Genomic DNA, 144,179 nt, shown 5'->3' with positions numbered 1-144,179 from the left:
GGCTGCCATTCGGATTTCCTGTGAGAATAAAATAGGGTTTAATCATTCCAAACAATCTAAAAATGACTTTGTAATGTTATCTACCCACTAAATAAACCCCACAATTAATGTACACAATAATGCTGATCATAAAATACTCAAGACCTTCATGGGGGTCACATTGAGGTCCTTTTGACCACAGTCCAGCGGCGAGGGGAGAACCTTTTGGACTTGTGATAGAGTCACCAAATTTCACACACAGCTGGGGCATGTCTAAAGAAGATTTCGCCCATTACCCACTGGTGGCCAACCAGCTACATGGGGACATATTGGACATTTTGGGGGTCATTGACTCTCTCTCAATGCCACACCCTTGCCACTCATTATCAGGACTGCCCTGATAGGCCGCCCTGGTTGACTGACTGTCTTCCCAGACTGCCTATGATCTTTAAAATGTTCCTTAAGGTATCTAGTATTAGTGTACCAAGTTTGATACTTGTATCATAAAATGAAACAATTATTTCACCTACCTGCTGGACTATGTTATTTGTATGTGAACTGTATGTCCAATTACAAAAAAACCTGTTCAGTAATAATCTCACCTGTTAGCTGGTGGTGAATTAAGTGGCCATTGAGGACAGCAGTGGCGATCAAATGGAAAATGATCTTCTTATACCACTTGGTAGTTTTCCAAGCACATTCCACAAAGCTGTTTATAATGTCTGCCTTATCCACTGCCCCCATTTTGAGGTTATAGTCAAGTACAGTCTGACTTGATCTTTCTCTTTCCCGTCAGGTGATGCAGACTCCTTGTGGTTGACATGGTTGCGGTATGGCAAGGATCCTCAACAAGATTCAGCCATGGGCCAATTTTTTCTTGAGCGGATGGCCAGAACATGATAAAACTAATATTTGTAGATTGCAAATTGACTTCAAGAAGTCTAAACAGATATAATATTTGACTTAAATAATCAATTCAAATCTTCATTACATTTGGGGACATTGCCCTGCGTAGGGTGCCGTCTTACAGATGGGACGTTAAAACGGGTGTCCTGACTCTCTGTGGTCATTCAAAGTCCCATGGCACTTATTTTACGAGTAGGGTTGTTCACCCCGGTGTCATAGCTAAATTCCCAACCTGGCCACATTCAATCATGGCCACCTAATAATCCCCCTCATTCCTAATTGGCATATATCACTCCTCACATCTCCACCTGATAGCTGATGTGTGGTGAGCAATCTGGCACAAAAATGGTTGGGTGCTACACTGATGGTGGATGAGGCGAGTTACTCCCTACTATGTAGAGCTATTTGAGTACCTCAGTTGGTACAAAATCACTATATAAATCAAATTAATTATTATTTATTATTAGTATATGATCACATATTTCTATTATGCATGAGAATATTTGGGAACAGATTTCCATAATAAAATCACTTGGAGCTGATTTCCTGGTGTTTTTACCATCTTTTACGTCCAACAATGAAAATTCTAAAAATATCTAATAATTGTTGTCATTGTTGATAGACAAAAATATATTTTTTTCACCTCTTCCACACTCACACTTTACAGAATTCAAAATTACAATTTGTGTCTTTCATAATTTGGTCAGATATAGAGTACCAGAAAAAAGTTTGCACAGACTAAAAAATATGAGTTTTACGCAAAATAGTGTTTTTTAGAAACAACTGCAAACTTCAAGAAGTAGGTCATTCAATTTCTGAGTCTGGTAACTTTAATGAACTTATCCTCTGCAGCTGTCGCAAAAACCATCAAGCGCTATGATGAAACTGTCTCTCATGAGGACCGCCGCAGGAAAGGAAGACCCAGAGTTACCTCAGCTGCAGAGGATAAGTTCATTAAAGTTACCAGACTCAGAAATTGCAGCCCAAATAAATGCTTCACACCGTTCAAGTAACAGACACATCTCAACATCAAAGGCACGGCGTCCAGTTCCGCTTCAAGGCCAGAGCCTTCCTCTGCGCCGGTGCCCAGTTCAGGCACGGCGTCCAACTCAGCTCCATGGCCCGAGCCCTCTTCTGTGCCGGTGCCCAGTCCAGGCACAGCGTCCAACCCAGCTCCATGGCCGGAGCCCTCTGCACCGGTGCCCAGTCCAGGCACGGCATCCAGTACCGCTCCAAGGCCGGATCCGTGGTCTAGGCGGGGGCTACGACCCGCACCGGAGCCGCCACCGACACTAGTCACCCCCCCCACCCTCCCCATTTGGTTTCAGGTTTTGCAGCCGGAGTCCGCACCTTTGGAGGGGGTACTGTCACGCCCTGACCATCGAGAGCCCTTGGTTCTCTATGGTGTTTAGGTCAGAGCGTGACTAGGGGGGTGTTCTAGTCATAATATTTCTATGATGGTGTTTTGTATGGTTCCCAATTAGAGGCAGCTGATTATCGTTGTCTCTAATTGGGGATCATATTTAAGTGGTTCATTGTTCCCACCTGCTTTGTGGGATATTGTTTTTGTGTGTGTGCATGTTGCACCCCGGCTATCACGTTCTCTGTTTGTTTATTGTTTTTTGATGTTTCACTTTAAATAAAAGATGTGGAATTCAACTCACGCTGCGCCTTGGTCCGCTCTGTACAACGATCGTGACAGGCACACCTGTATTTGGGGAGTTTCCACATTTTTCTCTGCAGATACTCAAGTTCTGTCAGGTTGGATGGGGAGCGTTAATGCACAGCTATTTTCAGGTCTCTCTGGAGATGTTCTATCGGGTTCAAGTCCGGGCTCTGGCTGTGCCACTCAAGGAAATTCAGAGACTTGTCTCAAAGCCACTCCTGCATTGTCTTGGCTGTGTGCTTTGGGTCGTTGTCTTGTTGGAAGGTGAAACTTCACCCCAGTCTGAGGTCCTGAGCGCTCTGGAGCAGGTTGTCATCAAGCATCTCTCTGTACTTTGCTCCGTTCATCTTTGCCTCGATCCTGACTAGTCTACCTGTCCCTGCCGCTGAAAAACATGCCCACAGCATGATGCTGCCACCACCATACTTCACAGTAGAGATGGTGTCAGGTTTCCTCCAGAAGTGACGCTTGGCATTCAGGCCAAAGAGTTCAATATTGTTTTCATCAGACCAGAAAATCTGGTTTCTCATGGTCTGAGAGTCTTTAGGCTGTCATGTGCCTTTTACTGAGTAGTGGCTTCCGTCGTACCATAAAGGCCTGATTGGTGGAGTGCTGCAGAGATGGTTGTCCTTCTGGAAGGTTCTCCCATCTCCAGGAACTCTAGAGCTCTGTTAGAGTGACCATCGGGTTCTTGGTCACCTCCCTGACAAAGCCCCTTCTCCCCCGATTGCTCAGTTTGGCTGGGCGGCCAGTTCTAGGAAGATTCTTTGTGGTTTCAAACTTATTCCATTTAAGAATGATGCGGCCTGTTCTTGGGGACCTTCAGCGCTGCAGACATTTTTTGGTACCCTTCCCCAGATCAATTCCTTTGACCTCAAGGCTTGGTGTTTGCTCTGACATGCACTGTCAACTGTGGGTCCTTATAAAGACAGGTGTGTGGCTTCCTAAATAAATTGAAATTCATTGAATTTACCACAGGTGGAAACCTGTGCTCAATTTGTAGAAACCTGAGCTCAATTTCGAATCTCATAACAATGGGTCTTTCTGTTTGTTTTATTTATATATTTGTAAAAATGTCTAAAAACCTGTTTAGGCTTTGTCATTATGGGGTATTGTGTGTAGATTCCTGAGGATTTAATCCATTTTAGAATAAGCCTGTAACATGACAAAATATGGAAAAAGTCAAGGGGTCAAATTACTTTCCGAAGGCACTGTAGGTTGGCAGTAGCATTGTTGACGAAAAGCAGGCATCGCAGCATAACTAGGAAGAGGTCTTGGGAAAAGAGAGTGGATTTGTTCTTCAGTATTCCCTTAGGGAGTTCTTCTTCACTATTCCCAAAGAGAAGGACTGTCACCAGAAAGGTATTCATTTCACTAAATTGTGGTTGTCACTCATTTAGTGAGCTTCCCCCTCACTCCTGGCTTTCTCTTCTCCTGTAGCTCCAAGGCATAGCGATTGGTCTCCCCCACTATGTCTCTGACCAGCTTGTCTGTCAGAAACAGCTTGGAGCACTCCAGGCTTTGCATTCCAGACTGGGACTCAAAGTCAACAGCAGGGCCAACAGGGGTGAAATGGCTTGCGGCTTTCCAGCTACCACAGACCTCCCGTACTCCATCCATTGTTGGTCTGCCTCCATCACCACCAGCATCTTCAGAGGGACCTGGGACTTCGTTGGTGGACCAGGGTCTTCAGATTCAGGGTTCTTAATGGCCAAAAGGTTGGGGGTTAGCTCCTCACTGTCACAATTTGATTTCTCACTTTCATACTCGGACTCAGATTTGTTTTGAAATTGCCAGAAATTCCACATTTGTGAGTTATCGCCTTTTGATTGACATTGCTAGTGCTACTGCTTAGTCCACTAGCTACATACATAAACAACAACACTGAATGGCTCTGAGTGAGTGTCAAGAGGTTACGTGATTGACTGCCGGAACGTGCCACAATAAATCATTATCAGAAAATGGTTTGTGTTGTGGTGAAACCCTGCGCTGCCACCTTTAGAGCACATCAGCAGTAAGGAAGGAGGAAATAAAGATAGCTCTTCCGGCTCTCTGGAAGGTAGCTCTTGGTTGGCGTGGCAGTTGGATAGTGTGTGCAATGCAATGAAGTCTTGTTTATTTTCAGCGTGTTTATTTTGTAAAGTGTTTAACTTGATCATCGGTGTAACCGCTCTAGGTTGTGGTTGTTATCTTTTGGGACCACACCGGTTATTGTTCGCATGGATTAGTAGCAACATTGTTGCGAAGCTTTGGCATACAAACAAACAAACAAACCATCAGACGGACAGACAGTGCAACTGCAAGCCTGAAGTCAACAGCTAAGAATGTCTCTCTCTCTCTCTCTCTCTCCTCTATCGCTCCAGTGCTTTTCACTGCAGCAGACTTTCTTTTTATCAATGCGCTTCCCTTTGATGTTCACTGTCACTGGACTATTATTGCCCTGCTAGACGTATTTGGGTAGACATTTTAGTTAACCTGTTAGGGCTAGGGGGCAGTATTGACACGGCTGGATAAAAAACATACCCGATTTAATCTGGTTACCACTCCAACCCAGTAACTAGAATATGCATATACTTATTACATATGGATAGAAAACACCCTAAATTTTCTAAAACTGTTTGAATGGTGTCTGTGAGTATAACAGAACTCAAATGGCAGGTCAAAACCTGAGAGATTCCTTTACAGGAAGTGGCCTGTCTGACCATTTCTTGAACTTCTTTTCCATCTCTATCATTTACTAAGGATCTCTGCTCTAACGTGACACTTCCCACGTCGTCCATAGGCGCTCAGAGCCCGGGAAAAAACAGAATGTCGTCATTCCAGCCCCAGGCTGAAACACATTATCGCCTTTCTCAAGTGGCCGATCAAGGGACACTGGGCTTATGCGCGTGACCCCGAACGCCCCCGCCTTTGGGATTTTTTTCCTCTGTTTGCCGAAAAGGAGATTCCCTGTCGGAATATTATCGCTTTTCTACGAGAAAAATGTCGTAAAAATTGATTTTAAACAGCGGTTGACATGCTTCGAAGTACGGTAATGGAATATTTAGAATTTTATTGTCACGAATTGCGCCCGCGACACTTCTTTACTATTTCGGATAGTGTCTGGAACGCATCGAACAAAACGCCGCTATTCGGATATAACGATGGATTATTTTGGACCAAACCAACATTTGTTATTGAAGTAGCAGTCCTGGGTGTGCATTCTGACGAAGACAACAAAAGGTAATCAAACTTTTATAATAGTAAATATGATTATGGTGAGTGCTAAACTTGCCGGGTGTCTAAATAGCGAGCCCGTGATGCCTGGGCTATGTACTTAGAATATTGCAAAATGTGCTTTCACCAAAAAGCTATTTTAAAATCGGACATATCGAGTGCATAGAGGAGGTCTGTATCTATAATTCTTAAAATAATTGTTATGCTTTTTGTGAATGTTTATCGTGAGTAATTTAGTAAAATGTTAGCGAATTCCCCGGAAGTATGCTAGATCTGAACGTCACATGCTAATGTAAAAAGCTGGTTTTTGATATAAATATGAACTTGATTGAACAAAACATGCATGTATTGTATAACATAATGTCCTAGGGTTGTCATCTGATGAAGATCATCAAAGGTGAGTGCTGCATTTAGCTGTCTTCTGGGTTTTGGTGACATTATATGCTGGCTTGAAAAATGGGTGTCTGATTATTTCTGGCTTGGTACTCTGCTGACATAATCTAATGTTTTGCTTTCGTTGTAAAGCCTTTTTGAAATCGGACAGTGTGGTTAGATTAACGAGAGTCTTGTCTTTAAATGGCGGTAAAATAGTCATATGTTTGAGAAATTGAAGTAATAGGATTTTTAAGGTTTTAAAAATCGCGCCACAGGCTGGCAGTGGCTGTTACGTAGGCGTCCCACCTAGCCCATAGAGGTTAATGGGAGGTTGCTTGCAAGTTTTTGTGTATTGTTATTTGAACAATAGACAATAACCCCCCATTCATACCCTCTGCACTCCTCCACTGGTAGGTAATACAGATTATTGCAAATCCTCTGTTGATGACTGGGTTCTTTCTTGTAAATTGTTTCTATGAAGTTGCCGTTAAATTGCTCTGCCATTATTATTGTATGAGTTATTATTGGTTGGGTTACCCCTGTGCTGTGATGTGTGTTTTATATGGTGTGTCTTATATTTTCTCTCCACTGCCTATCTGGCAAACAGGCTACACTCTAGGCAGTCTCTTCTGCTGATGTGTATGTATCTGGTAGTGGTACTCTATATATCCTACTTTTTTCCTTTTGGCAGGGTTAATACCTATCTTTAACCCTCTCTATCAATACTGCTACAGTGTGGTAATTATTTCGTTATTTACTGTTTTATTCACATGTTTTCAAGTACTGGTGACAAATCATGCATTCTGATTCTTGCATAGATTGTAATGGACACATATGTGTGTAAAATACTGTTTTAAAGGTTGTACTGATTATGATGAGCTAATGCTAAGATGATTGCCAGCTATGTGTGGAGCCATGTTGGTTGACATCATACAATGCATTGTGGGTGTCACGAAAACATCTGTCAGACCAAAGATGTTATAACAAAACGAGGTGAAGGGATAGTTCACTCATCTTTTGAGTCAACTTCCGGAAGTGAATGATGGGAAGTGAATGATAGTAGATGACTAACCCCCTTCAATGTGCATACTGCAAACAGACCCAGCTCATCTTGTCACCTTTTCTTATCTTTGGTTGAGGCAGAAAAATAGACTTGGTGGCGGGCACACACTCTACCCACTGTCGGATTACTATAGACTTTTAGAGAGTTTTACGCACTTATTTTAATCACTGGTGAGCTCACCCATGATGTAATGAATTGTAAATAGTAATTGATATTAGTTCATTTATTGTATGGTTTCTGTCAGCTGAGAGTTAGCTAAATATGACCACTCATATTAGCTCACTCTTTCCTCAGTTAGTGCTAGGACTCATGTAGCCTACATTTATTAGATTTGGATGAGAATTGTGTTTTGCTGTTGCTATTTCTTTGAATGTCTGAACATTCCATCCAAAAATAAACTGCTCACACTGAGGACATAAAGTTGTGAAGACTGTTTGTGCAAAATGTTTCTGTGGAAAAACAGTGTGGCCAGCTCAAATGCTGACTGTTGCGTCTCAGACATGGTCGGATGACGCAGATGCTACGCTACAGGACTGTTTTGCTAGCACAGACTGGAATATGTTCTGGGATTCAGGCAATGGAATATACCACCTCAGTCGCCAGCTTCATCAATTAGTGCATCGATGACGTCATCCCCAAAGTGGCCGTACATACATTCCCCAAACAGAAACCATGGATTACAGGCAACATCCGCACTGAACTAAAGGCTAGAGCTGCGGATTTCAAGGAGCGGGACACTAATCTGGACGCTTATAAGAAATCCTGCTATTCCCTCAGACAAAGCATCAATTCAGGACTAAGATTGAATCCTACTACACCGGCTCTGACGCTCGTCAGATTTGGCAGGGCTTGAAAAATATTACGGACTACAAAGGGAAACCCAGCCGCGAGCTGCCCAGTTACGCGATCCTACCAGACGAGCTAAATGCCTTTTATGCTCGCTTCGATTCAAGCAACACTGAAGCATGCATGAGAGCACCAGCTGGTCCGGACGACTGTGTGATCACGCCCCCACGTAGCCGATGTGATCAAGACCTTTTAAACAGGTCAACATTCACAAAACCGTGGGGCCAGACAGATTACCAGGACATGTACTCAAAGCATGCACAGACCAATTGGCAAGTCTCTTCACTGATATTTTCAACCTCTCTCTGACCGAGTCTGTAATACCTACATGTTTCAAACAGACCAGCATAGTCCCTGTGCCCAAGAAAGCAAAGGTAACATGCCTAAATGATTACCGCCCTGTAGCACTCACGTCGGTAGCCATGAAGTGCTTTGAAAGGCTGGTCATGGCTCACAACACCATCATGCCGGAGACCCTAGATCCACTCCAATTTGCATACTGCCCCAACAGATCCACAGATGAAGCAATCTCAATCTCAATCGCACTCCACACTTCCCTTTCCCACCTGGACGAAAGGAACGCCTATGTGAGAATGCTGTTCATTGACTATTGCTCAGCATTCAACACCATTGTACCCACAAAGCTCATTACTAAGCTAAAGACCCTGGGACTAAAAACCTCCCTATGCAACTGGATCCTGGACTTCTTGATGGGCTGCCCAGGTGGTAATGGTAGGCAACAACACATCTGCCACGCTGATCCTCAACAGTGGGGCCCCTCAGGGGTGTGTGCTTAGTTCCCTCCTGTACTCCCTGTTCACCTACGACTGTGTGGCCAAACACGACTCCAACACCATCATTGAGTTTGTTGACGACACAACAGTGGTAGGTCTGATCACCGACAACGATGAGACAACCTATAGGGAGAAGGTCAGAGACCTGGCAGTGTGGGGCCAGGACAGCAACCTCTCCCTCAATGTGAGGAAGACAAAAGGAGCTGATCATGGATTATAGGAAAAGAAGGGCCCCGAACAGGCCCCCATTAACATTGACGGTGCTAAAGTGGAGCCGGTCAAGAGTTTCAAGTACCTTGGTGTCCACATCACCAAGAATCTATCATAGTCCAAACACAGCAAGACAGTTGTGAAGAGGGCACGACAACACCTTTTCCCCCTCAGGAGACTGAAAATATTTGGCATGGGTCCCCAGATCCTCAAAAAGTTCTACAGCTGCACCACCGAGAGCATCCTGACCGGTTTGATCAACACCTGGTATGGCAACTGCTCGGCATCTGACCATAAGTCGCTACAGAGGGTAATGTGTACGCCCCAGTACATCGCTGGTGCCAAGCTTCAAGCCATCCAGGACCTATACGCTAGGCGGTGTCTCTCTGCTACCGCACGGCAAGTGTTACCGAAGTGTCAAGTCCAGGACCAAAAGGCTCCTTAACAGCTTCTACCCCAAGGAATAAGACTGCTGAGCAATTAATCAAATGTTTTTATACTGCTGCTACTCGCTGTTTATTATCTATGCATAGTCACTTTAAAAATGACCTTGACTAACCTGTACCCCCGCACATTGACTCGATACCAATCCCCCTGTATATAGCCTCTTTATTGTTATGTAATTTTTTTGTGTTACTTAGATTTTTTTGTTTTTAAATTCACTTTAGTTTATTTAGTAAATATTTTCGTAACTTTATTTCTTGAACTGCATTGCTTGTAAGTAAGCATTTCACGGTATGGTCTATACATGTTGCATTTGGCGCATGTGACAAACAAAATTAGATTTGATAAACACAACATGTAAAGTGTTGGTTCCATGTTTCATGAGCTGAAATAAAAGATCCCAGACATTTTTCATAAGCACAAAAAGATTATGTTGCTCAAATGTTGGCAAGAAATAAGTTTACATCCCTGTTAGTGAGCATTACTCTTTGCCAAGATAATCCATCCACCTGACAGGTGTGGCATATCAAAAAGCTGATTAAACAGCACGTTCATTACACAGGTGCACCTTGTGCTGTGGACAGTAAGGCCACTAAAATATGTCGTTATGTCACACAACACAATGCCACAGATGCCTCAAGTTTTGAGGAAGCATGCAATTGGCATGCTGACTGCAGGAATGTCCACCAGAGCTGTTGCCAGAAAACTGAATGTTCAATTCTTTACCATAAGCCTCCGCCTAAAAACCGCAGACCATGTGCAACCACCAGCCCAGGACTTCCACATCCGGCTTCTTCGCCTGCAGGATCGTCTGAGACCAGCCACCCAGACAGCTGATGAAACTGAGGTGTATTTCTGTCTATAATAAAGCCCTTTCGTGGGGAAAAACAAATTCTGAATTGCTGGGCCTGGCTCCCCAGTGGGTGGGCCTGGCTCCCCAGTGGTTGGGTCTGGCTCCCCAGTGGGTGGGCCTATGCCCTCTCAGGCCCACCCATGCCTGTACTCATGCCATGTGAAATCCATAGATTATGGCCTAATTCATTTATTTCAATTGACTGATTTCCTTATATGAACTGTAACTTGGTAAAATCTTGAAATTGTTGCAAATTGCATTTTACATTTTTGTTCAGTAGCGTTTTACTCCAATGTTTGTAAACAAAGTGAATGTAAACACACACTGTAAAGCATCAAAACATGATTATAAACTATAATTTTGGTCAGGCCTTGAATCCATAGCTCTGTCTATGAATATGAGTGGTTACAATTCTCCAGCCCCATACCTCAGATGTTTATCGAAACAGTGGCGGGGAAACACTTTGTTAATGTTTCAATTGCAGATTGAAGAGCATCTGAACTAACCGATATTGTCTGGGCTTTTCTGCTGCTCATTAAGAAAAACAAGATTTGTATCTTCGATGTGGGTGTGTTATGTATATATATCGTACCCTGACATTTGTTGTTTGTCCATCTTGAGTCACCATAGCAACAACATTGCCACTACTACTTTTTCAGAATTAATCTTTGATGAATCAGGAATAAAATTAGACGTTTTTACAGAGGCTTTAATTGCACAATTTTACATCTAGCTAAGGTGTTTTGTGCAGTATTTCTGAAGAAAAACTATCTCCATGAAAAGTAGACAGTGCAGACAGCTGACGCAACATTGCTTAGAAACATGCTGTCAGTACGGACTGATTTCTGAGAACACATCTTCATCAGAAGCTGTCAAACTATTGTTAATAAAGAACAAGCTACATGTTGTTTATCAGCGCCTAAAATCAGTAACGAGTAAGAACATAGCTCTGTTTATCAATTTGAGAGTGGTTACATTTCTCCAGGCCCATCCTTCAGCTTTTATTGTGTCAACTGTGGATTGCCCCTTTAAAATATAATTTGTAGAGAGTACTAATGTTACTGTCCCCACTACAACAATAAATTCTTAAATACAGTGTACATGTACTTTTGTCCTTGAAACATTTAATTGAAATACTATAGAATTCCATTCAATCCTATGGAGGAATGCTCCTTCTGAGGAGTACCAATAAGTTGTACGGGGAATTCAAAATCTCTCATTGCCAAAACATAGCATCAGTAATCTAGCTTTTATATACATCATTGGTGAGCACGTGTGCTCCAACTTACCGGGAGATCGTATTCTATGAGACTCAGTATGACATCGGTGCAGATCAGTACTCCTGTTCGTCCTATTCCAGCACTACAGTGTACAATGACAGGTCCTTTATGGTGGACTGCTCGGAGGTAACGGATAAACCTGACCAGCTGCTCTGAACACTGCGGCACACCGTGGTCAGGCCAACGGGTAAACTTCAGGTGACGGACATTGTGGGTCTTACCAGACTGGAACAGGAGGGAACAGATATCAATCAACTGATCAATCAATAAAATGTAAAATTATAATATTTGTACAAATGCGTTTTAACATAACAGAAACCAGGGCCTAACCCCTCTAAGAGATGACAGTGGCTTATGGACGACTTAATTGAAATGAGAGAGATTGTGCATCCTTCAAAAACTGCTTTCATTGGATTTAGTAGATACAAAATTAGCACATTATACTCATGCTAATTCATGCTTTACATATTTCAGCTTTCTACTATCCTCTCCATCACATCTATGAGTAGATTGTATTTGAGCTGTGTTCTCTTTCTGTCATCCCTCTCTCCCCCTCACCTCTTTCTCCACCATGCGGATGATCTTGATATGGAAGTATTCCTGGATCTGCTGGTTCTCCAGGCTGAGATGGAAGCGTCCCGTGTCCAGGGGACAGCTAACCTTCTTTGGCCAGTAGCGGTGACACTTCACACTGCCTCTCTCCACATCCTGGGTCATCATGGCTATCACATCAGACCTGGGAAGTGGGGGAGGAGGGTTGTTAACAACTTTGTACTGTTCAATTATATGCTATAAGATTTTAGTTAGAGGTCAGCACTGACACACCAGTATTGTGTTCATTAGGCATCAAATAGAAGAAAACAGACTGAAACAGGGAGGGACTACATGGACTTGTCCAATAATAAATGCAGATTTTCTACTGGAAAATGTTTTCTGTCAAAACATTTGAGTGTGCATTGATGTCATGTACTGTATGTAAACACTTTTCACAACACAGTAATCACCACAGACCTGTTCTCCCAGACCATCTGCCAGAAGTCAGGCATGGTGGAAGGCAGAGGACCCTGGCAGGAGATATAGAAGAACTCCTCCCTGCCAACCTCCATACGGATATAACTGGCGTTAATATAGTCCTGTTTATCACCCACTAGAACGCGCGTCTTATCATCTAGAGAATGGGAAGAGAGAGCGAAAGAGGGGTTAGAGAGGGGCAGAGAGAGTTAGTTATATAGTCATGCTGTGTGTGTGTGTGAGGAGGACATAGTTTCCAAATGACTAATAAAATAATCTGAATCAGAGAAACGGTCAGATGTACACTACCGTTCAAAAGTTTGGGGTCACTTAGAAATTGTCACGACTTCCGCCGAAGTCGGCTCCTCTCCTTGGTCGGGCGGCGTTCGGCGGTCGACGTCACCAGTCTTCTAGCCATCGCAGCTCCACTGTTCATTATTCCATTAATTTTGTCTTGTTTACCCGCACACCTGGTTTACATTCCCTAATCACACTACATATATACTGCTCAAAAAAATAAAGGGAACACTTAAACAACACATCCTAGATCTGAATGAAATGAATAATCTTATTAAATACTTTTTTCTTTACATAGTTGAATGTGCTGACAACAAAATCACACAAAAATAATCAATGGAAATCCAATTTATCAACCCATGGAGGTCTGGATTTGGAGTCACACTCAAAATTAAAGTGGAAATCCACACTACAGGCTCATCCAACTTTGATGTAATGTCCTTAAAAAAAGTCAAAATGAGGCTCAGCAGTGTGTGTGGCCTCCACGTGCCTGTATGATCTCCCTACAACGCCTGGGCATGCTCCTGATGAGGTGGTGGATGGTCTCCTGAGGGATCTCCTCCCAGACCTGGACTAAAGCATCCGCCAACTCCTGGACAGTCTGTGGTGCAACGTGGCGCTGGTGGATGGAGCGAGACATGATGTCCCAGATGTGCTCAATTGGATTCAGGTCTGGGGAACGGGCGGGCCAGTCCATAGCATCAATGCCTTCCTCTTGCAGGAACTGCTGACACACTCCAGCCACATGAGGTCTAGCATTGTCTTGCATTAGGAGGAACCCAGGGCCAACCGCACCAGCATATGGTCTCACAAGGGGTCTGAGGATCTCATCTCGGTACCTAATGGCAGTCAGGCTACCTCTGGCGAGCACATGGAGGGCTGTGCGGCCCCCCAAAGAAATGCCACCCCACACCATGACTGACCCACCGCCAAACCGGTCATGCTGGAGGATGTTGCAGGCAGCAGAACGTTCTCCACGGCGTCTCCAGACTCTGTCACGTCTGTCACGTGCTCAGTGTGAACCTGCTTTCATCTGTGAAGAGCACAGGGCGCCAGTGGCGAATTTGCCAATCTTGGTGTTCTCTGGCAAATGCCAAACGTCCTGCACGGTGTTGGGCTGTAAGCACAACCCCCACATGTGGACGTCGGGCCCTCATACCACCCTCATGGAGTCTGTTTCTGACCGTTTGAGCAGACACATGCACATTTGTGGCCTGCTGGAGGTAATTTTGCAGGGCTCTGGCAGTGCTTCTCCTGCTCCTCCTTGCACAAAGGCGAAGGTAGCGGTCCTGCTGCTGGGTTGTTGCCCTCCTACGGCCTCCTCCACGTCTCCTGATGTACTGGCCTGTCTCCTGGTAGCGCCTCCATGCTCTGGACACTACGCTGACAGACACAGCAAACCTTCTTGCCACAGCTCGCATTGATGTGCCATCCTGGATGAGCTGCACTACCTGAGCCACTTGTGTGGGTTGTAGAGTCCGTCTCCTGCTACTACTAGAGTGAAAGCACCGCCAGCATTCAAAAGTGACCAAAACATCAGCCAGGAAGCATAGGAACTGTGAAGTGGTCTGTGGTCCCCACCTGCAGAACCACTCCTTTATTGGGGTTGTCTTGCTAATTGCCTATAATTTCCACCTGTTGTCTATTCCATTTGCACAACAGCATGTGAAATGTATTGTCAATCAGTGTTGCTTCCTAAGTGGACAGTTTGATTTCACAGAAGTGTGATTGACTTGGAGTTACATTGTGTTGTTTAAGTGTTCCCTTTATTTTTTTGAGCAGTGTATATTCCCTCTGTTCCCCCATGTCTTTGTGTGGAATTGTTTTTGTTACGTGTTTTGTGTGATGCGCCAGGCTGGTTTTTCTCCGGGTACCGTGTTCACACGTAGTATGTTTAATTGTTAAACATTTTGCATCCTTGTGACTTTGTCGCCCTTTTCACTTTTGCTTTTGGCTGGAGGTTTGTTTGACGCAGTTGCGTCCGTCTGTTGTTTGCTTCTGGCAAATAAAGTGTGCTCCTGATCACAACTCTCTGCTCTCCTGCACCTGACTTCTACACCAGTAGCACACAACCTGAAAGAAATGTCCTTGTTTTGAAATAAAAGCACATTTGTTTGTCCTTTAAAATAACGTAACATTTGTCAGAAATACAGTGTAGACATTATTAATATTGTAAAAGACTATTGTAGCTGGAAATGGCAGATTTTTAATGGAAAATCTACAGAGGCCCATCACTTCTGTGTTCCAATGGCACGTTGTGTTAGCTAATCCAAGTTTATCATTTTAAAATGCTAATTGATCATTAAAAACCCCTTTTTCAATTATGTTAGCATAGCTGAAAACTATTGAGTGATTAAAGAAGCAATACAACTGGCCTTCTTTAGACTAGTTGAGTATCTGGAGCATTTTGTGGGTTCGATTATAGGCTTAAAATGGCCAGAAATGACACCACACTCCAAGTGACCTCACCTCCTCCCTGTAGGCTGTCTCGTCGTTGTTGGTAATCAAGCCCACTACTGTTGTGTCGTCTGCAAACTTAATGATTGTTGGAGGCATGCATGGCCACGCAGTCATGGGTGAACAGGGACTACAGGAGGAGACTGAGCACGCACCCTTGTGTTGAGGATCAGCGAAGTGGAGATGTTGTTTCCTACCTTCACCACCTGGGGGCCATCAGAAAGTCCAGGACCCAAATGCACAGGGCGGGGTTGAGACCCAGGGCCTCAAGCTTAATGATGAGCTTGGAGGGTACTATGGTGTTGAATGCTGAGCTGTAGTCAATGAACAGCATTCTTACATACGTAGGTATTCCTCTTGTCCAGATGGGATAGAGCAGTGTGCAGTGTCATGGGCGATTGCGTCGTCTGTGGCCCTATTTTGGTGATATGCAAATTGAAGTGGGTCTAGCATGGCAGGTAAGGTGGAGGTGATATGATTCTTGACTCGTCTCTCAAAGCACTTCATGATGACAGACTGGGATAGGGAGAGATCGAATATGTCCGTAAACACCAGTCAGCTGATCTGCACACGATCTCAGGATGTGGCTAGGATGCCGTCTGGACTGGCAGCGTTGTGAGGGTTAACACGTTTAAATGTCTTACTCACGTCGGCCACAGAGAAGGAGAGGGGGGCCTGCAGTCCTTGGTAGCGGGCCACGTCGGTGGCACTTTATTATCCTCAAAGCGGGCAAAGAAGGTGTTTAGTTTGTCTGGAAGCAAGACGTTGGTTTCCGTGACGTGGCTGGTTTTCTTTTTGTAGTCCGTGATTGCCTGTAGACCCTATCACATATGTCTCATGTCTGAGCCATTGAATTGCGACTCAACTTTGTTCCTATACCAACATTTCATTTGTTTGATTGCCTTGCGGAGGGAATAACTACACTGTTTATATTCGGCCATATTCCCAGTCATCTTTCCATGGTGAAATGCGGTGGTTCACGGTTTCAGTTTTGCTCGAATGTCGCCATCTATCCATGGTTTCTGTTAGGGTAGGTGTTACGAATCCCTTTGGCCCTGCAGTCTAGGGGGGATGGCAACGAGACCGTAACATAAATCATGCAAATTATAATGGTGATAAGAAACAGTGAGAACCAATAACCACAGACAACTACAATCTACCGTCAAACTCTAATGGTTTATTTATAAACACACGGTAATGGGGGTGTGAGAAAAGGGGCTGAGCTGGACCCAAGCAAAGAAACAATAATCCAAAAACACCCCTAAGCTAGACTAGTCTACCTCAATAACATCTAGCTAACTAACCAAAAATACAGTGGGTGGTCCGCCCAGTTCTAACTAGGGTACTTAGACAAAGTATTCCTACGGGTAATGTATGCCCATGGGCGACTTGTCTTGGTACCCCCTTTTCCCACCAAACAAACAAACAAACAGTCAAACAACAAAACAATACTCACAGGATTACTGGACAAATGTGACATGCAGTTGCAAAAACAAAAGAGATCAATACAGAGATAGCGAGAGGGACACACAGAGAGAGATTGAGAAAATGAACACAAAGATTGATCTCAGAGGGAGAATGAGCTCAGAGTGAGAACTTTTTCACCCCGGACGCTTTATCTGGACATGATTCTACAGGACCTCCACCAGCCAAAGCTAAGTATTAACATGTTTTACAGTTGCTGTACTCATAATGTACAGGAGAACGATCGCCTTATGGTGAGGATATCCATGCCGCAAGCCCAGCTTCAGACGCAATCGTTAGGCAAGGTTAATTTAAGTGTAAGAAAGGATGAAACAGCGTCTGAGCCACCAATCAGTGCCGATAGTAGTATAAATCGCATCGCACAGTCCCCGCAGCCAGACAATTTTCTCATGGCCTCTGGAAGGAAATGCTGTAGGAATGCTCAACCGGTGTCGCTCATTCAGCCAACATAAACTTTCAACCGGTTCTCCCCATTAAGCAATGGGTCAGAGTCAGAGGCCGAGCCATCTCTAGTCTCTCCTCCACCTGTTATGGGGTCTGAGACGTGTGGTTGCTAATTTCTGTATTACCAAATGAGGAGAGACAAACTTCACACACACCAGTCAGAGTTTATACTTAAACTACAATTTTAATTGTAAGAGCTTTGCATTAGCAGTTGACTTTCAACGATTCACCATTTCTAATGACCCGTTGAGAGTGTTGAACACAATGACTACTGAGATCTTTATAGCAAGATCCACCCCCTTTTGACATGACAAACCACAGATAGTTAGGAACAATTCGCAAAGAAAGACTGTTTACTTTAGAGAGGAGTATCTACAGCTAGATAGCATTCGCTATAAATTATCGTTCAGTTTGATCCCTAATGACGAGGTTCTAATCTCGTCCCTGGTACTTCATAGAACAAAAACACAATTTTATCCAATGGCATATATCAATTGTCAACTCTAGATACTCCCATCTCCAGCAAACCCCCTCTTGACCCCACTCCTGGACAGGCTCACTGGGGGGAGTGAGCCTCTAGGCCATATACTATCACAGGATAAGTGCGAGATCTAAGAGAGGACATACAATGGTCCCAGACACTGCCATAAACCTCTTCACAATAAAGAAAAGGAGGGAGTGACTTGCTCACAGACATTGTGGAGAGAAGTCATTGGTTCCCCATTAATCACGCCATCCCTTCACATGGTTTAGGTAAAGAGACATTCACATATGAAGACAATATTTCATTCTGTCCTCCTCTCTTGCTGATATTCTGCATAGCAACAGAGACATGTAAAAGACAAGTCTGACCTCTCCCCTCTCTGAGCCCCAAGTGACTGAGCCGCAGCTAAGGGAAACGTGCAACTGAAAGACACCATAGTCCAAAGGACACTTTCTAATGACAAGTATCTCACACAAGCATATTGTACTAATAAAACATCTTAATTATCTATGTTACCCAACTAATTCTGATTCATCCACCACAGACGCCGAAGCCTCCCACCATTAGCTCTGACAAATTGAAAACCCTAGTCATTGCCGACTCCATTACACGCAGTATTAGACTTAAAAAGAATCATCCAGCGATCATACACTGTTTACCAGGGGGCAGGGCTACCGACGTTAAGGCTAATCTGAAGATGGTGCTGGCTAAGGCTAAAACTGGCGAGTGTAGAGAGTATAGGGATATTGTCATCCATGTCGGCACCAATGATGTTAGGATGAAACAGTCAGAGGTCACCAAGCGCAACATAGCTTCAGCGTGTAAATCAACTAGAAAGATGTGTTGGCATCTAGTAATTGTCTCTGGCCCCCTCACAGTTAGGGGGTGATGAGCTCTACAGCAGAGTCTCACAACTCAATTGCTGGTTGAAAACTGTTTTCTGCCCCTCCCAAAAGATAGAATTTTTACATAATTGGCCCTCATTCTGACCAAGCCTGGCCAGCTGAGGAGTGACGGACTCCATCCTAGCTGGAGGGGTGCTCTCATCTTATCTATGAACATAGACAGGGCTAGTCTGCCACTAGCACAGTCAGTGTAGTCAGCTTAGCTATCCCCATTGAGACCGTGTCTGTGCCTCGATCTAGGTTGGGCAAAACTAAACATGCCGGTGTTCGTTTGAGCAATCTCACTGGAATAAGACCTCCTCCATTCCTGTCATTATTGAAAGAGATTGTGATAGCTCACATCTCAAAATAGGGCTACTTAATGTTAGATCCTTCACTTCCAAGGCAGTTATAGTCAATGAACGAATCACTAATCATAATCTTGACGTGATTGGCATGACTGAAACATGGCTTAAGCCTGATGAATTTACTGTGTTAAATGAAGCCTCTTCTCCTGGTTACACTAGTGACCATATCCCCCACACATCCCACAAAGGGGTGTTGCTAACATTTATGATAGCAAATTTCAATTTACAAAACGAAAAGACTGCGTTTTCGTCTTTTGAACTTCTAGTCATGAAATCTATGCAGCCTACTCAATCACTTTTTATTGCTACTGTTTACAAGCCTCCTGGGCCGTATACAGCATTCTTCACTGAGTTGCCTGAATTCCTGTTGGACCTTGTAGTCATGTCAGATAATATTCACATTTTTGGTGACTTTAATATTCACATAGAAAAGTCCACAGACCCACTCCAAAAGACTTTCGGAGCCATCATCGACTCACTTTTGTCCAACACGTCTCCAGACCTACTCATTGCCACAGTCATACTCTGGACCTAGTTTTGTCCCGTGGAATAAATATTGCGGATCCTAATGTTTTTCCTCATAATCCTGGACTATCGGAACACCATTTTATTAAGTTTGCAATCGCAACAAATAATCTACTCAGACCCCAAACAAGGATCATCAAAAGCTGTGCTATAAATTCTCAGACAACCCAAAGATTCCTAGATGCCCTTCCAGACTCCCTCCACCTACCCAAGGATGTCAGAGTACAAAAATCAGTTAACCACCTAACTGAGGAACTAAATGTAACCTTGCATAATACCCTAGATGCAGTCGCACCCCTAAAATCTAAAAACATTTGTGATAAGAAACTAACTCCCTGGTATACAGAAAATACCCGAGCCCTGAAGCAAACTTCCAGAAAATTGGAACGGAAATGGAGCTACACCATTCTTCCGATTAGCTTGGAAAGACAGTACCGTGCAGTATCAAAGAGCCCTCACTGCTGCTCGAGCTTCCTATTTTTCCAACTTAATTGAGGAAAATAAGAACAATCCAAAATGTATTTTTGATACCGTCGCAAAGCTAACTAAAAAACAGCATTGGATGGCTTTCAGTTCAGCAGTGATACATTCACAAACTTATTTTACGAAAAGCTCATGATCATTAGAAAGCAAATTACAGACTCCTCTTTAAATCTGTGTATTTCTCCAAAGCTCATTTGTCCCGAGTCTGCACAACACTGCCAGGACCTAGGATCAAGGGAGACACTCAAGTTTTTCAATACTATATCTCTTGACACGTTGATGAAAATAGTAATGGACTCTAAACCTTCAAGCTGCATACTGGACCCTATTCCAACTAAACTACTGAAAGAGCTGCTTCCTGTGCTTAGCCCTCCTATGTTGAACATAATAAACGGCTCCCTATCCACCGGATGTGTACCAAACTCACTAAAAGTGGCAGTAATAAAGCCTCTCTTGAACCAGAAAATATAAAAAACTATCGGCCTATATCGAATCTCCCATTCCTCTCAACAAAAATTTTAAAAGCTGTTGCACAGCAACTCACTTCCTCCCTGAAAACAAACAATGTATACGAAACGCTTTAGTCTGGTTTTATACCCCATCATAGCCTGAGACTGTACTCGTGAAGGTGGTAAATTACCTTTTAATGGTGTCAGACAAAGGCTCTGCATCTGTCCTTGTGCACCTAGACCTTAGTGCTGCTTTTGATACCATCGATCTCCACATTCTTTTGGAGAGATTGGAAAACAAATTGGTCAACATGTACAAGTTCTGGCCTGGTTTAGATCTTATCTGTTGGAAAGATATCAGTTTGTCTCTGTGGATGGTTTGTCCTCTGACAAATCAACTGTAAATGTCAGTGTTCCTCGAGATACCGTTTTAGAACCACTATTGTTTTCACTATGGTGATGTAATTCGGAAACATAATGCTAACATTCATTGCTATGTGGACAATACACAGCTGTACATTTCAATGAAACATGGTGAAGCCCCAAAACTGCCCTCCCAGGAAGCCTGTGTTTCAGACATAAGGAAGTGGATGGCGGCAAATGTTTTACTTTTAAACTCGGACAAAACACAGATGCTAGTTCTAGTTCCATAAAAACAAAGAGATCTTCTGTTGGATCTAACAATTAATCTTGATGGTTGTACAGTCATCTCAACTAACACTGAGGTACCTTGGCGTTACCCTGGAACTTGATCTCTCTTTTGAAAAACATATCAAGACAGCTTTTTTAGATCAACGTAACATTGCAAAAATCAAACTTTCTGTCCAAAAATTATGCAGAAAATTACATCCATGCTTTTGTCACTTCTAGTTTAGACTACTGCAAATGCTCTACTTTCTGGCTACCCAGATAAAGCACTAAATAAAACTTATGTTAGTGCTAAACACAGCTGCTAGAATCTTGACTTGAACCAAAAAATGTGATCATATTACTCCAGTGCTAGCCTCTCTACACTGGCTTCCTGCTTCCTGTTTCAAGGTTTTACTGCTAACCTACAAAGCATTACATGGGCTTGCTCCAACCTATCTTTCCGATTTGGTCCTGCTGTACATATCTACACGTATGCGACGGTCACAAGACGCAGGTCTCCTTATTGTCCCTAGAATTTCTAAGCAAACAGCTGGAGGCAGGGCTTTCTCCTATAGAGCTCCATTTTTATGGAATGGTCTGCATGTGAGAGATGCAAACTCGGTCTCAACCTTTAAGTCTTTATTGAAGACTCATCTCTTCAGTAGGTCCTATGATTGAGTGTAGTCTGGCCCAGTGGTGTGAAGGTGAAAGGAAAGGCACTGGAGCGATGAACCACCCTTGCTGTCTCTGCCTGGCCGGTTCCCCTCTCTCCACTGGGATTCTCTGCCTCTAACCCTATTACGGGGACTGAGTCACTGATTTACTGGGCTCTTCCATGCCGTTCCTTGGAGGGGTGCGTCACTTGAGTGGGTTGAGTCATTGACGTGATATTCCTGTCTGGGTTGGCGCCCCCCTCGGGTTCGTGCCGTGGGGAGGATCTTTGTGGGCTATACTTGGCCTTGTCTCAGGGTAGTAAGTTGGTGGTTTGAAGATATCCCTCTAGTGATGTGGGGGCTGTGCTTTGGCAAAGTGGGTGGGGTTATAGCCTGCCTGGTTGGCCCTGTCCGGGGGTATCCTCGGACAGGGCCACAGTGTCTCCCGACCCCTCCTGTCTCAGCCTCCAGTATTTATGCTGCAATAGTTTATGTGTCGGGGGGCTAGGGTCAGTCTGTTACATCTGGAGTATTTCTCCTGTCTTATCCGGTGTCCTGTGTGAATTTAAGTATGCTCCCTCTAATTCTCTTTCTCTCTTCTCTCGGAGGACCTGAGCCCTAGGACCATGTCTCAGGACAGCCTGGCCTGATGACTCCTTGCTGTCCCCAGTCCACCTGGTTGTACTGCTGCTCTAGTTTCAACTCTTCTGTCTGCGGCTACGGAACCCTGACCTGTTCACCGGACGTGCTACCTTGTCCCGGACCTGCTGTTTTCGACTCTCTCTCTACCGCACATGCTGTCTCTAACTCTGACTGATCAGCTATGAAAAGCCAACTGACATTTACTACTGGGGTTGCTGACCCGTTTGCACCCTCTATTACCACTGTGATTATTATTATTTGACCCTGCTGGTCATCTATGAATGTTTGAACATCTTGGCCATGTACTGTTATAATCTCCACTCGGCACAGCCAGAAGAGGACTGGCCTCCCCTTAGAGCCTGGTTCCTCTCTAGGTTTCTTCCTAGGTTCCTGCCTTTCTAGGGAGTTTTTCCTAGCCACCGTGCTTCTAGATCTGCATTGCTTGCTGTTTTGGGTTTTCGGCTGGGTTTCTGTATAGCACTTTGGACTGCATAGCCTATTGGTTAGAGCGTAGCCTATTGGCAGCGTAGCCTATTGGTTAGAGCGTTGGACTAGTAACCGAAAGGTTACAAGTTGGAATCCCCAAGCTGACAAGGTACAAATCTGTCGTTCTGCCCCTGAACAGGCAGTTAACCCACTGTTCCTAGGCCATCATTGAAAATAAGAATTTGTTCTTAACTGACTTGCCTAGTAAAATAAAAAAATCAGCTGATGTAAAAAGGGCTTAATAAATACATTTCATTGATTGATTGGCCGAAGGGAGGGCGGGGGAGGGCCTTGTAGCAGTGATCTAGTGTATTGCCCACACCAGTGCTACAATCAATATGCTGGTAGAATTTAGGTAGCCTTGTTCTCAAATTTGCTTTGTTAAAATCCCCAGCTACACTAAATGCAGCCTCAGGATATATGGTTTCCAGTTTGCATAGAGTCCAGTGAAGTTCCTTGAGGGCCATCGTGGTACTGGCTTGAGGGGGGATATAAATGGCTGTGACAATCACCAACGAGAATTCTCTTGGGAGACAATATGGTTGGCATTTGATTGTAAGGAATTCTAGGTCAGGTGAACAAAAGGACTTGAGTTCCTGTATGTTGTTACGATTACACCATGAGTCAATAATCATGAAGCATACACCCTTGCCCTTCTTCTTACCAGAGAGATGTTTATTTCTGTCGGCGTGACGCATGAAGAATCCCGGTGGCTGTACCAACTCCGACAACATATCCCGAGAGAGCCATGTTTCCGTGAAACAAAGAATTTTACAATCTCTGATGTCTCTCTGGAAAGCAACCCTTGCCCTAATTTTGTCTACCTTGTTGTCTAGAGACTGGAAATTGGCGAGTTATATACTCAGAAGCGGTGGGTGGTGTGCACGCCTTCGAAGTCTGACCAGGAGGCCACTCCGTCTACCTCTTCTGCGGCGACGTTGTTTTGGGTCGGCCTCTGGGATTAGATCCAATGTCCTGGGTGGTGGTGCAAACAAAGGATCCGCTTCGGGAAAGTCGTATTCCTGGTCGTAATGTTGGTAAGTTGACGTTGCTATGATATCTAATAGTTCTTCCTGGCTGTATGTAATAACACTTTTCTGGGCTAACAATGTAAGAAATAATACATACCAAAAAAATACTGTGTAGTTTCCTAAGGACTAGAAACAAGGCGACCATCTCTGTCGGCGCCATCTTCCTCTCTAGGGACGGATGAGTTAGAGACAGTGTATATGAGGAGGACAGAGGATACATTCAGTCACAGGGGCTGTTTTAATGTTTACATGGTGAGAGAGGAGTCTGGTTCTCAGGATAATCAGGATGCCACAGGATAGATTCATGAAGAGAGATAAAGTCACTGTGTACTACTATAATAAAACACATTATATTTCTATGCCACATACACTCTGGTCAGTTTCACAATCTTCCCTAACCATGTTTCCTCATTACAGGAGTTGACTCTGAGGACAAACCCATAAACAATTTTAGGTTTATAAACACTACATTTATTTTCCATGGAACGTCCTGTGAAACACACATTCCTCAGTAGTTTTCCAAAATAGAACAATAAAATAGCATTTCCCAACACATTCAGGTCAGAGATATATTGCACACACACACAGACTTTACGAGGTGACCTGGGTGTTCCACTGGTCAACAGTCTAACAATGCTCTGTTGTTGTTTTACCAGGAACAGTCCAGTCCAGGGAATAGTAAATACTACATAGAGGAAAACAACAGAGGAAAAAACATAGATTAACGAATAAAGAGAGGGCACTTGGGCGTAAATGATGTGGAAGGAGAGGCATGATAGACATAGGGTGAGAAAAGAGGAGACGAGTGACGGAGGGAGGGAGGAGAAGAGAAGGAGACGAGTGTTGTGGTCTATCTCACAACGGGATCTGATGGAGATCAGGAGTCTCATCACTCAAAATCTCATCCCCCATCACTCCTCACTCTTCCTCACCACATCCCTCCTTCGCTCTTTCATCTCTCTGTCAAATCTCAACAGAGGCCAAGGTGTCACAGTTGTTCTCAGCAGATAGAAACATAACTCCTGGAGTGAGAAAAGTAAACACTCCACTGTGTCAGCGTGTGTGTACATTAGGGCTGGGCAGTATTTCATATTTAACTATATACCAGTATTGATGCACGGACGGGTTTGGGTTTTTACTTTACCTTCTAAAATGTTTCTTTGTTAAATGTGATACGCCACTCAGTTTTTATAGTTTACTTCTGCTACCTGAGTCACCTCTCTCCCTCGGTTGTCAATAGTTACCACAGACACAATGTCAAATTGGCTATATTGTAAAAGTTAATAAAAACAAAGCAGTTAGCAGTATGGTTAAGGTTAGGGAAGGTTAGGGTTAGGTTTCAAATCAGATTTGAAGAACATTGTAGAAATAAGCAGCGTTTAGCCATAATTCTGATGTTGTGACTGTGGTAACCTTCTCCCTCTCTCACCAAGCCTCGCCCCTCACTCAAGTAGCGCAGTTGTTATTGCTCGACCACGAGATCACAGAGTACTGTCTTTGATGAGATCACTTGCTGACCTTCACTCTTCAGTCTGCATCAATGCAGCAGATGCAACAATATGTTGACGGCAACGATGCTGCTTTCCACTTTGCTTCTTAATATAAATCCACAAGCGTTCCATAATTGCACTATTAGTTTGTGTATATTACTGTCTGCAAACAGGTAGTTGTCTTTTCTTATCAAGTTGTGGCTAAATAAATTATGTTTGCCGATAATGCTAATTGCTAGATAGCTGGCTAGTGTACTGAGTCAGTGCAAACGTAGCTAGCTAATACAGCCGGAGTAGTGCTGGTGTAGGCCTAATTTAGCATGTTTTTTGTGCAACAGTACCTTATAAATCACAGAAATAGGCAAAGCATGAATATATTACCTACATGAAGAAAGAAAAGATTATAAAGTCCCACTCCACTGTTAAACACTGACCAACACTTTGGTTCTTACCCTGTCACAAAAGAAATCCATAGAGATCTTAATAGTATTCCAATTCCTAATTCTATGAACATCTCCCTGGACTTTTCATTAGTTGTCATGTGAAACACTGTATTCAAATGGCCACTATTACAGTTGAAGTCGGAAGTTTACATACACTTAGGTTGGAGTCATTAAAACACGTTTTTCAACCACTCCACAAATTTCTTTCAAGGTATAGTTTTGGCAAGTCGGTTAGGACATCTACTTTGTGCAGGACACCAGTCATTTTTCCAACAATTGTTTACAGACAGATTATTTCACTGTATCACAAATCCAGTGGGTCAGAAGTTTACATACACAATGTTGACTGTGCCTTTAAACAGCTTGGAAAATTCCAGAAAATAATGTTATGTCTTTAGAAGCTTCTGATAGGCTAATTGACATAATTTGAATCAATTGGAGGTATACCTGTGGATGTATTTCAAGGCCTACCTTCAAACTCAGTGCCTCTTTGCTTGACATCATGGGAAAATCAAAAGAAATCAGCCAAGACATCAGAAAAAAAACTGTAGACCTCCACAAGTTTGGTTCATCCTTAGGAGCAATTTCCAAATGCATGAAGGTACCACGTTCATCTGTACAAACAATAGTACGCAGGTATAAACACCATGGGACCATGTAGCCGTCATACCGCTCAGGAAGGTGACGCGTTCTGTCTCCTAGAGATGAATGTACTTTATTGCAAAAAGTGCAAATCAATCCCAGAACAACAGCAAAGGACCTTGTGAATATGCTGGAGGAAACAGGAACAAAAGTATCTATATCCACAGTAAAACGAGTCCTATATTGACAAAACCTGAGAGGCCGCTCAGCAAGGAAGAAGCCACTGCGCCAAACTGCCATAAAGAAGCCAGACTACGGTTTGCAACTGTACATGGGGACAAAGATCGTACTTTTTGGAGAAATGTCCTCTGGTCTGATGAAACAAAAATAGAACTGTTTGGCCATAATGAACATCGTTATGTTTGGAGGAAAAAGGGGGAGGCTTGCAAGCCAAAGAACACCATCCCAACCGTGAAGCACGGGGGTGGCAGCATCATGTTGTGGAGGTGCTTTGCTGCAGGAGGGACTGGTGCACTTCACAAAATAGATGGCATCATGAGGGAGGAAAACTATGTGGATATATTGAAGCAACATCTTAAGACATCAGTCAGGAAGTTAAAGCTTGGTCGCAAATGGGTCTTCCAAATGGACAATGACCCCAAGCATACTTCCAAAGTTGTGGCAAAATGGCTTAAGGACAACAAAGTCAAGGTATTGGAGTGGCCATCACAAAGCCCTGACCTCAATCCTATATAACATTTGTGGGCAGAACTGAAAAAAGTGTGTGCGAGCAAGGAGGCCTACAAACCTGACTCAGTTACACCAGCTCTGTCAGGAGGAATGGGCCAAAATTCACCAAACTTATTGTGGCAAGCTTGTGGAAGACTACCCAAAACGTTTGACCCAAGTTAAACAATTTAAAGGCAATGCTACAAAATACTAATTGTGTATGTAAACTGATGTATGTAATGTGATGAAACAAATAAAAGCTGAAATATATCATTCTCTCTACTATTATTCTGACATTTCACATTCTTAAAATAAAGTGGTGATCCTAACTGACCTAAAACAGGGAATTTTTACTAGGATTAAATGTCAGGAATTGTGAAAAACTGAGTTTAAATGTAGTTGGCTAAGGTGTACGTAAACATCCGACTTCAACTGTACATTCTAACTGTAGAATTAGAATAATGATTCTATTTCCATAATTTCAACAGATCATCCAAGTGTTTTGATCTAAATCACCAGTCAAAAGGAAATAGCAATATTTAGTTACAAATAAGGCCTAGATTTTTTGCCCATATTGTGTAGACCTATGTGGCATTGTGGAAATTCTCAAATGAGATAAACTTTTGGTTGAAGTTTGAGTGATGAAACAATAAGAAAACCCCACTGAAATTACGAAAACCCCATTGAAATGGTGAAAATGGCAAAGAAAACATTGAAATACTTAAAATGTATGTGTTGCTAACCTAGGGTCATGCACAACTCATAAAGCAAATGTAGAACTTGTATTATTCAAAAACATAAAATACCGTAAAAAATAGAATTATATTATATTCTGTCCATATCGCCCAGCCCTAGCGTGTGTGTATGCATTTGGGGATCAGGTCTGATCTTTTCCCATGACAATGTTCTCAAACCCTCTAACGTGCTAAACTGTTTAAGTGTTTTTATGACTGTATGTTTGGAGAACTTTCGGTCTCCAGCTTGTAAGAGGGAGACAAGTCTCTGACAAGCAGACTTCCCTCACCTATCACTCAAACAGCTGTAAATTACCACAGCAATCGGGTTAGTTTAATTGAATTGCCATGTTGCATGTAGTTCAGTGTGTGTGTGTGTGTGTGTGTGTGTGTGTGTGTGTGTGTGTGTGTGTGTGTGTGTGTGTGTGTGTGTGTGTGTGTGTTGTATGGAGTCAAGTGCTCCACTGTTCACCTGTATAAATGTATACCTTCTTTTACACTCTTTCCATCCTGTCACTAGCTGCTGTATATGGGGGTGCTGTGGCAGTTTCCTCTCAGGTAATAGTGATCAGTCAACACTGTAAACATGCTGACTAGAAATGTTTCATTTGTGAGAGTGTGAGTGAAAATAAATATCCTGGGAAGTAATAAAATAAGGGATAAGATTTGAGTAAACACTGCCCAGCGAGCAAAACTAGTTGCAATGACGATATTATGGTCAGCTTATATACCGTTTGTATAAGGACGTTTTGTTGATGTCTTTAAAGCAGCAAACTGCGATTGCTACATCAAAATGAATGACATACTATATACCCATTGATTCTTGAAGAATATAACTTGTGAATGCCTCATGAGCTTAGTTCAACTGCGCTACCCCATCAGAACCCAAAATAAAAGCTTGTTTTACTCCAATGTTTGTAACCAATGTCATTGTAAACAAACACTGTATAGCCTCAAAACATGGCTAGAACTGTTCTCATGGATGGTAAGTCCTTGCATCCATTGCTCTGTCTATGAATTTGAAAGTGGTTACATTTTTCCAGCCCCATCCCTCAGCTGTTTACCATATCAGTGGCGGGGTAAACCATTTTGTTATTGTTTGAAATGCAGATTGCCTCTTTAAGCTACCACAAAAAACAATATTTATCTTGAACTATTATCTGAACAGATAACAACCAAAATATGACATCTTTCCCATGACGTCTTGTTATTCACATTAAAAATACCTCTTCATCTGGTTACAACAAGGACCACTGGGTTGTAATCTTACAACCAGAAAATGATGACATTAAGACGTCTTGTGTCAATTTGGCCCGCAGCTGTTCTCTCCAGCCCCAGCCCAGATTAGATAGTTCTAGTGCAGACTACACAGCAGGGTAAAAGGGACTGTAGTTTAACAGAACTTACAGGGCAGGATGTCCCGGTAACGGTTCTTCTCCCGGTTCTCAGGAGCTTTCCCCACCAGACAGTTATCAAATGGCTTTAAATGCTCCAAGGCCTAAAACAAACAACACAAACAACAGCAACTGAAAATATTTGCTTCTGCTATTGAAAAGGCAGACCAATGTGCATGATATGGTTAGCATACTTCATTAGTGTGTGTTTACATGCGTATGTGTATGAGGAACACAAAGTGTATACCCACCATGAACTCTCGGACCAGTTCTTGCTGGTCTAGTTGATGTTGTAGTATCTGTATCAGGGATTTCACTCTGGGCCCAGAGTATTGACTGGTCTTAGCTGGACTGATCATGGCTAGGCTGGCCAACTCTTCTTCTGAAACTATAGGTGGGCCTGGAGAGAGAGGGGAGGGAATCAGTTCTTACATTTTAGTCATTTAGCAGACCCTCTTTTCCAGAGCAACTTACAGGAGCAATTAGGTTTAAGTGTCTTGCTCAAGGGCACATCGGCAGTTTGCTAACTAGTCGGCTAGGGGATTCGAACCAGCGGGCTTTAGAGCAAAGGCTCTTAACCGCTAGGCTACCGCTAGGTGTATCCAATCCAAGATGGCGTAGCAGTCAGACGTCTTTGTCTTTGTCCTGTCGTGTCCCTTGTATATATCTTTTTACATCTTTTTCTTCGCATATCTTTTAAAAATATTTTCCTAAACCTCAACTTCTAAATACTCTCCTGCAACTTGCCTCACCCAACATGGCGTGGATCCGTGTTTTTTTCTATAGTATTTCTATTTACTTCGGATCTGGAATCCCTCAACTGAAGCTAGCCAGCTAACTACCTACCGGCTATCAGTCAGCAAACCATTGCTAGCGGTCATCAGCTAACCTTTAGCTCGGAAAGCTCTCGCCAGTTCGAACAACGTGACTCAAACCAGAGAATAACGGACCTATTATTATTTTTTATTTTTTCCCCCCATATCCCCGGATTCCTACCGCAAACTCTGAACATTTTCATCTGATCTTCACAACTAGCTAACCGCAATCCCAGGTGACTACTCCTGGCTAGCGTTTCCATCCCGGAGCAAGCACCAATTAGCCTGAAGCTAGCCCGGCCAGGGCTCCTGTGCTACCACCGAAGCCCACTCCTGGGCTACAATATCCGGACACCTTCTACTGCCGGTACGGGGCACGGAACCCCGCCGATACTCTACGACTGGAATACCGACATAATCTACCCGAGGATTCCAACAGGGCCCTCAGGTGCGACGTCCGCTGAAGGCCCATTCTGCTAACCGCGGCCTACTAGCTACCAAGAGCTACTTGGAACCCTACTAATGCCATGACTGGTCTATCGACGTCACCGCACAAAGAGGCAAAAACAGACTTACCCCCATCGCGACGTCCCCCAAAGGCTAACTTGCTAGCCCCGGTCTGTTAACTGCTAGCTTGCTTTCCCGGACTGCTAACTGCTAGCTTGCCTGCCCCGGTCTGCTAACTACTAGCCCCGGTCTGCCAACTGCTTGCTTGCTAACCCGGTCTGCTAACTGCTAGCTTGCCAGCCCCGGTCTGCTAACTGCTAGCTTGTTTAGCCCCGGCCTACTAACTGTTAGCATCGGCCTGCTAACTGTCTGAATCGCCGTGTCCCCAGTCAGCCTAACCACTCACTGGACCCATATGTTCACTTGGCTACGCATGCCTCTCTCTAATATCAATATGCCTCGTCCATTACTGTCCTGGTTAGTGATTACTGTGTTACTTCACTGTAGAGCCTCTAGACCTGCTCAATATGCCTTAACCAACCATGTTGTTCCATCTCCTACATATGCGATGACATCACCTGGTTTAAACGTCTCTAGAGAATATATCTCTCTCATCATTACTCAATGCCTAGGTTTACCTCCAATGTACTCACATCCTACCTTACCTTTGTCTGTACACTATGCCTTGAATCTAAGCTATCATGCCCAGAAACCTGATCCTTTTACTCTCTGTTCCGAACGTGCTAGACGGCCAGTTCATATAGCCTTTAGCCATACCCTTATCCCACTTCTCCTCTGTTCCTCTGGTGATATGGAGGTTAATCCAGGTCCTGCAGTGCCTAGCTCCACTCCCACTCCCCAGGTGCTCTCATTTGTTGACTTCTGTAACAGTAAAAGCCTTGGTTTCATGCATGTTAACCTCTCTAGAATAGGTGGCACCAAATCGTCCCACCTACGTAACAGCCAGTGTAATCCCGTGGCGCGTTATTCAAAAACCTAAAAAATGCTATAACTTCAATTTTTCAAACATATGACTATTTTACACCATTTTAAAGACAAGACTCTCGTTAATCTAACCACACTGTCCGATTTCAAAAAGGCTTTACAACGAAAGCAAAACGTTAGATTATGTCAGCAGAGTACCCAGCCAGAAATAATCAGACACCCATTTTTCAAGCTAGCATATAATGTCACATAAACCCAAACCACAGCTAAATGCAGCACTAACCTTTGATGATCTTCATCAGATGACAACCCTAGGACATTATGTTATACAATACATGCATGTTTTGTTCAATCAAGTTCATATTTATATCGAAAAACAGCTTTTTTTACATTAGCATGTGACATTCAGAACTAGCATACCCCCCGCAAACCTCCGGTGAATTTACTAAATTACTCACGATAAACGTTCACAAAAAGCATAACAATTATTTTAAGAATTATAGATACAGAACTCCTCTATGCACTCGATATGTCCGATTTTAAAATAGCTTTTCGGTGAAAGCACATTTTGCAATATTCTCAGTAGATAGCCCAGCCATCACGGCTAGCCATTTAGACACCGACCAAGTTTAGCCCTGACCAAACTCCGATTTACTATTACAAAAGTTTGATTACCTTTGTTGTCTTCGTCAGAATGCACTCCCAGGACTGCTACTTCAATAACAAATGTTGGTTTGGTCCAAAATAATCCATCGTTATATCCAAATAGCGGCGTTTTGTTCGTGCGTTCAAGACACTATCCCAAGTGTAAATAAGGATCACGAGCATGGCGCAATTCGTGACAAAAGATTTCTAAATATTCCATTACCGTACTTCGAAGCATGTCAACCGCTGTTTAAAATACATTTTTATGCCATTTTTCTCGTAAAAAAGCGATAATATTCCGACCGGGAATCTGCGTTTAGGTAAACAGAGGAAAGAAAACAAAGCATTCGGTCAACGCGGGCACGCGCCTGAGTCTCACAGTACTGTAACCAGCCACTACCCAAACGCGCTACTTTTTTTCAACCAGAGCCTGCAAAGCCACGATTCAGCTTTTTGCCGCCTTCTGAGAGCCTATGGGAGCCATAGGAAGTGTCACGTTATAGCAGAGATCCTCAGTCTTCAATAAACAGAGGCAAGAAGAACGACACCTTGTCAGACAGGCCACTTCCTGCATGAAATCTTCTCAGGTTTTGGCCTGCCAAATGAGTTCTGTTATACTCACAGACACCATTCAAACAGTTTTAGAAACTTTGGAGTGTTTTTTATCCAAAGCTAATAATTATATGCATATTCTAGTTTCTGGGCAGGAGTAATAATCAGATTAAATCGGGTACGTTTTTTATCCGGCTGTGAAAATACTGCCCCCTAGCCATAACAGGTTAAGGAGATGTTTATCTATAATTCTTTAAATAACAGTTTAACATTTTATCAACGTTTATGATGAGTATTTTTGTAAATTGATGTGCTCATTCACCGGAAGTTTTGGAGGAAAAAATATTTTCTGAACATCATGCGTAAAATGTAAAATGGGTTTTTTGGATATAAATATGAACTTTATCGAACAAAACATACATGTATTGTGTAACATTGAGTCCTAGGAGTGTCATCTGATGAAGATCGTCAAAGGTTAGTGCTTAATTTGAGCTGTATTTCTGGTTTTTATGACGCCTCTCCTGCTTGGAAAATGGCTGTGTGGTTTTTCTTGTTGACGCTCTGAAATCAGACAATGTGGTTGGATTAGTATCTTTAAAATTATGTAAAATAGTTGTATGTTTGAGAAATTTGAATTATGAGATTTTGTTGTTTTGAATTTGCCGCCCTGATATTTCACTGGCTGTGTCCCGCAGGTGGGACGCTAGCATTTCTCCACGGCTAGCATTTCTCCACGGCTGGCCATGCTTTCCACCTGGCTACCCCAACCCCGGTCATCTGCCCAGCACCCTCCACAGCAACCCGCCAAAGCTCCCACCATTTCTCCTTCACCCAAATCCAGATAGCTGATGTTCTGAGAGAGCTGCAAAATCTGGACCCATACAAATCAGCCGGGCTAGACAATCTGGACCCTCTCTTTCTAAAATTATCTGCCGAAATTGTTGCAACCCCTATTTTTAGCCTGTTTCGTATCGTCATAGATTCCCAAAGATTGGAAAGCTGGCGCGGTCATCCCCCTCTTCAAAGGGGGTGACACTCTAGACCCAATCTGCTACAGACCTACATATATCCTACCCTGTCTTTCAAAGGTCTTCGAAAGCCAAGTTAACAAACAGATTACCGACCATTTCGAATCCCACCGTACCTTCTCCGCTATGCAATCTGGTTTCAGAGCTGGTCATGGGTGCACCTCAACCACGCTCAAGGTCCTAAACGACATAACCGCCATCGATAAGAGACATTACTGTGCAGCCGTATTCATCGACCTGGCCAAGGCTTTCGACTCTGTCAATCACCTCATTCTTATTGGCAGACTCGACAGCCTTGGTTTCTCAAATGATTGCCTCGCCTGGTTTACCAACTACTTCTCTGATAGAGTTCAGTGTGTCAAATCGGAGAGCCTGTTGTCCGGACCTCTGGCAGTCTCTATGGGTGTGCCACAGGGTTCAATTCTCTGGCCGACTCTCTTCTCTGTATACATCAATGATGTTGCTCTTGCTGCTGGTGATTATCTGATCCACCTCTACGCAGACGACACCATTCTGTATACTTCTGGCCCTTCTTTGGACACTTTGTTAACTAACCTCTAGACGAGCTTCAATGCCATACAACTCTCCTTCCGTGGCCTCCAACTGCTCTTAAACGCAAGTAAAACTAAATGCATGCTATTCAATCGATCACTGCCCGCACCTGCTCGCCCGTCCAGCATCACTACTTTGGACGGCTCTGACTTAGAATACGTGGACAACTACAAATACCTGGGTGTCTGGTTAGACTGTCAACTCTCCTTCCAGACTCACATTAAGCATCTCCAATCCAAAATTAAATCTAGAATCGGCTTCCTATATCGCAACAAAGCATCCTTCACTCATGCTGCCAAACATACCCTCGTAAAACTGACCATCCTACCGATCCTCGACTTCGGTGATGTCATCTATAAAATAGCCTCCAACACTCTACTCAACAAACTGGATGCAGTCTATCACAATGCCATCCGTTTTGTCACCAAAGCCCCATACACTACCCACCATTGCGACCTGTACGCTCTCGTTGGTTGGCCCTCGCTTCATACTCGTCGCCAAACCCACTGGCTACAGATTATCTACAAGTCTCTGCTAGGTAAAGCCCCGCCTTATTTCAGCTCACTGGTCACCATAGCAGCACCCACTCGTAGCACGCGCTCCAGCAGGTATATCTCACTGGTCACCCCCAAAGCCAATTCCTCCTTTGGTCGTCTTTCCTTCCAGTTCTCTGCTGCCAATGACTGGAACAAACTGCAAAAACCTCTGAAGCTGGAGACTCATATCTCCCTCACTAGCTTTAAGCACCAGCTGTCAGAGCATCTCACAGATCACTGCACCTGTACATAGCCCATCTGTAAACAGTCCATCTATCTACCTACCTCATCCCCACACTGTATTTATTTATCTTGCTGCTTTGCACCCCAATATCTGTACTTGCACATTCATCTTCTGCACATCTACCATTCGTGTTTAACTGCTATATTGTAATTACTTCGCCACCATGGCCTATTTATTGTCTTTTTGTTTTCTTTTGTTCTACTGTATTATTGACTGTATGTTTTGTTTATTCCATGTGTAACTCTGTGTTGTTGTTTGTCGAATTGCTATGCTTTATCTTGGCCAGGTCGCAGTTGCAAATGAGAACTTGTTCTCAACTAGCCTACCTGGTTAAATAAAGGTGAAATAAAAAAATACCTGTAGTAAGGTTTTGTAGACCAACCATTTAACAGTGCTAGAAAAATAAAAAGCCCTGGTGCAGAGCTCCTGGAGCAGTTTAGTGGTTAAGTGCCCTTGCTCAAAGCCACAACGGCAAAGAAATTTGGATTTGAACCGGCGGCCCTACCCTGACCCTGTACCTGAGGAAGGTGACATCATCTCCTGACCATTAGCTTCAAACGTCCCATCATCCTCATCCTCGCTGCTCCAGCCGTCTGATTGGCTGTTCTTCCTGCCTGTGATGGGTTCGCCCAATGTCGTCACAGAGATTTGGTTCCTGGGGGGGGGGGGGTCAGGGATGAGACCATAGGGGTCAGGCCAGACCATTTATAGTGTTCCGTAATAGGGTTGAAATCGTGCAAGGCTGACCACCCTTTTCCAGCTTCTTTTTTACCTGACCTACAGGGTCGCGCTTTACATGACTTTCAGCTTATAAAGGCTTCACAAAACCTTACTAATGCATTCATAAGCACTACATAAATGTGTTAAAGCATCTATAACCGTATGTCATGCTTTATAAAGGGTTCATAAATGTGGCATAACTGTGTGACATAATCACCAATGTCAAATGTGACATAACAAATGTTACATATAATAAAAACATGTGCTTTATAAAGGGTGACATTTTGGGCTGAAGGATGGCATACACTCTAAAGGGATGACATCTTAGTCACATTACACCTAATCTCATTCATAGACACTTCCGCAATGTGCAGAAGGTCTGGTGGACCAACGCATCAAACTTCATTAGTTAGGGTTAGGTTTAAAATACAATTTTAAGAAGATAAATTATGGAAATGGGAAGGGTTAAGTAGTGTTAAGTAGTGACAATGACAAATACTTTACTCAGTAAGGTCATTCCTATAGAATTCTATGGTCACTCCCACTAAGGCCAAATTGGTTGATAGATATTCACAGGCTTATATGTGCTGTGTGTGCAATAGCCTGGGGACGACGCTACAACAAGAAACACTTGATGAAAGCCCCCAACCTAATGAAATTGAAAGTGTCTTTCTTCTGGAACCAAGTTACATGTTCCTCAGAACATAAACATGCACACAACAAAAATGACAAAGCAAAAACAGGTTTTGAGAAATTTTGGCAAATTCATAAAAAATGTAATACTGAAATATCACTTTTACATGAGTATTCAGACCCTTTAATCAGTACTTTGTTGAAGCACCTTTGGCAACGATTACAGCAGCGACTCTTCCTGGGTATGGCACTACAATCTTGGCACACCTGTATTTGGGGAGTTTCACCCATTCTTCTCTGCAGATCCTCTCAAACTCTGTCAGGTTGGATGGGGAGCATTGCTGCACAGCTATTTTCAGGTCAATCCAGATATGTTAGATCGGGTTCAAGTCCGGTCTCTAGCTGGGCCGCTCAAGGACATTCAGACTTGTCCCGAAGCCACACCTGCTTTGTCTTGGCTGTGTGCTTAGGGTTGTTGTCCTGTTGGAAGGTGAACATTCGCCCCAGACTGAGGTCCTGAGCGCTCTGGAGCATGTTTTCATTGAGGATCTCTCTGTACTTTTCTCCGTTCAGCTTCCCCTCGATCCTGACTAATCTCCCAGTCTCAGCATGATGCTGCCACCACAATGCTTCACCGTAGGGATGGTGCCAGGTTTTCTCCAGAAGTGACAAGGCATTCAGGCGAAAGAGTTCAATCTTGGTTTCAACAGACCAAAGAATCTTGTTTCTCATGGTCTGAGAGTCTTTAGGTGCATTTTGGCAAATTCCAAGGGGCTGAATACTAATGTAAATAATGCATTTCTGTTTTAAAAAATATATATTTTGCAAAAATGTCTTAAACCTGTTTTCGCTTTGTCATTATGGGGTATTGTTTGTAGATTCCTGAAAAAATTTAAATATTTAATCAATTTTAGAATAAGGCTGCAACATAACAAAATGTGGAAAAATCAGTGTCATCAACAACACTAAAAAAGTATTTCCGGGTCACGAAATTAAACTAAGTCTGCAACAGCAAAAGAAATGTAGTGAATACTCAGTAGGGTCTGTATAGTGTACTGTATGGTATCATTTCATGGGGGTCTGAATGATACGGAGTGTTGCTGGCCTTTTACTCCACCCTTTCCATTGGCGGCCGAATCACATTCAATGTGCGCTTTACTGCATTACAGAAAACCTGCTAACCAAACAACAGTGGAGGGCATGCTCACTGAATTAAAGGGCAAGTACACTCAAAACTCGACGTTTCTTAGATTGTTTCCAGACCTCAAAAGACATCCCCTTATGTGGTTTAAGCATTGCTGTTAACACAGAAAATAAAATGCTGTTGTTTTTCTATGAAAAAAGTGTGAAAAAACTGGGGTAAACCGAAACCTGGAAAACCAAAACCAAGAAAATGGAATTTTATAAAAAACAGAAGTAGGCAAAAAATGTCAACCAATTTTAAGACCCTACCAACATTTTGGGGGAAGTTGAGATCAGGTCCAATATTGACTATGCACCCTAGTGGGAAAAAGGTTGGGCCATCCTAAAAATGTTTTTGTGAAATATAATATATTTCATAAAATGTACGATACAGTCATGCGTGAATACATTTTTACATATAGGTTGTCCAGGGAATTGAACCCAATATGTCAGCCTTTATGAAGCACAGGTTAATGTCATATTTGACATAGTGGGTTAGGCCAGAAGTTAGGCCAAATGAACCCTTTAAAAAATGGATGAAAATGTAAAATGGATGAACCCTTTATAAAAGCATGACATATGGTTATAGATGATTTGTAACACATTTATGTAGGGTTTATGAAGGCTTTATAAGCTGCATGTCATTCAAAGCGGGACCAAATATGGTCTAGAAAAGCTGCTATTATATCTGATATCAAACTAGATGGTAATTTTACATGAAGTAAAATGATGTGCCTTGCTTCAGCTCTTTAAAATTGTTTTTCTAGTACTGTAAGAAGTGTTTGTGTCTAAGTTGTTGGGAAGTAGTCAAAGTAGCAAATATGTATCAAAAGGCATAATGTTTATTCATCGTCTCAGGCTTAGAATGTCTTAATCCAGTGCTATAATGAGATATTTCTGAAAGTAAATTCAACAGTGGAAAGTTAGCTGAAAGTAACTGTCCAGAGTAATATTCTGTTAACTCACCACAAACTTGTATCTCAAACAGACTGTCTAACATAGAACGTGGGGAATGGTCAGAGGCAATCTATAAAATACTAATGTAATTTTGTTTGTTATTTTGTGATGTCAGTTAACTGTTTATAGATGTGATAGCTAAAGACATGTTAGAGTTTAATTCGAGAGATGGTAACTCTTTAAAGAACTGCTTTCGTGGTGCCCCAGTCTTCAGATTGATGTTAAAGTCAAGTCACGACACTCTTAATTGGTAGAAGATAATTGTGTTCTTATTCCAGATTTAAATAGCAGAGAAGTACATCAAGATGTCATACCCTTTAAGTTTTTGTCTAAAGTACTGGGAAAGTGGTCAAAATTTCAGTCGTTTCTAAAAGTTGAAAAAAAAATGGAGTTGATGCAGTTACTAAAACAGCTGTATTGTTTTGATTTTATATTTGAAAAGCAGAGAAGTAGACAAAGATTTCATACACTTAAGTTTTGTTTTAAATTATGGGAAAGTGGTCAAAGTAGCTGATTTGTGACAAAAGTCACAATGCTTAGAATGTGCTCACACAGTGCTATAATTAGACATTTCTGAAAGGTCTTTGACAGTTAAGTCAACAGTAGGAAGTTAGCTAATGAAAGTAGTTGATGCGGGTTACTAAAACAGCTCTACCTCTTGATAGGTAGTAGATAATTCTGTTCTGATTCCAGATTTGAATAGCAGAGAAGCCTAAGATTTCATACATTTTAAGTATTTCTCTTAAGTTGTTGGGAAAGTGGTCAAAGTAGCTGATTTGCATCAAAAGTTACACTATTTAAAATGAATATAATGTTGAAAGTCATAGCTTCGGCATGGGAGTTTTTAACAATGGGAGGTTTACAATGGTCAATAAATCCCATTAAAAAGTAGATGAAGTTTAATACAATTTAGTAGTAAAAAGGTCAATCAAATGCAGAAAATGGGAGAAAGAACGACACTGGATTGGCGCACATTTAACGCAACTGATCTAACAAAGTGGATATTTGTCAAATCTGTCATGACTGATGTATTGTAACAGGCCCACAATGTGGTTACTAAAATACGATTTAGATATATTTGGCTGCATAGCATTTAGAAGTTGTCCCTTTTAAGGTTAGAAAAAGTGACATGCTAACTCCAAATGCTAACTCCCATTCGTATAAGCTGGTAGCATAGCTGGCACACAGAAATCAGTTATGGTAGTCAAACTGGTTTTTAACGGTTAAGTAGTTGATTGATGACGATGGGGTTGAAATCCATACAAGCATTATACTCAGATTTTTACTTCAACTTAGTTTGAAATACACAAATAAACAATAGCCTAAATGTAGGCTATTTTTGCTGAGAAATTTGGGATTGAGATGCAGGTGGGAAACAGGGCAGTCTTTTTATTTCATGCTATCTTGGCTGAGCTCCTATGTCAAGCACCGGGAAATTAACTCCAACACCTCAGAAGAGGTAAGGTATTTTCATTGAGCCAGTTGCTTGTAATTAACTGGATGGCTATAGAGATTAGCCCTCAATCATTACGAGTAGCGCAGTACAGAAAAATGTATTGGATGTGTATGACAGCTCCCTGAAGTGCAAAAAGCATGAATGCTCTGACCTTTGGGGAGGCAGTACAAACTGTATGGCCACTGCAGTTCGGATTGACCATGAAGAGCCTTTAAGAGTCAAGTCAACTTCTATTCAACTAGAACATTCTATTGTGATATGGTTATTTCATCATAGGAAACATGAGTTTGTGTTTTATTAGTGACTCTTTGCTCCCTCCTTGTGGTCAAAGTCAGTCTACACTACAGTAACGTAGAGTAACAGTGTGTACACAGGGTACTCTGAGAACAACAACTGAAACATGACTTCAATATTAATACACAGAGCTTACAGGGCAGTTAACTCATCAAGGAAACATCTATTTTGCGTCTGAAACTGATCATTCAAGTAAAGTGAACTTAGCTTTAAGAATCAAAATCGTACAGGCCCAAATGTGCGATTGTTATTGAGAGACAGATGGAGCAGAGGAAGAGAAGAGGAAAAGAGGAGGATAAAATGAGTCTTACCTGTCAGAGGCTTCATGCAGCAAGTTAGTCACACTCTTGCTAGACAGGCAGCAAGCCGGATGAGAGGGTGTACTGTTACAGCTCTCCTACACAAAACACACACACAGAGAGACAGAGAGACACAGAGAGAGACAGAGAGACAGAGAGAGACAGAGACACACAGAGACACAGAGAGACACAGAGACACAGAGACACACAGAGAGAGAGAGAGAGAGAGAGAGAGAGAGAGAGAGAGAGAGAGAGAGAGAGAGATGGCTCTTAAGATACACTGCAATGTTACAGTGGTGTGTGTATATATGTGTGTAGGGCTCTAAAGCGCAACCATTTTGTTGCATACAGAATATATTTACTTTTCCCTCATTTTGTTGGGTTACAGATTGAATTTAAAATGTATTAAATTGATATGTGTCGCTGGTCTACACCCAATACCCCATAACGTCAAAGTAAAAACATGTTTTTAGAAATGTTTGCAAATGTATTGAAAATGAAGTACTGAAATATCTCATTTACAAAAGTATTCACACATGTTAGAATCACCTTTGGCAGTGATTACAGCTGTGAGTCTTTCTGGGTAAGTCTCTAAGAGCTTTGCACACCAGGAAAAGAACAATATATGTGACCAACCGGCTCAAATCAGTCTTATGTAGCAAAATTTGAAATTGTGTTTTTTACATTGGATAAAAGTAGAGACTCGGAGCTAGAAAATGGTATATCATACACTACAGTTGAAGAGCAATGGGAAAGTTATTTGCTTTGAAAGTTTATAAACTCGCTAATGAGAAAATGGCCTTTGAATGTTTTGCTACTACTATTGGAGGGACTTTCTTTGTCTACACCCATTCAGCATCGTTCACACCCTCTTAAGCTTTATCCCCAAAGACCATTTATTTTGAGACTGTTCTAATGTCAGAAGATTTTGGAGTGCGTTAGAAGACTTTAAAAGAAACTACTATTAATGTTCATTTGAAAGACGCTGATATGTTTATTATTATTATTTTTTACCCCTTTTTTCTCCCCAATTTCGTGGTATCCAATTGGTAGTAGTTACAGTCTTGTCTCATCGCTGCAACTCCCATATGGACTCGGGAGAGGCGAAGGTCGAGAGCCATGCGTCCTCCGAAACACAACCCAACCAAGCCGCACTGCTTCTTGACACAATTCCCATCCAACCCGGAAGCCAGCTACACCAATGTTTCGGAGGAAACACCGTACACCTGGTGACCTGGTCAGCGTGCACTGCGCCCGGCCCGCCACAGGAGTCGCTAGTGCGCGATAAGACAAGGATATCCCTGCCGGCCAAATCCTCCCTAACCCGGACGACGCTTGGCCAATTGTACACCGCCCCATGGGCCTCCCGGTCGTGGCCGGCTGCGACAGTACCTGGGCTCGAACCCAGAATCTCTGGTGGCACAGCTAGCACTGCGATGCAGTGCCTTAGACCACTGCGCCACCCGGGAGGCCATTATGTTTTATTTTGATCCAAATTATACGGACCCTGATTTAACTTACATTGTTAATTTGTTTATTTTTCACGGCAGATTCTTTATCCATGAAATGAAGTGTGTGGAGAACAAACCCGTTTTCACATTGTTTAAAATATAATCTAAATATTATTTTAAAATTATCAGTAAGTGTAAAAACAAAAAAGCAATACACACCATAAAACTTTGACAAATTGAAAATGTATCATCTCGATATGTAATACCCCTAGGTTTATGTACTTGTTTGTATATTTCTGTTTTTGTGTTTGTTTTGTTCATAATAATACAAAATACATTTTAACTTCTAAGGGCTAAGCCCTTTTTTTCTCCATTTCCGCCTGAATGACATGCCCAAAATAAACTGCCTGTTGCTCAGGCCCTGAAGCCAGGATATGCAAATAATAAGAATATAACACAATAGATATGGTAGGGAGAAAATCTAAAGAAAAACCAACTGGAAATGTTTTTATTTTGAGAGACCATCCTCTTAGAAATACAAGAGAAAGGTCATATTGAAAATTAGCTCCTTGGATGGAATTCCTATGGCTTCCACAGGGTGTCAGCAGTCAATGTTCAAGGTTTCAGGCTTGTAATTTAAAAAACGAATAAGAAATAAACAGTTTTAGTAGTTTCAACTGTTCTGCCTGCGGCTATGGAACCCTGACCTGTTCACCAGATGTGCTACCTGTCCCAGACCTGCTGTTTTCAACACTCTAGAGACAGCAGAAGCGGTAGAGATACTCTCAATGATCAGCTATGAAAAGCCAACTGACATTTGCCCCTGAGGTGCTGACCTGTTGCACCCTCGACAACTACTATGATTATTATTTTTTGACCATGCTGGTCATTTATGAACATTTGAACATCTTGGCCATGTTCTATTATAATCTCCACCCAGCACAGCCAAAAGAGGACTGGCCAGAAGATAACCTAGAGAGGAACCAGGCTTCGGTCTTTCTAGGGAGTTTTTCCTAGACACCGTGCTTCTACACCTGCATTGTTTGCTGTTTGGGGTTTTAGGCTGGGTTTCTGTAGAGCACTTTGAGATATCAGCTGATGTAAGAAGGGCTAGATAAATACATTTGATTTGAACTGTGCTGTCAGAATGTCTGTTCATAAATTCAGAGCGTTTCGCTCTCGGAGCGTTCAAGCGCACACTGGATGCTCTGGCTGAGGAGTAGGGTTGATCCGAGCGTTCTGACCTCAAAACGGCAGTCAGGCACCAAAGCTAACTGGCTAACATTGGCTAGCTTGCTAGCTACTTTCAGACACATAATGTGAGAAAACCCCACTCTGACTATTTGACTCTCCCTAGCAGAGCTGGTTAGGCTGTTTTCATGTTATCCAGAGCGTTGGTGACTGTAACTGTGCTGCTGGCAAAAATTGAATTATGTTTTTTGCCGACGTTTACTGACACGGCCATATTCAACAGTTGTTGAGCGTTCGTAAAATCATCAATTATTCTGAGCTCTGGCATACACTAGCTAGCATTAGGCTATAACTAGTCAAACAAATGTCTCTGAGATACGAATAATAAGCTCATACACGTAACATTAGCTAACGAGCCAGCCAGTTAACGTTAGCTAGCTAACTGTAAATTTCAACTTGAAATGAAAGCACATCAAGTCAAAATTAGAAATGTGTAATATCTGAAAATGTAGTTAGCTAGACTATCTTACCTGTGGTCTGAAATCGGAGTAGATAACCAGAGCAAATTTACCAGCTAGTATGTCTATCAAAAGTTGTTGCAGTGACATTTTATTGAAATGGATACTTGCATAGTGGATTCTTTCGTTAACCTGTTATGGCTAGGGGGCAGTATTTTCACAGCCGGATAAAAAACGTACCCGATTTAATCTGATTATTACTCCTGCTCAGAAACTAGAATATGCATATAATTATTAGCTTTGGATAGAAAACACTCCAAAGTTTCTAAAACAGTTTGAATGGTGTCTGTGAGTATAACAGAACTCATTTGGCAGGCCAAAAACCTGAGAAGATTCCAAACAGGAAGCGCCCTGTCTGACAATTTCTTGCCCTTCTTAATTATCTCTATCCATTACAGAGGATCTCTGCTGTTACGTGACACTTCCTACGGCTCCCATAGGCTCTCAGAAGGCGGCAAAAAGCTGAATCGTGGCTTTGCAGGCTCTGGTTGAAAAAAAGTAGCGCGTTTGGGTAGTGGCTGGTTACAGTACTGTGAGACTCAGGCGCGTGCCCGCGTCGACCCCATGCTATGTTTTCTTTCGTCTGCTTACCTAAACGCAGATTCCCGGTCGGAATATTATCGCTTTTTTACGAGAAAAATTGCATAAAAATTGATTTTAAACACCGGTTGACATGCTTCGAAGTACGGTAATGGAATATTTAGAAATCTTTTGTCACGAATTGCGCCATGCTCGTGACCCTTATTTACACTTCGGATAGTGTCTTGAACGCACGAACAAAACGCCGCTATTTGGATATAACGATGGATTATTTTGTACCAAACCAACATTTGTTATTGAAGTAGCAGTCCTGGGAGTGCATTCTGACGAAGACAACAAAGGTAATCAAACTTTTGTAATAGTAAATTGAAGTTTGGTCAGGGCTAAACTTGGTCGGTGTCTAAATGGCTAGCCGTGATGGCTGGGCTATCTACTGAGAATATTGCAAAATGTGCTTTCACCGAAAAGCTATTTTAAAATCAGACATATCGAGTGCATAGAGGAGTTCTGTATTTATAATTCTTAAAATAATTGTTATGTTTTTTTGTGAACGTTTATCGTGGGTAATTTAGTAAATTCACCGGATGTTTGCGGGGGGTATGCTAGTTCTGAACGTCACATGCTAATGTAAAAAAGCTGGTTTTTGATATAAATATGAACTTGATTTAACAAAACATGCATGCATTGTATAACATAATGTCCTAGGGTTGTCATCTGATGAAGATCATCAAAGGTTAGTGCTGCATTTAGCTGTGGTTTTGTTTTTTGTGACATTATATGCTAGCTTGAAAAATGGGTGTCTGATTATTTCTGGCTTGGTACTCTGCTGACATAATCTAATGTTTTGCTTTTGCTGTAAAGCCTTTTTGAAATCGGACAGTGTGGTTAGATTAACGAGAGTCTTGTCTTTAAAATGCTGTAAAATAGTCATATGTTTGAAAAATTGAAGTTTTCGGATTTTAGAGGAGTTTGTATTTCGCGCAACGCCCATCTTTGGATATTGGAGCAGGTGTTCCGCTAGCGGAACGTCTGGATGTAAGAGGTTATACAATACATGCATGCTTTGTTCAATCAAGTTCATATTTATATCAAAAAACAGCTTTTTACATTAGCATGTGACGTTCAGAACTAGCATTCCCACCGAACACTTCCGGTGAATTTACTAAATTACTCACGATAAACGTTCACAACTAACATAACAATTATTTTAAGAATTATAGATACAGAACTCCTTTATGCAATCGCTATGTCCGATTTTAAAATAGCTTTTCGGTGAAGGCACATTTTGCAATATTCTGAGTAGATAGCCTGGCCATCCTGGCTAGCTATTTTGACACCCACCAAGTATGGCACTCACCAAAATCAGATTTACTATAATAAAAATTGGATTACCTTTGCTGTTCTTCATCAGAATGCACTCCCAGGACTTCTAGTTTACACCCAATGTTGTTTTGGTTACAAATAATCCATAGTTATATCCAAATAGCGGCGTTTTGTTCTTGCGTTCAAGACACTATCCGAAGGGTGACGCGCCGGAGCGTATCGTGACAAACAATTTCAAAATATTCCATTACCTTACTTCGAAGCATGTCAAACGCTGTTTAAAATCAATTTTTATGCGATTTTTCTCGTAAAATAGCGATAATATTCCGACCGGGAGACATTGTTTTCGTTCAAAGACTGAAAATGTAAAATGGACTCTTCACGTGCACGCCCGTTTCATTGTTCTCAGATCGACCACTATCCAAATGCGCTACTGTTTTTCAGCAAGGGACTGCAGAGTCATCATTCCCCGTTCTGGCGCCTTCTGAGAGCCTATGGGAGTCTTAGAAAATGTCACATTACAGCAGAGATCCTCTGTATTCGATAAAGAGGCTATAGAAGGCCAAGAAATGGTCAGAGAGGGCACTTCCTTTTTAGAATCTTCTCAGGTTTTGGCCTGCCATATGAGTTCTGTTTTACTCACAGACACCATTCAAACAGTTTTAGAAACTTTAGGGTGTTTTCTATCCAAATCAAACAATTGTATGAATATTCTAGTTTCTGGGCAGGAGTAATAACCAGATTAAATCGGGTACGTTTTTTATCCGGCCATGAAAATACTGCCCCCTATCCTAAACAGGTTAACCTGTCTGGGCTAGGGGGCAGTATTTTCACGGCCGGATAAAAAACATGCTTCTAAAAGGAACATTTAGAATTCTTTTGGCTCGAAATGCGCTCGCGCGTTACCCTTTGAATAGTGACCTGAACGCAAACACAAAACGGAGGTATTTGGACATAACTATGGATTATTTGGAACAAAAACAACATTTCTTGTGGAAGTAGCAGTCCTGGGAGTGCATTCTGACACAGATCAGCAAAGGTAATACCATTTTTCAAATTGTAATTCTGAGTTTAGTGAGCCCCGAAGTTGGCGGGTGTCAAAATAGCTAGCCGTGATGGCTGAGCTATGTACTCAGAATATTGCAAAATGTGCTTTCGCCGAAAAGCTATGTTAAAATCGGACATAGCGATTGCATAAAGGAGTTCTGTATCTATAATTCTTAAAATAATTGTTATGTATTTTGTCAACGTTTATGGTGAGTAATTTAGTAAATTCACCGGAGGTTTTCGGTGGGAATGCATGTTCTGAACATCACATGCCAATGTAAAAAGCTGTTTTTGGATATAAATATGAACTTGATTGAACAAAACATGCATATATTGTATAACATAATGTCCTAGGAGTGTCATCTGATGAAGATCATCAAAGGTTAGTGCTTCATTTAGCTGTGTTTTGGGTTTATATGCTTGCTTGGAAAATGGCTGTGTGAATATTTGTGGCTATGTACTCTCCTAACATAATCTAATGTTTTGCTTTCGCTGTAAAGCCTTTTTGAAATCGGACAATGTGGTTAGATAAAGGAGATTCTTGTCATTAAAATGGTGTAAAAAAGTTGTATGTTTGAAAAATTGAAATTATTGCATTTTTGAGGTTTTGTATTTCGCGCCACGCTCTTCCACTGGCTGTTGAATAGAGTGGGACGGTGACGTGCCACCTAGCCCATAGAGGTTAACAACTTGTTCAGTCATGTTACCTCAATAGGTGGCTAGGTAACCACCTGCCAACTTTACCAGTATATCCAAACATTTTGGGGCACAGAAAGAATGGAAATGAGAGATCAATGATCATAGCAATTCATGATTGACATATTTGCATGTTGTCACTCAGAACGTCACTGACATTCTTAAGGAGACAGTGTACAATTTTCAATGTAATGCATCTCAATAGGAAACCGTGCTTTTTACACAATGTAGAAACCTAATATTCCACAAATTACTTTATAATTTCAATGACATGTATTTGTATCAAGATTTTAGCTTTTATAATAAACAAATGTCTTTACAGGGTTACATATTTGTTTCTAGGGCACAACATCTGCTTGAAAACTACAATAACTAGAATTAATATAGGCCCAATAAAGACTGTCTCAATCAACACGAAATTGTATTTTCTGGTGCTCCTAAATTTTGTGGTACTCCTAACTTTCTGAAGTTGGGAGCACCAGTGCCACCATTTATGTTTTTTTTTTTAGAGCCCTGTGTGTGTGTGTGTGTGTGTGTTACCTGTCCAGCCATGTCCTCTGTCAGGGCCTGCAGGCGGTGTGCGGGATGATGGGGAGGAGAGAGGTGGGGGGGAGAAAGGGGGGTAATATCCTTCTCTACATAAGATACTGGATCTGAAGTCAACTCTGGAATCAAACACACAGGCAAAATTACATACAGTATAACTCAATTATTTAACCTCTATGGGACCGGCGGGACGAATTCGTCCCACCTACGTAACATCCACTGCCAGCCTGTGGCGCGATTTTCAAAATCTTCAAAATCCTATTACTTCAATTTCTCAAACATATGACTATTTTACAGCCATTTAAAGATAAGACTCTCGTTAATCTAACCACACTGTCCGATTTCAAAAAGGCTTTACAACGAAAGCAAAACATTAGATTATGTCAGCAGAGTACCAAGCCAGAAATAATCAGACACCCATTTTTCAAGCCAGCATATAATGTCACCAAAACCCAGAAGACTGCTAAATGCAGCACTCACCTTTGATGATCTTCATCAGATGACAACCCTAGGACATTATGTTATACAATACATGCATGTTTTGTTCAATCAAGTTCATATTTATATCAAAAACCAGCTTTTTACATTAGCATGTGACGTTCAGAACTAGCATACCCCCGCAAACTTACGGGGAATTCGCTAACATTTTACTAAATTACTCACGATAAACGTTCACAAAAAGCATAACAATTATTTTAAGAATTATAGATACAGACCTCCTCTATGCACTCGATATGTCCGATTTTAAAATAGCTTTTTGGTGAAAGCACATTTTGCAATATTCTAAGTATATAGCCCAGGCATCACGGGCTCGCTATTTAGACACCCGGCAAGTTTAGCACTCACCATAATCATATTTACTATTATAAAAATGTCATTACCTTTTGTTGTCTTCGTCAGAATGCACACCCAGGACGTCTACTTCAATAACAAATGTTGGTTTGGTCCAAAATAATCCATCGTTATATCCGAATAGCGGCGTTTTGTTCGTATGCGTTCCAGACACTATCCGAAATAGTAAAGAAGTGTCGCGCTTGGCGCAATTCCTGACAATAAAATTCAAAGTATTCAATTGCCGTACGTCGAAGCATGTCAACCGCTGTTTAAAATCAATTTTTACGTCATTTTTCTCGTAGAAAAGCGGTAAAATTCCGACAGGGAATCTCCTTTTCGGCAAACAGAGGAAAAAATCCCAAAGGCGGGGGCGGTCGGGGTCACGCGCATAAGCTAGTGTCTCTTGATGGGCCACTTGAGAAAGGCGATAATGTGTTTCAGCCTGGGGCTGGAATGACGACATTCTCTTTTTTCCCGGGCTATGAGAGCCTATGGACGACGTGGGAAGTGTCACGTTAGAGCAGAGATCCTTAGTAAATGATAGAGATGGCAAAGAAGTTCCAGAAATGGTCAGACAGGCCACTTCCTGTAAAGGAATCTCTCAGGTTTTGACCTGCCATTTGAGTTCTGTTATACTCACAGACACCATTCAAACAGTTTTAGAAAATTTAGGGTGTTTTCTACCCATATGTAATAAGTATATGCATATTCTAGTTACTGAGTAGGAGTGGTAACCAGATTAAATCGGGTATGTTTTTTATCCAGCCGTGTCAATGCTGCCCCCTAGCCCTAACAGGTTATTAAGTACATTTTGTTTAGATTTGAGGACTGCAGATTGGAATATATACTTAGCTAAAAATACATGAAACCCTCCCAACAAACATTAATTTGGGATTAACTGGCCCTCTTAGATCTCACCAGGGGGAAGGTCCTCCTGCTGGACATCAGGTAAAGAGCAGGCAGCAGTGTTAGAGACAAGCTCCGCTTTATCCCCCATATGAGCTGCAGGGCAGGTGGTCACATGTGATCCAGGACAGGAGGCCATATTTGATCGAGAACAGGAGGCCATATTTGACCCAGTGCTGATAGCCATGTTGACTCCTTGGCAGGTCATCATATTGGATCCAGTACAAGGGGCCATATTTGATCCAAGACAGGAGGCCATATTGGATCCTGATCCAGGACAGGAGGCCATATTTGATCCAGGGCAGGCGGCCATGTTGTCTCTAGGGCAAGAGGCCATATAGAAGGAACCATCAGTGCAGGGTGCTGTATTGGCCCGTGGTATGATGTCTCTACAGATGATGAGCTGGACGTTTCCCTTTACCTTACGGAGGATATCCACCACCTTACTGTGGCTCAGACCTGATACTATTATCCCATTCACCTAAAACACATTGGAATACAACAATGACACACACAATGAGCTCCAAAAGTATTGGGACAGTGATACATTTTTGTTGTTTTGGCTCGGTACTCCAGCACTTTGGATTTGAAATGATACAATGACTATGAGGATAAGTATAGACTATCAGCTTTAATTTGAGGGTATTTTCATCCATATCGGGTGAACAGTTTAGAAATTGTAGCACTTTTTTTGCATAGTCCCCCTATTTTAAAGTATTGGGATAAATTCACTTATATGTGTATTAAAGTATATAAAAAGTTCAGTATTTAGTCCCATATTCCCAACACACAATGGCTACATTAAGCTTGTGACTGTACAAACATGTTGGATGCAAAGTTACATTCGTGTGGGAAGCTGCTATAGACCACCAAGTGCTAACAGTCAGTAGCTGGATAACATGTGTGAAATGCTTGACAACGTATGTGATATCAACAGAGAGGTATATTTTCTGGGTGATTTAAATGGACTGGCTTTTATCAAGCTGCCCACTCAAGAAAAAGCTTCAAACTGTAACCAGTGCCTGCAACCTGGTTCAGGTTATCAGCCGACCACGACTCCATTTTGTTGCTCCCAGCCTATAAGCCTAGAAACTAAAACAGGAAGCTCCCGCCCCTCAGGTCTGTTCAACGCTGGTCCGACCAATCGGATTCCACGCTTCAAGATTGCTTCGATCACGTGGACTGGGATATGTTCCGCATAGCGGCGAACAACAACACTGACGAATACGCAGATTCGGTGTGCGAGTTCATTAACAAGTGCATCGGTGATGTTGTACCCACAGCGTCTATTAAAACATTCCCCAACCAGAAACCGTGGATTGATGGCAGCATTCGCGCAAAACTGAACGCGCGAACCACTGCTTTTAATCAGGGCAAGGTGACCGGAAACATGACCGAATACAAACAGTGTAGCTATTCCCTCCGCAAGGCATTCAAACAAGCTAAGCGTCAGTACAGAGACAAAGTAGAGTTGCAATTCAACGGCTCAGACACGAGAGGTATGTGGCAGGGTCTACAGTCAATCACGGACTACAAAAGAAAAACCAGCCCCGTCGCGGATCACGATGCCTTGTTCCCAGACAGATTAAACAACTTTTTTGCTCGCTTTGAGGACAATACTGTAACATGGGTCGTATAAAGGGGACCAAGGCGCGGCGTGTAGAGTGCTCATATTTACTTTAATGATAACACTTTAAACCTCTTCACTATAGGGGGCAGTATTTTCACGGCCGGATGAAAAACGTACCCAAATTAAACTGTCTCCTACTCAGACTCAGAAGGTAGGATATGCATATTATTAGTAGATTTGGATAGAAAACACTGACGTTTCTAAAACTGTTTGAATGTTGTCTGTGAGTATAAAATAACTCATATGGCAGGCAAAAACCGGAGAAAAATCCAACCAGGAATTTGGACCTCAGAGGGTTGTAGTCATTTCAAATGATGTTCTGTCTAAACTACTGTGCCTGTGATGTCATATTGCACTTCCTAAGGCTTCCACTAGTTGTCAACAGTCATTAGAACCTTGTTTGAGGCTTCTAGAATACAATTTGATTGAATAAGACCCGGAACAGTAAGTGGTCGACCTGGTGTCGTTGCCTTACCTCGCGCGCGCTCACGAAGGATTAGCCATTTTTCTTTTTCTTTTGTAATGAATCTGCTATTGTCCGGTTGGAATATTATCGAAATTCTACGATAATAACACCCTAAAGAGTGATTGTGAACATGGTTTGACATGTTCATGTTCTCTCAAAACTGATTTATTTCGACATAAATTATGGAATTTATCGAACAAATTAACATTTCTTGTGGAAGTGGGAGACCTTCCGAGTGCATTCAGCCGAAGATCAGCAAAGGTAAGATAATATTTTTAACATATTTCAGCGTTTTGTGGATGCCGTGGCTGGATGGCTAACTGAATAGCTTGGGGCTAAGTACTCAGAATATTGAACAATGTGCTTTCTACGTAAAGTTATTTTGAAATCTGACACAGCGGGTGCATAAAAGAGTACTGTATCTATAATTCTTAAAATAATTGTTATGTATTTTGTCAACGTTTATGATGAGTATTTTTGTAAATTCACCGGAAGTTTTTGGTGGGAATACATTTTCTGAACGTCACGCACCAATGTACATTTATTTTTATTTTTATATAAATATGAACTTGATGGAACAAAAAATGCATGTATTGTCTAACATAATGTCCTAGGAGTGTCATCTGATGAAGATCGTGAAAGGTTAGTGCATAATTTTAGCTGGTTTTGTGCTTTTGGACGGCTACCCTTGCTTGGAAAATGCCTGTCCTTGCTAGGAAAATGGCTGTGTTGTTGTTTTTTTGCTGTGGTGGTATCCTAACATAATCTAATGTTTTGCTTTCGCTGTAACGCCTTTTTGAAATCGGACAATGTGGTTGGATTCAGGAGAGGTTTATCTTTCAAATGGTGTAAAATAGTCGTATGTTTGAGAAAATTGAATTGTGGTATTTTAGTTGTTTTTGTATTTCGCGCCATGCGATCCCATTGGCTGTTGGCTAGGGGTTCCACTGTTAACAAAAACAACAAAACGACAGCCAACAGTTCCGCCAGGTGATACTCACGAAACGGAAAACAACTACCCACAAAAACCCAGGAAGAAAAACCCCTACTTAAATATTATCTCCAATCAGAGGCAACGAGGACCAGCTGCCTCCAATTGGAGATCAACCCAAAAAACAACATAGAAATAGAAAACATAGAAAAACACAAAACACCCCGTCACGCCCTGACCTACTCTACTATAGAAAATTACATCTTACTAGGGTCAGGACGTGACAGTACCCCCCCTCATGGATCATCACTGGAGGCTTCTTACCATGGATTCTCTCTACAGGTGCCGGGCCATGGATTATTCCTACAGGCTTTGTGCCCTGGTTTATCCCTACAGGCTCCGGACCATTTATAATCCCTCCAGGCTTTTTGCCAAGGATTATCTCTTCAGGTTCCGGGCCATGGATTACCTCTGGAGGCTTAGTGCCATGGATCATCTCTACAGGCGTCGGACCATCGATTATCACTGGAGGCTTTGTACGTGGAGCAGGAACCGGTCTCACCGGACTGGGGAGACGCACTGAGGACCGACTGCTCAAAGCAGGCACCGGCCGTACTGGGTTATGGGTGCGAAGAACAGGCATAGGGTGTACTGGATTCTGGAGACGCGCTGGAGGGAGAGCGCGAGGAGCAGGCACAGGACGTACTGTGGTATGGAGGCGCACTGGAGAGCGAGTGGGAGAGGCAGGCACATGCTTACCACAAAAAGCAGAGGTAGTTGACTCAGGCCTCACCCCTGGCCCAGCCAAACTACCCGTGTGCCCCCCCCAAATTTTTGGGGCTGCCTCTCGTTTTTCCCAGGTAGGCTCTAATATCGCTCGATTACCTGGCACCAAATCCAGTTTCTCCTCTCCGTCCACTCCTTATGTGACCAGGTGTCCATTTCTGCCTGGGCACGCCGCTTGATCCAATCATGGTGTGTGGTTCTGTAACACGGGTCGTATAAAGGGGACCAAGGTGCGGCGTGTAGAGTGCTCATGTTTACTTTAATGATAACACTTTAACAAAAACCACAAAACGACAGCCAACAGTTCCGCCAGGTGATACTCACAAAACGGAAAACAACTACCCACAAAAACCCCTACTTAAATATGATCTCCAATCAGACGCAACGAGGACCAGCTGCTTCCAATTGGAGATCAACCCAAAAAACAACAACATAGAAATTGAAAACCTAGAACAAACATAGAAATAGAAAACATAGAAAAACACAAAACACCCCCTGTCAAGCCCTGACCTACTCTACTATAGAAAATTATATTTTACTAGGTTCAGGACGTGACAAATTCAGTTCCACTGACACGGCCCGCTACCAAAACCTGCGGGCTCTCCTTCACTGTAGCCAACGTGAGTAAAACATTTAAACGTGTTAACTCTCGCAAGGCTGCCGGCCCAGACGGCATCCCCGGCCGTGTCCTCAGAGCATGCGCAGACCAGCTGGTTGGTGTGTTTACAGACATATTCATTCAGTCCTTATCCCAGTCTGCTGTCCCCACATGCTTCAAGAGGGCCACCATTGTTCCTGTTCCCAAGAAAGCTAAGGTAACTGAGCTAAATGACTATCGCCCTGTAGCACTCACTTCCGTCATCATGAAGTGCTTTGAGAGACTAGTCAAGGACCATATCACCTCCACCCTACCTGACACCCTAGACCCACTCCAATTTGTTTACCGCCCCAATAGGTCCACAGACGACGCAATCACCATCACACTGCCCTAACCCATCTGGACAAGAGGAATACCTATGTAAGAATGCTGTTCATCGATTACAGCTCAGCATTTAACACCATAGTACCCTCCAAACTCGTCATTAAGCTCGAGACCCTGGGTCTCGACCCGGCCCTGTGCAACTGGGTCCTGGACTTCCTGACGGGCCGCCCCCAGGTGGTGAGGGTAGGTAACAACATCTCCACCCCGCTGATCCTCAACACTGGGTCCCTACAAGGGGGCGTTCTCAGCCCTCTCCTGTACTCCCTGTTCACCCACGACTGTGTGGCCATGCACGCCTCCAACTCAAATCATCAAGTTTGCGGACGACACTACAGTGGTAGGCTTGATTACCAACAACGACGAGACGGCCTACAGGGAGGTGGTGAGGGCCCTCGGAGTGTGGCGTGAGGAAAATAACCTCACACTCAATGTCAACAAAACAAAGGAGATGATCGTGGACTTCAGGAAACAGCAGAGGGAGCAGCCGCCTATCTACATTGACGGGACAGTAGTGGAGAGGGTGGAGAGTTTTAAGTTCCTCGCAGAAGCGCCTCTTCAACCTCAGGAGGCTGAAGAAATTCGGCTTGTCACCAAAAACACTCACAAACTTTTACAGATGCACAATCGAGAGCATCCCGTCGGGCTGTATCACCGCCTGGTACGGCAGCTTCTCCGCCCATAACCGGAAGGCTCTCCAGAGGGTAGTGAGGTCTGCACAACACATCACCGGGTGCAAACTACCTGCCCTCCAGGACACCTACACTACCCAATGTCACAGGAAGGCCAAAAAGATCATCAAGGACAACAACCACCCAAGCCACTGCCTGTTCACCCCGCTATCATCCAGAAGGCGAGGTCAGTACAGGTGCATCAAAGCAGGGACCGAGAGACTGAAAAACAGCTTCTATCTCAAGGCCATCAGACTGTTAAACAGCCATCACTAACATTGAGTGGCTGCTGCCAACATACTGACTCAACTCCACCCACTTTAATAATGGTAAAATTGATATAATCAATTTATCACTAGCCACTTTATATTATATAATGTTTACTTACCCCACATTACTCATCTCATATGTATATACTGTACGCTATACCATCTACTGCATCTTGCCATCTGATGTAATTAAATGTATCACTAGCCACTTTAAACAATGCCACTTTATATAATGTTCTCATAACCTACATTATTCATCTCATATGTATATACTGCATGCTATACCATCTACTGCATCTTGCCATCTGATGTAATTAAATGTATCACTAGCCACTTTAAACAATGCCACTTCATAGAATGTTTTCATACCCTACATTACCCTACATTACTCATCTCATATGTATATACTGTACTCTATACCATCTACTGTATCTTGCCTATGCCGTTCGGCCATCACTAATTTATATATTTTTATGTACATATTCATATTCATTCCTTTACACTTGTGTGTATAAGGTAGTTGTTGTGAAATTGTTAGGTTATATTACTTGTTAGATATTACTGCATGGTCGGAACTAGAAGCACAAGCATTTCGCTACACTTGCATAAACACCTGCTAACCATGTGTATGTGACAAATACATTTGATTTGGTAGTTTCAAACTGCACAGGAATGAAATAATCAACATGCACTGATCACATCTTTACTAATGCTGCAGAAATGTTATTGAAAACAGTATACAGATCCATTGGATGTAGTGTCCACAATATAGTAGCCATATACAGGAAAAACAAAGTTCCAAAGGCTGGGCCTAATACAGTGTATAAGAGGTCATACAATACGTTTTGTAGTGATTCCTATGTTGTTGATGTAAAGAATATTTGTTGGTCTGTGGTGTGTAATGAGGAGCAAACAGACGGTGCACTTGACATATTTATGAAATTGCTTATCCCAGTTACTAAAAAGCATGCACCCATTAAGAAACTGTTAAATCCCCGTGGATTGATGAAGAATTGAAAAAGTGCATGTTTGAGAGGGATGAGGCAAAAGGAATGGCAAAGAAGTGAGAAATCATGTGACTAAACTGAATAAAAAGAAGAAACTACATTATAAAACAAAGATAAATGACAGTAAAAAGCTTTGGAGCACCTTCAAGGATATTTCGGGAAAAAAAGGCAAACTCAGCTTCATCATTCATTGAATCAGATGGTTCATTCAATTCAAAACCAATTGATATTGCCAACTACTTTAATTATATTTCATTGGCAAGTTTTTCAAACTTAGGCATGAAATGCCAGCAACAAAAGCTGACACTACACATCCAAGTACATGTACAGTACTAGTCAAAAGTTTGGACACACCTACTCATTCCAGGGTTTTTCTTTATTTTTACTATTTTGTACATTGTAGAATAATTGTGAAGACATCGACACTATGAAATAACACATATGGAATAATGTAGTAATCAAAAAAGTGTTAAACAAATCAAAATATATTTTATATTTGAGATTCTTCAAAGTAGCCACTCTTTTCCTTGATGACGGCTTTGCACACGCTTGGCCCTATTTGGTAAAAGACCAAGTCCATATTCTGGTAAGAACAGCTCAAGGAAGTGAAGAGAAACGACAGTCCATCATTACTTTGAGACATGAAGGTCAGTCAATCCAGATAATTTCAAGAACTTTGAAAGTTTCTTCAAAGGCAGTAGCAAAAACCATCGAGCACAATGATGAAACTGGCTCTCATGAGGACCACCACAGGAAAGGAGGACGCAGAGTTACTTCTGCTGCAGAGGACAAGTTCATCAGCGTTACCAGCCTCAGAAATTGCAGCCCAAATAAATGCGTCACAGAGTTCAAGTAACAGACACATCTCAACATCAACTGTTCAGCGGAGACTTCGTGAATCAGGCCTTCATGGTCAAATTGCTGCAAAGAAAGCACTACTAAAGGAACCAATAAGAAGAAAATACTTGCAGGGGCCAAGAAACACAAGCAATAGACATTAGACCGGTGGAAATCTGTACTTTGGTCTGATGAGTCCAAATTGTAGATTTTTGGTTCCAACAGCCATGTCTTTGTGAGATGCAGAGTAGGTGAACGGATGATCTCCGCATGTGTGGTTCCCACCGTGAAGCATGGAGGAGGTGTGATGGTGGCACACTTAAAAAGCATGGCTACCACAGTGGGACTATCATTTGTTCTTCAACAGGACAATGACCCAACACACCTCCAGGCTTTGTAAGGGCTAATTCACCAAGAAGGAGAGTGATGGAGTGCTGCATCAGATGACCTGGTCTCCACAATCACTCGACCTCAACCCAATTGAGATGGTTTGGGATGAGTTGGACCGCAGAGTGAAGGTAAAGCAGCCAACAAGTGCCCAGCATATGTGGGAACTCTTTCAAGACTGTTGAAAAAGCAATCCAGGTGAAGCTGGTTGTGAGAATGCCAAGAGTGTGCAAAGCTGTCGTCAAGGCAATGGGTGGCTACATTGAAGAATCTAAAATCTAAAATATACTTTGAGTTGTTTAACACTTTTTTAGTTACTACATGATTCCATATGTGTTATTTCATAGTTTTGATTTCTTCACTATTATTCTACAATGTAGAAAATTAAGAAAAAACTTTGAATGAGTAGGTGTGTCCAAACTTCTGACTGGTACTGTATATCTGACCAAATTAATAAAGACAAGAATTGTAATTTTGAATTCTGTAAAGTGAATGTGGAAGAGGTGAAACAATGATTGTTGTCTATCAACAATGACAAGCCACCGGGGTCTGACAACTTGGATGGAAAATTACTGAGGATAATAGCGGACTATATTGCCACTCCTATTTGCCATATCTTCAATTTAAGCCTACTAGAAAGTGTGTGCCCTCAGACCTGGAGGGAAGCAAAAGTCATTCCGCTACCCAAGAATAGTAAAAGCCCCCTTTACAGGCTCAAATACCCGACCAATCAGCCTGTTACCAACCCTTAGTAAAGTTTTGGTAAAAATTGTGTTTGACCAGATACAATGCTCTTTTACAGTAAAAAAATTGACAACAGACATCCAGCACGCTTACATGAAAGGACATTCAGGCACAGCACGTACACAAATGACTATTGATTGGTTGAGAGAAATTGATGATGAAATATTGTGGTGGCTGTTTTGTTAGACTTCAGTGCGGCTTTTGACATTATCGATCATAGTCTGCTGCTGGAAAAACGTATGTGTTATGGCTTTACACCCCCTGCTATATTGTGGATAAAGAGTTTACCTGTCTAACAGAACACAAAGGGTGTTCTTTAATGGAAGCCTCTCCAACATAATCCAGGTAGAATTAGGAATTCCCCAGGGCAGCTGTCAAGGCCCCTTAGCTTTGAGTAAAGCCAGTGTGTCTATGTATGCAGATGACAGCTACTACAGCAACTGAAATGACTGCAACACTTAACACAGAGCTGCAGTTGGTTTCAGAATGGGTGGCAAGGAATAAGTTAGTCCTAAATATTTCTAAAATGAAAAGCAATGTATTTGGGACAAATCATTCAGTAAACCCTAAACCCTAAACCTCAACTAAATATTGAAATAAATAATGAGGAAATTGAGCAAGTTGAATTTACTAAACTGCTGGACTAACACTGGATTGTAAACTGGTATGGTCAAAACATACTGAGGCATCAGTAGCTAAGATGGGGAGAAGTCTGTCCATAATAAAGCCCTATTCTACCTTATAAACTTCTATGGGCTAGGTGGGATGTTAGCGTCCCACTCTATTCGACAGCCAGTGGAAGAGCGTGGCGCGAAATACAAATACCTAAAAAAATTCAATCATTTCAATATTTCAAACATACGACTATTTTACACCATTTGAAAGATAAGACTCTCGTTAATCTAACCACATTGTCCGATTTCAAAAACGCTTTACAGCGAAAGCAAAACATTAGATTATGTTAGGAGAGTACACAGACACAAATAACCACACAGCCATTTTTCAAGCAAGCATATATGTCACAAAAACCCACAACACAGCTAAATGCAGCACTAACCTTTGATGATCTTCATCAGATGACACTCCTAGGACATTATGTTATACAATACATGCATGTTTTGTTCAATGAAGTTCATATCAAAAAACAGTTTTTTACATTGGTGATGTTCAGAAATTGTATTCCCACCGAAAACCGGTGAATTTACTAAATTACTCATGATAAACGTTGACAAAATACATAACAATTATTTTAAGAATTATAGATACAGACCTCCTTTATGCAATCGCTATGTCAGATTTTAAAATAGCTTTTTGGCGAAAGCACATTTTGCAATATTCTGAGTACAATTTGACACACCGCCAAGTTCGGGGCAACCTAAACTCAGAATTACTATTAGAAAACTTGGATTCCCTTTGCTGTTCTACGTCAGAATGCACTCCCAGGACTGCTACTTTCACAACAAATGTTGTTTTTGTTCCAAATAATCCATAGTTATGTGCAAATACCCCCGTTTTGTTCGTGCGTTCAGGTCACTATCCAAAGGGTAACGCGTGAGCGCATTTCGAGACCAAAACATTTCAAAATGTTCCTTTACCGTACTTAGAAGCATGTCAAACGCTGTTTAAAATCAATTTTTATGGTATTTTTCTCGCAAAATAGAGCTAATATTCCAACCGGACAATGCTGTATTCATTCAAAAAGGAAGAGAAAAAATGGCGAGGTGTCGTGAACGCGCATTTCCTATCTCTTAGCCACCAGGCAGTCCACTGACAAACTGTGCTCCTGTACTCTGCCCGGAGACAGGAGACGCGTCAATCCGCTTTCTGAACGCTTTAGAGAGCCAATGGAAGCCTTAGAAAGTGCTACATAACCCCACGGGCACTGTAGTTTTGATAGAGAAGCAAAGGGAGAACTACAAATTCGCAAACAGGCCACTTCCTGCATGGAATTTTCTCAGGTTTTTGCCTGCCATATGAGTTCTGTTATACTCACAGACACCATTCAAACAGTTTTAGAAACATCAGAGTGTTTTCTATCCAAATATACTAATAATATGCATATTCTCGTTTCTGGGAAAGAGTAGTCACCAGTTTAAATCGGGTACGTTTTTTATCCGGCCGTGAAAATCCTGCCCCCTAGCAGGTTCTACAGGCTCTAGTTTTGTTGAACCTGGACTAATGTTCAGTCTTGTGGTCAGATGCCACAAAGAGGAACTTAGGAAAATTGCAATTGGCTCAGAAAAAGGGCAGCACGGCTGGCCCTTGGATGTACACAGTTAGCAAACATTAATAACATGCACGTCAATCTCTCCTGGCTCAAAGTAGAGGAGAGATTGACCTCATCACTACTTGTATTTGTGAGAGGTATTGACATGTTGAAAGCACCGAGCTGTCTGTTTAAACAACTAGCACACAGCTCGGACACCCATGCATACCACACAAGACATGCCAATAGAGGTTCCTTCACAGTCCCCAAGTCCAGAACAGACCATGGGAGGTGCACAGTACTACATAGAGCGATGACTACATGAAACTCTATTCCACATCAGATAACTGATGCAGGCAGTAGAATCAGATAAAAAAAACTGAAAAAAATACACCTTATGGAACAGCGGGGACTGGGAAGCAACACAAACATAGGCACAGACACATGCATACACACACATGATAACATATGCACTATACACGCACGTACACATGTGTTGTAGATATGTGGTAGTGCAGTATTGTCCTGAGGGCACATTGTGAATTCTGTAATGAATGTATTGTAATGTTTTTAAAATTGTATAACTGCCTTCATTTTGCCAGATCCCAGGAAGAGTAGCAGCTAATGGGGATCCATAATAACTACAAAATAAAGATGCACAAAAATACCAAGATATTTTTTTGGTGGGGGGGTATGATATGTATGTCTGTAACTTTCTCACTCATCATTATTCATGATTCATTCAGGATTATCTGTAATCATGGTAGCATCCACATTAATGTAGAAGTGTTCATTTACTATAAAAGTGACTCCAAAATGACACAATACATTACCATTAATTACTATTGGGCACAAAACAATTTGAAACACAAGCGAAACAAACAGCAAATGCTTCCAACAAATTGTAGAGTCACAAGCTTGATGTAGTTATTGCGTGCTTTGAATATGAGACCAAATACTTAACTTTTTACTATTTTTATACATATATAGTAAGTGAATTTGTCCCAATACTTGGTCTTCTAAAATTGAGGGACTACGTACAAAAAGTGCTGTAATTTCTAAAACGGTTCACCCAAAACACACTTTAACCTCATAGTCATTGTATCATTTCAAATCCAAAGTGCTGGAGTACAGAGCCAAAACAAAAACAAAATGTCACTGTCCCAATACTTTTTGAGCTCACTGTATTTAGCACAAATATATTAAAAGTAATGTTAGGACTTATAATCAGTCATTGATAAGTGTGTGTGTACATGCTTGCGCGTACCTCTAGCAGTATGTCTCCCACTCTGAGCCGCCCGTCTTGCTGGGCCACGCCTCCAGTGCAGATCTTCTTCACTCTGAGCACGCTCCCATTGCATCCTCCAATCAGAGCAAAGCCCAGCCACCCTTCCTCTGGCTTACAGACATCTATCTGCAAGATACAGCTCTGATAGAGGGAAAGGGGGGGCGTTACAAATCCACTCATAGGGGTCAATTCTAACTTCCACTTAAAGTCAAATTCGCACTAAGTCTCCCATTGATATCAATGCATGATTAAGTGAAAATTCAGTTAAGGAAGTTAGGAATTTCCCCATACCCCTTGTACCAAGACAGTAAAAATATAAGTGCATTAAGCAATTCTCTGCCACAGGCTGAAGTGAGCAGTGTTTGAGCAGTAAAATATGAATGCATGAATCAGGTGAGGAGAATGCCCACACAGCCCCCCAGAGCCAAGAGCACAGATGACTCTAGCTTCAACGTGTGTGATCGAGAGAAAGAGAGGAAGAGAGAGAGCGATAGAAAGAGAGAGAGATAATGAGAGCGAGAAAGAAAAAGAGATAGGTACACAGCGATATTACTTACATCTTGATCTGAGGTGACAGAGAGACGTGATCTGAATTTCCCAGTGGTCTCGGTCACGGCTTTAGCTGCAGAACAAACACAGAGACGGAACAAAATGAGACAGAGGAGAGCTTAAAAAACATCTCTGAAAGAACATCAAAGTTTGCTATGTCATGTAAGTCATATGGTCAACGCAAAGGCCAGTAGGGCAGGTAAGGTAATTGATAGCTACTGTTCCTCAATCCTGCTCAACGTAACCAAATCTACTGAGAGACAAAAACTATTTGCAGCCATCATTGATCAAATTAAACTTTATTTGTCACATGCACCCAATACAACAACCAACAATGCAGTTTAAGAAGGCTATATACAGCGGGTACCAGTACCGAGTCAATGTGCAGGGGTACAGGTTAGTCAAGGCAATTTGTACATGCAGGTAGGGGTAAAGTGACTATGCATAGATAATAAACAGCAAGAAGCAGCAGTGTTAAAACAAATTGGGGTGGTGGGGAGAACAGACTATGACTTGGGTGACTGGAGTCTTTGACAATTCTTTGGGCTTTCCTCTGACACCGCCTAGTGTATAGATCCTGGATGGCAGGAAGCTTGGCACCAATGATGTGCTGGACTGTATGCACTACCCTCTGTAGCGACTTACGGTCAGATGCCGAGCAGTTGCCATACCAGGCGGTGATGCAAACGGTCAGGATGCTCTCGATGGTGCAGCTGTAGAACTTTGAGGATCTGGGGACCCATGCCAAATCTTTTCAGTCTCCTGGGGGGAAAAGATGTTGTCGTGCCCTCTTCACAACTGTCTTGCTGTGTTTGGATGATGATATTTCTTTGGTGATGTGGACACCAAGGAACTTGAAACTCTTGACCCGCTCCACTTCAGCCCCGTGGATGTTAATGGGGGCCTGTTCGTCTCGCCTTTTCCTGTAGTCCACGATCAGCTCCTTTGTCTTGCTCACATTGAGAGAGGTTGTTGTCCTGGCATCACACTGCCAGGTCTCTGACCTCCTCCCAGTAGGCTGTCTCATCGTTGTCGGTAATCAGGCCTACCACTGTTGTGTCGTCAGCAAACTTAATGATGGTGTTGGAGTCGTGTTTGGCCATGTAGTTGTGGGTGAACAGGGAGTACAGGAGGGAGCTAAGCACAGACCCCTGAGTGTTGTTGCCTACCCTTACCACCTGTGGCCGAGCCATCAGGAAGTCCAGGATCCAGTTGCAAGAGGGAGCTGTTTAGTCTAAGGGTCTTTAGCTTAGTGATGAGCTTTGTGGGCACTATGGTGTTGAACACTAAGCTTCAGTTAATGAACAGCATTCTCACATAGGTGTTCCTTTTGTCCACGTGGAAAAGGGCAGTGTGTGGAGTATGATTGAGGTTGCATCATCTGTGGATCTGTTGGAGCGGTATGCGAATCGGAGGGGAGGTTACCCGGAATGATGCTGTTGATGTGAACCATGACAAGCCTTTCAAAGCACTTCATTGCTACCGAAGTGAGTGCTACGGGGCGGTAATAATTTAGGCAGGTTACCTTCACTTCCTTTGGCACATGACCTTTGATGGTTTCCCTGAAACATGTAGGTATTACAGACTCGGTCAGGCAGCGTTTAAAAATGGCAGTAAAGTCACTTGCCAGTTGGTCCGCGCATGCTTTGAGTACACGTCCTGGTAATCCGTCTGGCCCCGCGGCTTTTTGAATGTTGACCTGTTTAAAGGTATTGCTCACATCGGCTACCGAGAGCATTATCACACAGTCGTCCGGAACAGCTGGTACTCTCATGCATGCTTCAATGTTGCTTGCCTCAAAGTGGGCATAAAAGGCATTTAGATCATCTGGTAGGCTCGCATCACTGGGCAGCTCGCGGCTGGATTTCCCTTTGTAGTCCGTAATAGTTTTCAAGCCCTGCCACATCCGACGAGCGTCAGAACCGGTGTAGTAGGATACAATCTTAATCCTGTATTGATGCTTTGCCTGTTTGATGGTTCGTCTGAGGGTGTAGTGGGATTTCTTAAAAGCGTCCGAATTAGTGTCCCGCTCCTGGAAAGCGGCAGCTCTAGGCTTTATCTTGATGCGGATGTTGCCTGTAATGGCTTCTGGTTAGGATATGTACGTACGGTCACTGTGGAGACGACGTCGTCGATGCACTTATTGAAGAAGCCGATCCCTGAGGTGGTATACTCCTCAATGCCATTGGATGAATCCTGGAACAAAGTCCAGTCTGTGCTAGCAAAACAGTCCTGTAGCGTAGCCTCCGCGTCATCTGACCACTTCTGTATTGAGCGAGTCACTGGTACTTCCTGCTTCAGGTTTTGCTTGTAAGCAGGAATCAAGAGGATAGAGTTATGGTCAGATTTGCCAAATGGAGGGCGAGGGAGAGCTTTGCATGCGTCTCTGTGTGTGGAGTAAAGGTGATCGAGAGTTTTTTTCCTCTGGTTGCACGTGTGACATGCTGGTAGAAATTAAGTAAAAATGATTTAAGTTTCCTCGGCCACTAGGAGCGCCGCTTCAAGATGAGCATTTTCTTGTTTTCTTATACAGCTGGTTAAGTGCGGTCTTAGTGCCGGCATCGATTTGTGGTGGTAAATAGACGGCTACGAATAATATACGTAGATGAGAAATCTCATGGTAGATTTTGTGGTCTACAGTTTATCATAAGGTACTCATCCTCAGGCGAGACTTCTTTAATATTAGACATCACACACCAGCTGTTATTGACAAATAGACACACCCCCGCCTCTCGTCTTATTCATAAGCAAAGGTACCATAACCAATGCAGACTTATAATGAAACAAGATTAATGTAACACATACACTGTAACAATTCCAGTTTGACTTGAAAATAGTTATATCCCTCCAGTCACAAAACAAAGCCTCTTCAAGAGCCACATTTCTGTTCACTACAACAATATACAGTGTTCATTTGGAACATATTGACTCCACAACTTTATCAACATTTTGATAAGTTACAGCCTTATTCTAAAATGTATTGAATTGTTTTATTCCCTCATCAATCTACACACAATACCCCATAATGACGAAGCAAAAACAGGTTTTTACATATTTTTGCAAATGTATTAAACATAAACTACTGAAATATCACTTTTTAAGTATTCAGACCCTTTACTCAGTGCTTTGTTGAAACACCTTTGGCTGCTATTATAGCTAGAGGTCGACCGACTATGATTTTTCAACGCCGATACCGATTATTGGAGGACCAACAAAAAAGCCTATACCGATTAGTTTTATTTATTTGTAATAATGACAATTACAACAATACTAAATGAATACTTATTTTAACTTAATATAATACATCAATAAAATCAGTTTAGCCTCAAATAAATAATGAAACATGTTCAATTTGGTTTAAATAATGCAAAAACAAAGTGTTGGAGAAGAAAGTAAAAGTGCAATATGTGCCATGTAAAAAAGTTAACGTTTAAGTTCCTTGCTCAGAACATGAGAACATATGAAAGCTGGTGGTTCCTTTTAACATGAGTCTTCAATATTCCCAGGTAAGAAGTTTTAGGTTGTAGTTATTATAGGGATTAAAGGACTATTTCTCTCTATACAATTTGTATTTCATATACCTTTGACTATTGGATGTTCCTATAGGCACTTTAGTATTGCCAGTGTAACAGTATAGCTTCCGTCCCTCTCCTCGCTCCTACCTGGGCTCGAACCAGGAACACTTCGACAACAGCCACCCTCGAAGCAGCGTTACCCATGCAGAGCAAGGGGAACAACTACTCCAAGTCTCAGAGCGAGTGACGTTTGAAACGCTATTAGCGCACACGCCGCTAACTAGCTAGCCATTTCACATCGGTTACACCAGCCTAATCTTGGGAGTTGATAGGCTTGAAGTCATAAACAGCGCAATGCTTGAAGCACAGCGAAGAGCTGCTGGCAAAACGCACGAAAGTTCTGATTGAATGAATGCTCACGAGCCTGCTGCTGCCTACCACCGCTCAGTCAGACCACTCTATCAAATCATAGACTTAATTATAATATAATAAACACACAGAAATACAAGCCTTAGGTCATTAATATGGTCGAAACCGGAAACTATCATCTCGAAAACAAAATGTTTTTCCATTCAGTGAAATATGGAACCGTTCCGTATTTTATCTAACGGGTGGCATCACTAAGTCTAAATATTCCTGTTACATTGCACAACCTTCAATGTTATGTCATAACTACGTAGAATGCTGGCAAATTAGTTTGCAACGAGCCAGGCGGCCCAAACTTTTGCATATACCCTGACTCCGCATGCAATGAACGCAAGAGAAGTGACACAATTTCACCTGGTTAATATTGCCTGCTAACCGGGATTTCTTTTAGCTAAATATGCAGGTTTAAAAATATATACTTCTGTGTATTGATTTTAAGAAAGGCATTGATGGTTAGGTACAGTCGTGCAACGATTGTACTTTTTTTGTTAACTTCTATGGGCTAGGTGGGAAGCTAGCGGGACACAGCCAGTGAAATATCAGGGCGGCAAATTCAAAAACAACAAAATGTCATAATTCAACTTTCTCAAACATACAACTATTTTACACCATTTTAAATATACACTTCTCCTTGATGTAACCACACTGTCTGATTTCAAAAAGGCTTTACAGCGAAAGCAAAACAGATTATGTTAGGAGTACATAGACAAAAATAATCACACAGCCATTTTCCAAGCAAGGACATGTGTCAATAAAACCCAAAACACAGCTAAATGAAGCACTAACCTTTGACGATCTTCATCAGATGACACTCCTAGGACATTATGTTACACAATACATGTATGTTTTGTTAGATAAAGTTCATATTTATATCCAAAAACAGCATTTTACATTGGCACGTCCGGTGAATGTGCACATCAATTTACAAAAATACTCATCATAAACGTTGACAAAATATACAACAATTATTTTAACCTCTCTGGGCTAGGCGGGACGAAAAGTCGTCCCACCTACGCAACAGCCAGTGTAATCCCGTGGCGCGATTTTCAAATACCTTAGAAATGCTAGTTCTTCAATTTCTCAAACATATGACTATTTTACACCATTTTAAAGACAAGACTCTCGTTAATCTAACCACACTGTCCGATTTCAAAAAGGCTTTACAACGAAAGCAAAACGTTAGATTATGTCAGCAGAGTACCCAGCCAGAAATAATCAGACACCCATTTCTCAAGCTAGCATATAATGTCACAAAAACACAGAAGACAGCTAAATGCAGCACTAACCTTTGATGATCTTCATCAGATGACACACCTAGGACATTATGTTATACAATACATGCATGTTTTGTTCAATCAAGTTCATATTTATATCAAAAACCAGCTTTTTACATTAGCATGTGACGTTCAGAACTAGCATACCCCCCGCAAACTTCCGGGGAATTTACTAAATTACTCACGATAAACGTTCACAAAAAACATAACAACTATTTTAAGAATTATAGATACAGAACTCCTTTGTGCAATCGAGGTGTCCGATTTTAAAATAGCTTTTCGGTGAAAGCACATTTTGCAATATTCTGAGTAGATAGCCCAGCCATCACGGCTAGCCATTTAGACACCCACCAAGTTTAGCCCTGACCAAACTCCGATTTACTATTACAAAAGTTTGATTACCTTTGATGTTCTCGTCAGAATGCACTCCCAGGACTGCTACTTCAATAACAAATGTTGGTTTGGTCCAAAATAATCCATCGTTATATCCAAATAGCGGCGTTTTGTTCGTGCGTTCAAGACACTATCCGAAGTGTAAATAAGGGTCACGAGCATGGCGCAATTCGTGACAAGAAAATTCTAAATATTCCATTACCGTACTTCGAAGCATGTCAACCGCTGTTTAAAATCAATTTTTATGCCATTTTTCTCGTAAAAAAGCGATAATATTCCGACCGGGAATCTGCGTTTAGGTAAACAGACGAAAGAAAACAAAGCATTCGGTCGACGCGGGCACGCGCCTGAGTCTCACAGTACTGTAACCAGCCACTACCCAAACGCGCTACTTTTTTTCAGCCAGAGCCTGCAAAGCCACGATTCAGCTTTTTGCCGCCTTCTGAGAGCCCATGGGAGCCGTAGGAAGTGTCACGTAACAGCAGAGATCCTTTGTAATGGATAGAGATAATCAAGAAGGGGAAGAAATTGTCAGACAGGCCACTTCCTGCATGGAATCTTCTCAGGTTTTGGCCTGCCATATGAGTTCTGTTATACTCACAGACACCATTCAAACAGTTTTAGAAACTTTAGGGTGTTTTCTATCCAAAGCCAATAATTATATGCATATTCTAGTTACTGGGCAGGAGTAGTAACCAGATTAAATCGGGTACGTTTTTTTATCCAGCCGTGTCAATACTGCCCCCTAGCCCTAACAGGTTAAGAATTATAGATAGATTACCCCTTGATGCAACCGCTGTATCAGATTTTAAAATAGCTTTACGGAGAAAGCACATTTTCCAATATTCTGAGTACATAGCTCAGCCATCACAGTGAGCTATTCAGACACCCGCCAAGTTCGGGGCAACCTAAACTCAGAATTAGTATTAGAAATATTCTCTTACCTTTGCTGATCTTCGTCAGAATGCACTCCCAGGACTGCTACTTCCACAAGAAATGTTGTTTTTGTTCGAAATAACCCATATTCATGTACAAATACCTCCATTTTGTTCGTGCGTACAGATCACTTATTCAAAGGCATAATGCGCGAGCGCGGAACGAGAGACGAAAAGTCAAAATGTTCCTTTACCGAACTTAGAAGCATGTCAAACGCTGTTTAAAATCAATCTTTATGGTATTTTTTTATGTAAAATTGCGATAATATTCTAACCGGACAATAGCATATTCATTCAAGAAGAAAAAGGAGGGGCGCGCTCGCGGGACCGAGCATATCCAATCCCTTTGTTGCCAGGCAGGCCACTCAGTAACTGAGCTCCTATTATCTGCCCAGTGACAGGAAAATGCTCAAACCACTTTCTGAAGGCTTTAGACAGCCAATGGAAGCCTTAGGAAGTGCAACGTCCCCCACAGACACTGTAGCTTCAATAGAGAATCAAAAGAAGAACTACAATTCTCAGACTTTCCACTTCCTACTTTGAATCTTCTCAGGTTTTTGCCTGCCATATGAGTTCTGTTATACTCACAGACACCATTCAAACAGTTTTAGAAACGTCAGAGTGTTTTCTATCCAAATCTACTAATAATATGCATATTCTAGTTTCTGGGCCAGAGTAGTAACCTGTTTAAATTGGGTAGGTTTTTCATCCGGCCATGAAAATACTGCCCCCTAGCCCAGACAGGTTAATGTAACTTTAATTGTGATACAAACGTCTGGCTATATGTTTCAATGTTTAATACATTCTAAGGCTGCATGAAGCAACTAATGATGTTTTGAAAAAAGTTGCATGAAAGGCATGAGCTCTGCTGTTTTTTTGTGCAGGCTGTGAACACTTCATTAGTCTCTCATTCACAATTTGACAAGCACTTGCTAATGCCTTGAATTTCCCTACGGCATCCCCTTTGTGTGACTGTAATGCCCCCTAAAAAAAATCCATGCCTTTTGCGGCCAGTAGCCGTTGTGCCCTTGGGCTGAATATAATCAATTTAATTCCCTTTTCGCTGCATGCTTAATGCTCCGAAGCATCTCACTCACATGACTCAGTCAGGTGATGGGTCTTTCTCACAGGCTACAAGTGAGGACAGACACGTCGGGGACACAACTGCGAGCATTCTTATCCAATTCCGAGGCGCATATTGACGATATTGGAAGAGTCCACTGTCCACATTTACTTTTCGTCAGCCAACAAGATGAGTAGGCCTAACGAACAGCAAAAGCACTAGCCTATGTCAATCTACTATCCCCCATAGTACAAAAGTTGGAACTATACTATTCTGTGCGAGAGATAAATATTCCAAAACATAGTCTAGGACAGTTGTGGTATGCAATAGATCCCAAATTTATACGACCACTAGCATTAAAAAAAAAAAAATTTACACAATGAGGCTGATGCAACAGATCAGAACATTTAGCTTAAAATGTTGATAAACTATTAGGCTATTTCTTCACATAAGCGCAGTAATGCGCCCACGGCAGGAGGCTATAAGCCTGGATGTTCCATTAGCAGGAAAATATCACTATCAAAAGTGACCGCAAATGCGATTTTGCATGTAATGCTTTTATTATAAAGGTGCATTTTTATGGTGAAAATTCTCCCCCAAAATTGAAACTCACGTATGTATGCCAGTTACGCGCTACACCCATTGTAAAGCGAATTAATGTGTAATTTTAAATAAGTTACATTTTCATAATTTAGCAGATGATCTTATCCAGAGCGACTTACAAATTGGTGCATTCACCTTATGATATCCAGTGGAACAACCACTTTCCAATAGTACACCTATATCTTTTTTGGGGGAGGGTAGGGGGGTTAGAAGGATTACTTTATCCTATCCCAGGTATTCGTTATTTGGCCATTTTAGTTGTGATACAAACATAAAGGCCTATGGGCTAGGATAGATGACTTTAAAAAAGTTGAAAAAAAAGGTATGCATTGTTTCTTGCCTCATGCTGGGCATCATTCACAGGTGATAATATATAATTCACAAGGTATATGCTAATATTTTCAGCCTTAGACTATTTTTGATTTAATCTTGTCTTATACTAAATAATATGTGTGAAATTTGTTTTGATTTAGAATGGACCATTATCATGCACCCGTCTCAAAATGGGCAGAAAAAGAATCCATGTCATCTATGCACTTAAATAGCAAATGGAGGACGCTTTCCCATGGTTCATTTTCATGCCAGTCAGGTAGGCTATACTCCTGTTGTAAAGAAAAGCAATGTGCTTCATATTCGGAAAGACTAGATATTTATTGTTATAGTGTCGACACGATATAAATAATTACATTGAATATGTATTGTACTTACCTCCAGTATAGTATGATTGCTATTCATGTGTGCATGGTTATTATTTGCATTAGCATTGACTGTGACCTTTCCCCTTTGATGAGGTCATCATCCACAGTTGAATCTGTAAAAGGTGACTATCACGTGTTGAGTGGGCTGTATCGTTTTGCTATATTGGTAACATTTGTACACCTTTTTTTTCTTAGGTTGAAAATAAAGGAAAGTAATATAGAAATGCATGTGGGCATTCCTTGTCAAGTTACTACATATTTTTGGCGACAAGAATAAAACTTGATCAGCATCTACATGCGCTAGCTAAGAAACAGTGGAGGTAGTCAGTTAGCCAGCTAGCCTAATGAGCAACGGAGAGTAGCTGCTGCTGGAGGGAAATGCCTATGGTGACAATCAACAAGAGAAAATCACTAACGACAAGTTGGCGTTATAATGGCAATGTTAGGGACTATCACTGAGTTTGTGGAAGAGAATGAGGACGGACGGAATATGTAGAAAGGTTGGGACACATTTTTTTGCCAAATGGAATTACAGATGAGGCTAAACAGCGATGTATTCTCTTGAGTGTGAGTGAGGTTAAAACCTACAAGCTAATGAGGAATTTGGCTACGCCACAGAGACAGGGAGAAATTCCCTTTGTGGATCGAGTCGCTCTCATTCAGAAGCACCACAATCCAAAGCCTCCAGTGATTGTCCAGAGGTTCAAGTTTAACTGACATTTTCGGAAACAGGTCAGTCTATTGCTAACTTTGTTGCTGAATTACGTGAACTCTGAACTAGAGGTCGACCGATTAATCGGAATGGCCGATTAAAATAACTGCATCGGCTTTTTTTGCTCCTCCAATAATTGGTATCGGCGTTGGAAAATCATAATCGGTCGACCTCTACTCTGAACATTGTGAGTTTGGGCTATGTTAGAGGACATGCTCCATGACAGATTAGTCTGTGACATTACTGAGACCACATACAGTGCTGTTTGCTGGGGAAAGCCACACTTACTTTCAAGAGAGCATGGGAAATATCTCAAGGGATGGAGATGGCCGCTAGTAATGCTGAAAATATTTTTTTAAAAGGCCAACAGTGGAAGTGGTGCAGTGCATCAGGTGACAAAGAGGCATCAGGAAAAAGGGGAAAAGTGGAATGTTTCAGACTTTGAGATATCAGCTGATGTAAGAAGGACTATATAAATAAATTTGATTTGATTATGCAAACTGTAAGTTCAAGGATACCGTCTGTCACAATTGCAACAAAAAGGGACATTTAGCTAAAAAGCCAGAGGGTGGGCAGAATGGGAAGGGCAAGTTCACAGCTGAGAAGGTGGTGAAAGGTGACCAAGACAAAGATCACTGTCATGTGACACCTCGCCCTATGGCGTTGGGGCAGTACTCTCTCATCAGATAAAGGACAGGTCAGAGAAACCCATTGGATTTGCATCACGCACGTTGATGAGTGCTGAGAAGGGTTAATCACAGTTAGAAAAGGAAGGTTGGGTTAGTCTTTGCTGTGAAACACTTTCATCAGTACCCATGTGGTCGTCATTTCACCATATGCACTGACCACAAACCACTGATGAGCATTTGTGAATCAAGATGAATTCTTCCCATGGCTTCAGCAAGGATACAGCGCTGGTCCCTCAATGTCAGCTTACCAGTACACAATCCTGTACAGAGGGGGGAAGGACAACGCAAACGCAGACGCTCTCAGCTGTCTCCCGCAACCAGAGATGCCCACAACAACTGGGGTGCCTCCCGAGACAATGTTCCTAGTGGAGAGATTGTCAAACTCACTTGTGAATGCCAAACATATCAAACAGTGGATAGACAGGGTTTCTATCCTGTCCCAAGTGAAAAGATTCCTTATGCAGGGTTGGTCTCCTGTGATAGAGGATGATGGACTGAGACCTAACGCAAAGCACAAAACCGAGCTGAGTGTGCAAGATCGCTGCATACTCTGGGCATCCAGAGTGGTTGTTCCACCCCCGGGCTGTTCACAAGTCATGGATGAGGTCCATGAGGTTCACCCGGGTGCTTCCTGGATGAAAAGTTTAGCCAGAGCTGACATCTGGTGGCCTAACATGGATCAGGACATAGAAAACAAAGTGAAATCATGTTCTGAGTGCCAGATCAACCAGAAGATTGCGCCACTACATCTGTGTGAGTGGCCTGACTGCCCATGGTCCAGGCTGCACATAGACTTTGCAGGCCCTTTCGTGGGTCACATCTTCCTCATCATGGTGGACGCACACTCCAAGTGATTGGAGGCTCACATCATGAGCAACGTTACAGCAACCACAACCACCGAAAAGCTTTGGCAAGTGTTTGCAACCTATGGTCTGCCTGACTCTTGTGTCCGACATCGCAACAACCTTTACCTGTGACTTGTTCCAAGAATTCTTGCGGAGAAACGGGATTTGCCATATCCGCAGCGCTCCATTTCACCCGGTCTCAAACGGCTTAGCGGAACGGGCTACGCAGACACTGAAATAGGGTCTCAAAAGAATGACTGGAGGAACCATCATAACTAAGCTCTCTCGGTTATTGTTCCAGTACCGCATCACGCCACGAACAACAACAGGACAGGCTCCAGCTGAGATGTTGATGGGCAGAAAGCCAAAAGCTCACCTGGATCTACTGCGTCCAGATATCAAAGCACGAGTAGAATGGAAGCAGGAGAAACAAAAATAGACACATGACCACCACGCAAGGGAGAGAGAGGTAAAACCCAATTACACTGTCTACATCCTCAACTTCGCATGCAGCCAGCGCTGGTTGCCAGGTATTATTCTGAGTCAGAGTGGTCCAGTCTCCTTTGTGGTCAAACTGACTGATGGTCAAGTCATGTGCAGACACAAGGACCACATCATCCTGCGCTATGACAAAGAAAATACCAGCTGCGGGTGGTAGTATACAAGTTTAAACCCCACAGGAAACAGTATCTGAGGAACAGGGGCATTCAGTGGTTCAAGCAGAGGGTGAGGGACTTTCACAAACACCCAACCCGCTCCTGTGCCCTCAGACCAAGCTCAACTGGGATACGCCTTGTCTGTGTCTCATGGCACTCCAGGAGTACTGCGCAGATCAAAGCATAGTCATAAGCCTCCTGAAAGACTAACTCTGTAGTTGAGACTGAGTCTTGTGGTGTAACTGTTTGTTTGGAACAGCAGACGTAGTTGAAAAGAAATAAGGACTTTTTTTTACATTTACAGTAACACTAGCAGAAGTTCTAAAGTGTTGTGAAGAAGAGAAAAGAAAACACGTGGTTTTCTGGTTAACCTTCTGTTCTTTCCTTACAGGGGGGATTGAAATTAAGCGGGAGAAGTGTTATAGTGTGGACACTAGATAAATAATTACATTGAATGTGTATTGTACAAAAAGACAAAACAAATGCACAATTCTTTTTTGTATCAAACCAGACTGTGATTGGGAGTCCCATAGGGCGGTGGACTAATGGCCCAGCGTTTCTCTCCCTCTAAAAAACAGAAATAAATGTCTTGGTCTTTAAAAATATTATTTTGGCCTTTCCCTCAATCTACCCACACTGAGTTCAAATTCTTTTGAAAACTAAATAACCTCCAAAATATTGTTATATACACTGCTCAAAAAAATAAAGGGAACACTAAAATAACACATCCTAGATCTGAATGAATGAAATAATCTTATTAAATACTTTTTTCTTTACATAGTTGAATGTGCTGACAACAAAATCACACAAAAATAATCAATGGAAATCCAATTTATCAACCCATGGAGGTCTGGATTTGGAGTCACACTCAAAATTAAAGTGGAAATCCACACTACAGGCTGATTCAACTTTGATGTAATGTCCTTAAAACAAGTCAAGAAGAGGCTCAGTACTGTGTGTGGCCTCCACGTTCCTGTATGACCTCCCTACAACGCCTGGGCATGCTCCTGATGAGGTGGCGGATGGTCTCCTGAGGGATCTCCTCCCAGACCTGGACTAAAGCATCCGCCAACTCCTGGACAGTCTTTGGTGCAACATGGCGTTGGTGGATGGAGCGAGACATGATGTCCCAGATGTGCTCAATTGGATTCAGGTCTGGGGAACGGGCGGGCCAGTCCATAGCATCAATGCCTTCCTCTTGCAGGAACTGCTGACACACTCCAGCCACATGAGGTCTAGCATTGTCTTGCATTAGGAGGAACCCAGGGCCAACTGCACCAGCATATGGTCTCACAAGGGGTCTGAGGATCTCATCTCGGTACCTAATGGCAGTCAGGCTACCTCTGGCGAGCACATGGAGGGCTGTGCGGCCCCCCAAAGAAATGTCACCCCGCACCATGACTGACCCACCGCCAAACCGGTCATGCTGGAGGATGTTGCAGGCAGCAGAACGTTCTCCACGGCGTCTCCAGACTCTGTCATGTCTGTCACATGTGCTCAGTGTGAACCTGCTTTCATCTGTGAAGAGCACAGGGCGCCAGTGGCGAATTTGCCAATCTTGGTGTTCTCTGGCAAATGCCAAACGTCCTGCACGGTGTTGGGCTGTAAGCACAACCCCCACCTGTGGACGTTGGGCCCTCATACCACCCTCATGGAGTCTGTTTCTGACCGTTTGAGCAGACACATGCACATTTGTGGCCTGCTGGAGGTCATTTTGCAGGGCTCTGGCAGTGCTCCTCCTGCTCCTCCTTGCACAAAGGCGGAGGTAGCGGTCCTGCTGCTGGGTTGTTGCCCTCCTACGGCCTCCTCCACGTCTCCTGATGTACTGGCCTGTCTCCTGGTAGCGCCTCCATGCTCTGGACACTACGCTGACAGACACAGCAAACCTTCTTGCCACAGCTCGAATTGATGTGCCATCCTGGATGAGCTGCACTACCTGAGCCACTTGTGTGGGTTGTAGACTCCGTCTCATGCTACCACTAGAGTGAAAGCACCGCCAGCATTCAAAAGTGACCAAAACATCAGCAAGAAAGCATAGTAACTGAGAAGTGGTCTGTGGTCACCACCTGCAGAACCACTCCTTTATTGGGGGTGTCTTGCTAATTGCCTATAATTTCCACCTGTTGTCTATTCCATTTGCACAACAGCATGTGAAATTTATTGTCAATCAGTGTTGCTTCCTAAGTGGACAGTTTCATTTCACAGAAGTCTGATTGACTTGGAGTTACATTGTGTTGTTTATGTGTTCCCTTTATTTTTTTGAGCAGTGTATTATCAAGTTGATGGCAGAGTAATATAGACCGGCACCTACATAAAGCTGAGTGACTCACTCATTCTTAGCTTTGGATCAAAATAAATAAGTACCAACATTCTTTCTGATAGTCTTTAATAAAGAAATGTTTTGGTTATCCTGACCTGGACACCGTGTAGAGTATTATAATAGCCCATTACGGGCTGTTAGCAGGACAATATACCTTTACCAACATCTCTCTGTATTTTGATACTTGTGGATGGGGCCTCCTGATTGGCGCAGTGGACTAAGACACTGCATCACAGTACAAAATGCGTTGCTACAGATGCAGGTTAGATACCCGTGCCGGAGACCCATATGTAATTATTGGCAATCACTTAATTGAAAAAAATATTTTTCAATATACTGTAGGCCTACCATAGGCGACATGAGTCGCACTAGTGTTTAGTAATGTGCTGTTAAAAGTGTTGTAGGTCTTGTTTATTTAAAGAGCATATTGAAGTTAGAAGCAATAGGATTTGAAGCAAAAGTCTACCCGCTGTGGTCAACTATTTTAGGACCGTTTCGGGTTGCTATGAGACAAGCATGGGGACTGGTATTGATAAATCAACGAGATTTTTTTATTTTCCCTGAATCTGTTTGGGTATTGGTTAGACTACAATTAGGGTGTGGAAATGTTATGCTTTTAGTAATGTAGACTACTCCCGACCGTAACGTTGTACATTGCCATATTTTCCATTCCATCCTAACAGAAACCTTGACGGTTTTTCATTTTTTTTGGAATAGAAAATGATGCTTCTCAAAGATGCCCTCTGGTGGTCAAACTAGCACTAACTAGCTTTAATAGTTACAATGGCTGACACTTAAATAACGTACCATAGAATTCTGCGGCACCATGCAAGCTGTGCTGCAGTACGCTGCGAGTTTTAAAGGACAAACCACTGTATCTGTGATGTATAAGATTCAAGTCCTTTGCTCTGTTACAGGTTTGTTAAATCTATTATAGTGGTTCAAGCCCTCTATTCTTGTGAAACCTTGTTGCATAGAAGTGAGTTGCTAGTTGAGTAGCAATTCTTACGTGTGGTTAATGTAAGCCTTCAACAAGCTTTTGATGTGAACACAATTGTGATGGGTAACTGGGGGGGGGGTGGTTAAATAAATATAAACATAGAGATATATATTATACAACTTTTGAAGTTATTGTAATGCCATTGTTAAGTGAGAAAACCACTTTGAAAATGTTTTTCATGCTCACATCCGGAGGAGCTGTCCCGCGACAGCTCCTCCGGATGTGAGCATGAAAAAACATTTTGTGATCTGAAGAACCATTTCAAAGTAGAGAGGTGTACGCAAGAGAAAGAAATACTCTGTCATTGTTGACAAAGATGGAATCTGTCTGATATACAAAAAGCTTGGGGAAAAAAATCGAGGAAATCTAACTAGTTGACAAAAACAAGACGGTCGTTAACTGTTTTAGCCAAAGTAAGAAAACGGGATGAGACATTGTTTCTGGAGAACCATTGCAGAGAGATAGATCGTTTGAGCTCTTGGTGAACAGATAAAAACCTTGAAAGTAGAAATACAACAATTATAGGCAACGGTATGAAAAAACAGACTTGGCTCCAACATGTGGACCCTTAGTTCCCTCAATCTACCCACACTGAGTTGCGCAAGGCAGATCAGGTTTCAAGCATCTGGTCAGCATTGCCTGGCTTTGAGCCAACATGTTTCCATAACTAATGACTGGGAGAGACAAAACTTCGGCGACAGGTTGTCACGACTGGACAAAGACATCAATCAACGTAATAAACCGGCTGTCAGAGTTGTGCAGGTTTCGAGTGAAAACAACATTATTCGTTCAGCAGAAGAGAAACCTGGTGAATGTCATTGCGGGATTTCTGGTCACTGGCAACAATAATGTCGGGAAATAAAATGTGCTCTCATTAGAAGGGTCCGTCTAAGGGAAAATGGAATCAAGACAACAGCCCCAACGACACAAAGCTGATGCAGAAATTGAAGAATCTCTCCGGATCAGCAGCAGAGTTTGCTGGATGCTGTGGAGGTAAACTAATAGACCGCTTCTTACGTCCCATCTCAGCTCGGGTACATATAAAATCAGATGGAATATATATGTAAATATGGCTAATAACTTTGCAGTAAATACAGGCGAAGAAGTCACTGTATTGCCCATATCTTATGCAAAACATATACAGTTGAAGTCGGAAGTTTACATACACCTTAGCCACATTTAAATTCAGTTTTTCACAATTCCTGACATTTAATCCAAGTAAAAATTCCCTGTGTTAGGATCACCAGTTTATTTCAAGAATGTGAAATGTCAGAATAGAGAGAATGAATTATTTCAGCTTTAATTTCTTTCATCACATTCCCAGTGGGTCAGAAGTTTACATACACTCAATTGGTATTTGGTAGCATTGCCTTACATTTTTAACTTGGGTCAAACGTTTTGGGTAGCCTTCCACAAGCTTCCCACAATAAGTTGGGTGAATTTTGGCCCATTCCTCCTGACAGAGCTGGTGTAAATGAGTCAGATTTCCAGGCCTCCTTGCTCGCACAGGACTTTTCAGTTCTGCCCACACATTTTCTATAGGATTGAGGTCAGGGATTTGTGATGGCCACTCCAATATCTTGACTTTGCTGTCCTTAAGCCATTTTGCCACAACTTTGGAAGACCCATTTGTGACCAAGCTTTAACTTCCTGACTGATGTCTTTAGATGTTGCTTCAATATAGCCACATCATTTTCCTTCTTCATTGTGCCATCTATTTTGTGACGTGCACCAGTCCCTCCTGCAGCAAAGCACCCCCACAACATGATGCTGCCACCCCCATGCTTCACGGTTGGGATGGTGTTCTTCGGCTTGCAAGCGTCCCCCTTTTTCCTCCAAACATAACGATGGTCATTATAGCCAAACAATTCTATTTTTGTTTCATCAGGCCAGAGGACATTTATCCAAAAAGTACGATCTTTGTCCCCATGTGCAGTTGGAAACCGTAGTCTGGCTTCTTTATGGCAGTTTGGCGCAGTGGCTTCATCCTTGCTGAGCGGCCTTTCAGGTTATGTCGATATAGGACTCGTTTTACTGTGGATATACATACTTTTGTACCTGTTTCCTCCAGCATCATCACAAGGTCCTTTGCTGTTGTTCTGGGATTGATTTGCACTTTTTGCACCAAAGTACGTTCATCTCTAGGAAACAGAACACGTCTCCTCCTTGAGCGGTATGACGGCTGCGTGGTCCCATGGTGTTTATACTTGCGTACTATTGTTTGTACAGATGAACGTGGTACCTTCAGGCGTTCGGAAATTGCTCCCAAGGATGAACCAGACTTGTGGCGGTCTACAATTTTTTTCTGAGGTCTTGGCTGATTTCTTTTGATTTTCCCATGATGTCAAGCAAAGAGGCACTGAGTTTAAGGTAGGCCTTGAAATATATCCACAGGTAAACCTCCAATTGACTCAAATGATGTCAATTAGCCTATCAGAAGCTTCTAAAGCCATGACATAATTTTCTGGAATTTTCCAAGCTATTTAAAGGCACTCAACTTAGTGTATGTAAACTTCTGACCCACTGGAATTGTGATACAGTGAATTATGAGTGAAATAATCTGTCTGTTAACAATCACTTGTGTCATGCACAAAGTAGATGTCCTAACCGGCTTGCCAAAACTATAGTTTGTTAACAAGACATTTGTGGAGTGGTTGAAAAACGAGTTAATGACACCAACCTAAGTCTATGAAAACTTCCGACTTCAACTGTACGTCCTCAGTACACGGGGGGAGGCTAGGGCTGGGTTGTAAAGCTACACCCTGTCTCTTTGTTCTGTGGAGAGAATCACTGAGGACAGGGGAGAATGAACTTACCTCCCCGCACAATTTGTTCTCTTTGAATAAACGTATTTTCCTCCACCTGCTTTGGGTTCTAATTAAAATAGTGATAAAGGAAACGATAAATGTTAGGCAGATCATGCCCAGAGTTTGTGGCTGAGCAGTACCAGAGCAAAAATTGAGCAGGAGAGAAAGCCGATACAACTTTTTAAATCTGCTTGAATTATACTCTGCTCCAAACTCTCCCCTTTACATGCTCCAGTATTCAAAAGCAGCTCGACTTTAGGCTATCAAAGTACCGTCAATGAATGAATGGCTGCATCAACCATTACATGGTATGACAAACTGCATAATAAAAGAGGCCTAATTAGACAAAACAATTAAGTCATTCAAAACGAAATACTAAAAGGTGTTTATCAAGGTAATTGCAACAACAAAAAATGGGGGGGTCTTGGGCTTCAGAGCTTCCATAGGAAGGCACAATTTATAGTCCAATAGTTACATGTCTTGGGGGGCAAGTGTTTAAATTGTGCAGTATTTTGCGGTTGTGGTGTGTGTGTAGCATGAATGTCTATGTGGGTGTGTGCGCGTGGATGAGTGTATATCTGTGTGGGTGTGTGCGTGAGTGAGTGCATGTGTGCTATGGTGCGGAGAGTTCGTGCAGGTGGTCAGTCCAGTTCATGTGTTCAGCAGACTGATAGCTTGTAGATAAACTGTCTCTGAGCCTGTTAGTATCAGACCTCATGCTCTGATACTGTCTGCCCGACGGTATAGGAGTGAACAGCTCGTGGCTGGGGTGTGTAGGGTCCTTGATGCTGCGGGCCTTCCTCAGGCACTGTTTCAAGTAGATATCCTGGATGGGTGGGAGCACGTTTCCAGAGATGTACTGGGCTGTCTTCACCTTGTGGTCTTGGTTTGAGCAATTCCTGTACCAGGCCGTGACGCAACCAGTCAGGGCGCTTTCGATGAATCAGCGGTAGTATTTTGAGAAGACCCGGGGAAGCATGCCAAATTTTTTCAGCCGCTTTAGGAAGAAGAGATGCTGTTGTGCCCTCTTGACGAGAGTGGTGGTGTTTTTGGTTCATGTCAAGTCCTCAGTGATGTGGATGCTGACTCTACTGCAGTCCCGTTGATGTGGATCAGGGCATGTTCCCTCTGCTTCCTGAAGTCAACCACCAACTCCTTCTGCTGACGTTGAGGGAGAGGTTGTTGTCCTGGCACAACAATACCAGTTCACTTATCTCCTCCCTATAGGCTGATTTGTCGTTGTTGATGATTATCAGGCCTACAACCCCCATTAGCAGATGCTCTTATCCAGAGCGACTTACAAGAGCAATTAGAGTTAAGTGCCATGCTCAAGGGCACATCAGATTTTTCACCTAGTCGGCTCTGGGATTCAAACCAGTGACCTTTTGGTTACTGGCCCAACGCTCTTAACCGCTAAGCTACCTGCCATCCTATTTTGAAACCAGTGGAGGCTGCTGAGGGGAGGATGGCTCATAATGATGGCCGGAATGGAGTGAACAGAAAGGTATCAAACCTTTAGTTCGATAATGTCCTTCTTTATGTCCCAAAAATGTCAATTTATTTGGTGCGTTTGATTCAGAAATACACCGATTTCTACTCGCCCAACATGCCTCAAAGTATCTAATAAGTTACCTGTAAACTTGGTCCAAACAACATTCCTAATCCAACCTCAGGTACCCTAAAACGTAAATAATTGATAAAATTTAAGACGGAATAAACTGTTTCTAATACCGGATAAAAACATGAAGCGCTCCAGTTCACGCACACCAAAACAGTAGAGTCCACCTGGAGTGACACTTACAATGAATAGGAGTACTTCTTCATTTCTCAACGTTCTTAGGCTGAGAAACAGCCTCGTCCATTTGCAATATATTCAATACATTTTTAACGTTGTGAAAATGACGACATTTAGAAAAGGCCCAGAATCATAAGACTAGGTGCATTGAAACCGCCTCGGCCCATAGACTGACCCTACACGTTTCTGTCCTCTAGCTCGTTCAAGGACCCCGTAGCAACCCCCAAAATAAGTGCATTTCCAGCACTAATTAACATCACTGGTCAGGCTCCGAATGACCTATCGAGCCAAGATTCGAGGTCGCCTCAGCTAGGCCTACACATAATGTCAGAACTGGACCTCCAGCTCAAATGTAGCAATTTTTCCGAAGGTTCTTTATGGTTTTTTTTTTTACTTTCTAGAGCCACATAACTCACCAAGCACTACTGACTTAAAACCTGTTAGGGCTAGGGGGCAGTATTTGCACGGCTGGATAAAAAAAATGTACCCGATTTAATCTGGTTACTAATCCTACCCAGTAACTAGAATATGCATATACTTATTATATATGGATAGAAAACACTCTAAAGTTTCTAAAACTGTTTGAATGGTGTCTGTGAGTATAACAGAACTCATTTGGCAGGCAAAACCCTGAGACATTTTCTGACAGGAAGTGGATACCTGATGTGTTGTATTACCTTTAAACCTATGCCATTGAAAAACACAGGGGCTGAGGAATATTTTGGCACTTCCTATTGCTTCCACTAGATGTCACCAGCCTTTACAAAGTGTTTTGAGTCTTCTGGAGGGAGATCTGACCGAACAAGAGCCATGGAACGATGATGGCCCATTAGACACCTGGCGCGCGAGTTCATGTTGGGTACCCTCGTTCCAATACGTTATAAAAGAGTATGCATTCGTCCACCTTGAATATTATTCATGTTCTGGTTAAAAAAGGCCCTAATGATTTATGCTATACAAAGTTTGACATGTTTGAACGAACGTAAATATATTTTTTCCCCTCGTTCATGAAGTGAAGTCCGGCGGGCTTAGATCATGTGCTAACAAGACGGAGATTTTTGGACATAAATGATGAGCTTTTTTGAACAAAACTACATTCGTTATGGACCTGTGATACCTGGAAGTGACATCTGATGAAGAGAATCAAAGGTAATCGATTATTTACATAGTATTTTCGATTTTAGATCTCCCCAACATGACGACTAGTCTGTATCGCAACGCCGTATTTTTCTGGGCGCAGTGCTCAGATTATTGCAAAGTGTGATTTCCCAGTAAGGTTATTTTTAAATCTGGCAAGTTGATTGCGTTCAAGAGATGTAAATCTATAATTCTTTAAATGACAATATAATATTTTACCAATGTTTTCTAATTTTAATTATTTAATTTGTGATGCTGACTTGACTGCCGGTTATTGGAGGGAAACGATTTCCTCAACATCAATGCCATAGTAAAACGCTGTTTTTGGATATAAATATGAACTTGATAGAACTAAAAATGCATGCATTGTCTAACATAATGTCCTAGGAGTGTCAGCTGATGGAGATTGTAAAAGGTTAGTGCATCATTTTAGCTGGTTTTATGGTTTTGTTGACCCTGTCTTTGAATTGACAAAACATTACACACAACTCTTGTAAATGTACTGTCCTAACATACTCTAAATTTATGCTTTCGCCGTAAAACCTTTTTGAAATCGTAAAACGTGGTTAGATTAAGGAGATGTTTATCTTTCAAAGGGTGTAAAATAGTTGTATGTTTGAAAAATTTGAATTTTGACATTTATTTGGATTCAAATTTGCCGCTCTTGAAATGCACCTGCTGTTGATGGAGTGCACCACGGGTGGGACGCCTGCGTCCCACCTAGCCCATAGAGGTTAAGCTCTAGAACAGGTTTATTAACCTCTTACATCTAGACGTTCCGCTAGCGGAACACCTGCTCCAATGATGGGAATGGTGCGAAATACAAATTCCTCTAAAATCCGAAAACTTCAATTTTTCAAACATATGACTATTTTACAGCATTTTAAAGACAAGACTCTCGTTAATCTAACCACACTGTCTGATTTCAAAAAGGCTTTACAGCGAAAGCAAAACATTCGATTATGTCAGCAGAGTACCCAGCCAGAAATAATCAGACTACCCATTTTTCAAGCTAGCATATAATGTCACAAAAAACAAAACCACAGCTAAATGCAGCACTAACCTTTGATGATCTTCATCAGATGACAACCCTAGGACATTATGTTATACAATGCATGCATGTTTTGTTCAATCAAGTTCATATTTATATCAAAAAACAGCTTTTTTACATTAGCATGTGACGTTCAGAACTAGCATACCCCCCCGCAAACCTCCGGTGAATTTACTAAATTACTCACGATAAACATTCACAAAAAACATAACAATTATTTTAAGAATTATAGACACAGAACTCCTCTATGCACTCGATATGTCCGATTTTAAAATAGCTTTTCGGTGAAAGCACATTTTACAATATTCTCAGTAGATAGCCCGGCATCACAGCTAGCTATTTAGACACCGACCAAGTTTAGCCCTGACCAAAATCAGATTTACTATTAGAAAAGTTTCATTACCTTTGATGTTCTTCGTCAGAATGCACTCCCAGGACTGCTACTTCAATAACAAATGTTGGTTTGGTCCAAAATAATCCATCGTTATATCCAAATAGCGGCGTTTTGTTTGTGCGTTCCAGACACTATCCGAATGGTAAATAAGGGTCGTGCGCATGGCGCATTTCGTGACAAAAGATTTCTAAATATTTCATTACCGTACTTCGAAGCATGTCAACCGCTGTTTAAAATAAATTTTTATGCCATTTTCTCGTAAAAAAGCGATAATATTCCGACCGGGAATCTGCCTTTCGGTAAAAAGAGGGAAAAACAGAAAGATGGGGGCGGCCAGTGCACGCGCCTAAGCCCACTGTCCCCTGATCGGCCACTTGACAAACGCTATAATGTGTTTCAGCCAGGGCTTTGAATTACGTCATTCAGCTTTTTCCCGGGCTCTGAGAGCCCATTGGAGCTGTGGGAAGTGTCACGTAACAGCAAAAATCCTTTGTAATGGATAGAGATGGGAAAGAAGGCCAAGAAATGGTCAGACAGGGTACTTCCTGTACAGAATCTTCTCAGGTTTTAGCCTGCCAAATGAGTTCTGTTATACTCACAGACACCATTCAAACAGTTTTAGAAACTTTGGAGTGTTTTCTATCCAAAGCTAATAATTAAATGCATATTCTAGTTCCTGGGCAGGAGTAATAATCAGATTAAATCGGGTACGTTTTTTATCCAGCCGTGAAAATACTGCCCCTTAGCCATAACAGGTTAAGTTTCAGCGCTCTAGGTCTGACGGTTCTTTGATGGTGTTAACGCCGGTAACTACTACAGGCGTCTGTGTCTGTAAGTACCACACCATGTCACTCCATCCTGGCAGTGTGTGTGAGTTTTTTCTTGGACATCTGATGGGAGAAATTACTGATTTACAATTCATGAGGGTTGCCTAATCACACATGACATTTTGGAAAGATGTGACCTATTTAACCCTTTGAAACAGCCCCTATGACCCCAACTTATGGCACTTCCAGTTGTCACAGGAAGCTGAAAGTAAACATCCTCCTTGGGGCAGGCTTTTACAGAATCCTGAGTTTCAAGTCTTTACATTAAGAACTGACGTCTTTACAGAGGGTTGAATGCAGTGTTTGTGACTAACTGTAGGTTGTGAAATCAAAACCAATTAAGGTAAATTTAACCACTTCCGGTTGCTCCCGGGAAGCTTGAAATCAGCAGGCAGGCAACGCATTCCTATGGGGAAAGATGTCAATATAAACTGTTAGAAGAAAACACCCTGTTTTCACGCTTAAGGGTTAATTCCACACGGTCAGGTTAGGCTTGCACAGATTGGGAGGACCTTAGGAACGTTCCTGTGGTTGAAATGTGTTTCTGGCCTCAACGGTTCTGACACTGTCACCCAAAAGTACCTCAACTTTAGGTCAGGCTTAATTTTGGGCCTACTTTCTTGCACGCTCGCTGCAGTCAGGACGAGTGAGCTACGGTCAAGTGGTGTACTCCAAACATACAGTTGTCTGTAAGGTCCCTCCATCGAGTAGGGAATTTCAAGCACAGATTAAACCACAATGCCTTGCAAAGAAGGGCACATATTGTAGGATGGGTAAAAAAAATAAGCAGATGCTGAATATCCCTTTGAGAATGGTGAAGTTATCAATTATGCTTTGGATGGTGTATCAATACACCCTGTCACTACAAATATATAGTCGCCCTTCCTAACTATATTGACGGAGAGGAAGGAAACCGCTCAGGGAGTTTAATGGATGTGATAGGTAAAAACTGAGGATGGATCAACAGCATTGTAGTTACTTCACAATACTAACCTGCATGACAGAGTGAAATAAGGACGCCTGTACAGAATAAAAATATTCCAAAACATGTATCCTGTTTGCAATAAGGCACTATGTAATACTGCAAAAAATTTGTCAAATAAATACATATTTTCGTCTTGGTAAGCAACTCCACTGTATATTTGGCCTTGTGCTTTAGGTTATTGTCCTGCTGAAAGGTGAATGTCTCCCAGTGTCTGTTGGAAAACAGACTGAACCAGATTTTCCTCTAGGATTTTGCCTGTGCTTAGCTCTATTCCGTTTCTTTTTATCGTAAACTCCCTAGTCGTTTCAGGTTAATCATTTTTAAGGTTAGGGTTAAGTTTAGGAATTAACTCAAATCTTAAGGTTAGGCATTAACTCCAAATATTAATGTACGGCTTAAGGTTTGGGATAGGCTTAAACAAATTCTTAGAGCTGGGGTCTATTTTCCTGAATTTCCATTGCCCAAAGTAAACTGCCTGTTACTCAGGCCCAGAAGCCAGGATATGCATATAATTGGTAGCATCGGATAAAAATGTTAACCTCTATGGGCTAGGTGGGACGCTAGCGTGCCACCCGTGGTGCACTCCATCAACAGCAGGTGCATTTCAAGAGCGGCAAATTTGAATCCAAATAAATGTCAAAATTCAAATTTTTCAAACATACAACTATTTTACACCCTTTGAAAGATAAACATCTCCTTAATCTAACCACGTTTTACGATTTCAAAAAGGTTTTACGGCGAAAGCATAAATTTAGAGTATGTTAGGACAGTACATTTACAAGAGTTGTGTGTAATGTTTTGTCAAGTCAAAGACAGGGTCACCAAAACCATAAAACCAGCTAAAATGATGCACTAACCTTTTACAATCTCCATCAGATGACACTCCTAGGACATTATGTTAGACAATGCATGCATTTTTAGTTCTATCAAGTTCATATTTATATCCAAAAACAGCGTTTTACTATGGCATTGATGTTGAGGAAATCGTTTCCCTCCAATAACCGGCAGTCAAGTCAGCGTCACAAATTAAATAATTAAAATTAGAAAACATTGGTAAAATATTATATTGTCATTTAAAGAATTATAGATTTACATCTCTTGAACGCAATCAACTTGCCAGATTTAAAAATAACCTTACTGGGAAATCACACTTTGCAATAATCTGAGCACTGCGGCTAGAAAAATACGCGTTGCGATACAGACTAGACGTCATGTTGGGGAGATCTAAAATCGAAAATACTATGTAAATAATCCATTACCTTTGATTCTCTTCATCAGATGTCACTTCCAGGTATCACAGGTCCATAACGAATGTAGTTTTGTTCAAAAAAGCTCATCATTTATGTCCAAAAATCTCCGTCTTGTTAGCACATGATCTAAGCCAGCCGGACTTCTCGTCATGAACGAGGGGAAAAAATATATTTCCGTTCGTTCAAACATGTCAAACGTTGTATAGCATAAATCATTAGGGCCTTTTTTAACCAGAACATGAATAATATTCAAGGTGGACGAATGCATACTCTTTTATAACGTATTGGAACGAGGGTACCCAACATGAACTCGCGCGCCAGGTGTCTAATGGGACATCATCGTTCCATGGCTCTTGTTCGGTCAGATCTCCCTCCAGAAGACTCAAAACACTTTGTAAAGGCTGGTGACATCTAGTGGAAGCAATAGGAAGTGCCAAAATATTCCTCAGCCCCTGTGTTTTTTAATGGGATAGGTTTAAAGTCAATACAACACATCAGGTATCCACTTCCTGTCAGAAAATGTCTCAGGGTTTTGCCTGCCAAATGAGTTCTGTTATACTCACAGACACCATTCAAACAGTTTTAGAAACTTTAGAGTGTTTTCTATCCATATATAATAAGTATATGCATATTCTAGTTACTGGGTAGGATTAGTAACCAGATTAAATCGGGTACATTTTTTTTATCCAGACGTGCAAATGCTGCCCCCTAGCCCTAACAGGTTAAAATAATGTCTGAGACTATAACAAAATTAATATGGCAGAAAATGAAAATCCAAAGATTTTCTTTTTGTTGTTTAGGTCCCAGGCTCTGGGTCCTATGTAATTTTGGCTCCCAGATTGCAATTCTTATGGCTTTCACTAGATGCCAACAGTCTTTATTCAAGGTTTCAGGCTTGTTTCTTCAAAAACATGCAAGAATTTTGAGTTTCTGTGAAGAGAACACTGGAACAATATCAGTCTTTCAGCACGCGAGGAAGAGGGCGCGCGCTTACTAATTTTAATTTCCTATTGAACATACTACTTTCTGTATGAAATATTATAGTTTATTTACATTTTAGGGCACCTGAGGATTAAATAGAAATGTCGTTTGACTTGTTTGGACAAAGTTTAGCGGTAGCTTTTTGGATTCCTTTGTCTGCATGTTGAATAAGTGAATTACTGAAATCGATGGCGCCAACTAAACAGACTTTTTGGGATATAAAGAAGGATTTTATCTAACAAAACGACCATTCATGTTGTAGCTGGGACCCTTGGGATTGCAAACAGAAGAAGATTTTCAAAAGTAAGTGATTGTGCTGGTTGAAAAATATGTTGATGTGGGGCGCCGTCCTCAGACAATCGCATGGTATGCTTTCGCTGTAAAGCCTATTGTAAATCAGACAACGCAGTTAGATTAACAAGAATTTAAGCTTTTACATTTTAGTCATTTAGCAGACGCTCTTATCCAGAGCGACTTACAGTAGTGAATGCATACATTTCATATATTTTTTTCTCCATACTGGTCCCCTGTGGGAATTGAACCCACAACCCTGGTGTTGCAAACACTATGCTCTACCAACTGAGCCACACGGGACCAATGTCCCATGATATAAGATACTTGTATGTTCATGAATGTTTAATATTACGATTATTTATTTGAATTGTGCGCCCTCCAATTTCACCGGATTTTGTCGACTGGTGTCTAAGAAGTTTAAATTAAAAGAAAATCTGAAAAAAATATTAAGCGCTGGATTTGAACTTGCAACCTTTGGAATCTGAGGCAGATGCTTACGCCCAGCAGCCATACCCGTCCACAACACTGAAACCTTCTTGAAGGTAATAATGCTCACTGTTGCCCCTAGTGGCCGGTTTCCACGTCATCTCCCAAAATCCTCAGACTTGGATGGACGTTGAATACTGACTTGTATCACGAGTGACCTTTCTGATTGACTCAGAGCGGGATGAATAGTTTTATTGTCAAGATATTTTCCATAAAAAATTGAAGTATTAGAATTTGTCTTCCACTCTGCCATTAGAGATTATTGAGCGTAGATTGTTGACAAAAAAAAATGACAAATCCATTTTAATCCCACTTTGTAATGTGACAAAATGTGGAAAAAGTCAAGGGGTGTGAAAAGTTTCGGAAAGAACTGTACATTATACTTAAATGCAGTAAGTATTAACTGATCCCTTCAAATCTACAAGTGTGTGGCTAGTGGAAAGGTAGTCTCAACCCAGCCGGAATAACTCCATGTTTCACCATTGTTAGTGTAGTGAAACAAAAGTGAAACTGAGCTGAAATTCATCTGGATTTCCAGGGTAGAGACTTGTGTGGTTAACTTCGGAATGTTGTAGAATGTGGGTTTCAAGTTTGGTAATGTGTTTAGGTTTACTTTAAAAAAAAGTCTTCTTCCACTTCAATAAAACACGTGTGTAGAAAAAGGCTGGATATTTTCAGGCGAAGGTCAACTCAAGCCCTCAACAAAATACCTGTGCCAGAACTACTAACAAAAAAATAAAAATAAAACGCAGCACAAGCCACCAAGTAATGATGGTGAAGAAAACCCTTCCGAACATAAGCCAACTCCGTATCATTGTATTTGAGAAAGGTATTCTAATTGTAAAAACAATCGTCATGATGTTGTCCAATCATCTTGGTCTCTTACATGGCTTAACATTGGAGCATGAGGGCTCGAAGTCATGAGGGCTAGTGTCTTCTTAATTGAGGGATCCCCACACCAAATCACTGCAAATAATCAGACCCTTTTCCTGTGACAGACGCAAGTATGAAACTCTCCATTAAGAATTTTGGTTTAAAGTTTGGTAGAAATTAGTTTGGCTTTAGGTTGCATTGCAAATGTGTGTAGAAAAATTGACATTTTTACACTTGCATGTGTTCTTTTTTTAGGCCTACCCAAGCCCCCACTAAAATCTGCTCTGATGTGCCAGTGCCATTTTAGTCAGCAGACGCTCTTATCCAAAGCAACTTACTGTAGTGATTGCATACATTTTCAGACTTGGGAATCAAAGCCACAACCCTGGTTTTGCAAGCACCATGCTCAACCAACTGAGCTACACGTGACACTAAGTGCCACAAGGCTATAATACCCTGCAAGCCACCAAGTATTGGGGATGAGGGGAAATGGTAAACTAAAACACCACACAAGCCACCAAGCGAATATAGTGAAGAAGACCGTTTCACAACGTAAGCCAACCCCTTAAGTAAAATACATTATATTGAAATTAGGCTATTATATTTCGAAGTGAACAAATATAAAACGACTTTGTTTCAGAATATATATATTTTTTTTAAAGAGTCCAATATCTCCTTTGTGAGATCCGTGACATTGTAAAGGCCAGTAGCCCGAGTCAGGTTGAGGAATTCGTCTTTAACCTGAAAGAGCCAAAGGAATATTTACTAAAGATGGAAGAGCAGCTAATGGAGAATGATTTTCGAAAATACATGTTGAGAAATTAAATGTTTCATTGGTATGACTTGATATAAAAAGGGCTTCATAAACAAATTTGATTGAAATTGGCGTGTTGCTTGTAAAGTACATATTTTGTGTTCTATACAGAACCTTGACAAACGTCCTCATGTCAACGATGAATATGAAAGGAAACAAAAGGAAGAGGGTCTTTGAGGTCTCCAACCTTTGCAACATAATTATAGGTACAGTGGAGACCAAATTATGACATTTTACATGACATTTGAATACCTTCTCTAGCTAATCATTTGTTTTCCCCCTTTGCAGCAGGTGTGAGTCTGCGAATCAAAGGCTACATAGGCAGAAATACTACAGGCGATGTCAACCTGCCCGAAACATGCACCTGATTGCAAGAGGGGCAGTGGGAAGACCAATGACTAAGGAGATAAAATAGTACTTAAGAAGTTAAAAGCATTAAAGCCTTTTCCGACAGTGACTTTTATTGGTTTATTGAACTTCTCATTTGTGTTTCCAGAAGCCTGTGCTAGTATTTTTTTTTAATGGCTTGTACATCTACAGTATTTTATGGTGCATAGCATTTTCTTTTCAAGTGTAATAAAATGTTGACCGTTTTATTTACTTTGCATAACAGTTTTTACATAGACAAAGGTTTACACAATGCTCTTCCAAGTTACTGCTCTAATTGTGTTACACAGAATGACAATAGCCAACAGTAGCATAGACCCTAAGTCTAGAAGATACATTTTGCACCAAGAGCAAAATTGTATTATACATCAGCATGCTTTTCAAGAGTGTGCAACATCAGAAAGGTCCTGCTTGATACAGTTTGTTTTCCTATTCTTAACTCAGGAACGTATCCTTATTTAAAGTAAACAAGCCTATATCACAAAATGGCAACTTCTTCTAAACAACTAATCAATCAACAAACTTCATGGATTAATGGTAATCCTTGTTGAATTCATGGTGTGTTTTGGTCAAATCAGATCACAATGTTTTCTTAACCTCACTCCAATATTTAAATGTAGTTGATTATTAGTTGTGTATAGTTTTCAAACTCGATAGTACTGAAATAAAAAAATAACTGTTGGCTGTCTTTTTGAGTGGGTGAATAAAGTTTGAATTCTCATTGATCAATGTCTCAACCAAATATTACCCATATTTCCACGGTGAAATGACGGTGTGCCCAATGGGTAGTGTTACCTGAGCGTCTAGGATCCGGACCACAGGGTTGTGGAGTCTCTTGCCATGTTTAGATGTGGCCATGTTAGACAGAGCCAGGGCTTCCTCTGTCCCATTCAGGGTGGTCTGGGACCCAAAGCTCCTCTCCAACATCAGACTCTGAGTACTGGGGGCCAGAGAAGTCTTACTGTCCCTAAGAGAATCTAAATGGGAGAGAAAGGACTCAGAAGGGCTTTTCACACTAATGAGCCAAGCCAAACCAAGCAGTACTGAGCTGGCCTGGTTACTCATCCACCACAGTTGCTGGAAACGTGCTGAAAAAGACTATGTAAAAAGAAAATGTCCAGCCCAGCACAGTTTGGTTCAGTTTAACATGATAGTCTGAAAAGGGTAATATAGAAGTTGTTACTAGTTATACAGCACCAGATGGTGGGTGGCTTTTTGAACTCCCTCTCCAACATCATAACCTATGTTCCCCAAGAACAAAAGTGTTTAAGTCAACTCTTCAATGTCATACCCCGGGTACTGGGAGGCAGCGAGCTCTTACTGTCCCTCAGAGAACCTGCATGAGAAAGAGGATAGAGGGAGAGAGAGGGAGAAACAGACAGACTGTCAGAGAGTCTGTCAGAGAGTGTATGACAGAGAGAGAACTGTGACGATGAGAGAGTATGTAGCGTATAGTTGGGTGGGGATGTATTTTATTGTAATAGGTTCTACGTACATTTGGGCTGTGAGACGATGAGCTCCACCTCATCAGGGCTGCTCTGGAGGATGGCTGCTGCATTGGTGAACGTCACGCCCTGCAGACTGATCTTATTCAGAGAGATCAGACGACCACCTACACAATCAATCAATCCAACCACAGTATCAGTCTGACCATCAACCAAAGAAAAATGAAAAGACTAGTATGATGTGTTTGTGTGTGTCTGTTAACTTGATGAGTAACCTCGTCTGAATCCTGATGACTTAGCTCCCTGTTCAGTACCTGGTCTGATTTTGCCGTCTCTGTCCGCAAGGTACGATGGAGGCTAGACAGACAGACAGACAGACAGACAGACAGACAGACAGACAGACAGACAGACAGACAGACAGACAGACAGACAGACAGACAGACAGACAGACAGACAGACAGACAGACAGACAGACAGACAGACAGACAGACAGACAGACAGACAGACAGACAGACCAGAGTCATTGTATTTCTATGGCTAAAAACGAATCTAGAAAACCATCCAATCACCCCTAAAATCATACTACTCACCAAAGCCCAATTTAGGGTCTTTCCGTAGGACCAGACAGATGATCTCTCTCTCTCTGGAGAACCCCTGATTGAAGTGTTTACTGTAAAACAACGCACAGGTCAGGGGTTAAACATAATACCAAGAGCATTCATAAAATAAGCTAAGAGTGAAGGAATTAAGTTAACCTCTCTAGGGTAGGGGGCAGTATTTTCACATCCGGATAAAAAACGTACCAGATTTCATCTGGTTATTACTCCTGCCCAGAAACTATAATATGCATATAATTGTTTGATTTGGATAGAAAACACCCTACAGTTTCTAAAACTGTTTGAATGGTGTCTGTGAGTATAACAGAACTCATATGGCAGGCCAAAACCTGAGAAGATTCTATACAGGAAGTGCCCTCTCTGACCATTTCTTGGCCTTCTATAACCTCTTTATCGAAAACAGAGGATCTCTGCTGTAACGTGACATTTTCTAAGGCTCCCATAGGCTCTCAGAAGGCGCCAGAACGGGGAATGATGACTCTGCAGTCCCTGGCTGAAAAACAGTAGCGCATTTGGAAAGTGGTCGATCTGAGAACAATGAAACGGGGGCGCGCGTGCACGTGAAGAGTCCATTTTCTTCTTTGAGTCTGAACGAAAACAAGTCTCCCGGTCGGAATATTATCGCTATTTTATGACAAAAATCGCATAAAAATTGATTTTAAACAGCGTTTGACATGCTTCGAAGTATGGTAATGGAATATTTAGAATTTTTTTGTCACGACATGCGTCCGCGCGTCACCGTTCGGATAGGGACCTGAACGCACGGACAAAACAGAGGATATTTGAACATAACTATGGATTATTTTGAACCAAAACAACATTTGTGGATGAAGTAGAAGTCCTGGGAGTGCATTTTGACGAAGAACAGCAAAGGTAATCCAATTTTTCTTATAGTAATTCTGAGTTTGGTGAACGCCAAACTTGGTGGGTGTCAAATTAGCTAGACCGTGATGGCGAGCTATCTACTCAGAATATTGCAAAATGTGATTTTTTCAAATCTGACACCGCGATTGCATAAAGGAGTTCTGTATCTATAATTCTTAAAATAATTGTTATGTTTTTTGTGAACGTTTATCGTGAGTAATTTAGTAAATTCACCGGAAGTTTTCGGTATGTTTGCTAGTTCTGAACATCACATGCTAATGTAAAAAGCTGGTTTTTGATATAAATATGAACTTGATTGAACAAAACATGCATGTATTGTATAACATAATGTCCTAGGAGTGTCATCTGATGAAGATCATCGAAGGTTAGTGCTGCATTTAGCTGTGGTTTTGGTTTTTGTGACATTATATGCTAGCTTGAAAAATGGGTGTGTGATTATTTCTGGCTGGGTACTCTCCTGACATAATCTAAGGTTTTGCTTTCGTTGTAAATCCTTTTTGAAATCGGACAATGTGGTTAGATTAACTACAGTCTTGTCTTTAAAATGGTGTAAAGTAGTCATATGTTTGAGAAATTGAAGTTATAGCATTTAAGGTTTTTGAATATCGCGCCACTCGATTCCACTGGCTGTTGACTAGGTGGGACGATTTTGTCCCACATACCCGAGAGAGGTTAATGCAAAGACTGAAACATATGCAGCTTGAGAGTATATCTTTCAGATATAGCGTACTCAGTCCTCACCTCGTATGGAGGAGGTTGTGGAGGGGGCCTCTGAGAAGCCCTCACAGTCCTGTTTCTGTCGAGAGGCATTGGAGATGATTCTGGGGATGGGCTCTGGAGTACTGGAACACAAAAAAAGTCATGTGTTTACATAGTTTATTATTATACTAATTATCCATCTGATGGAAATAATTCTGGAGTACTAGAACACAACGACACACAGTTTGTCAGAATAATGATTATCATCATCAAAGGATGAAGTCAATGTTAGTAAGCAGAGGGTCTCTCCCTTTGTGGACGAATAAACAAATGGTTGTACAGATGTCGGATGTTAATATGTCCCATTTTGTTGCAGGAAGGGGGAAAGAATCCTGCAGCAGGAGGATTTGAAAGGATATTTAATATTTAGAATCACTGCCACGGGACTGCTGGAAGTGGTGCTTGTCTGCTATACAATCATTTAGACCGCAAGTCCACTGAGCGTCAGTTCAAGTAGCCTATGTAAGCTACGTCCAGGCTACGGCGTGTCTTGTATGAATTCTTACAGTGCCTTCAGAAAATATTCACACGCCTTGACTTTTTCCACATTATGTTGTGTTACAGCCTGCATCTTATGGGAGAGAGAGGGAGAAACAACATTGTAGTGTAACCCTCTCACCAGGCTTGAATATGACTCTCACAATATTAACATACTTAGAGTATCTCAACAGCATGGGATGTTAGGTGAGAAGGACATCTCCAATAAGAATTCCTATTGTAAACTGTCTAGGGTGATGACAATTGGTATTAACTTCAGATGAAATGATTATAGGTTTCTGTTATTGTATCCGAATAGGCTATCCCATGCAATAAATTAGATTGAAACATTAAATGACTCCACCAAGGCAACATACATAAGGTTCAATATGTGTGTTATTACATATTAACATAGCACAACATCAAAATAAATAAATAATATAAAACCCCAATGAGTCGTGCACAACCCATGTCCAAATTATTTCAAGCTTGCGTAATAACCCGTTGGTGCGCGTTGGAGCTAAAGCAAAATGATGATACACATAAAGTCCAGAAGCACCTCACCTTGTGGTTACTCACTACTTGTAGATATTCCTTCAGCGAAGTATGGCAGTTCCTTGCAGATTTCCTCACAAGATCCACAGCAAGCACCGCTATCAATGCAGACAGTAGTCCTTAGCCATAACCGAAAATCTATAGCAAGACTTGAAAATAGCTGTCTAGTAATGATCAACAACCACACTGGCAGAGCTTGTAGAATATTAAAAAGAATAATGTGCAAATATTGTACAATCCAGGTGTGCAAAGCTCTTAGAGACTTACCCAGAAAGACTTACAGCTGTAATCACTGCCAAAGGTTATTCTAACATGTATTGACTCAGGGGGTTGAATGATTATTTAATCAAGATATATTAGTGTTTTATTTTTCATAAATGTTTTACAAATGTTAAAATGTAAAAAAAAAGAAAAGACATTTAAAACAATTTTAATTCCACTATAACACAACATAAAGTGGAAAAAGTAAAGGGGTGTGAATACTTTCTGAAGGCACTGTATGCGGATTATAATAAATGTACAATATTTGAAGGGGGTAGATGTAAAATCATTTTTTTTTAGATCAATGGTTTATTATATGTTCAGGGCAAGCATCAGACAATATATATATATATATATATACTGCTCAAAAAAATAAAGGGAACACTTAAACAACACAATGTAACTCCAAGTCAATCACACTTCTGTGAAATCAAACTGTCCACAACACTGATTGACAATAAATTTCACATGCTGTTGTGCAAATGGAATAGACAACAGGTGGAAATTATAGGCAATTAGCAAGACACCCCCAATAAAGGAGTGGTTCTGCAGGTGGTAACCACAGACCACTTCTCAGTTCCTATGCTTCCTGGCTGATGTTTTGGCCACTTTTGAATGCTGGCGGTGCCTTCACTCTAGTGGTAGCATGAGACGGAGTCTACAACCCACACAAGTGGCTCAGGTAGTGCAGCTCATCCAGGATGGCACATCAATGCGTGCTGTGGCAAGAAGGTTTGCTGTGTCTGTCAGCGTAGTGTCCAGAGCATGGAGGCGCTACCAGGAGACAGGCCAGTACATCAGGAGACGTGGAGGAGGCCGTAGGAGGGCAACAACCCAGCAGCAGGACCGCTACCTCCGCCTTTGTGCAAGGAGGAGCAGGAGGACCACTGCCAGAGCCCTGCAAAATGACCTCCAGCAGGCCACAAATGTGCATGTGTCTGCTCAAACAGTCAGAAACAGACTCCATGAGGGTGGTATGAGGGCCCGACGTCCACAGGTGGGGGTTGTGCTTACAGCCCAACACCGTGCAGGACGTTTGGCATTTGCCAGAGAACACCAAGATTGGCAAATTCGCCACTGGCGCCCTGTGCTCTTCACAGATTAAAGCAGGTTCACACTGAGCACATGTGACAGACGTGACAGAGTCTGGAGATGCCGTGGAGAACGTTCTGCTGCCTGCAACATCCTCCAGCATGACCGGTTTGGCAGTGGGTCAGTCATGGTGTGGGGTGGCATTTCTTTGGGGGGGGCCGCTCAGCCCTACATGTGCTCACCAGAGGTAGCCTGACTACCATTAGGTACCGAGATGAGATCCTCAGACCCCTTGTGAGACCATATACTGGTGCGGTTGGCCCTGGGTTCCTCCTAATGCAAAACAATGCTAGACCTCATGTGGCTGGAGTGTGTCAGCAATTCCTGCAAGAGGAAGGCATTGATGCTATGGACTGGCCCGCCCGTTCCCCAGACCTGAATCCAATTGAGCACATGTGGGACATCATGTCTCGCTCCATCCACCAACGCCACGTTGCACCACAGACTGTCCAGGAGTTGGCGGATGCTTTAGTCCAGGTCTGGGAGGAGATCCCTCAGGAGACCATCCGCCACCTCATCAGGAGCATGCCCAGGCGTTGTAGGGAGGTCATACAGGAACGTGGAGGCCACACACAGTACTGAGCCTCTTTTTGACTTGTTTTAAGGACATTACATCAAAGTTGAATCAGCCTGTAGTGTGGATTTCCACTTTAATTTTGAGTGTGACTCCAAATCCAGACCTCCATGGGTTGATAAATTGGATTTCCATTGATTATTTTTGTGTGATTTTGTTGTCAGCACATTCAACTATGTAAAGAAAAAAGTATTTAATAAGATTATTTCATTCATTCAGATCTATTTATTTATTTATTTATTTATTTATTTATTTATTTATTTATTTATTTATTTATTATCTCAGTGCCTGTGTGGTCCAGCAGGTACTGCTGCTGACAACAGCACATGTGCCAGAGTAGACATGGGTTTGAATCTGGCCCACTACTTACCTTTACATTTTTGGAGGAACTAGTACCTTTCCTAGCTACTCTCCTTGGGCTGTATTTGTAATTTCAAGTAATTTCTGACGGAAGTAACTTACTTTTTACCAAATCCCTTCAGTTACAAAAGATTTACAATGGCAACGGAAAGTATTCAGACCCCTTGAGTTTTTTCCCATTTTGTTAAGTTACAGCCCTATTCTAAAACGAATTAAATCGTTTTTTTTCTCATCATTATAATAATGACAAGGCCAAACAGGTTTTTAGAAATAGTTGCTAATTTACTGAAAATATAAAACTGAAATATCACATTTACATAAGTATTCAGACCCTTTGTTGAAGCACCGTTGGCAGCGATTACAGCAGAGTCTTCTTGGGTATCACACTACAAGCTTCGCACATCTGTATTTGGGGAGTTTCTCCCATTCTTCTCTGCAGATCCTCTCAAGCTCTGTCAGGTTGGACGGGGAGCGTTGCTGCACAGCTATTTTCAGGTTTCTCCAGAGATGTTCAATCCGGGCTCTGGCAGGGCCACTCAAGAACATTCAGAGACTTGTCCTGAAGCCACTCCTGCGTTGTCATGGCTGTGTGCTTAGTTTCGTTGTCATGTTGGAAGGTGAACCTTCACATCAGTCTGAGGTCCTGAGCGCTCTGGAGCAGGTTTTCATCAAGTATACCTGTACTTTGCTAAGTTAATATTTTCCTTGATCCTGAGTAGTCTCCCAGTCCCTGCCGCTGAAAAACGTCCCCAGAGCATAATGCTGCCACCTTCATGCTTCACCGTAGGGATGGTGCCAGGTTTCTTCAAGATGTGACGCTTGGCATTCAGGCCAAAGAGTTGAATCTTGGTTTCATCAGACCAGAGAATCTTGTTTCTCATGGTCTGAAAGTCTTTATGTGCATTTTGGCAAATGCCAAGAGGTTTGTCGTGCCTTTTACTGAGGAGTGGCTTCCATCTGGCCACTCTACCATAAAGGTCTGATTGGTGGAGTGCTGTAGAGATGCATTCCTTCTGGAAGTTTTTCCCATCTCCACAGAGGAACTCTGGAGCTCTGTCAGAGTGACAATTGGGATCTTGTTCACCTCCCTGACCAAGGCCCTTCTCCCCTGATTGCTCAGTTTGGCCTTTAGTTTTTCTGTGTCTTTTTATTTACAGCTTGAAGCGACACAACCGAGGGGGATGAGAATGGGCCAGCCAAGAAAATAAAATACCTTTCAAAGTGGAAAGGAGCAGTTCGGAAGAGGAGGAGGATGGAGGGTAAATCCAGTTCTGTCTAGAAGGGACACAGCTTTTGTCAAAAATGTATTTTTTGTAGCAGGTTAGGACATGTAGCGTAGCAGTTTAGGAGGAGTAGGTTAGGGTTAGGAAAAGGGTTAGGGTTAGCTAAAATGCTAAACAAAAATCTACTTTTGACGTCATTTTAATTTCATGGTGAAACGTCTCATTTGCAAACTAGCAACATGATTGATAGTGAAATTTCAGTATTGATTGTTGTTTGACTTACAGTACCTGTTAATTCTGAGTGAAAAATGTAACATCACACTTGTTGTAAATATTTTTAGTATGCATTAACCATCACATGTACTTGACATGGTATTGTGAAATACATTTTCATTAATGCTATTGAAATTGTAAAATTATTCCAATGTCTCGAGTACCATATACTGTACCTTTTTATGAAATTGCACATTGATAGAGAACAAGTCAACGTTGAATGACCGTAATTGAAACAGTACAGCCTACGGACTTTGTTTGATGTCAGTCTTCATTGGAGACTACCTATGCTGGAGGACATCTGCAAGATGGTGTTGGCAGGCTTTAATAATAAATTAAATGTCAAATCAGCTGTTGTCCTTTTTGTTTGCTGTCACAGTTTACCATAAGGTATAAACAATTACCATACTAAATTTGTAATAATACTTTTTTTACTCTTACTTGAGTAGTTTCTTAAGAAGACACATTGTACTTGAGTAAATTACAATCTAAGTCAATGTTTCCCAAAATGTTTTGGTTACTATACCACCAACTATGTGGTCCCCGAAAATTGCGTACTACGTTACAAATGTGCAGATTTGTGCTCTCTGTCATTTTCTATTTCGGTCTACTGTGTGTGCATCTTACTAGCTGCCACTCAAATTGCAAGGGGATGAAGGTCATTAACTGAACATCGAATTGCTAGGGGGGATGGCCCATGTGGGGGTAAATATAGACCACATGGAAAATTAAATTAAACTGATTTTATATATGAATAAAGACTTGCTAATGTGCCAAAATTCACCATTTTGTAATGTCCCTCTGCTCATTTCAAGCCAATCAGATACATTTTTGTACATTTGAATGTTGCAGTAACAGGACCTAGGCCTATAGCGTTTGAGCGAGCGCGAGATTAAGATAGCAAGCCTTGATTCCAATGACTCGACTGCCCACCGCATGGAGAGAAAGAGAGCTGCTCATTTTTAGCCAATCACAAGGCTCATTTGAATTTCCTGATGCATCACGAAAATTATCCGCAACCATCATTGTAAAGCCCTAGTTATTTTGTTGCTTTGACATTACTTAGTAATTTCTGAAGATTATTTATTTAATGTGATTAGTGATTCATTTTAAAGTAACTGAAAATCTCACTTTTAAAAGTTAATATTCCATTAACTCATACCCAAATAATGTTGTTGACTCGTCCTATATTCAAATTTGGACAAAGCATAAATTGGAGAAAAAAAACACTTCAGAAACCCTACCTCAAACTTGTATCTCAAACAGACCGTTTAAAAAATGTGACTCGTTTCAGGAAACTAGGTGAAGTCACACGTCACTACTTCACAGGAGAGGCATTTGAACATTTATTTTGATCAAAAATGCATTTTTTTTGGCCAGAAATGCCTTCTGGAACATGTGAACTTCCATGTGCTTTAATAACAAACCTGTATGCCATCCGTAGCCATCGAGAACTACAAAAGGATTTCTACTTTTCTCAACAACATTGATGCCCTGAATTTAGCAGGTGCTATCGACAGATCAGTTGGTAGCTACAAACAACACAGAGTTAAAGGATTCCAGTCTGATGTGAAGCATTCATCCATGTATACTGGTAAGAGTCTAGCTACATTTTCAGATATTATAGATTTCATTGCAAGTTAAAGCATACTGTTAGCTACAGTAGCTAGAGAGCGTTAGCTTGCTGGCTCGCTAGCTAACATTACGTGTATGATCAATGTAGTAATATTATTAGAATCAGAAAGTCAATTGCATTGCTAGTCATAGCCTAATGTTAGTTAGTGACCCTTAGGCCTACTCATGCTGCTATGCATATGAAATCAACTCAAACTTTATTTGTCACCAGCGCCGAATACAATGTGTAGACCTTACCGTTAATTACTTACTTATAAGCCCTTAACCAACTGTGCAGTTCAAGAAAGAGTTAAGAAAATATTTACCAAATAAACTAAAGTAATAACAATAAAATAACAATAACGAGGCTATATACAGGAGGTACTGGTACCGAGTCAATGTGCGGGGGTACAGGTTAGTCGAAGTAATTTGTACATGTAGGTAGGGGTGAAGTAACTATGCATAGATAATAAACAGCGAGTAGCAGTAGTGTAAAAAACTAATGGTGGTGGGGGGGTGTCAATGTAAATAATCCGGTGGCCATTTCATTAATTGTTCAGCAGTCTTATGGCTTGCGGGTAGAAGTTGTGTCCTGTCGACAACATCCAGTGAAATTGGAAGGCGCGCAATTCAAATAAATAATCGTAATATTAAACATTTATGAACATACAAGTGTCTTATGGATTGGGGACAGTATTTCGACGTCTGGATGAGAAGCGTGCCCAAAGTAAACTGCCTGTTACTCAGGCCCAGAAGCTAGGATATGCACATTGGTAGATTTGGATAGAAAACACTAAAGTTTCCAAAACTGTTAAAATAATGTCTGTGAGTATAACAGAACTAATATGGCAGGCAAAAACCTGAGGAAAATCCATCCAGGAAGTGGGATTTGTTTGGTGTGGGTATTTTCAATTGAATGCCTCTAGAGTATCTAATGGCTTCCACTAGATGTCAACAGTCTTTAGACATTGTTTCAGGTTTGTTTTCTGAAAAATGAAGACGAATGAGACCTTTCTGTCAGTGGACTGTAGAATCATGCAGTGCTGGTTTGCGCGGGTGACCAAGTGCGCACCCTTCATTGTTTGACATGTTTCGACGAACTTTACCGGTACTATTAGGATGTATTGGTCTGCATGTTTTGACAGCCTTTGAGCCAGTGGATTACTGAACAAAACGCGCCAACAAAACAGAGTTTTTGGGGTAAAAAGAGGGACTTTATTGAGCAAAACAAACATTTATTGTGTAGCTGGGACTCTTGTGACTGCAACCATATGAAGATCTTCAAAGGTAAGTGATTAATTGTTTCGCTATTTCTGACTTTTGTAATTCCTTTAATTGGTTGTAAAATGTTTGCATGCTTTTGTAATTGGGGCGCTGTCCTCAGATAATCACATGGTATGCTTACGCCGTAAAGCCTTTTTGAAATCTGACAAAGCAGCTGGATTAACAAGAAGTTAATATTTAAGCCGATGTATAACACTTGTATTTTTTATGAATGTTTATTATGACCATTTCTATATTTTAAATTTGGCGCTCTGCAATTTCACCGGATGTTGTCGAGGTGGGTCGCTAGCGGAACGCCTGCGCCAGAAAGGTTAAAAGCTTAAATTCTTGTTAATCTAACTGCATTGTCTGATTTACAATAGGCTTTACAGCGAAAGCATACCATGCGATTGTTTTAGGACGGCGCACCACATCAACATATTTTTCAACAGGCACAGGCTTCATAAAATCACAAATAGCGATTAAATAATCACTTACTTTTTGAAAATCTTCCTCTATTTGCAATCCCAAGGGTCCCAGCTACAACATGCATGGCTGTTTTGTTAGATAAAATCCTTCTTTATATCCCAAAAAGTCAGTTTAGTTGGCGCCATCGATTTCAGTAATAAACTCGTTCAACGTGCAGACAAAGGAATCCAAAAAGCTACCGCTAAACTTTGTTAAAACAAGTCAAACTATGTTTCTATTTAATCCTCAGGTACCCTAAAATGTAAATAAACTATAATATTTCATATGGAAAGAAGTATGTTCAATGGAAAAGTAAAATTAGCAAGTGCGAGCCCTCTTCGTCGTGCGCCCACTAGACTGATTTCCAACTGTGACTCCCGGTACCAAAACTCAAAATTCTTCCTCGTTTTGGAAGAAACAAGCCTGAAACCTTGAACAAAGATGGTTGACATGTTGTGGAAGACATAGGAATTGCAATCTGGGAGCTGGTATTGCATAGGACCCATAGCTTTCCATTGAAAGAGCATGGGATCAAAAAAAATATGAATTTCCGGTTGGTTTTTCTTTGTCTACCATATCAATTGTGTTATAGTCTCATACATTATTTTAACATTTTTCCAAACTTCAAAGTGTTGTCTATCCAATGATACCAACTATATGCATATCCTGGCTTCTGGGCCTGAGTAACAGGTAGTTTTCTTTGGGCACGTCAGTCAGGTGGAAATTCAGAAAAAAGGACCCTAGCCCTAAGATTAAAATTAATTAAAGAGCTAACCAACTAGGTTCAAAGTTAGCTAGCTATATATAGGGTGTCCAATCAAAAACGCATGTCTATGTGAACATGTAGTTGCCTCCCCCGATATTTTAGTTATTATAATTTTTATGAACTTCCAAATATTTCTAAAAACCTGTTTTTGCTTTGTCATTATGGAGTATTGTGTGTAGACTGATGATGGCAATAAACAATTTAATCAATTTTAGAATAAGGCTGTAACGTAACAAAATGTGGAAAAAGTCAAGGGGTCTGAATACATTCCAAGTGCACTGTAGCTAGTGAAATTAATTAATCCCTAAATTTTTCACTTCTGTGTTGAGCAGAGCATCATTCTGTCCTATCCAACAGGCACCAGATGTGAGAACTAATATTGTAGTTGCCTATATGCCATTTTCTCTTAGGCCACCCATATACATTTTAGTAATTTAGCAGACACACTTAAACAGAGCAACTTACAGTAGTGAGTGCATACATTTCCCCCGTGGTAATCGAACCCACAACCCTGGCATTTCAAGCGACATGCTCTACCAACTGAGCCATACAGGACCCATCCCAGCCCCCCTCTGCTCTGCATGGCCACAGAAGTGAAACCATGGCCAGACAGACACCTTCCTCTCCACGGAGAACACTTGAGTATGTCATTGTATCTTATTGTCAAGTTCATATATTTTAGGTTATACGTTGATCCATGACAGACAGACAATGCGACTATTCACTAACTCCACATTTGTGTCTGTGTTTCAGGAGTCAACAGACAACAACAATTCAGCCTCACGAGTTTGTCTAGAAAAATGCAGTGTAGACATTCATTTGAGTAGCTTATTGTGAAGGTAGGGCTATGGCACTGTAAATAACATCATAGCTCACACATGCCCAGGAACAGAGAGGATTCTCTCTTTCTCAAAAAAATCTCTACAGGTGAAGTAGAATAGAGTCAGGACTACCACAAGGCTGGACAGTCATGGCGGGCTAGTCATGGCTGGGTAGGCTCCTGACAGCACTGTCTTGACTGTATACAGTACAGAGAGAGAGTCCCTTCCTGATTCTCAGTTCTCTGGGATAAACTAAAGGGTAAACTAATGTAATCTTTCTAAAATTATCCGCCCCAGTTGTTGCAACCACTATTAGTAGCCTGTTCAACCTCTCTTTCATATCGTCTGAAATCCCCAAAGATTGGAAAGCTGTCGCAGTCATCCCCCTCTTCAAAGCGGGAGACACTCTAGACCCAAACTGTTACAGACGTATATCTATCCAACCCTGCCTTTCTAAGGTCTTCGAAAGCCAAGTTAACAAACAGATCACCGACCATTTCCAATCCCGCCGTACCATCTCTGCTATGCAATCTGGTTTCCGAGCTGGTCATGGGTGCACCTCAGCCACGCTCAAGGTCCTAAACAATATCATAACCGCCATCGATAAGAGACAATACTGTGCAACCATATTCATCGACCTGGCCAAGGCTTTCGACTCTTTCAATCACCACATTCTTATCGGTAGACTCAACAGCCTTGGTTTCTCAAATGACTGCCTCGCCTGGTTCACCAACTACTTCTCAGGCAGAGTTCAGTGTGTCAAATCGGAGGGCCTGTTGTCTGGACCTCTGGCAGTCTCTACTGGGGTGCCACAGGGTTCTATTCTCAGGCCGACTCTTTTCTCTGTATACATCAATGATGTTGTTCTTGCTGCTTGTGATTCTCTGATCCACCTCTACGCAGACGATACCATTCTGTATACTTCTGGCCCTTCTTGGACACTATGTTAACTAACCTCCAGATGAGCTTCAATGCCATACAACTCTCCTTCCTTGGCCTCCAACTGCTCTTAAATGCAAGTAAAACTAAATATATGCTCTTCAATCGATCACTGCTCGCACCTGCCCGCCGGTCTAGCATCACTACTTTGGACGGTTCTGACTTAGAACACGTGGACAACTACAAATACCTAGGTGTCTGGTTAGACTGTAAACTCTCCTTCCAGACTCACATTAAGCATCTCCAATCCAAAATTAAATCTAGAATTGGCTTCCTATTTCGCAGCAAAGCATCCCTCACTCATGCTGCCAAACATACCCTCATAAAACTGACTATGCTACCGATCCTTGACTTCGGCGATATCATTTACAAAATAGCCTCCAACACTCTACTCAGCAAATTGGATGCAGTCTATCACAGTACCATCCGTTTTGTCACCAAAGCCCAATATACTACCCACCACTGCGACCTGTATGCTCACGTTGGCTGGCTCTCACAACATATCCGTCGCCAAACCCACTGGCTCCAGGTCATCTATAAGTCTTTTCTAGGTAAAGCCCCGCCTTATCTCAGCTCACTGGTCACAATAGCAACACCCACCCGTAGCACGCGCTCCAGCAGGTATATCACACTGGTCACCCCCAAAGCAAATTCCTCCTTTGGTCGTCTTTCTTCCAATTCTCTGCTGCCAATGACTGGAATGAATTGCAAACATCTCTGAAGCTGGAGTCTTAAATCTCCCTCTCTAACTTTAAGCATCAGCTGTCAGAGTAGCTTACCGATCAATGTACCTGTACACAGCCAATCTGTAAATAGCACACCCGACTACCTCATCCCCATATTATTACTTACCCTTTTGCTCTTTTGCACCCCAGTATCTCTATTAATGCTAAATTGTAATTATTTTCGCCTCTAGGGCCTATTTATTGCCTACGTCCCTAGTCTTCTACATTGCACACACTGTACATAGATTTTTCAATTTTTCTTTTCTTTTGTGTTATTGACTGTACCTTTGTTTATGTGCAACTCTGTGTTGTTGTTTTTGTGGCACTGCTTTGCTTTATCTTGGCCAGGTTGCAGTTGTAAATGAGAACTTGTTCTCAACTGGCCTACCTGGTTAAATAAAGGTGAAATAAAAATAATAAAATATCAAATTAAATCTAAGTTTATTTGTCACATGCACAGGATACAGATGGTGCAAACGGTACAGTGAAATGGTTATTTGCACAGTAGCAATATCAAAAACAGAAGTGTCCAGATTGAAATATTTTATAGATGTTAATGACGCGTACGCGACACACTTGACTAAATTGATGCATCATGTGAAGGAAATACTTTAAGGAGCATTTTGGTCCTAGACTTGGAGCTCCGGTAACGCTTGCCATGTGGTAGCAGAGAAAACAGTCTATGACCTGGGTAACTGGAGTCTTTGACAATTTTTTGGGCTTCCCTCTGATATCGCCTAGTATATAGGCCCTGGATTGCAGGAAGCTTGGCCTCAGTGATGTACTGGGCCGTACTCATTACCCTCTGTAGTGCCTTAAGGTCAGATGCCGAGCAGTTACCGTACCAGATGGTGATGCAACCAGTCAAGATGCTCTCGATGGGGCAGCTGTAGAACTTATTGAAGATCTGGGGACCCATGCCAAATATTTTCAGCCTCCTGAGGGAGAAAAGGTGCTGACGTGCCCTCTTCACCACTGTCTTGGTGTGTTTGGACCATGAAAGTTTGTTGGTGATGTGGACACCAAGGAACATGAAACTCTCCACTACAGCCCGGTCGACGTTAACCTGTTGGGTCTAGGGGGCAGCATTTGCACGTCTGGATAAAAAAAATGTACCCGATTTAATCTGGTTACTAATCCTACCCAGTAACTAGAATATGCATATACTTATTATATATGGATAGAAAACACTCTAAAGTTTCCAAAACTGTTTGAATGGTGTCTGTGAGTATAACAGAACTCATTTGGCAGGCAAAACCCTGAGACATTTTCTGACAGGAAGTGGATACCTGATGTGTTGTATTGACTTTAAACCTATCCCATTGAAAAACACAGGGGTTTAGGAATATTTTGGCACTTCCTATTGCTTCCACTAGATGTCACCAGCCTTTACAAAGTGTTTTGAGTCTTCTGGAGGGAGATCTGACCGAACAAGAGCCATGGAACGGTGATGTCCCATTAGACACCTGGCCGCTTACTTCATGTTGGGTACCCTCGTTCCAATACGTTATAAAAGACTATGCATTCGTCCACCTTGAATATTATTCATGTTCTGGTTAAAAGGCCCTAATGATTTATGCTATACAACGTTTGACATGTTTGAACGAACGGAAATATATTTTTTCCCCTCGTTCATGACGAGAAGTCCGGCTGGCTTACATCATGTGCTAACGAGACGGAGATTTTTGGACATAAATGATGAGCTTTTTTGAACAAAACTACATTCGTTATGGACCTGTGATACCTGGAAGTGACATCTGATGAAGAGAATCAAAGGTAATGGATTATTTACATAGTATTTTCGATTTTAGATCGCCCCAACATGACGTCTAGTCTGTATCGCAACGTCGATTTTTCTGGGCACAGTGCTCAGATTATTGCAAAGTGTGATTTCCCAGTAAGGTTATTTTTAAATCTGGCAAGTTGATTGCGTTCAAAAGATGTAAATCTATAATTCTTTAAATGACAATATAATATTTTACCAATGTTTTCTAATTTTAATTATTTAATTTGTGACGCTGACTTGACTGCCGGTTATTGGAGGGAAACGATTTCCTCAACATCAATGCCATAGTAAAACGCTGTTTTTGGATATAAATATCAACTTGATAGAACTAAAAATGCATGCATTGTCTAACATAATGTCCTAGGAGTGTCATCTGATGGAGATTGTAAAAGGTTAGTGTATCATTTTAGCTGGTTTTATGGTTTTGGTGACCCTGTCTTTGACTTGACAAAACATTACACACAACTCTTGTAAATGTACTGTCCTAACATACTCTAAATTTATGCTTTCGCCGTAAAACCTTTTTGAAATCGTAAAACGTGGTTAGATTAAGGAGATGTTTATCTTTCAAATGGTGTAACATAGTTGTATTTTTGAAAAATTTGAATTTTGACATTTATTTGGATTCAAATTTGCCGCTCTTGAAATGCACCTGCTGTTGATGGAGTGCACCACGGGTGGCACGCTAGCGCCCCACCTAGCCCCAAGAGGTTAATGGGGGCCTGTTCAGCACGCCTTTTCATGTAGTCCACGATCAGCTCCTTTGTCTTGCTCACATTGAGGGAGAGGTTGTTTTCCTGGCACCACACCACCAGGTCTCTGACCTGCCCCCTATAGGCTGTCTTATCGTTGTCAGTGATCAGGCCTACCACTGTCGTCAGCAAACTTAATGATGGTGTTGGAGTTGTGTTTGGCCACGCAGTGAACAGGAGGGGACTAAGCACACACCCCTGAGGGGCCCCAGTGTTGAGGATCAGCGTAACGGACGTGTTGTTGCCTACCCTTACCACCTGGGGGCAGCCCGTCAGGAAGTCCAGAACCCAGTTGAAGAGGGAGGTGTTTAGTCTCAGGGTCCTTAGCTTAGTGATGACCTTTGACGGCACTATGGTGTTGAACGCTGAGCGGTAGTCAATGAATAGCATTCTCACATAGGTGTTCCTTCTGTCTGGGTGGGAAAGGGCAGTGTGGAGTGCAATAGAGATTGCATCATCTGTGGATCTGTTGGGGCGGTATGCAAATTGGAGTGGGTCTAGGGTTGGATGCTGTTGATGTGAGCCATGACCAGCCTTTCAAAGCACTTCATGGCTACCGATGTGAGTGCTACGGGGCGGTAATCATTTAGGAAGGTTACCTTTGCTTCCTTGGGCATGGGGACTATGGTGGTCTGCTTGAAACATGTAGGTATTACAGACTTGGTCAGGGAGAGGTTGAAAATGTCAGTGAAGACACTTGCCAGTTCGTCTGCGCGTGCTTTGAGTACACGTCCTGGTAATTCATCTGGCCCCGCGGCTTTGTGAATGTTGACGTGTTGAAAGGTCTTGCTCACATCGGCTACCGAGAGCATTATCACACAGTCATCCAGAAAAGCTGGTGCTCTCATGCATGCTTCAGTGTTGCTTGCCTCGAAGTGAGCATAAAAGACATTTAGCTCATCTGGTAGGCTCGCGTCACTGGGCAGCTCACGGCTGGGTTTCCCTTTGTAGTCCGTAATAGTTTTCAAGCCCTACCACATCCGACGAGCATCAGAGCCGGTGTAGTAGGATTCAATATTAATCCTGTATTGACACTTTGCTTGTTAGATGGTTTGTCTGAGGGCATAGCGGGATTTCTTATAAGCATCCAGATTAGTGTCCCGTCCTTGAAAGCGGCAAATCTTGAGTAAATGAAGGATACAAAACGTATTGAAAGCAGGTGCTTCCTGAGTTAATTATGCCTTTAGCTCAATGTGGATGTTGCCTGTAATCCATGGCTTCTGGTTGGGATATGTACGTTCGGTCACTTTGGGGACGACGTCGTTGATGCACTTATTGATGAAGCCGATGACTGAGGTGGTATACTCCTCAATGCCATTTGATGAATCCCGGAACATATTCCAGCCTGTGCTAGCAAAACAGTCCTGTAGCATAGCATCCGCCTCATCTGACCACTTCCGTATTGAGAGAGAGTACTTCCTGCTTTAGTTTTTAATTGTAAGCAGGAATCAGGAGGATAGAATTATGGTCAGATTTGCCAAATGGAGGGTGAGGGAGAGCTTTGTATGCATCTGTGTGTGTGGAGTAAAGGTGGTCTATAGTTTTTTTCCCCTCTGGTTGCACATATGACATGCTGGTAGAAATGAGGTAAAACTGATTTAAGTTTGCCTGCATTAAAGTCCCCGGCCACTAGAAGCGCCGCTTCTGGATGAGCATTTGGCCTTATACAGCTGGTTGAGTGCGGTCTTGGTGCCAGCATCAGTTTGTGGTGGTAAATAGACGGCTACGAATAATATAGATGAGAACTCTTGGTAGATAGTGTGGTCTACAGCTTATCATAAGGTACTCTACCTTAGGTGAGCAATACCTCGAGACTTCTTTAATATTAGACATTGCGCACCAGCTGTTATTGTCAAGTAGACACATACCTCCGCCCCTCGTCTTAGCAGACGTATCTTCTCTGTCCTGCCGGTGCATGGAAAATCCCGCCAGCTCTATATTATTCATGTCGTCGGTCCGCCATGGCTCGTTGAAACATAAGATATTACAGTTTTTAATGTCCCGTTGGTAATATAATCTTGATCGTAGGTCATCCATTCTATTTCCAATAATTGTACGTTGGCCAATAGAACGGATGGCATTGGGAGTTTCCTCACTCGCCTATGAATTCTCAGAAGACAGACCCTTTTCCTCCATCTTTTCTTCACACAAATGACTGGGATTTGGGCCCGTTGGTGAGAAAGCAGTATATCCTTTGCATCGGACTCGTTCCAGTTCGAGGTGGTTAATCGCTGTTCTGATGTCCAGAAGTTATTTTTGGTCATAAGAGACGGTAGCAGCAACATTATGTACAAAATAAGTAAAAAAATAAGTTACAAACAACGTGAAAAACTAACAAAATAGCATAGTTGGTTAAGAGCACGTAAAACATCAGCCATCAGCCAACATCAGATGGCGGATGTTTTACGTTTTACCAGAAACAACAATGTATCCCATCTGTGTTGACATTTCATCTATCCAGGTCTTCATCCACTTTTGACATCACTAGCTAGCTATCCAGCTAATGTTAGCTCGGTGACGGATATTAGGTTATTGTCACGATTCCCACCGACGGTGGCGCCCCCTCCTGCTCGGGTGGCGCTCGGCGGTCGTCGTCACCGGCCTATTAGCTACCACTGATTCCCTTTTTTGGTTTTCCCTTTTTTTGGTTTTGTGCACCTTTGTTCGTCCCGCCTAGCCTAGAGAGGTTAAGGCCGTGCGTAATTGGCCGACTCCAACCACAGTGAAGGAAGTGCAGCGGTTCTTAGGCTTTGCCAATTACTACCGGAGGTTTATCTGGGGTTTTGGCCAGGTAGCGGCTCCCATTACCTCACTGCTGAAGGGGGGGCCGGTGCGTTTGCGATGGTCGACGGAGGCGGACAGAGCCTTCAAGAAGTTGAAGACGCTGTTCACCGACGCACCCGTGTTGGCGCACCCAGACCCGTCTCTAGCATTCATAGTGGAGGTGGACGCATCCGAGGCTGGGGTGGGTGCCGTGCTATCACAGTGCTCGGGTACGCCATTGAAACTCCGCCCCTGCGCTTTCTTTTCGAAGAAGCTCAGTTTGGCGGAGCGTAACTATGATGTGGGGGACAGGGAGTTGCTAGCGGTGGTAAAAGCCTTGAGGGTGTGGCGGCACTGGCTTGAGAGGGCTAAGCACCCCTTTCTCATCTGGACCGACCACCGAAACCTGGAGTACATCCGGGCAGCGAGGAGACTGAATCCACGTCAGGCAAGGTGGGCCATGTTCTTCGCCGATTTAAGTTCACTATCTCCTATAGACCGGGTTCCCTGAACACTAGTGCTGACGCGCTGTCCCGTCTCTATGACACGGAGGACCGGCCCATCGATCCAACTCCCATCATTCCAGCGTCTAGGCTGGTGGCACCGGTGGTATGGGAGGTGGACGCGGACATCGAGCGGGCATTAGTGTTGGAACCTGCGCCTGCGCAGGTTCCCGTGGGTCGCATGTATATGCCGCTCGGTGTTCGTGATCGATTGATTCGATGGGCGCACACAGTACCTACTGCGGGTCATCCTGGTGTGGCGAGGACAGTGCGGAGTCTCAGGGGGAAGTACTGGTGGCCCACCTTGGCTAAGGACGTGAGGTCCTATGTCTCTTCCTGTTCGGTGTGCGCTCAGAGTAAGGCTCCTAGGCATCTACCGAGAGGGAAGTTACAGCCCCTCCCCGTTCCACAACGGCCATGGTCGCACCTGTCTATAGATTTCTTGACAGATCTTCCCCCCTCTCAGGGGAACACTGCGATTCTGGTGGTTGTGGATCGGTTCTCTAAGTCCTGCCGTCTCCTCCCGTTGCCCGGTCTCCCTACGGCCCTGCAGACTGCGGAGGCCCTATTTACCCACGTCTTCCGGCACTACGGGGTGCCGGAGGACATTGTCTCTGATCGAGGTTCCCAGTTCACATCCAGGGTCTGGAAAGCGTTTATGGAGCGGCTGGGGGTCTCGGTCAGTTTGACCTCCGGTTATCACCCCGAGAGCAATGGGCAGGCGGAGAGGGTGAACCAGGAAGTGGGCAGGTTTCTGAGGTCGTATTGCCAGGACCGGCCAGGGGAGTGGGCGAGGTACATTCCTTGGGCTGAGTTAGCTCAGAACTCACTTCGCCACTCCTCTACGAACATGTCACCCTTTCAGTGTGTTTTGGGTTACCAGCCGGTCCTGGCACCATGGCACCGGAGCCAGACCGATGCTCCTGCGGTGGAGGACTGGGTACAGCACTCCAAGGAGACCTGGAGAGCCGTCCAGGACTCCCCGAAGGAGGCCAGTGGACGGCAGAAGAGGAGTGCTGAGCGCCACCGCAGTGAGGCACCCGTGTTCTTACCGGGAGACAGGGTCTGGCTCTCGACCCGGAACCTGCCCCTCCGCGTGCCCTGCCGGAAGCTGGGGCCGCAGTGTGTGGGGCCCTTTAAAGTCCTGAGGAGGATAAACGAGTTGTGTTATCGGTTACAACTCCCTTCCTATTACCGTATTAACCCCTCGTTTCATGTGTCTCTCCTCAGGCCGGTGGTAGCTGGTCCCCTGCAGGAAGGTGAGGTGCCGGAGGTCCCTCCACCCCCTCTGGACATCGGGGGGTCCCCGGCGTACAGCATACGGGCCATTCTGGACTCGAGACGCCGGGCGAGGGGCCTGCAGTACCTCGTGGACTGGGAGGGGTACGGCCCGGAGGAGAGGTGCTGGGTGCCGGCGGAGGATGTCTTGGACCCATCCATGTTGAAGGATTTCCATCGCCTCCGTCCGGATCGCCCTGCGCCTCGCCCTCCGGGTCGTCCTCGAGGCCGGTGTCGGCACGCTGCGGGAGCCGCGCGTCAGGATGGGGGTACTGTCACGATTCCCACCGACGGTGGCGCCCCCTCCTGCTCGGGTGGCGCTCAGCGGTCATCGTCACCGGCCTATTAGCTACCACTGATTCCCTTTTTTGGTTTTCCCTTTTTTTGGGTTTTGTGCACCTGTGTTTAGTTTGGGTAATTAGCGGGGCTATTTAATTTAGCTGGTCCGCTTCCATGTTGTGCGAGATTATTTCGTTACTGACGGCTCATGTTCGTGTCGGCGCTGTTTTACGCCGTGTGTGTTTTCTCCCCTGTGTTTGGGAATATTTGTTTTGTGTGTGAGTGTACATTAAATACGCCACTACCCTGTGCTCACTGCTTCCTGTGCCTCATTCCTTCACCACGACTACCAAGCCATTACAGTTATTCAATTATTGCATCTGAGCTCCTAGTGTGTGCGGCTCTCCTTTAATTTTTCAAGTGTTCTACTCCACTAGCCAGCACCTCGCCTAAATAGGTGTGTGTTTCTTTCACCTCTAGCTAGGTGACCTTAGTCATATGCTATCTCCTGATAAGTCACTCGCATAATGTGTGCCTTGCCAAGCTGCTTACTATAGCCAAGTGAACATCAGTAGCTCATCAGAATAACATTACCTTTTTTCTTACTCACTGTTTCACCATCAGCCCATTCAACAGCTCCAGATCGTGCATTACAGACAGACATAAACCGTAGCACCAGGTTGTAAACAGGAAGTAATGAGTTCGCACATGTACATGTTTTGTAGGTGGTTCCAAATTAACTAAAGCGTGATAATGCCGTCCCTCGCAAGACATATAGTCAGACATAAATGTACATCATTTTGTCATGAAACACAGCATAGACGCGAAAAGATCTGAAGTTTAAGTTCGGATATCCCTGTTCAAGCCCAAATATATCATACTTTGACTAAAACGATGACTTATTGACTTAAATCATTGTGCAACATCACGGTTAAGCGCTGGCATCGTCTTTCAGCTGAAAAAAAGTGGATTTCCGCTGGTGTGGGCGTTTAAAATTAGGTGAATTAAAATGTTTTTTTTCACCAAGTTACACTACTCAAAAGGGACTCATTTCATGGAAAAACACAGTAAATGAGGTGAGTTACCCCCGTAGAATGTAGGACGCTCTGAGCTCAAGTGAAAAGCATGTTATTGATGATGAAGTCCGTTGTGCTGTAGTGTTATGTAGTTATGTACAGGTAACTGCCAAAATAAAGGAAACACTTGAGTAAATGAAGGATACAAAGCCTATTGAATGCTTCCTGAGTTAATTAAGTAATAAACATCCCATCATGCTTAGGGTCATGTATAAAATGCCCAGATCTCAACCCAATTAAACACTTATTGGAGACTGCTTTCCAACAATAAAACACCAAAGTATGGAATTTCGCACGGAAGAATGATGTTGCATCCCTCCAATAAAAGATCCAGACAATTTTAGAATCTATGCCAAGGGGCATTGAAGCTGTTCTGGCAGCTCTGGGTAGCCCAACGCCCTATAAACAACTACAAATACCTGGGTGTCTGGTTAGTCTATCACAGTGCCATCCGTTTTGTCACCAAAGCCCCATACACTACCCACCATTGCAACCTGTACGCTCTCGTTGGTTGGCCCTCGCTTCATACTCGTCGCCAAACCCACTGGCTACAGGTTATCTACAAGTCTCTGCTAGGTGAAGCCCCGCCTTATCTCAGCTCACTGGTCACCATAGCAGCACCCACTCGTAGCGCGCGCTCCAGCAGGTATATCTCACTGGTCACCCCCAAAGCCAATTCCTCCTTTGGTCGTCTTTCCTTCCAGTTCTCTGCTGCCAATGACTGGAACGAACTGCAAAAATCTCTGAAGCTGGAGAATCATATCTCCCTCACTAGCTTTAAGCGCCAGCTGTCAGAGCAGCTCACAGATCACTGCACCTGTACATAGCCCATCTGTAAACAGCCCATCTATCTACCTACCTCATCCACATACTGTATTTATGTATTTATCTTGCTCCTTTGCACCCCAATATCTCTACTTGCACATTCATCTTCTGCACATCTACCTTTCCAGTGTTTAATTGCTATATTGTAATTACTTCACCACCATGGCGTATTTATTGCCTTAACTTACCTCATTTGCACTCACTGTATATAGACTTTTTGTTTTCTTTTGTTCTACTGTATTATTGACTGTATGTTTTGTTTATTCCATGTGTAACTCTGTGTTGTTGTATGTGTCGAATTGCTATGCTTTATCTTGGCCAGGTCGCAGTTGCAAATGAGAACTTGTTCTCAACTAGCCTACCTGGTTAAATAAAGGTGAAAATAAAATTAAAATAAAGAAACTTTATGTTGGTGTTTCCTTTATTTTGGCAGTTACCTGCATTAGTGTAGGTAGTGTTATGTAGTGTTATGTAATGTTACCTCCAGGCCTGTTCCTTCACCTCTGACAGTGGGCATGGCTCGGGTAGATCTCTGTTGATTTCCCTCAACTCACTCTGTTGCCGTAGACACGCCTCCACCTTTGCTGTGATGTCATCACACAACTTCCTTAGCGACTCGTGTTGGCTGAGGTTGGCCGGTATCTCTACACTGTTCAGGACGACCTCGGAACATGAAAGACGCTTCATATGGGAGTCACGTGTCCGACAGATAGACTGGTACTTCTCAATGTTCTCATCTGAAAGGACAACAAATAATCATAATGAATAAACAAATGTGTGTGTGTTTGTGTCTGTTTGTGCATGCGTGCCTTCCTGCCTGACTTTGTGCTCTAAGAGCCCCGTACCTTGAGCGATGCTGTAGTTGAGTTGCCTGGAGGTCATTTCACTGTGGAACTTGTGCTGCGCAGAGCAGAGACTAAGGAGGTACTGAGCAATCTTAGAATTCTCTGTCACAAAACTGTGTTTCTTACTGCTGGGACCACCACACTCTATTGTCAGCTTACGACGCTGGGGAAGGGGGGGAGAGACAACCATCAGGGTGCTTGTCTTTTAAATCAAGAGCATTGGAGCTGTTAATGTCAAACACACTTCTGAAAGCACAGTATAGAATACAACACTAGTATTCCAGTAGTACTCACATTGGCAGAGATGGTATCGGTCTCCCTCCAGAGGAATCGTCGTGTGACGGTACTGAGGTGGTTCTTCAGCTCATAGACAAGGATTCCGGTGGCACAGACTCCCAGCACCAGCTCCCCCACCACCGGCTTCTTCTCCCGGCCTACCCGATGGAACACCATCCCATACTCTGGAAGCTGCTGAGCGATCTAGAGAGTAGATAGAACAAGTGTGTTGCGAGGTTGATCTCAGTAAAGGAGGAGAACATGCTCAATTCCAAATCTTCTTGTGTAGACATGTAAAAAGGGTCCTGGGAACCAAAATAGATTAAAGAAAATTGAAAAGGCAAGCACTCAATTGATTATGATTTGCAATAATAGAAGTTTGTTTTACTGTATCTTTAAGCCCAGTTGAGATACATCAGCCGAAATAAGACGAGACAAAACTACCCAGTTTTAGAATGTTGTGTTGTAAAACTGACTGAAGACTGGGCGTTCAGATCAAACAAACGAGACGTGGAGTTGAGACCATTTCCACTTTAATGGTGCCTCTTTACAATGATGTGATTAAATTTTGAAACAAGTGGCCACTTGTTGTAGCAAGTTGTTGTAGCAAACGAGTATCATGAAATACATGCACCAGAAACAGACCACACAATGGTATTTTGCCAGAGAAGTATCAGCAAGCTAGGCTAGCTAACTAACTGCTTTGCTAACTAACTGCTTGGCTAAAACAGAACATCAGCACATTGTTCTCTGACTGGCTAAACAGATCCGTCTCGTCGCAAGACTTTAGCTAAAGATTTGACATGTTTACTCCAGCAGCAGACATGAGCCGTTCTAAAACTAGGCCGTTCAGATCAAGCAAACTTTGTTCTAAACTGCAGGAAACCGTCTTGTCTCGTCTTATGTATCTGAACTGGGGATTCATATCCAAAACTTTGATTTCTGCAAATAATAATACATTTAATACAGTGTTCAACCACTGTTCAACTTTCTTACTTTTAGGAACTCGGTTTCAGCCTCCTCAGGCAGCATCTGGGTGTTGTTAGCGTGGAACCGTGACAACTCTTAGACACATACTGCTCCGGCTGGTAGTAGTTCCTACCATACAACTGAACAGAGATAACAGGCCTGTCAATGACATATACTGCCACTAATGTAGTAGTCTTTACCATACAGATATAACAGGATTGCATTCAATAGGTACCAAACTCAATAAAACTAACTGCAACAGGGAGGGACTATCTTTACTTAATTTTTTTTCTGTTTCAAAATGTTTTGGTACTGTGTGCCATACTGAACATTACCCAGGTCTGTCAATAAGATATATTGCCATTGATGTTGTACTGGACAGATATAACAGGTCTATCAATGAGATACTACTTCCTCATAAACATACTGCTTTGGCTGGAAGAATTATTAAGAGCCATACAACCTCTCAGGATTTTATGGAGAACCTAATCCATTATGGGGTGGCAGGTAGCCTAGTGGTTAAGCGTTGGGCCAGTAACCGAAAGGTTGCTAGATCGAATCCCCGAGCTGACAAGGTACAAATCTGTTGTTCTGTCCCTGAACAAGGCAGTGTTCCTAGGCTGTCATTGTAAATAAGAATTTGTTCTTAACTGACTTGCCTAGTTAAATAAATGAAAAATGTAGATCATTAAAGAAAAACACTGAAGGAAAATTCTGTTTCTGAGACAGTGGTTCACTCAGTTTACCTCAGGCATGTAGTCCCCAAACTCTGCCTGAAGAGCAAGAGCCGCCAGGAACATGCACGTCTCCTCGTTGCAGTACAACCTGTCCTCTAGGATATCCTTCCGCAGCTGCAAGTAGTATTGGTGACGAGTCAGCCTGTGTCTGGAACACCCAATGTGTAGTTCTTTAAAGAGACAACTAATAACTGCATTTCACTAACAGTTCATGATACCAAAACTAGATACTTTTCAGTAAAATGAAAGATATAAAATAATGATCAGACTCACAATATGAAAGAGACGTCGTCAACAAAAAACTTGACCCGTAGAAAAACAAGAAACGAAGTCGACACTACTTTTTTCCGACTGTCAGGAGCAACTTTTGAGATTTTAATCTCGTGGTCCAGGAAAAAATATTCATCATCTAAAAGAAAGAAGGACATAGTATATGTAGTATGACTAAAATCAATAAATCAACTACAGTATATGTTTATGAGACACATAAGATGGGTTGTTGTCAGTTTCTTACCATCGATGAAGGCCAGTCCGAAGTAGAAGTGCTCTACCAGGTTAACGTGAGCCACCACCATGTCGAACACATCTCTCCCTCTGGACTTTTTGTCACATCTGACCAATACAGACTGACCACTGGGCAACACCACATTAACCTCTCTCTGGGACGAACAAGACCTGCCCTTCTTAGACTGGGGGGAAGAAGATGGATTAGGTGGAGGGGGAGGGAAGGGGAGAGAGAGAGAGAGAGAGAGAGACAGAGAGAGAGACAGAGAGAGAGAGAGAGAGAGAGAGAGAGAGAGGATAATCAATCTTTAGTCAACAAAAAATACACTCAAAACCCCAAAACATAAATCTTCCAGAACAATTTTAGCAAAAAAAAGTTTATGTTTTTACCACTATGGATCCGGGAAGCTCCAGATCTACATGGGGTTCGTCAGCCATCCTGATAAACTCAGGACCCAGAGCCTGAAAAGACACAACTCGATGTAAACACAGCAGTGCAGATACACAATCACATCATGCTAACATCATTACACATGGAAACAATTCATACACCACAATACACACACACACACCTTCACACACACAGGATGCATTAGTCCTGGCTATGACCGTCACCATACTCCAGCAGCACTGCAGTCTCAAGTCAAGACTGATAAACCAGAACTGGGTTGGAGGTGACAGCTACCTCGATCTAACTGGGGCAGTGACGTCACAGGCTACGCTGACCACACCCAGCTTACTGTATCTTCATTTCATCCCCATACACACTCCGCTGTGCGTACACATCTTGGTTTTCAAAGACAAATTATTTTCAATAAATGTTCATTGAGTAACATACAAATCAATCTAATTATCATATTTGCTTTAGTGTATGAGACTGGGATTATATCTTAAACTGTTAAGGAGCTGTATTCGTCAGAGGAAAAACTATGACAATAATAAGAAGTATGGAATCTATAGAATGTATGACTCAGAGTCACACATTCTGTTGCATATTATTTGTGTATTATCACCCCCAGAGCTCAGCAGATAACTCGACGGGGTCTCAGAAGAACATCAACCCAGATCACAGGGTGCCATAGATCAGGGATCATCAACTAGATTCAGCAGCGGGCTGATTTGTTCTCAGGTCAGGGGGCTGGAACATAATTGCAAATAAATTGTAGACTGCAAATTGTCCACAAAAAGCCCAAACAGATATAATATTTGGGTACCTCTTTAAATCACATTCAGCTTATAAAGGCTTCATGAAGCCTTCATAATGCCTTCATAAGCGCTGCATAAATGTGTTACAAAGCATCTATAAGCGTATGTCATGCTTTATAAAGGGTTCAAAAATATGTTATAACTGTGTGACATAATCACCAATGTCTAAAGTGACATAACACGGTATGTCGAATATGATATAAACATGTGCTTTATAAAGGGTGACATGTTGTGCTGAAGGATGGCATGCGCTCTAAAGTGATAACATCTTAGTCACATTACACCTAATCTCATTCCTAGATACTTCTGCCCAAATGTGCGGAAGGTCTGGTGGACCAACCCATCAAACTTGGACTTCATTAGTTAGGTTTAAAAATAAATATAAAAAAGATAACTTGTGGAAATGGGCAGGGTTTAACAATAATTGTGACTTTTTGACTGTGGTATGTGTTCTATCACAAATACCCTACAGTACCCTGTGGATCATGAGAGAACTTTATAAATAAGCAGAACGTTAATAACCTATTTATTGACACTTCATGTAGTGTCCTGTAATACTTAGTTTGAAGTGAGACACAGGAGATAACTGAGAGCACGGGCTGAATTCTGGAGATTGAGTGTACATAAAGATACACCAGGCAGGGGTGTTGGGACAGCGTTGGTCTGGTCCACACACAGTACTCCTTGCAGCACCTACAGCGGTAATGATCGTCATGTCTCTCGTCGGTGGGTTCACAATTCTCATGCATAATGGGTGAGCTTGAAGATGCCATGACAGAGGAAGTGGAGCTAAAGAGCGAGAGAAATACTAGATTCCACTGTAGACATGCAGAGGGGTTGGGTCTGGGAGCTACCTTAACTGCCATAGTTGGGTTGGGTTAGTTGCTTTATTGGTTAATGCATCATATAAAAGGATAGATGTTGGGGTAATTGTACTCTGGACAACATTCTGGAGGCATTGATGTGAAAGCATATAGAGTCGTGGCCAAAAGTTTTGAGAATGACACAAATATTAATTTCCACAAAGTTTGCTGCTTCAGTGTCTTTAGATATTTTGTCAGATGTTACTATGGAATACTGAAGTATAATTACAAGCATTTCATAAGTGTCAAAGGCTTTTATTGACAATTACATGAAGTTGATGCAAAGAGTCAATATTTGCAGTGTTGACCCTTCTTTTTCAAGACCTCTGCAATCCGCCCTGGCATGGTGTCAATTAACTTCTGGGTCACATCCTGACTGATGGCAGCCCATTCTTGCATAATCAATGCTCGGAGTTTGTCAGAATTTGTGGGTTTTTGTTTGTCCACCCGCCTCTTGAGGATTGACCACAAGTTCTCAATGGGATTAAGGTCTGGGGAGTTTCCTGGCCATGGACCCAAAATATCTATGTTTTGTTCCCCAAGCCACTTAGTTATCACTTTTGCCTTATGGCAAGGTGCTCCCTCATGCTGGAAAAGGCATTGTTCGTCACCAAACTGTTCCTGGATGGTTGGGAGAAGTTGCTCTCGGAGGATCTGTTGGTACCATTCTTTATTCATGGCTGTGTCATAATTGTCGTAGTGAGTGGACCAAAACGCAGCGGGTATATGTATGCTCATCTTCTTTTATTGAAGAAAACAAAAACAAAAACACTTATACTAAACAAACGATGAAAAACAGTCCTGTAAGGTTCACTGACAATACACGGAGACAACTACCCACAAAACCCATGGAAAAACACCCCTACTAAATAGGACCTTCAATTAGAGGCAACGAGGAACAGCTGCCTCCAATTGAAGGTCAACCCAAGAAACTTAAACATAGAAATAGACACACTAGAACAAACATAGAAATATACTAACATAGAACATAAACCAAAAACCCCGAAACACATAAAACAAACACCCCCTGCCACGCCCTGACCAAACTACAATAACAAATAACCCCCTTTACTGGTCAGGACGTGACAGGCTGTGTTCTGATGCCCCAAACAATCGGAAAGGGGATTCATCAGAGAAAATGACTTTACCCCAGTCCTCAGTAGACCAATCCCTGTACCTTTGGCAGAATATCAGTCTGTCCCTGATGTTTTTCCTGGAGAGAAGTGGCTTCTTTGCTGCCCTTCTTGACAATAATTGAACCGCTCTCCTTGAAGTTCTTGATGATCCGATAAATGGTTGATTTAGGTGCAATCTTACTGGCAACAATATCCTTGCCTGTGAAGCCCTTTTTGTGCAAAGCAATGATGATGGCACGTGTTTCCTTGCAGGTAACCATGGTCGACAGAGAAAGAACAAGGATTCCAAGCACCACCCTCCTTTTGAAGCTTCCAGTCTGTTATTTGAACTCAATCAGCATGACAGAGTGATCTCCAGCCTTGTCCTCGTCAACACTCACACCTGTGTTAACGAGAGAATCACTGACATGATGTCAGCTGGTCCTTTTGTGGCAGGGCTGAAATGCAGTGGAAATGTTTTTGGGGGATGAAGTTAATTTGCATGGCAAAGAGGGACTTTGCAATTAATTGCAATTCATCTGATCACTCTTCATAACATTCTGGAGTATATGCACATTGCTATCATACAAACTGAGGCAGCAGACTGAAAATTAATATTTGTGTCATTCTCAAAACTTTTGGCCACGACTGTACAGTGCTGAGTTACCTCAATAGGATGTAGCGTTGATTAGGGATACGCACTTGCCTATCAGATGGAGGAAGATGGAGATGGGGAACAAAGTGAAAATGACATAACTTGGGAACACCTCTCGGAGCCTGTAGCCAGAAAGAGGGCGACTGGGTGAAAGCATGAGGTTCTTTAGGGCCTACTCATGGAGGCATAGAGTCAAGCAAAGAGAGCGTGGGAATTGGCATGTTGTCAGACTTTGGTTTTTCTGTGCATATATAATTATGCATATCTTGCCACATTGTTAATACTGTTATGTCTTGTGTTTCTTTTTGCTTTTCAAGTCTTGTGCTATCACTCTCCTAGGAACCAGGAGAAAGTTGAAATGGAAGAAACCAACAGCTCCAGTGGACAAGTTATTATCAGTGTTCTATGAGAAATGGAAATAACAGTGTGCATGGGGTGACTATGGAACAGAGGCCATAAGTCTCTTGAGTTTGTAAACCTCACTGTGAATGTTAATCATGTTTGTTAATTTATAAGTAATGTCCAAGTTTATGTAAGTTGAACAGTAGGAAGCTATTGTTCAAGAGGAGGGACTGTTGGGTTCTGATTCATGAAATATAGGTATTCCTTTCACTGAGGGCGAGAGGGTAATTTATAATGTTTACATTATGTCGAGAAATGTTATTGTTAGCCATCAGGGATCATATGGGAGGAGGAAAGACGCAGTCTGGTAAGAGTCAACATGACAGTGAGTTGGGAAGGAGTGAGCACTTTGGGGCAGCGGTCAGGTCAGATGAAGTGAGGAAGAACAGATATCACTAAGTTTCTGCCTAGCAACGGAGATGCATCGGCTGTTCAGATATGTAGGAGGAGACTCAGCATATTAGAAAGGGTTAAATATCAGTGCTTGTGTGAATATGTCTTTTGTCTGTTCAGCTGTTCGATCCTTTGGGGTGAATAAACTTGGTTTAAGCTTTCATAGTGTCCGTTGAGTTTAGATTCTGATATTTAGAACCTAACAGATAATTCATAACACATCCATAAAGACTCTATATCGCATGACGCTGTACTTAATTTAAACTCAGACACTTTTGGTCATTCATAACACATATATAAATGTCTTATATCATATGACGCTTTACTTACCATAAAGTCAGACACCTTTGGGCATTCATAACCCATACATAAAGGCTTAATGATGTAAACACAAGTGTATTAACACTTAGGGAATTATCACTAACAGCTAAAGCAAATAAACATTAAAGACATGTTTAAACCATACATTTCCTTTTATTTGTACATTGTTAAAACAATACAAATAGTTTCAAAATGTTTCAAAAAGTCTGGCAATAAAATTACATTGAACATTACACAGGACTGTGAATAGGTTAGCTTGTCCCTGTGCTGGCAGACACATGGTTCTAGCCTCTCTTCCTACTGGAGGCACTGAATGTTGGTTCCAACCTTAAAAGTAACAACAAAGTAAGTTAGCAGGTCTGTTAGGAAATTCCTTTGTCACACCATCTGGATAAGGGAAATTCTGTGCTGTGCCAGAAACTCTAAATGGGAATTCATATTATTATATTCTTCTTTCATGTACTGATCTCATGGCATGACTGAGACATGGCTGTATCTAGAGGGATTTGCATTTAGCTGAGCCTTCTAGCTAGCAAAATGTTGGCTAGATAGCAATTGCTGTGAAATCACTGAAATTGTTTGCAATGTAACTCAGCACTTAACTACTACTACAAGCTAATGTAAATGACAATAAAGGTTAACTTACCTGTTTTTTGCTGTCCAGTGGCACTACAAGTGGGGCCTGTGATTTGTGAACTCCTCACATGATCAGTGACTCATCAGCAACACTAAAAAAGTGCTTCCAGGTCACGAAATTTCATACATTTTCAAAATAAACGTCCCACAACTTATAGTAGAAACGTGTCAATAACCATTCAGCTAAGAGGTCGGGTAGATGCTATTGATATTTTATGTTGGCTTGTATGACCTGCAGACAGCAGACTGACTGAAGTCCTGAAGTAAAGTTTGAGCTGGCTGGATAACAGATCCTTCACCACTGCTAATATTTAACTTCTATTTGGATAATGTCTCTCCAGCACTACTAGCTAGAAATATCTAGCTAGCTTGCTGCCCATTGCAAACAGGCTGCACAGCTAGCTAGCATTACAGATCGACAAATAAGTCTATAATGCGTTATGCAGACTAGATATGTATATGTGGTGTCATTTCATTGGGCTCTGAATAATACGGTGTTGCTGGCCTTTTACTTCACCCAGTCTATAGGTGGCCAAATCACATCATGTGTGCTTACTGCACAACAGAAAACCCGCTAATGTTGTGGAAAATGTTTAATCAAATACTTCTCAGATACCAGAGTTTGTAAATTCAATTAGACTTTTATTACAAAAGTAACAGAAGCCGAGCAGTTCCATGGAAGAACTGAATCTTCATTCTTAGTGCTTGGTTTTTGTACAGTCTTTCCCTTACATAACGTCATCACCCCATTTTACAAATCTTGTTTTGTTACATAATTTCCATTCTCTTATTGGCTCAGATATTGGGGCATAGATTCTATTGGTGGCGTGACATGCATACCCCTTAGCTAATGTTCCTGTCCAAAGGTCTTCACAAGTTCAGACCTGTTTTGTCTATGTATGATTAACCCATGTGCGTGTCCATTAGCCTTCACAAGATCAGACATGGCCCAGACCAGACACGTCCTGTGGGTTTACCTTGCTTAATCCACACAGATTCTGCTTACATTCTGTTTTTACATGTCCAATGGTCAATTTGATCTTGATCCAGCTTTGTACACTCACATGGGCTTCAGCCTTCATTCTGCTTACACATGTCTAATATTTAAACTTATATTGATTATTCTTTCTATTTCAAAGAGAACAGTATAGTTACTGAGAATCACCAGATGACTGGAAAAGCTACCACACTAACCAAACAACAGTGCAGGGCATGCTTACTAAATTAAAGGGCAACTACACTCAAATCTAAGTTTCTAGATTTTTCCTAGACCTCAAAAGTTAGCCCCTAATGTGGTTTAAGCATTATTGTGAACACAGAAAACATACATTTTCTATTTAAAAAGTGTGAAAAAAAACTGTTCAACCAGAAAATAAATGGGGAAATCCGAGACCTGGAAAAACCAAAATGTTTTTTGCTGCAATCATCCAGCAGGACAGCATTTTGGGGGATGTTGTGGTCAGGTCCAATACTGACTATGCACAAAAGAGGAAAAGAGGTTGGGCCATCCTAGAAATGTTTTAGTTAAATATAATATATACAATTTAGCAGACACTTTTATCCAAAGTGACAGTCATGTGGGAATTTTCTTTTAACGTATGGGTGGTCCCCTGGAATCGAACCCAATTTTCTGGTATTGCAATGCTCAACCAATATGCATGTCAGGGTTATAAACGTTTTGTGAAGCCTCAATTTAATATAATTTATAAGGCCTTTATTAAGCGGTGCTTATGCCACATTTTTTTACTCTTTATAAAGCATAACATATAGTTGTAGATGACTTGTAACACATTTATGTAGTGTTTCTGAAGGATTTATGGAGGCTTTATGAAGCCTTCATCAGCTGCACATTATTTAAAGCAGAACCAATATTTGACTAAAACATAATCATGTGAAACCTTGCTTACATACAGTACCAGTCAAAAGTGTGGACACACCTACTCATTCAAGGGTTTTTCTTTATATTTTTTCACCTTTTTCTACATTGTAGAATAATAGTGAAGACATCAAAACTATGAAATAACACATATGGAATCATGTAATAACCAAAAAAGTGTTCAACTAATAAAAATATATTTTATATTTGAGAATCTTCAAAGTAGCCACCCTTTGCCTTGATGACAGCTTTGCACACTCTTGGCATTCTCTCAACCTGCTTCATGACGTAGTAACCTGGAATCCATTTCAATTAACAGGTGTGCCTTCTTAAAAGTTATTTTATGGAATTTCTTTCATGTGTTTGAGCCAATCAGTTATGTTGTGACAAGGTAGGGGTGGTAAAAGACCAAGCCCATATTATGGCAAGAACAGCTCAAATAAGCAAAGAGAAACGACAGTCCATCATTACTTTAAGACATGAAGGTCAGTCAATATGGAACATTTCAAGAACTTTCTTCAAGTGCAGTTGCAAAAACCATCAAGCGCTATGATGAAACTGGATCTCATGAGGACTGCCACAGGAAAGGAAGACCCAGAGTTATCTCTGCTGCAGAGGATAAGTTCATTGGAGTTAACTGCTCCTCAGATTGCTGCAAAAATAAATGCTTCACAGAGTTCAAGTAACATCTCAACATCAACTGTTCAGAGGAGACTGCGTGAATCAGGCATTCATGGTTGAATTGCTGCAAAGAAACCACTACTAAAGGACACTAATAATAAGAAAAGACTTGCTTGGTCCAAGAAACACGAGCAATGGACATTAGACTGGTGGAAATCTGTCCTTTGGTCTGATGAGTCTAAATTTGAGAGTTTTGGTTCCAACCGCCGTGTCTTTGTGAGACGCAGAGTAGGTGAACAGATGACCTCCACATGTGTGGTTCCTACCGTGAAACATGGATGAGGAGGTGTGATGGTGTGGGGGTGCTTTGCTGGTGACACTGAAAGTGATTTATTTAGAATTCAAGGCACACTTAACCAGCATGGCTACCACAGCATTCTGTAGCGATACACCATCCCATCTGGTTTGCGCTTAGTGGAACGATCAATGGTTTTGCAATAGGACAATGACCTAAAATACACTTCCAGGCTGTATAAGGGCTATTTGATCAAGAAGGAGAGTGATGGAGTGCTGCATCAGATGACCTGACCTGGCCTCCACAATCACCCAACCTCAACCCAATTGAGATGGTTTGGGATGAGTTGGACTGCAGAGAAGGAAAAGCAGCCAACAAGTGCTCAGTGTCATGATGTGCGCTTTGGGGGAGGATCATAGGCGCTACCCCCTTTCCCCTCTCTCTCTTTATCCACAGTTTTATGACAGTCATAAATACCTGCAGGAAAACTGTCTCTCCCACTCTCAGAAATGGAAGTTAAATCCCTTTGTTACCACAGAGAGAAACGTTGCAGTACGGTAACATCAAAAGGTCTAATAATTAAACAGTATTTCTGTAATCCAAACATTTGGAGTGGTCCGTGGGTACTCAAAGAACAATTATGTGAGATCAGTTGTGTCTGGGGATCACATGAAGGTCAGCATAACAACATAACTGTATCTCTGAATGTATATATTTCCCAGTTTTCAGCGTCACATCCAAATGTGGGAGAACGTAAATGATTAAATATGAAACTATTTGTGAGAAGGTGTGATGTAATGTTAGCCTTCTAAACAAGATAATTATTTTTTATATGAAGTCTTAACCAAGCCAGTGGCCATGCCCACGTGAGCAAAGACATTACATTGGCATCATGGAGTGTATAAAACCCACTTCCGAAAAAAATTACATTAGGCCAATGATACCAACAGCATGAGCTGAGAGGGACGTAATGGCTAGAACTTTGAAACTTTCAAAAGAGAAGAAGAACATCTCTACAAAACTAAAGACGACACATTCACAGTCTGCAGCTGTATACACTGCTCAAAAAAATAAAGGGAACACTAAACTAACACATCCTAGATCTGAATGAATGAAATAATCTTATTAAATACTTTTTTCTTTACATAGATGAATGTGCTGACAACAAAATCACACAAAAATAATCAATGGAAATCCAATTTATCATCCCATGGAGGTCTGGATTTGGAGTCACACTCAAAATTAAAGTGGAAAACCACACTACAGGCTGATTCAACTTTGATGTAATGTCCTTAAAACAAGTCAAAAAGAGGCTCAGTAGTGTGTGTGGCCTCCATGTTCCTGTATGACCTCCCTACAACGCCTGGGCATGCTCCTGATGAGGTGGCGGATGGTCTCCTGAGGGATCTCCTCCCAGACCTGGAATAAAGCATCCGCCAACTCCTGGACAGTCTGTGGTGCAACGTGGCGCTGGTGGATGGAGCGAGACATGATGTCCCAGATATGCTCAATTGGATTCAGGTCTGGGGAACGGGCGGGCCAGTCCATAGCATCAATGCCTTCCTCTTGCAGGAACTGCTGACACACTCCAGCCACATGAGGTCTAGCATTGTCTTGCTTTAGGAGGAACCCAGGGCCAACCGCACCAGCATATGGTCTCACAAGGGGTCTGAGGATCTCATCTCGGTACCTAATGGCAGTCAGGCTACCTCTGGCGAGCACATGGAGGGCTGTGCGGCCCCCCCAAAAAATGTCACCCCACACCATGACTGACCCACCGCCAAACCGGTCATGCTGGAGGATGTTGCAGGCAGCAGAACGTTCTCCACGGCGTCTCCAGACTCTGTCACATCTGTCACATGTGCTCAGTGTGAACCTGCTTTCATCTGTGAAGAGCACAGGGCGCCAGTGGCGAATTTGCCAATCTTGGTGTTCTCTGGCAAATGCCAAACGTCCTGCACGGTGTTGGTTGTGCTTACAGCCCCCCACCTGTGGACGTTGGGCCCTCATACCACCCTCATGGAGTCTGTTTCTGACCGTTTGAGCAGACACATGCACATTTGTGGCCTGCTGGAGGTCATTTTGCAGGGCTCTGGCAGTGCTCCTCCTGCTCCTCCTTGCACAAAGGCGGAGGTAACGGTCCTGCTGCTGGGTCGTTGCCCTCCTACGGCCTCCTCCACGTCTCCTGATGTACTGGCCTGTCTCCTGGTAGCGCCTCCATGCTCTGGACACTACGCTGACAGACACAGCAAACCTTCTTGCCACAGCTCGCATTGATGCGCCATCCTGGATGAGCTGCACTACCTGAGCCACATGTGTGGGTTGTAGACTCCGTCTCATGCTACCACTAGAGTGAAAGCACCGCCAGCATTCAAAAGTGACCAAAACATTAGCCAGGAAGCATAGGAACTGAGAAGTGGTCTGTGGTCACCACCTGCAGAACCACTCCTTTATTGGGGGTGTCTTGCTAATTGCCTATAATTTCCACAATTCCATTTGCACAACAGCATGTGAAATGTATTGTCAATCAGTGTTGCTTCCTAAGTGGACAGTTTGATTTCACAGAAGTGTGATTGACTTGGAGTTACATTGTGTTGTTTAAGTGTTCCCTTTATTTTTTTGAGCAGTGTATGTAAAATTGTCTAGGAAACTCAACCGAAGATGAGAAAAGAGTATTTGGTACGTATGACATATCCATTATAACAGACAGAAGTTACAGTTGAAGTCGGAAGTTTACACCTTGGCCAAATACATTTAAACTCAGTTTTCACAATTCCTGACATTTAATCCTAGTAAAAATTCCCTGTCTTAGGTCAGTTACGATCACCACTTTGTTTTAAGAATGTGAAATGTCATAATAATAGTAGAGATAATGATATATTTCATATTTTATTCCCAGTGGGCCAGAAGTTTACACACACTCAATTAGTATTTGGTAGCATTGCCTTTAAATTGTTTAATTTGATTCAATCGTTTTGGGTAGCCTTCCACAAGCTTCCCACAATAAGTTGGGTGAATTTTGGCCCATTCCTCCTGACAGAGCTGGTGTAACTGAGTCAGGTTTGTAGGCCTCCTTGCTCGCACACGCCTTTTCAGTTCTGCCCACAAATGTTCTATAGGATTGAGGTCAGGGCTTTGTGATGGCCACTCCAATACCTTGACTTTGTTGTCCTTAAGCCATTTTGCCACAACTTTGGAAGAATGCTTGGGGTCATTGTCCATTTGGAAGACCCATTTGCGACCAAGCTTTAACTTCCAGACTGATGTCTTGAGATGTTGCTTCAATATATCCACATCATTTTCCTCCCTCATGATGCCATGTATTTTGTGAAGTGCACCAGTCCCTCCTGCAGCAAAGCACCCACACAACATGATGCTGCCACCCCCATGCTTCACGGTTGGGATGGTGTTCTTTGGCTTGCAAGCTTCCCCTTTTTCCTCCAAACATAACGATGGTCATTATGGCCTAACAGTTCTATTTTTGTTTCATCAGACCAGAGGACATTTATCCAAAAAGTATGATCTTTGTCCCCATATACAGTTGCAAACCGTAGTCTGGCTTTTTTTTGGCGGTTTTGGAGCAGTGGCTTCTTCCTTGCTGAGCGACCTTTCAGGTTATGTCGATATAGGACTCGTTTTACTGTGGATATAGATACTTTGTACCTGTTTCTTCCAGCATCTTCACAAGGTCCTTTGCTGTTGTTCTTGGATTGATTTGCACTTTTCGCACCAAAGTACGTTAATCTCTAGGAGACAGAATGCGTCTCCTTCCTGATCGGTATGACGGCTGCATCCTCCCATGGTGTTTATACTTGGCTACTATTGTTTGTACAGATGAACATGGTACCTTCAGGTATTTAGAAATTGCTCCCAAGGATGAACCTGACTTGTGGAGGTTTACAATTGATTTTCTGAGGTCTTGGCTGATTTATTTTGATTTTCCCATGATGTCAAGCCTTTGAGGCACTGAGCATGAAGGTAGGCCTTGAAATACATCCACAGGAACACCTCCAATTGACTCAAATGATGTCAATTAGCATATCAGAACCTTCTAAAGCCATGACATCATTTTCTGGAATTTCCCAAGCTGTTTAAAGGCAGTCAACTTAGTGTATGTAAACTTCTGACCCACTGGAATTTTGATACAGTGAATTATGAGTGAAATAATCTGTCTGTAAACAATTGTTGGAAAAATTACTTTTGTCATGCACAAAGCAGATGTCCTAACCGACTTGCCAAAACTATAGTTTGTTAACAAGAAATTTGTGGAGTGGTTAAAAGACCGGTTTTAATGACTCGAACTTAAGTATACATTTACATTTTAGTCGTTTAGCAGACGCCCTTATCCAGAGCGACTTACAGTAGTGAATGCATACATTTCATGCATTCTTTTTTTTTTGTACTGGCCCCCCGTGGGAATCGAACCCACAACCCTGGCGTTGCACACACCATGCTGGCGTTGCAAACACCATGCTCTACCAACTGAGCCACAGGGAAGGCTGTATGTAAACTTCTGACTTCAACTGTATAACTACAAAGGATCTGGGGGACAAACCAGAGACTTTCTGTCAACTGACTCTCCATTCGATTTCAACAGAGAGATAACAAAGGCATACAATCGTAAATATGTAAATTGCAAATCCTTTCGAATGAGTGGCTGTATTAGCATTTCCGTGAGCATAGTTATCAGCTGTGTGTACGATAGTGGAGTCCTTTGTCTTTTCTCCCTCTTTTTCTTACATGCCCCTCCCTTTTCATTTGGTGTAACAAGCCGTCATATCGGTTTAGTCTACTGGGGATTTTTCATTGTATCATGTTAGTAACCAATGTATAACCTAGCCTGTGTGTGTTTATGTACTTCTGTGTGATTATTTAGTTAGTTAGTAAATAAATAATTAAGCCAATTGGTATATCGCTGATTCATCATTTATGCTAGATATCCAAGAGTTTGCAACATTCAGAATATGACTGATGAGGTAATAATACATTAATAAGTGACTGTTATTGATAAGATATGAAAACATCTGAAGAGAGTTAAATTCGGGAAATAGTAACTCTTTAAACAACATTGTTCCGTGGTGCCCCGACTTCCTAGTTAAGTAATGCTTACATGATTAGTTTAATCACATAATAATTACACATAGAGAATTGATTTGATAATATAACAGTCTTCACATTAATGATAGTCCAAGACACGACATCAGCATATGTGGGAACTCCTTCAAGACTGTTGGAAAAACATTCCAGGTGAAGCTGGTTGAGAGAATGCCCAGTGTGTGTAATGCTGTCATCAAGGCAAAAGGTGGCTACTTTGAAGAATCTAAAATATGAAATATATTTTTATTTTTTTTACACTTTTTTGGTTACTATATGTGTTATTTAATAGTTTTGATATCTTTACTATTATTCTACAATGTAGAAAATAGTCAAAATAAAGAAAAACCCTTGAATGAGTAGTTGTGTCCAAACTTTTGACTGGTACTGTATGTATACTATCACATCTCTTTATTATGATTGGGAATACTTTGGAACAGATTCCCAAAATGAAGATCACTTGGAGCTGATTTGCTGTTTTTTTTACAGTCTTTAATGTCAAATAATTAAACCTGGGGGGCCAAATAAAATCCCCTGTGGGTCAAATTCTGCCTACTGGCCACCAGTTGAGGAACCCTGCCATAGATAGATCATAGACGGATGGACGGATGTATGGACAGACGGATGGAGTGACGGACAGACAGACATATTTACCTTGGCTTTCCTCTCGGTGAGGCTGGCTGAGGAGTCACTGCAAGTGATGGAGGGACTGTGGGGTTGGGGTGCCCCCTTTGAGGGGGCGCCAATGTAGGGGCTCTGACACAGCCAGCTACTGCTACTTTCCATGTGTCTGAGACCTCGTGGCAGTCTGGAGGGACAGTGGAGAAAGAGAGTCAGAGAGAGAAGAATGTCAGAAAGAGAGATTCAAAGAGGGAGAGAGAGAGCGAGAGAGTTAAACAAGGAGAACATTCAGAAGGGGAAAGGGGAGATGAGTGACAGACACTCAAGTCGAAGACGACAGGTAGCGAGAGACAGATATAGAAAGTTCAGAAAAAGTGCTTCAACCGTACGCCTTAATCCCAAAAAATCTAAACACTTGTCCACATTTTCCAATACTTTCACAACATTAGTTGCTCATTATCAAGTTGATTGTAATCAACATAAAATGATTTATTTATGTCCATTATTGTATAGGACACAGTAACAGATGTGGGAGTGCGTCTTTCCCCAGAGTCTTACTTGTTGTTAACTGCCTAAGGTCACACACAGGTCAGTGTGTGTGTGTGTGTGTGTGTGTGGTCTGTGCAAATGTGTGTGTGTGTGTGTGTGTGTGTGTGTGTGTGTGTGTGTGTATCTGCTTTGTTAGGCATGTATACCTGTCTATGTTAGGTGGGTATTTAGGGGTGGGAGAACTCCTGGGTTTGTGTCTCCAGGGTTTGGGAAGTAAACTCTCTGTAACACAAACACCAAATGACACTGATAAAACACATACTTAACGAAAATATAGGCCTAATACAAACATTTGTTTCGTTCAAAGATACTTAAATATTCTAAACATTTATCACACATTATACTGTTGAACCTATTGCAATAGAAAGTATACACATATCACTCATTTACTAAAAAAGGAAGGTTTCCCTTTGGATGCATTTCAGCAGCTTCCATGGTCCACTGCAATATTATCTCACTAACTGTACTGAGCAAATTAACCATGAGGAGTGCCTAATCTAGACCATCTACAACATTCTTCAAAAACAGATGAAACATAGAAATCTAATTTATTGTACAGTAATAACAAATATACAGTTTTAAAAACACTGAGCTCTGTCTAGCTATCCCTTTGCACATCCAAAATGAATTCACACAATGTACAGTGCATTCATAAAGTATTCAGACCCCTTGACTTTTTACACATTTTCTTATGTTACAAGCTTATTCTAAAGTGGAGTAAATAGATTTTTTTCCTCATCAATCTACACACAATACACCATAACGACCAAACAAAAACAGGTTTTTAGAAATGTTTGCAAATTTATTACAAATGAAAGTCGGGAATATCACATTTCCATAAGTATTCAGTTAGTACTTTAGTTAGTACTTTGTTGAAGCACTTTTGGCAGCGATTACAACCTCAAGTCTTCTTCGATATGACTCTACAAGCTTGGCACACCTGTATTTGGGGAGTTCCTCCCATTCTTCTCTGCAGATCCTCTCAAGCTCTGACATGGGACCTTATGCTAGGGCGGCAGCGTAGCCTAGTGGTTAGAGTGTTAGACTAGTAACTGAAAAGTTGCAAGTTCAAATCCCCAAGCTGACAAGGTACAAATCTGTTGTTCTGCCCCCGAACAAGGCAGTTAACCTGCTGTTCCTAGGCAGTCATTGAAAATAAGAATTTGTTCTTAACTGACTTACCTAGTTAAATAAAGGTCAAATAAAAAAATATAGACAGCTTCCTTTCCAAATCATGTCCAATACATTAAATGGATCCAATCAAGTTGTAGAAACATCTCAAGGATGATCAATGGAAACAGGATGCACCAAGCTCAATTTTGAAAACTTATAGTGAGGTATTTCTGTTTCTTACTTTTAATACATTTGCAAAAAATGTCTAAAAACCTGTTGTCGCTTTGTCATTATGGGGTATTGTGTGTAAATCATTTAATCAATTTTAGAATAAGGTTGTAACGTAACAAAATGTGGAAAAAGTCATTTCCGAATGGCATCAGTAATTCTTTTCAGGAGTCACTAAATGAGAGAAAACAATTGTCCAATAAGAACACTAATTCTCCTATTCAAAACACTTTCTATAATTTGTTCCTACCAAAGCATTCTAACCCATGCATTTTACCTGACTTGGTGTCAGAGTTGTTAGAGTACTGTCTGCTCCCTGCTCCAGCCGCACAGCCCTCACTGTAGTCAGGATACCAATCATGCTTACCTGGTAAAACACCAGGTAAAATACCAGGTAGAACAACAGGTGAAATACCAGGTAAAACAACAGGTAAAACCAGCGGCGTATTCATTAGTGAACATCGTAGCAAAACATAAGAATATGTTTTGCAGCAGGAAATGGAAACAAGTTTTCTTCCGTTTAGTGCTTTGTGAATACAACCCAGGTAAACAACCAGGTGACTAACGGCTTTACCTGGTTTAAAGGTTCAAACCAATGTTCCACGTTCCATAAATACCATAGACTTTCCATAGCACAGTGTTGTTGTTTTTTCAGTGGAAAAACGCAAATCTTACCCAGCTTCGTTAGCTGTCTATGTCTTTGTTTGTGGAGTTAAAGCCAGTTAGTCCATAGATGCCAAAATAGTATGGTCCACGGTCAAAGAATTTACAGTTTATTTTCTTTATTGCTTCTAGCACAAAGTTCCAGAAATAGGGGTAAGTATGGTTGCCTGTCCGTTTGACCTGGGTAACTACTCCATCTTCGAGTCTGTAAGTGTGTGTTTGTGTGTGTGCATCTACTCTGCATCCGTAGATTACTAGTTATCACTGCAGGTCCTAATCCTTGCTGTGCCCCAAGGTTAAACTCTTAATCCTTTTTTACCAAAGTTTTACGACAGGAGCAATAGAGCTGGTCTACGTCTTTGTGTTGTCAGCAACAATAAAAGGTAAAAATGACCTTTTTACGTTTACACGCGACATACAACAACCTAATCCAAACTATTAGATGCGATTAAAGGTAGACTCAGCAATTTGAAGACTCAGCAAACAGAAGTCAAATCACATTGGGAAGATCCAATAGTGGCAGTCAGGGGGATTAGAATTTTGTTTTTGTTTACGACTCTATTGTGCCTATTACCCACTATTATCACTCTGTTGTCATGGAAACAAGAGCTGACAGAGGATGTGATGTACGATGATGTCATGCTGCTGTTTGTTAGGGTAATAGTTCAAATCTAGAGCTAAAAGCCTCTAACAGTGATAGGGGGCCTGGACACTCTGACCTGTCCCAGTTTACTACTACTACTACCGGATTAGTTTATTGTAAGGTCTGGAGATTAGGTCCAATGAAAGGTCTGGACATAATGTCATAAAAAGCTAATCAGACAAGATCCCAGACAGGGCTATAGAGATCGTTTAGAAGCGGTCCTTACCGTTAACCCTTTCTCTGATCATCTGACTCCTCCCACACAGCGGGACAAAGAGCTCAGACCCATGGTCCACCTGAGAGAAGAACATTCTACTGGTTAGATTGCGGCATTACAGAGAGACAGACACACACATACACACAGATAGACTCCCCCCCCCCCAACACACACTCACAGCTTCGTGAAAGACATCCTCCACCAGCTGCCGTATGACTCTGTTGGGCGGAGGCAGGAGAGAGGCTTTGTGCTGAGACTCACAGGACTCCAGGATACTGTTCAGATTGACCCTGCGGTGGGCCAGGTCTTCGCACATACTCACTAGCAGGCTGTTCAGGTGGTCACTCAACTGGACTGGCTAGGAGAGACAGGAATAGAGACGATAGACGAGGTATCAATATCTCTCCAGGTACTAATACCAATACGGGAATAGAGAGAATAAGAGAAGTGTAGTGGTGTGCCCGAAACCACTGGAAGACAGAACATGATTGAGAGAAAAACTTCAGAGACTAACTTTATTATGTAACAAGTTTAATGCTTCTCTGATTTGAAATCAATTAACATTGAGGGCCACAGTAATGTCAGAGAGCCACATTTGGTATCACTGCTCTGATAAGTCTTATAAGTCTATATGTGGTGTTTTGAAAAAAAAAATGGTCTCACCTGATTCTGAGGTAGATGATAATCGACAGACCAGTAGAGAGTCATACCCAGTGAATACACCAGCATCTGACAGAAGACAGACAGATTAGAGCATGACACTTAATATGAGTCAGACATTAAATCCTTCTGAAAACACCCCTGTATGCCAAAACAATTCACCTTAACAGCGCAGATGGTGTATCCTGGTGTATTGTTTTTGGTTTACACAGGCAAAGCAGTATCTACACAAGGGCAGCACATAAAAAAACGGTATTCCTCTCGAGTACCACTAGATGGGGTTATGTGCGAGTTATTAATTGAGGCTCAATGCTGTCAGTGCTTCCATCTACTGTATCAGGAGTACACACACACACACACACACACACACACACACACACACACACACACTATGTTTGTGCTGTTCCCTTGTGTATTAGCTTCAGTACAAGGATTTAGCTCGCTGCAGAAGTGTTTGTGCTGATAGTGCCATTAATGCTTTAAGTTAGTGGTGCTGGCCCGAGGCCATGTGAGGGATGGATTACATCATACTGTAAATCCTCTCTCTCTCTGAGGTGAACCATGAAAAACCACATTCACACCTCTCTAACGGTCAACAGCAGAACTGCTACTAATGTCAACATCAGAAACCACATTGTGATAGATGCTAATCTAATGTCAGGTTTACATTTATGCCCCCTGATATATAAGGATAGGATTTGGGAGGGTTAGCTGATTCTAGATCTGTGCCTACGGGAAACATGTATTTGGAGCTGGGGCTTGTGTCCGGTGTGTACTAACCTTCTCCATAACATCTTTGGTTGAGGAAGCACGGCCTTGCAGCATCTCTGGCGCAGTAAAGGTGCACGCCTCGTCTGATAGGGCACAGTTCTTAAACGCCAGTGTGCCGGTGCCCGAGAGCAGCAGGGAGGAGGGGCTTATGATGCTACACATACTGTTATGTCCTGAGAAGGGAACAGAAATAAAGACACTGGAAATTACATGCAATACCTGATCAATGTCTCTAAATCATGTTTCTCCACAAATCCATATCCCCTTAGTTAGCATGTGGTCAGTATGTAATATTAAGCTGTACAACTGAAGTAGTATTTAGTATGCGGTAGTTCCTACAGCGTCCCACCTAGCCCATAGAGGTTTTAATGTAAAAAAATTAAAAATAATGCCAAAAATGTATATTAACTGAAACATTTTCTTATGGAGTTTATTGCAATAGCCCTCTGTGACTTTAAATAACTTTCATGTCAAAACTTACATTCCCAAAAGATCTGTCCAGAGAGTTGCTTTACTAAATTAGTCAGGAATGAGCATGGTCAGCTGTACCATAAGGACCCCTTATTCATGTGTTCATTACATGTAGTGCAACAAGACCATTGGTGTCTGTAAGCAATTTTGGAATCACCATGGTCACAACCATAAACTGTCAACTCCATCTGCTTGATAGAATATACATTTTGGTTAAAATCTGTTACATGTAATTAGGTTGAAGAGTCATAAAGCAACTGAGGAACAACTAAATTGCCACTTGAATGAAGAAGAAAAATTACATTTTTGTTTACTTCGCAAAACATGAACTCAGTCAGATTTTTGTCCAACGTCAATTCCGGCAGAGTGCTGAAAAATCTGGTAGAATGTTTGTTTTTATTGGGGATTTTCCAAAAAATAATTTTCCATATTTTACAAATGTTTGTATTGAACTTTTATTTTTAGAGGCAAAAATCTGTATGTTTTCAGTATCTTTTGTCAACTCTGTCAGTGGCTTGTCAACTCTGTCGCTGATGGCTAACTCCCTCAAGATAGATTTTTTTGTCAATATTGTGAAAAAAATATTGTAATCATTGTTCTGCAATGTATGCGTAAAACAATTTAAGTATTTGCTGTGTTAGACCTAAGGGATAATGTTTGCTTTATAAATGTTGTTTTACATTCTAAATCTAGAAAACATGACAAAATGCTAATGAAATTAGCCCTGGAGCGTTTAATAGTGCTCTAAAATTTTTAAAAGAAGTCTGGAGATATGTTTTACATATTTGAATAATCACATTTTAGAAGGAAACAATCAAAGCATTTAAACACTTGTTGGACAATAATTGTAAAAATGAAATGCCTTTAATACCTGTTAGGGACAGACGTTCCGCTAGCGGAACGCCTCACCAATATCCAATGGTATAGAGTGGCGCGAATTACAAATACCTCAAAAATGCAAAAACTTAAATTTCTCAAACATATGACTATTTTACACCATTTTAAAGACACGACTCTCCTTTATCTAACCACATTGTCCGATTTCAAAAACGCTTTACAATGAAAGCAAAACATTAGATTATGTCAGGAGAGTACCCTCCCAAAAATAATCACACAGCCATTTTCAAAGCAAGCATATATGTCACAAAAACCAAAATCACAGCTAAATGCAGCACTAACCTTTGATGATCTTCATCAGATGACACTCCTAGGAGATTATGTTATACAATACATGCATGTTTTGTTCAATCAAGTTCATATTTATATCAAAAACTAGCTTTTTACATTAGCATGTGATGTTCAGAACTAGCATACTTCCGGTGAATTTACAAAATTACTCACGATAAACGTTCACAAAATACATAACAATTATTTTAAGAATTATAGATACAGAACTCCTTTATGCAATCGCGGTGTCAGATTTTAAAATAGCTTTTCGGTGAAAGCACATTTTGCAATATTCTGAGTAGATAGCCCGGCCATCACGGCTAGCTAATTTCACACCCACCAAGTTTGGCCCTCACCAAACTCAGATTTACTATAAGAAAAATTGGATTACCTTTGCTGTTCTTCGTCAGAATGCACTCCCAGGACTTCTACTTCAACAACAAATGTTGTTTTGGTTTGAAATAATCCATAGTTATATCCAAATAGCTCCGTTTTGTTCGTGCGTTCAAGTCACTATCCGAAGGGTAATGCGCCGGCGCATTTCGTGACAAACACATTCAAAATATTCCATTACCGTACTTCGAAGCATGTCAAACGCTGTTTAAAATGCATTTCTATGCGATTTTTCTCGTAAAATAGCGATAATATTCCAACCGGGCGACGTTGTGTTCATTCAAACACTGAAAGAAAAAAATGGAGTCGTCTCGTGCACGCGCGCCTCAGTGTCATTGTTCTCAGAAGGACCACTCACAAAAACCCCTGCTGTTTTTCGCCCAGAGACTGGAGAGCTCTCATTCCACTTTCTGGCGCCTTCCTAGAGCCAATGGAAGCCTTAGAAAATGTCACGTTACAGCAGAGATGCTGTATTTTTGATGGAGATGCCCTAAAAGGAGAACAAATTGTCAGACAGGGCACTTCCTGTATAGAATCTTCTCAGGTTTTGGCCTGCCATATGAGTTCTGTTATACTCACAGACACCATTCAAACAGTTTTAGAAACTTTAGAGTGTTTTCTATCCAAATCTAATTATATGCATATTCTAGTTTCTGGGCAGGAGTAGTAACCAGATTAAATCGGGTACGTTTTTTATCCGGTCATGAAAATACTGCCCCCTATCCCAAACAGGTTAATGGTGGCTGACGGAGTTCACATAAATTCAGTTAGTTACATTTTTTTATTGAGTGTAACGGCCGTCGTTGAAGAGAGTAGACCAAGGCGCAGCGTGGTTAGTGCTCATCATTAATTTATTAAAGATAGAACACTTTAACCAAAAAAACAAGAAACCGACAGCCAAACAGTTCTGTCAGTTGCAAAACACTAAACAGAAATGAACTACCCACAAACCGCAAAGGAAAACAGGCTGCCTAAGTATGACTCCCAATCAGCGACAACGACGTACAGCTGTCCCTGATTGAGAGCCATACCAGGCCAAAACAAAGAAATACAAAGCATAGAAAAACGGACATAGAATGCCCACCCAAATCACACCCTAACCAAACCTAAATAGAGACATAAAAAAGGCTCTCTCAGGTCAGTGCGTGACAGTACCCCCCTCAAAAGTGCGGACTCCGGCCGCAAAACCTGAACCTATAGGGGAGGGTCTCGGTGGGCATTTCTCCATGGTGGCGGCTCTGGAGTGGGACACAGACCCCTCTCCACCACTGGCTCACCCCACTTAGGTGGCGCCTCTAGAGTGGGGTCCCTCACCGCGGGTCCTGGACTGGAGGGCAACTCTGGCTGCGCCGGAGGACAGGCGGGCGACTCTGGCTGTGCCGGAGGACAGGCGGGCGACTCTGGCTGCGCCGGAGGACAGGCGGGCGACTCTGGCTGCGCCGGAGGACAGGCGGGCGACTCTGGCTGCGCCGGAGGACAGGCGGGCGACTCTGGCTGCGCCGGAGGACAGGCGGGCGACTCTGGCTGCGCCGGAGGACAGGCGGGCGACTCTAGGAGCTCTGGACTGTAGGGCGACTCTGGGAGCTCCGGTCTGTAGGGCGACTCTGGGAGCTCCGGACTGTGGGCCGTCTCTCTACGGGGCACTGTCGCCGGACACTCTGGATGAGGCACTGTCGCCGGATGCTCTGGACGAGGCACTGTCGCCGGACGCACTGGACGAGGCACTGTCGCCGGACGCTCTAGACGAGGCACTGTCGCTGGACGCTCTGGACGAGGCACTGTCGCCGGACGCTCTGGACGAGGCACTGTCGCCGGACACTCTGGACGAGGCACTGTCGCCGGAAGCTCTGGACGGGGACTGTGCACTGAAGGCCTGATGCGTGGGGCTGGCTTAGGAAGCGCCAGACTAGGGACACGCACCACTGGGCTAGTGCAAGGAGCAGGAGCAGGACGAGCTGGACTGGGCTGACGCACTGGTTGCCTGGTACGTGGGGCTGGTAGTGGAGGTACCAGACTGGAGACACGCACCCCAAGGCTAGTGCGAGGAGCAGCAACAGGACGTACTAGACTGGGCTGATGCACTGGAAGCCTAGTGCGTGGTGCTGGCTTTGGAGGCTCCAGACTGAAGACACGCACCTCAGGGCTAGTGCGGGGAGCAGGATACACTGGACCGTAGAGGCGCACTGGCGGTCTCGTGCGCAGGACTGGCACCGCCCGTACTGGCTGGATGCCCACTTCCCCCCGGCAAATGCAGGACGCTGGCACAGAGCACACCGGCCTGTGGATACTCGGCCTCGACGCCATGCGCATCACCCTATAGCACGGGGCCTGACCAGTACCACGCTGCCTCTGGTAAGCACGGGGAGTTGGCTTAGGGCTCAACCCTGGCCCTGCCAAACTAACCGTGTTCCCCCCCCCCTCCCCCCAAAAATGGGGGGGTGCCTCTCAGGTTCCCATAGCTCCCTTCGCTTGTCCTCCCAGAGTTGACGTTCCAACTCCCATGTCCATCCTTCCCCCTGATGCTCCAAACCACGCTGCTTGGTCTTCTGTTGGTGGGTAGTTCTGTAACGGCCGTCGTGGAAGAGAGTAGACCAAGGCGCAGCGTGGTTAGTGCTCATCATGAATTTATTAAAGATAGAACACTTTAACCAAAAAAACAACAAACCGACAGCCAAACAGTTCTGTCAGGTGCAAAACACTAAACAGAAATTAACTACCCACAAACCCCAAAGGAAAACAGGCTGCCTAAGTATGACTCCCAATCAGCGACAACGATGTACAGCTGTCCCTGATTGAGAGCCATACCAGGACAAAACAAAGAAATACAAAGCATAGAAAAAGGGACATAGAATGCCCACCCAAATCACACCCTGACCAAACCTAAATAGAGACATAAAAAAGGCTCTCTCAGGTCAGGGCGTGACATTGAGGTTGTTCCTTTACATGGTGCCATAGCTGATACTTTGGTCCATCAAAAAATATATATTTCAAATTGGATTAATATAAATCAAAATATTTGAGATTGTCCCTTCTTTCAAGGATTCCTGAAATCTAAAATAGCAACCCTTGCTCGTACCTTGTGGGGGGGACCTGCGAAACACCACTGATGTGATCACGTAAGTGTTCCAAAAATGTTTTTCTGTGATCACATGTGATCTTATGTGAAGTTAATGTAAAATCATGTGGATTTTCAGTAAGGGTTCTCAGGAGGAGTATTAGTATTATTTAGTATTTAATAGTACTGAGTTAGCACATCAGTAGTATTACTGTACCTTTGTATGAGACATCAACCAGGGATTCTGTGGTGCCCAGGAGGAGGGACCACACTTCATCCTCCAGAAGGGGACCTCCTCGAGTCTCCAACACCTCTGCTAGCGTCACAAATGTTCTGCTCATCCTGCTCACACACCTGGAAACTGAGACATTTATCAACTGTTAATTTATCATCAAATCACAGCCTACTTTGCCAAACGGCAGGGGCGGAAATCCCGGGGGGGACGGGGGGGACACGACCCCCCCATCCTGGGAAAAATATGATTTGTCCCCCCCAATATATCACTGAAACATAACTATGTAATTTAAATAACATTAATAATATGCAATGAAAGCAATTGTGCAGATTATAGACACTTAATAGCGCGTTTTTAAGTTTCAAAAGATTGCGACCCCCCCACCCTTTGCCTCACAATGGTTTGATCCACTGCCAGTTCCTTAGTTGGCGAGGTAACAGAGGGGTCGTATCCACTGTCTGAAAGGCACTCAATGAACGTACCTGACGTGAGGTTAATTCAGTCAATCGCGCACACACACTAGCTGAATATGCAGAGCTAGCGCGCAAATATTAAC

General features: G+C 42.2%; 1 protein-coding gene and 1 long non-coding RNA gene across 2 annotated transcripts; both read right to left on the bottom strand.

The window, feature by feature from the left end:
• Positions 1 to 80,989: 80,989 nt before the first annotated feature.
• LOC106604144 (tyrosine-protein phosphatase non-receptor type 13) lies at positions 80,990 to 143,729 on the bottom strand. The gene is given in 22 exon segments (XM_045695531.1): positions 80,990 to 81,202; positions 81,469 to 81,537; positions 92,446 to 92,627; positions 92,942 to 92,986; positions 93,146 to 93,262; positions 95,339 to 95,439; positions 116,511 to 116,766; positions 116,875 to 117,037; positions 117,169 to 117,354; positions 118,147 to 118,208; positions 118,211 to 118,259; positions 118,866 to 119,004; positions 119,130 to 119,265; positions 119,371 to 119,545; positions 119,751 to 119,822; positions 133,492 to 133,645; positions 134,154 to 134,229; positions 136,881 to 136,950; positions 137,050 to 137,229; positions 137,535 to 137,600; positions 138,312 to 138,475; positions 143,606 to 143,729. Coding segments are annotated over 22 exon segments (2,799 nt in total).
• Positions 124,449 to 125,616, bottom strand: LOC106605246 (uncharacterized). Its single transcript, XR_001328814.2, has 2 exons — positions 124,962 to 125,616; positions 124,449 to 124,642 (listed from the first exon to the last, which is right to left on the bottom strand). It is a non-coding gene; the product is annotated as an uncharacterized lncRNA (long non-coding RNA).
• Positions 143,730 to 144,179: the final 450 nt, after the last annotated feature.

The sequence above is a fragment of the Salmo salar genome, chromosome ssa01 (assembly GCF_905237065.1).
Source record: "Salmo salar chromosome ssa01, Ssal_v3.1, whole genome shotgun sequence".
Lineage (NCBI taxonomy): Eukaryota > Metazoa > Chordata > Actinopteri > Salmoniformes > Salmonidae > Salmo > Salmo salar.
This window is presented reverse-complemented; position numbering and strand designations above follow the sequence as displayed.